Source organism: Amblyomma maculatum, chromosome 3 (assembly GCF_055883805.1).
Source record: "Amblyomma maculatum isolate TAMU_Amacu chromosome 3, ASM5588380v1, whole genome shotgun sequence".
Taxonomy (NCBI): domain Eukaryota; kingdom Metazoa; phylum Arthropoda; class Arachnida; order Ixodida; family Ixodidae; genus Amblyomma; species Amblyomma maculatum.
Window position 1 is genome coordinate 107,850,546 of NC_139346.1, and position 144,179 is coordinate 107,994,724.

The following is a 144,179-nucleotide window of genomic DNA, read 5'->3' on the forward strand; positions in this document are numbered from 1 at the left end:
GAAAAAGAAAACAGATGTTCGCCGTGGGAGGGGGACCATATGACATTTGTTCAGATGTTGCCGTTCTGCCGGGGTACAGACATTTATTCAAAAAAAGGTGTCTTTGTGTCTCGACTGACAGGCAGGATGGCTTCATGCTCCGCGCGTGAAAACCTGAGTGAAAAACAAGTGGTAGCAAAGCGTGCTTTGGCGTGAAGAAAAGAAAAAGAACAAAGTGACGCTATTCTCAACTATGGGGAATTATGCATCATTCTCAGACGAAGCTCGAGCGTAGATAACGTGGGCGGTCCTTACCTTGAGATGAAAATAAACTAGATATATAAAAATCCCTTAGTGAAGCCCATACAATGTACTGTTTTGTGCGCGGGTAGTTTCGGGTATGATTCGGGATGTTCATTTTCTTCTTTATTGTTTCACTACGGCCAGACAGCGGAATTTCATTTCAGTAGCTCATACAACCTCTAACCTTCAAGCGTTTATTAAAATAACCGTCGGAGAATGACTGGTCGCTGATGCCGATCATCGACAAAGTGCACATAAACAATTGTCAAAAGTGTTTTTCACTTATTATCGCTAGTGACAATTTTCTTGCTAGCAGTCTGAGCGATTTTTAAAGAGCAAAAGCACATGCCGCCAGTATTTCACTACTATAGTAATCATTTAAATCAAAATCAAACAAGAGCGCGTGGCTGTCAATGGTGATGTTTTTTTGTGCGCGGAAAAAGGAAGAAGTGAGTACGGAGTAAACCTTTTCGACAATGTTATATTATTGACATTACTTTCAACATAAAGCTCGTAAATGTTGGCACTAGCGCATTTCACGTTCTCATTTTTAGTAACGAAACTATTCGGGAAGATCTAAACACTTGTAATCATCATGGGTTTCAGATGTGTCTGCATATTCGCTGCTTTGTTGTACGGTAAGTAGCATCTTTCTGTGCGCGTAGGTCGGAAATAACATTGCTCTCAGGAACAAGTATCGCAGCCACTTTTTTAGCTCATCAACGAAAGAAAACCACTTTGCTTTTCTGTCCTGTCAGCGGTAATAATTTTGTTAAAGCTCGAGATGCTGGTCACTGATGGCAATGTTCACTAAATATCATTACTAATTACAACTATACCCAAAAGTGTCACTGCAATATTGCAGCTTCTGTTCATAACGGAATCGGCATGGCTAGGATGATTTACTTAAGCGGTTAAATTCCCGGTTGGAGACACTAGTCAAGGCCAAGGCTTAAGAATGTAAACCTCTTTTGTGGTTAGAACTATTCTCCACTAACTGCAACAACATTCATGCCTTACGCCCACGCATGTGAGGAGACATAAGTTCCCAAATCAAATTTTAATTTTGTATTGGATGATAGGTATATATTCGATATTATTCGACCACCCTGGCAGCAGGCGATGGAGGCTTAGTGAAGTTATATACGAAATAATACATGCTGGTATACTATTACGACAGCTTTCGTTTCGAGGTTTATATTTAGTGAATTCTGAAAGGCGAAATCGGGAGATATTACTCATTTATAATAAAGGTACCAATCATATTACTGATATGGCTTCGCATGCCTCCTGGATGATCTTGTCAATTTTAATAGCGCTAGACTTCGTGCAGGATATGAAATGCTGTATACTTTGCTCATCATTCTCAGAAGTCGTGTACTACACATTGCACTATAGGCCAAAGAGTACTAGAGCTATCTCACAGAAAGGATTAAAAAATTCCAGGTGGAACTTTGGATCGCGAAACTGCGATGAGACGAAAGCTTCTATCGCGCGGTGGTCCGAAGCCCTCCACTACGGCACCTCTTTTTCTCTATTTTCAGTCCAACCCTCGCAACGACGCGGTAGCGTAAGCTACCAGGCAACATATAGAGGCCCGCTTAAACCGATTCGTACAGACGTGCCCGTGGTTGCTTAGGGATAACGTGAATGCAGAGATATTGGCAGGCTGATTCTGATATCACCCTCCCATGTGAAATGATAGGCCCCAGTTGACAGCGCCTGCCCAACGTAATGTCAGGAACACCTACGTCCAGTTAGTGCTTGGCCATGTCAGCTGCCATCTACCGCCTCCCACGTAACGAAAGCGTTACGGGCGGAAGGACGGACGAACCTGATCTGCGAGCATGAGCCATTAAAGGCTATCACCTTAACACCTTAAAAAGATTATGGGGGACACTTAACCTCCGCAGGTATGGGTATGAGAAAATAGCGTAGGCGACCAGCGGACATATAACGCTTCGCTTTAACTAACTCGTACTAACGTGGCTGCGTAGCCTAGGCGCGTGTGTCTGATACAGAATGCAAGGCACTAAACTGTTATTACCCTGCTCTCCAACCAAAAATGCGCCAGCCGAGTTGGTGCTCCTCCTAACTTCCTGGTATCATGCGGTATCGTTAATGTACCGTCTTTGTCAAACATAACCAGGCTGCATGTTTTGCTTCTCGCTTGAATTCTAAAGCCAACATGGCTTCCCAGAGGCTCACAACTTGTTAATAAGTGAGGGCAGGAACTCGTCTTTATTTTGCACGTATTTACAGCTTCAGAAGTGGTACGAATTCTCTGCTGCCCGACCTAGAAGCGAAACTCGCCGCCTGGTTACTTTTGGCAAAGACGGTACATGATCCATTCGCACAGATCGCTGAAAGATCAGGGCCCGTTCTTGCAAGCTGGTGACAGTTCTACTTTAATGACGCCGACTTCGGAGTGACGGTACATTTAACTTTATCGCATTAAACGAGCACGCAGCCTAACGCGTCCTAGTTTCAAGCAGAATCCTGATCGTTGGGTGAAGAGTTCTTATTAATGGTATTCTACTTAAACATGTGCTGTTGATTAGGCATCCATTGATTATTAATTTCGCTGTTTTGCGAGGCCAGTGCTAGTAATGTAATCAGAAGAATGAGCACAATGAAAGTGTAAATTGTGTATGCTGTCGTGGCTCTTTTGCACAGGCCCACCCTCCATTTTCCTTGCCCAACGACTAGACCAACACCGAACTCGGTTGAACCAGCCTATCGTGAAATCTTGTGCTTTCCTTGTCTTTGATTTCACGCTGCCGCTCTTGTCGCTTAGATTGGCGAAATTATGAGCGCTCCGCACACTATATCCTTTCCTGTGAACGCATTAGTTCATCCGCCTTTTTTGTAAATTATGCGGTTGGGGAAATTACGTTTGAAGGGCATATTCCTGCATTTTATTGATTAGTGGTCAAGGTTAAACTCCCAATAAAATTGTGAGAAGTGTTTGTGCGGGAGCCCCGTGCACCATTGCCTCCGCAATGAGCCTCTAACCCATACCTATTTTTTACAGAAAATATGTCGGTACTGCAATCTTGTGAAGATTTAAGAATTGGCCATTAAATGTTGAATACATCAGCAGTTACAGCCTTTTATTAGCTCTGAATGTCTTTTTCAGCGTCTACGACAATTTTTACTCCGGGTGACGGAAGCGAAGGTGAGGTTGAGCAATGGTTTTGTTTTCGTAGTAACGTGCATAGATAACAACTTTCCTCTTCGCAACAAACTAGCACACACAATTTGTGTAGCATATGACAATAACAGTGCACAAAAGTAACAGGACTGCATTTTAAGACAGCACTCTTTAGTGGTCAGGTAGGTTAACAGTGTTCGCGTTCGTAGGATATCAATAAAACACTACTGGGCCCGACGCTATTGTCTAATGCTGCCGTACAAGGTGACAAGACTATCTTTTCAGCACGACTAAATTGGAAGTTTGATCATTGTGATAGTGTTTAGTGGCACCGTGAACCGCTTCTTCAAGGCACAAGCAGCGCATCCACTGACGGCCCAGAAAGAGGCAAACGCTCCCGTAGTTCTCCGTTCTGGACCTGCGCGGCAAGCATGGAGCGGTATGATGTTAATGGTGTATTTTATCAGTAGGCTAGACCGCAGTGCGCAAATGGTCTAGCAGAAAGAAATATGCAGGGCTGAAGCTGTCAACGGGCTCGATGTAAACGGAGAGTGCCGAAAACGACGTTATTCGCAAGTATACGCTTTCTTAGATCTTCATACTCAGACAAGAAAAGCCTGCATGTCGTTAGACAAACCATACTTTCTTCTACCACTCTGTCGACTTATAGTAAATAATATATTTTCGATCTAAGAACGTTTAAGTTGCCGAAGGGGTGCCCCTTATGTTTGCTTATAATGAAGGGGCACAAGTAATCGTTTTGTACAGCAGGCTAGCAAACATAACTTCCCTTAAGGGCAATATCGCGGCGAATTACTCTTTCTGATTGTGGAGCGAAGAAAATAGGAAGGCGTCATCCAGGCTTCGCTATGAATTCTGTACGCTTTCGAATAAAATGAAACTGGCAGGTATATCCTAGCAGAGTGATTGCCCTGGGAAAATAGGATATCTTTTAATCTTGTGTAAATGGTTTGGCTTGGTTTTTGAGGCTTAACGTCCCGAAGCGACTCAGGCTATGAAGACGCCGTAGTGGACGATTCCAGAAATTTAGTTACCTTGGGTTCTTTAACATGCACTGAGATCGTACAGCACACGAGCGCCTTGCTTTTTGCCTTTAACGAAAAGCGGCCGCCGAGACCGTGATTCTATCCCGCATCTTTGGACACAGTAGCCGAGCGCCCTAATCAATACGCCAACCCGGCAGGGTTGCTCTGCAAATCTATTGAATTCTTGATCTTTATGTGGTACCCGATACAAAGTTTATTTGCTATGTGGAGCAGTAAAAAGCAGTTGTGCAATCTGGGAGCCTCGACGGCAAACAACGGAGGTCAGGTCTTGTGCAAAGGCGAGCTTTATCTTGGTCGCTTCGTGCTAATAGGCACTTGTGGAGCTATCTGGGTGCCACCACGTCAAATTAATGGATAGACACAGTTGGCGCGATGTCAGCGGGCGCGCCCTTTCTCCGTAAGAACACAGCAAAGTTGGCGGAAAGTGTAGCCTCCTAAACAACTTGGTGGCACTAGCGGCGCACACGACTAGCTGCTATATTCCCATAATGTGGGCGCGCTGACTTTCCGCCGCGTCGTCCTTGATCGGGATGGTCGGTGTCCCTTAATCTTGGCGCTTACGACAAGACGTGGTTGATATAGGAGGATACGATCATAGACTCCATCACTCTCCCGGTTTGCTGGCTAGCTTGAAAGACTCGTTGGGAAACTCGCTTGTAAGAACAGCCATACGGTACTCAGTTTGATTTACCCGCGGGAGACCACGTTGTTGTGACCTCACCAAATACGCTCAGCCAATCCGAGCGATCACACAAACAGAGGCGCATAAAATTATTAGTCTGTTGTGGTGAACGTAAAAGTGTTCTCGCACGAAACGTATTGTGAGTAGACTGGAGCATACACTGTTTTACTGCCACATATCATTGAAGGAAAGAAACTTGAGTTATCTTTATTACAGTTTCTTCATTTAGAAGAATAGTTATGCCTTTTCTAATAATTTTTAAGCAATATGAGGGATTACTCGTTATTTCAGTAAATGGAAAATTGAAGCTAACTTTAGAATGGTACTCTATTAAATTCGTGGTTGCTGGATATATGTACGACTTTTTGTTTTGCATAAAAGGCCGCATATAACTTTTATTTTACAAATATGCAGAACACACCGCGACATCGTGCACACCTCTCGGGAACCTCTCCACACAGGATAACATTGAAGGCACAACTCCCGCAAATGCCTCCAGCGACAATTCCTTTGAAGGGAACGGTAAGCATGTTTAAAACAAAATATTCACCAAATTCGTTTCTATTCTTTCCGGCACTTAGATTAAGCGAATCTAGGTGGTTTGAACTTGAATATTGTCGACGGCATTCCGTCTGAATGGTTAGGTGCGTCATACAAGCATGACAGTTCAAGTCGAGTTAAAGGCTGCGAAAGAAAATTTAAGAGGCGTTATCTCTCAATGGAATTCTTTTTTAACGTCCATTAAATTGCTTTTCCTATCATTAGCTGTGTCCTGTCGTCCCTTTGACCATTACCTCAGACCTTCAGCTAATCCTATACGCCAGAAGCGCAGATGCCACGCATGGCTGATGATATTTTAATTCGTGTCCTGAATATGCCACTAGTCCCGGTAGACCATGTTGATTGGGTAGCGTATCATGAACCGTGATGATGCTCACTACGCTCTTCTGCTATGTACAATATTGTGTTATCCGCCGTCTTCAGACAAAAGCGGACCCGATCAACCGGGCGAGTTGATGCATAGCCATGATTTCGCAACAACCTTTAATTGTGAGACAACTGTGGGATACTTCGAGGCACTGTGGTGTACATGCTGATTCATTGGAATCGTATAAGGGTGTAAGGAAGGGTATAAGGGTACAAGGAATCGTTTTAGTATTTGTGGCGAATGTTCTTTTTGAGCTTTTTTCTCTGATAACAACGTGCAGCTACAACCGGGCTGCCTGCAAGACAATAATTGCGCCACCAATCTGGAATACTGCAAGATGCCCTAAATGATCATATTGATATAAGGGGTCGAACCTTCCCATGCTACCATGTTTGCTAAGGGAATTTGTCTAGTATTCTCAATGAGTATCTGAAGCTTTCTACAAATATTGATCGAAGTGCGTTTTTAAAGATTTCTTAAGCAAGGGTGGTATTTATGAATATATTGAAAGATATTTGCCAGCTTCTCGCTCCAAAAATTTGAAACTGAAGTGTTTTTTGCGCCAAGAAGTAATAGATCAGGTTGCGTTAGAAATACCAATAGGTGAAATAAAACAAAATAATAGCAGGAAATAGCAGCGTGCTGAAGAGAGGTCTGCAGATATATTGATTCTTATCGTGAGGCTAGTATAGAGAAACAGTATAGAGAAACATTACGTTGAACACTTTTTCCCAGAAAATGTCCCAATATTTAGGGTAAGGGCCAAACAAGCATTCCTTTACATTTAGCAGTCTACATCTCAAAGATATGATGGTAATGACCATGAAGAAAACTTTTATGAGCCACGCCTTGGGGGCTCAGTGTTTACGATTTTCAACTGCTGAGATTGAGGTTGTGGGCTGAATCTTGGCCGCGGCGGCCGCTTTATGCTGGAGGGCACAAGCAAGGCCCTGCTTACATTACGATGTAACTGCTAGTTTCAGAGCTGGCCTAAACCTCAGGGCACCTCAACTTCAAAGTCCCTTCAGAGCCTCAGTCGCTTCCGGACACTAATGGTGTAAGCGTAAACGTCGTTCCACTCGGTTCTTCCCTTGGAAATGCAACGACTAGTCGAGTTCTTGCATGGTTCACACCTCTAGCCATGAGAGATTACAGTACCCGGATGGGCAGAAACTGGAGGCAATCTCTATTCCACCAGGCGAAGCCAAAGGATTTAGTAATTTGACTCAAAGAGTAGTTTATACCCTCCAAAACTTGGCAATTTCCTGCGCTTGAGACCTCGTTCTGTACTCTACAGGGTCATGCCGATGCTCACGCTACTTAAAGCACTGTCTCACAGCTCTCAATATTGCATTGGTCGGCGCCTATGGTCTGCTTCACAGGCGAAAAAGTTCGTGTTCTTGCAATGATTATCAAATAAGTTCCTAAATGTGCCCTTCATTGACTCTGCGGCACAGTCTTCTTTGTACTAGCTCCGAATACAGGCTTCGTAAAAGAACAGTCCTTAAAACAACAACGCTTCTAACTTCGCCCCCTGCGATGCGCTAATATGTTAAAGAGCGCGTCACACACTCTCATGCAGCGCTTCGTCTTCATTAAGACATGTGATCCGGTAACTGCGGAAAACCGAGTTCCTCTTCACCTTTCCGCTTAAAGAATTGCTCTAAAACGATGTCAAAAGCGATGAGATTCTTGCGTGTGCGTTGGTATGCCATTGTCGTTAGTTGAAAACCGAAATATGATCGACATACGCTGAGGTGCTTTGAGGAGGGCCTCTAGTTATGGGTGCAGGTATTCACTTTGCTCATCGCTTGTGCTCTCACTGTAGAGACAGGGAGCCTTATTCTGCAGTGTGATATGAGTACAACAGCCTGCACAGCTGTTGCACTAGAAGCGCTTTGCTTTTACAGACTTTAGATTTAAATTGGATCATCTAAAACAGCGGTCACAAACGATTACAACGCTCAATAGTCGGGCGTTTAAACTATGGTACTACAGAATGCAGACACGACCAAAATTACCCGATTTCACAAAATCATACGGATTGAAAGAATAGGCACAATTATGCTGACTGGCGCTTTAACGGTTTGCGTACTCTGCTGACAAACACCGTGTGCCCCCCTCCCCTCGCCATAGATCCGAAAAGCAAGGCGCCCGTATGCTATGCGATAGCAGTGCACGTTAAAGAACTCCAGGTGGTTGAAATTTCCGGAGCCCTCCACTACGACGTCTCTCATAGCTTGAGTCGCTTTGGGACGTTAAACCACACCAACCAACCAACAGCGCCATTGATCATGTGCTGAAAGTATGTGAACCATAGCATAACGTCGCGCCCAATAAAATTGCTTCGCAATAGATCACACTACATTGTTGTAAAATTTGAACAGGCTCTTATTGGCGCCATTTCTTGCCCTTCAGGAACTCTCTGCACCGATTGAGCATTGTTATCGCCTCGCCGTTTCTGATATGAGCCCTCTATATCATAATAAATTCTCGTGTTCCGAAAAGGACTTACGTTTTTCTCTCCTTCCAATAACACAGCGAGCACTTTTAATTTGTTTCGCCTGGCGTAGGGACCACCAGTACTGCTGCTCCCACAACCAATGGCACCACGAAAAGAAGACGAGGCGAGAAACCGACCGGTGGGTTTTTCCAACTTTATTGATATATTCAAGGGAAGCACTGGGGAAGTAGTAGGCGAATATATCTACTTAGGACAGGTAGTAACCGCAGATCCGGGCCATGAAAAAGAAATAACAAGGAGAATAACATTGAGATGGAGCACATTTGGCAAGCACTCGCAGATTAGGACCACCAGCATACCGTTATCGCTCAAGAGAAAAGTATACAACAGTTGCATCTTACCTGTACTCACCTATAGGGCTGAAACGTGGAGGCTAACCAAGAGAGTTCTACTTAAGTTGAGGACAACCCAGAGGGCTATTGAACAAAAAATGGTAGGGGTAACATTAAGAGATATGAAGCGTGCAGAGTGGGTCAGAGAAATAGCTTAAGGTACTGACATTCTAGTGAAAATCAAGAAAAAGAAATGAGCATGGGCAGGACATGTAGTGCAAAGAGAGGATAACCGATGGTCGCTTAGTTCGGTGTGCTCATGTGTATATGCTTCCTCCGAGCAGCGTGTTCTGCAAAGCTCCATGTTGGTTACTGGTTGGTTCAAGAATTGGCCCCAGGTTTTACGATAAGGCACGCTTCAATGATAATAGGCTTGTAAGTACATTAGGATTCACACCTTTTACGTTCTAGTATATTGTTACGAAGAAGAAGTTCGGCAGTGGTGCGAGAGGAGCCCTCGCGCTAGGCCAGCCATTAAATCATCCTTCATCATATCACTGTGTTAGGTCATTTTCTTGCTTGTCGCCACGTAACAATATTTTGAAGCCGCCTTCGTAGGTTGTTGCATATAGTGAGTTCAATGAGCATTCCTCTAGTTTGACAGGCTTGGATAATAAAACATATCGAAAGGACTAGGTATAGGCGAGGTGATTATTGATCAGAATGTGTGGAATGTGTAAATGGGTTTGTGTCTGGGGAACGTTTTCATGTTTAGATTGTAATTATCCTGCCTAGTCGCCCCTCGCGCGCTACACTTGGCGGCTGCGCGCTCTCACGCGCGTTCCCTTTTCTTTGCCTGAGCGCCAGTTCACTCGAATGCGATGCGAGGGCGCATTCTCGGACTGGGCGACATCACTGCAGGTGACATCTGACAGATCGTAGCTACGACGTTTCATATGCCCAAAGCAAGAAGCTAATTGGGAGGATTTCTTTTCAAGCGCTGCTGCGACGTCGGCACACTGCCAGCGGGCAGAGGGCCTGCGACGGCCAGTTCCAGAGCATCCTGACATTTCCGAAACTGGAAAATTTGTAATTAGAAAACGTAACCTAAACTACGACAAACAAGCGGCGGTCGTGTACATGCTGACCGAAAGATGCAACGTTGGAAGGTCTCCATGAATATATCAATGATGTCCTTTCTGCATGAAATACACGTTCACCTTCCCGCTTCGTCATCGGGGAGCAAATAGTGCCGTAAAACGTAACTTTACCTTCTCGAAGTACTTTGCTATCCTGAAGATATATTTTTTCGGACACTCTAAACAACCACGGCACTCAAAGACTCATAGAGCCTTTTCTGACTAAGACTGAAATGCAATGTGCTAATTGCAGTTCAGAACTCAATTTCGCAATTGTGCTTTTTGCTGGGCGGCATTTCGGTAACATCACTCAGTGTGGTTGATGACGCGGAACGTTTCGCGCAAGATCGCTCACCAGCACATATTGCTAGAACATCTATGGAATGTATATTGCAATCGCGTGAAGCGACAGGGATGAAGAGAAGAAAGCACAGGACAAAACGCAGATCCACGTTTTGTCCTGTGCTTTCTTCTCTTCGTTCCGCGTTTAGTCCTGTGCTTTCTTATCTTTGTCCCTGTCACTTCGCGCGGTTGCATTATGCATTCCATAGTCAACCACCAACTAGCCCGCCTTCGCCTGTTACATGTGCTAGAACATCTATGGGGGCTGAAGGGGAGTGGCGTCAACTTCCTCTACAAATTGTAAGAAGGTGAACGAAATAGTGTTTTTTTTTTTGTCAGCCGGTTGGACGGACACAGACGCGGGAACCTGTGAATATGCGCTGATATTACATGGTCATTCAAAGCATTTTGTCAATTAATAGCTAGTGCTTTTTGAGCACAAGCTCAATAAATCTGAATGAAGTATCTATAGTGACATAACATTTTTTTTCTTTCAGAACCACCTGATCCAACTTGTGGAGTATATACCGCCCAAACAGATGGAGATAAGGTTCGCAACTTACGATATTGATGTAGGCGGGAGCTATAGGGGTCAGAGAGCCGCTGGGACATTGGTGCGGCACAAATAATCCCTCTCATTTCAGAAATGTTCAAGAATATGCATTGACTCTTCCGCGGTTACTAAGTAAAACCAGCAATCCTCTACTGAGCCGTGAGGACCGCGTTAATCCCAGTCGCTCTAACCACGTTTCTATGGATGCAAAACACAAGGCGCAAGTGCACTCTGCTATGTCACGGCATGTCAAGTAACCGCTGCTGGCCGAAATGCTTCGCGTACTTCTTCACGACAGCTTTTGATATAGCATGAGTTTAGTTTGGACGTTATCTTTATGAACCAAACGAAAAAGTGTCAATCACCGGACAATTTCATGACCAAAAGGAGTTTGCAGGTGGGAACAGAAACCGATGTTATCAGCGGATGCTACTTATTCTGTCCGCTCAACATGCGCAATGAAGACAGCCGTGTCAGTCTTGCATGAGCACAATTACTTTCTCCCTCTACTATCCAATATAGTCACAAGATGCCGCTCACGAGTAATTTTCACAAATAAACCACAAGCATCGATGCCACTGATAATGTGTTACGAAGAAATTTGCCGTGAACTGAAAATTCTAGACACCTTGCCGGAAACTGCCCCCCCCCTCCCAAAAACTATAGCCCCTGCCCCCATGGTACAAACTTCCAACAGTCTGCGACTTTACGCTAACACACTTCAACAAAAGCCACACTCCTAAAGAGCGTATAGTATAGGACTTTCGTACGGTGAAAGAAAAATACAGAAATTGTACAGTTTCACACAGACGGATCAAAAACGTTTACTTATGTTAGCTCCGCGGTAGTGAAGGTGAACTGAGAACCAATAATTAGGCTTACCCAGTCAGCATCACTTTTTACAGCTGAATTTTATGTTAACCTGGCAGCTGTACAAAAAATAATAAATTAGGGCATTGAGAACAGTGTCATCTACACGGATTCGCTGAGTATTCTCATGGCTTTATATTTCAGAAATGCTGCAATGCCTCTACTTGGTGACGCAATACATAACGTAAAAATTATTCTGTAACATAGTATTCTGTTCGGTCCCAAGTCACGTAGGCATTGACGGAAATGAAAGAACAGAAGCATGTGCAGCACTAGCCCGCAACAAATCGATTCAAAAAGTAAGCATGCCACATAAAGATGGTATGAAATTAATACAACATAAACAGGAGGCTAAATGACAATGTATATAGAACAACCAAGAAAATAATAAGTTGCATTTGATAAAGCGCGTACTAGGAGAATGGAAATCGACCACTCATCAAGAACATTTTATGGAAGTGATGTATCCTATCTTATTATTGGGCACACACATCTTGCACACAACTTGTTACTGAGCAAATATAGCAAAATGACCTCTTAAGAATGCGGTGATATACTCATTGTAAACCACATTCTAATTACATGCTCAAAATTTGAGGCCCTACAGATAAAACATTCTTCATATATTACAGCCATACCATCCTCTTCCACCCAATCTTACTTTTAGGAGGAAGAGCAATTTAGACCTAGCATCGAATTTTATGTTCTTACTCGAAGCAAAGTACGAAACCAAAACATATACATTAATCCTGCTCTTAGCGTATGATAGATAGCCCTAATTGCTTATGCGCCATAAAAACCAACACAACAAAACAATAACAATTATTTTATCACATTGCCTACAATGAGTGGTATAGGCTACACTTTTCTATAGCACGAAGCTGATATAGGGCGACGAGATAATGAAGCATATTCATGTAGGCCGTTGGAGGAGAGGGGCGCAATTACATCAGAGCTCTACCCTGAGCATTTAGCCAACACATTTTACAATAGCACCTGCTTGGTATACTTGCAGTTCAGTTCAGTCGTTCAGTCGTGTCCGACTCTTCGTGACTCTATTGACCATATCACGCCACGCTTCGCGGTCTCTCACTGTCTTCCTAACATCACATAACTTCATCTGCAGCGCCTCAAAGATGCCATACAACCATCACGTTTGCTGCCTACCCCTTCTACGGTGACCCTCAACCTTTCCGAGCATCAAAGCTTTCTCCAGCGACTGTTCTCTTCACATCAAATGACCAAAGTAGCTGAGCTTTAACTTTAGAATTTGACCCTCCAATGAGCAGTCAGGGTTTATGGTCGACAATTTCAACTAATTTGATCTTCTGGCACTCCAAGGAACTCTCGAGACTCTCCACCAGCACCACAATTCAAACGCGTCAATTCTTCGGCGGTCAGCCTTCTTCACTTTACTTTACTTGCTGTGATTAGCGTCGACATGGTATTTTTAGCAGAACATACTCATCGCACTAGTCGGATAGGTAATAGGCACAAGTGCCCGATCAACAAATGTGAAGATGTCCAAGTGGAGCGGGTCTTTTTACGAGTGTTTACGAGCATATAAGAGCGCTATTTAGTCGAATGTGTGGCGGAAAGCCGTCTATGAAGTCAAGAAAAAACACCAATAAAAATGAACCTAGTGGCCTTCAGGCTCCCACATGGGAGCTTTTTTGCACTCTACAAGGCTCCATTGTTCAATACCTAGAAGGTCCCTTCGCAAGAGCTGGAATGACCGGAGATTCATATTCTGAATGGTGTTTGCCTGTACTCCATTGGGGCGTTTTGCACTAATTATACATTTTTGTCAACAGTGTCTGATCGGATGTACTATTTACTGCGAGAACTACACCAAGCCATTTGACTATCGAAGAGAGTGCGTGGTAAGTAACAGCTGCTTTGTGAGGAAAGGGCGTGAGCTTTGTGGTATGTCGTGATTGAAAACTGAGGTGTCCTCTCCGTGGCCGATAAGAACGTTGTGTGAGCAATACTCCGGTCAGCAGAATAATATTTGTTTGCAACTTGAGGCTTCGAAAATTTCTTTCTTTACACGTTTTCAGGTAGATTTTTAGTGGCAGCATTTTCTTAAGATGTATATACGTGTCATCAGTGCTTTTGTTATGATATGCGATATTTCAGAAAATGGTTGCTTCATTTACTAAAGGCAACAGTTGTTTTTAAACATCATGGATGCTTTTTCATCTGAACAGTTCCCTGCAATGTTCACTCCTGTATATGATACTTTAGGATTAGGGCTAGGGTCTCTTCAGGCAAATTTTATCTGTCCATAACCCTCGACTGCATAATTGATGTACACACGAAAAAAGAATTTAAATTCCAGTAGGCCTCTTGGAGTCAGCAATCGGTAACTCTTCTCGTGCAGGCTATATTTGTGTTCTAGCGCCGTACCGAGCATGAGTGATGAAGAGCGATTGCTCTAGACAGTGTACCTTATGTAACCATGTTGTGTAGGTGGGCTGCTATCCTTTTGACGTTACTAGTGGCCTCAAAGAGGACGGAAGAACGCGATAAAGCTTACGCGGCCTCAGGGTTCGACTACAATCGCGAGAGTTTGTTCTTATCCTTCATTGCAGTTCTGGCAATTACTAGTATGGATATAATTAAACAAGTGTTCGCTGATTGCTCACCACCATAGTCATTTCAAGAAAACGAAATTTAGTGCCGCATCGCTGTCATCCTTACAAAAAATAATTTTGACGAAGAGTGTTAAGCGTTCTTCACAAACTCTGACGTCTTTGCTGCCGGTACCTGCGCTTTGTGCAATACCTCCGGCAGTTGGTAGCTCGCAGATTACGTGGCTGAATGCGTGCCCACCAGCAGTTGGGCTGTGATGTCACGAGACATGGCATGGCCAAGTTGGCAGGCACTCCAACCCGGGCCTCGCCTTTCAGATGAGATTGTCCTTTCGAGGGCGTTTGCATTACTAGATAGATACGCTGTCCTTAGGCCATTCTTTTAATAGCTTTTAATGGCTCATCGCTGTTGTCAGTAAAAATGGCACGCTTTTGCGGCGGCTGTGATACTTAAAAATAAATTAATAAACCGTGTCCCCCATCGGGGAATCGAACCTCCATCCATTGTATCTCTAGCCCAGCGCTTTAACACTGCTCCACGCTCCGGATTTGTTTTTCTTTATTGCATGGAAAAACGTCCACGCCTCGGATCGTGAAACGCTCTTCATAATTCCCTTTGTCTACAGTGAGAATGATAGCGAGATTCAGCGAGTGACGGATACTGCGCCTTTCCTTTCCTGTGGACGAATCATAGGACGCCGGTGAACTTTAATGCATTCAATATAATACTGGTTGTGTTCGACAAGGAGCGCACGATTTACCGTCACAGCAGGTGATGACGTGACAAAGTGCTTAATGCATATACGAAGCTTATTCCGCCTGGCGTCCGGTCCAGGAGCCCGTGCGCCCTTTCCACTTCCTAAAACGCCTCACCATACAGCAAACAGAAGCAGACCCAGATGTCTAGGAGGCGTTAGTACAGCAGGCATCAGCGGCGTCTGAAATTGATTTACAGGATATAACAGGCGCAGTATCTGTCTCAATTCTCCAAGTACACATGTACCATACCATAACGGAAGGGAGGAATGTGAAACAGTAGTCACTCCCTTTACTGGAAACATCATTCACCGCCACATTTGCAACAAATGAGTAGCAGAATGCGGCACTCAGGCTTTCGTTGTCCACCACTTTAGTTGCCAAAGTGTCTCGTAATTTTTTCTAAGTGCCACCCTGTTGTCGTTTTTCGCACACAGGGTTTGTTGCCGCACACAGGGGTTGCCGCTTGAGGCTATATGCACCGGATTGGTTATTGTACGATTCAATCGTCCGACAATAATTTGGGACTGTCTCTGGCCATTTTATGTCTACCTGGATCGTTTCGTCTGGCGCCAGTACTAGCCACGTGTTGATAATGGGGGGATCCGATAGCAAGCAAAAATAGGGCTATATCCAAGCTTTGCTCCTGTAGACGATGCGTGCTTGTTGTCCTGCCTGCAGGATGGTGTGAAATGACGAAATCTCCCAGTCACCTAGAAAGCCTAAACGCGCATTAAACTACATAAAAAAGACGTTCTTCTAGGAATAATACTGGAAGCTGACGCGTTGCAACATTTATGAATCATTTTAACTCTAAAGTATCGAACCTGTGTAAGAATTACGCATGCTACATCACTGACGCCGCCAAACAGGCGCGAAGGATCATGGCAGCGAGCCAAAAATTTTCTACAAGAGAAATCTCCCTAGCGCTTCGTTCAGACCCTGCTCAGTGGAACATGTGATATGGTGCAGCAGTAATTTTCTACATCGCAGGTGTGTTAGGATCTCCCCACTGGCATCTGTTTGATTATATATATGAACGGAGATTTGTACAAAGGAAAAATGACAGCCCAGTTGTGGTGCAGTTGATCCAACATGTATGCGTTTGGGGCACGCAGCAGGATCGCATAAAGATAGTTGAAATGAATGCCATTTTCACCACCTGATGCAACGCGCACAAAAATACAGGTGACCATCATTTTTCTAACTTCGTTTTATTACAGCGTGTTCTCTTAATGCTTCTAACAAAAACAGAGATGTACGACACAGTGAAGCTGGTGTGCCTTATGGCATTGCTACAAATCAAATTCAATCTATGGGTCCAAGAAAGCATATAGTTCTAGCTAAGATGTTTGCTATATTGCGCAAACATAACTTTCGCAAGAGCATTGGTACATAAACCTAATGCAGATGATCATTGAGCACGTAATGATTTAGTCACTTGATATTAAAGCACCCACAGATTCAAGACTAAAAAATTGGCCAGAATATGCGGTATTATATGGCTACAAATTTAGCGCTAAGGCGAAACGGAGTGCTTACATTGAGCTTGACGTTAGGCCTTTTCAGTATCTGCCCAATGGCGATTTGCATAGCCTAGCAGATGCCGCATCGCGCGCCAAGACGCCGAGTGGAGAATCATCATGATTGCTCCAGAACACGTTGGGGCTCCAATATTTAGGAGCTCTTCACTTTTTGTATTGTGGTGCAACCTTAACAAGCCTACAGCTATTACTATACAAGCGGTGTATTCGGAAAAACTGTATTCTACGGAATAAAAGTCCGCACGCCGCTAATGCTGCTGTTTGTGAGACAGCCTTCTTGAGAGTTTTCTTTTAGGCGTGTTTTATTCAAGGTGTGAACGATGTTTCATAATAAAGTATAACGTGGTTGTGTCCACGATTGCCTATGAATCAATGCGGCTATAGCCGTGAGTGTGAAGTGGGCATCCTAAACAACTTCTATCACAGTGTACGTTTCCTACTGCATTAAAGGAACAGCTGTAACTAACGTACGGGGGTGATAAAAAGAAATGCCAATAAGTCGGTTCTTCTGTGCTACGATGCTCAAAATTTTCCTAGCTGCAGCGCGACGTCTCGCTGCTGCAATTTATTTTTATTGCCATGGTAACAGTCGCAGGCGTGGAGCCTTCAGCCTTAGCAGAAAGTGAATTAGTACAGGCAAAGGTTCATCTTCAAAAAACTAGTTATTCTTCAATAATCATCATCAGCCTGACTATACCCACTGCACGGCGAAGGCCTCTCCCATACTTCTCCAATTAACTCGGTTCTGTGCTAGCTGCATCCACTTCACCCCTGCGAACTTCTTAACCTTATCCGCCCACCTAACTTTCTACTGCCCCTGCTACACTTTCCTTCCTTTGGAATTCAGTTTGTTACCCTAAGCGACCATCGGTTATCCTCTCTTCGCACTACGTATCCTGCCCATGCACATTTCTTCTTCTTGATTTCCACTAGAATGTCAATAACTTGAGTTATTTCTCTGACCCAATCTACACGCTTCCTATCTCTTAATGTTACCCCTACCATTTTGCATTCCACAGCCCTCTGCGTTGTCAACTTAAGTACAACCTTCTTAGTTAGCCTCCACGTTTCAGCCCCATAGGTGAGTACAGGTAATATGCAACTGTTGTATACTTTCCTCTTGAGCGATACCGGTAAGCTGCTAGTCATATTCTGCGGTGCTTGCCAAATGCGCTTCATCCCAATCTTATTCTACTTGTTATTTCGTTTTGATGGTCCGGATCTGCAGTTACTACATGTTCTAAGTAGATATATTTGCCTACTACTTCCAGTGCTTTGCTACCTAACGTAAACTGCTGTTCCTTCCCGAGGCTATTGAACATTACCTTAGTCTTCTGCATATTGATTTTCAAGCCTACCTTTCTACTTTTCCTGTCTAGGTCATCAATCATTATTTGCAGTTCATCCCCAGAGTTACTCAGCAAGACAATGTCATCAGCACATCGCAGATTACTGAAGTATTCTTCATCTACCCTTATCCCCAACTGCTCCCATTCCAAGTCACTGAATACTTCCTCTAAGCAAGCTGTCAATAGTACTGGGAAGATCGTGTCTCCTTGCCTAACACCTGTCTTTATGGGAATTTTGTTATTTTCTTTATGCAGAACTATGGTTGCTGTGCAGCCACTATATATATCTTCCAGCACTTTCACGTACTGCTCGTCTACCCCCTGATTTCGCAATGCCTGCATCACCGCCGAGGTTTATTTACTGAGTCAAATGCTTTTTCGTAATCAATGAATGCTATGTATAAGAGCTGGTTATATTCCAAGCATTTTTCGGTCGCCTGCAGCAGCGGTGCAGCGGTGTGGTAGTGGTAGAACATGCACCTCGCATGCAAGAGGATCGGGGCTCAAATTCCGGTGCCGCGCAATTCTCCTCCGGATAAAAAAAAAGAGTCCGCCTGTCGATGGAATTGCATAAACAGGTTTGGGGTGCGACCTGATGGCGTTGAACACCTCTGGCAATGTACTCTCTCACCAGAACAGGAGTTGGCCACCCTGGTGCAGTAATTGGCCGCAACCTCTGATGATTAGTTCCATAAAACCCCGGCCCTCAGTTACCAGCGGCTGCGGAACAATTGACCATGGCGGCTGTAAGACCTGTGACTCAGCAGGCGGTGCTAAGAATTCCTGGCTCCGCTGGACAGGCCGCCATTGGAAACTGACCCTGGCAACGTTTAACGCTAGAACCCTAGTTAGTGAAACTAGTTTAGCAGCGCTATTAGAGGAACTAGAGGGAATGAAATGGGATGTCAGAGGGCTTAGTGAGGTTAGGAGGCCGAATGAGGCATATACTGTACTGAAGGATGGCATGTACTCTGTTACGAGGTTTACCGGAGAGGCGAGAACTAGGAGTAGGTTTCCTTATCAATAAGTATATAGCAGGTAATATAGATGAATTCTATAGCAAAAATGAAGAACGGAAATCTGAGCTAGTTGGTGCATTGCAAGATCAAAAAACAGCGCGGCTACTTCGGACAAACAGAGAGGAGAATAACGGACGTTATTCTCCTCTCTGTTTTTCCGAAGTAGCCGCGCTGTTTTTTGATCTAGCATTAATGAAAGGTGGCAGGCATCGTAATTAGGATTAATAAGTGGTATAAACTGAAGTTTGTACAGGCCTATGCACCTACATGTAGTTATGATTAACAAGCAATTGAAAGCTTCTACGAAGATGTAGAATCGGCAATGCGAAACGTAAAGACGCAGTACACTGCACTAATGGGCGACTTCAATGCCAAGGTAGGGGAAAAGCAGGCAGGAGACCAGGCAGCAGGTGACTATGGCATTGGTTCTAAGAAGAGCAGGGGGGAGTTACCAGTTGGGTTTGCAAAGCGTAATAAGTCAAGAATCATGAATATCTCCTTCAGCAAATGGAGGAACCGGAAATGAACATGGAAACGTCCTAACGGGGAGGCTAAAAATGAAGTCGACATGTGTTCAACACGCGCCATTATGCAAGATGTAGAATAATCGGGAAAGTGCGGTGCAGTGACCGCAGGATGGTGAGGTCCCGAATTAGGCTAAATCTGAAGAAGGAACGCAACATATTAGTAAGAAAGAAACCCATCAACGAATTAGCGGTGAGGGGGAGGGCAGAAGAGTTCAGGATCTCGCTACAGAATAGATATTCTTCAATCACTCTATCTAAATAAAGTAAATATCCCCATTAGGTCAGAAACCAAACTCCTCGTAACGGGTTACCATTCATAACATCACCTAATCGTTTCCGGACTTCATGAAAGGAGTTGATGTCAGGCATGTATTGATGTTTTACGGGGAGGTCAGCGGTCCTCGAGCAAACTCAAACCTCGAACCTCAACCCAAACCATGAAAGAAAAAGCCGTGTTGGTGCTGTGGTTAGGGTGCTCGACTGCTGTGTCCAAAATGCGGGATTTAATCCCGGCTGCGGCGGCCGTTTTCAATGGAGGCGGAAAACAAAGGATCCGTGTACTGTGCGATGTTAGTGCACGTGTTAGCTGTGCGATGCTCTGCGATGTTAGAGCCATTCACACGGCGTCTCTCAAGCCCTGAGTTGCTTCTGAACGTTAAACTCCACAAAAACATCGAACCATATACGCGAACAACAGTCCACAAGGGGAACTAAAAATAGGGGGCCGTTAAAGTTGTTTGTACACTCAAGGTGGGGCGTCAGTGTGACCATGTTTTTTAATTGTTTAGTGCCCCGTGGTGCGCTAAACAAATTCGTTTCTTTCAGAAAAGCCATTTTATAATGTTGGTTTGTAGAATTTTTTGCGGTTGGCCCCAATAAACGTTTTCTTGGCCACTTCAACATACAGTACATTATGTGATTGTTTAGTCTCAGGGGGCTGGTATAAAAAGAAGTCCATAGTGGCCTAGCTATCTGCAGCAGCACGTTAAGCCTTCCGATTGTTGCCAGTTGATGTGGGTACGCTTTCATTGTCATGCGGTTTGCGTTGGTTTAACATAACGTAAAGCATGGTGATAATTTTGAATATTTGGTTTAAGCCCCCGAAAATATTATTGGTTCTTATGAATAGCGCTGCAGTTTTACTGATACCATGAAGTACTTATAGATGCGTCGCTGCCATCGAGTTGGTCGACTGTAATAATGTGAAAGTTCTTACCTGCCTTATTCGTGGGCGTAATTCTTATTCTCCATGAAACATTAGCATATTCTGATAGCGTATATGATGTAAAGCATAGGCGAGTGGGTCTAATCTTTATGAATTCAATTTTGTGATTCTTCATCTCGCGCATCCGTTAACGAATTCATTCTGCGTTGCCTGATGTCTCACTGAAGTGACCCTGAGGATATATTTTATTAGTTTACACTTTATCAATTATTCCGGACCAAATAATATTAAGGATGAAGTGAGTGAATACTAGATGTCATTGCACAAAATTAAGCATGTAGGAAAAATGTTGTCTTCTGAAAAAAAAAAATAGTTGCTATATTCAAAGAAAAAATTACATTGTTTGACACGACTATGAAAGTTTTTTTCCAGAGGATAGTGCCAGCAGAAAATGAATTTCGATAGAACTGTGCAATATACACTGCAGAAATGCGAAAGACGGAGCGTTGCAGCTGCACACGATGCATCACGTTTACTCCTATTACCATTATCAACTAAATCCACCGCCATGATCATTGCAACTCTCATCATTGTTATTATCACTCATTGCAGCGTCATTGCCATCGATACTATCATCCTCACGGTAGACAAGAAGAACTATGATAAGAATTTCAAGATCCTAGACGTGGCGCAATTGGTTAAAGCGCTCGTCTTGGGATGCGTGAAAGGGAGGTTTGATTCGCAGTGAAGACACGATTTTTAGCTTTCTAATGACATCATCAGGACGACTGACAAGTGACACACCATCGCACAGATATGTGCAGATCACGCGCACAGCTCTCGCGTACGGGATTTCATTCCATGAGCCTAGAAAAGTATTTGCCTTAACAATTACGCAAGAAAAAATTATATGCAATGTAAATTTATCAGCCGCTGCATTTATTTAACATCCTGACAAGAAGATTAGATCACAGATCGGATCCCAGCAGAGATGAAAGGCGTGAAAGGGCGTCTAAATCAGTAAAGGTATTAGTAGCGAATGATGTTTAACGATCGTCAAACATCAGCTGCAACCTATTGAGACATTAACCTCACATATGTGTTCAAAATTAAAACGCTCAAGATTCGACCTACTTACGAGTAGAAGCAATAAGTTCGTTAACGTCTTTTATTGCGTAACGTTTTGACACTGAGAGACTAGTTGCTTGGTATGGTTTATAGAGAAATGGAGGCGCAGTAGTCGTATCAATTCTGGACATGTTGAGGCACATTGTCCGTCGGTTCAAACCTTTATCGAAAACTAGCCTCGAACTTCAGATGGATGCTCAGTTTTAAGTGAAATGGTATGACACCACCCTGAAGACTGCGCACAGAACTGTTGCGCCAAAAGTTTTACAAGAATTCGCGCGAGCTTTTTTCTGCCGCGAGTTTTTAAAATATTGTTCCGGCTAGGACGACGTCTTTTGAGTCAACGAGCAGCATACTCTTCGCGTAAAACATAGAGATCTACAGCCTGTGCCTTCCGCTTAAAACTATATTGTCTGTGAAGTAGGATATGCCATCAAATATTGAGCATTTGCAATTCTCTGTAGACAAGCACGATGTTTGGCCCGGTTTTGCATCACGGTTAAAACCGGGCTTTAATGAACAATTTGGTGTCTCTTTGGGGAGTCATTTCGCCAAAGGCTAGTGCATTCTTGAATGCAATAGAAAGCTGCGCTAATAAGACACTGACGAAGAAAAGGCAGGGCGCACACAAACGCACTGAACACTATGCCGAGTGAAGGCCATGAGCAGAAAATTCAACCCTCCTCCAATTAATAACTAGCCATGCTTCCCATCCCGCGACCCGGTCAGGATAGTTCCAGATGGAACGAACATACGTTTGAATGTATGCGTACAATGTAGTAGGAAGGTGTAAAGATGAATCGATAGCTCTACCTTCTCAACAGAGGAAAAAACGTCGAGGGCGAGTGAATATGCACAATAACCTGCTTGGTTTCAGGTGGAATGCGAAATGTATATCATAATTTTTTGTGTAGTATATGAGGTCAGGTGGGTTCGAGATTGGGTTGCAGATGTTGCAACCCCTTGTCTACGTTCAGAGGCGTGAGGTGGCATATCACGTTCTCTGCGCATCATCATACGCAAGTACCGGGTGTCCAGATAACATTAGCCAATGGTTACAAAATAGAACATTTGAGGTAGGCCAAAGAAACCACATGCATACAGCTGTCAGTCATCTGGCGCGTCACAGGCAATTCTTATTTTTCAATTAACTTAGTGGTAATTGATATAATTTTTCTAAACTACATACTATTGCCTTTAGACAATAAATGTGTGATGCAAAGTTGCAGAGCACCTTCTGAAACCCCCATTCTCTTTATTTCTGACAAAGAAAGCCTCACGTGTATCTTTTTTCTAAGCTTAAAGAGAGCCCACGAAATAAAAAATTATCACGAGACTGGGGCATTCTCGCGTCACGATTGTGGTGCTTTCAACCGCGGTTTCATTAAATGAAATTAGCCAGGGGCAGATAAGCCTGCGATGGTTTCTCGGTCTGTTTCAGCAGTCGCCGCGCGGGACGCTGCATGTTGCAGCGAGCTCACAGCGCTCGCTGCAACCTTCGGCAACATATTAGCCTACCGCTGGAACTGGGTTGTGTCACGGCTGCAGCAAATTTCGTTCACTCAAACCACAATTGAGGGCACCACAGTCCTGGCGTGGGAATGCGTTAGTCACGTGATATTTTTTGAACTTTGCGACTGTTTGAGAGCTTGGAAGAAAGGTACACGAACTGAGCAAGTAAGTTAAGCACCAAATCAAATAGTACAAATAGTAATAAAAGATATGCATAAAAAGGCATGACAGGACAGACTTTGAACATGTTAAACCAGATAAAGACACATACTGCGCAGAGCTGATAACACAGTCATTATTCAGTATCAGTTATTTTCTGTTGTTAAAAAGAAACGTTTAACTTCGGATGCAAATCTGTTTTTGGTAAGGGATTTGATGATGAATGGTAACGCGTTCCAGACCATGATAGCAGAAAAATAAAAAGTTTGTTTCTTATAATTTGTTCGTACTAATAATTTTTGTTTCTTGCGAATCACGTTTTCTTATCATTTATTGGTGACATTTTTGAGACAAGTGAAACTGGAAGCTCGTCGTTTAGTAACTTGTAGAAGAATATGCATAGGCGTTTTTTCAACGAGTTCAGAGACAGCCAGGATTCCGTGGTTACGAATTAAATGCTTAGTGCTTGAGTCATTGAAGGTGTAATTAATTATTATAAGTGCGCGATTTTGAATCGTTGGTAGAGAAATTAAATGCGTGTTATAAGTGTTTTCCCAGTCTACAATGGCGTAAGTCATGTGGGAATGTATGAATGAATAATACATGACATCAGTGTAGCATCTGAAAAGAAGGCTCGTGCTCTGATTAGAGCGCGTATGCCATATGCTAGTTTAGTTTTGACTTGGGCAATATGAAGATGAAGTTTTAAATGTGAATCTACCTTCACGCCCACGTAGATGCAGTAATCGCTTAGTGTTATTATATGTTGGCCAAGGAAAGACGTTTGTGAAGGATTAATCTGAAGCATATTAAGTTCACACCAGTTTGAAATATGATGAAGGTCCTTGTTAAGATTACTAACTACAGTCGATACGAATTTTCCTGAAGTGAAGATTGTAGTATCATCTGCATATAAGACGCATTTTAAAGAAGTGATGCAGTTAGGCAGATCCTAATTATAGACAAGAAAAAGAAGTGGGCCTAGTATTGAGCTTTCTGGTATGCCTATATTAGTGGTTTTTTCATCGGAATAAATGCCTGAAATGTTTACTAGCTGGCTGCGCTATTTTAAGAAATTTCTAATCAGTGGCAACGGTGGGGTGGTTATTTCTACTACTCCTAGTTTTATGAAAAGAATGGAGTGGTTAATAGACTTGAATGCTTTAGTGTGGTGTATAAATACTGCACCAGCGCAGTTCCCTACGTCTATTTCCATTTTACGTTTATCTGTTAAATATAAAATTGCTAGGTCACTAGAGTAGCCTAGGCAAAATTCATATTGAAAAAGAGAAAGGACAATAAATTTAATAAAATATTTGGTCAAGCGTTTTTCAATTACTTTTCAATTACTTTGCTAAAAAAGGTGAGTACACAGATTGGTCTATAATTTCTTAGCAAGGAGCGGTGACTTTCTTAAACACCGGAGTGATTCTGCCGCACTTTATTCCTGAGGGAAGATTCTGGACTTAAAAATGCTATTGATGACATTAGAAGGAACAAGTGATATGGGTTGAGTGATTAGTTTTATATAGCTAGGGTGAACACCATCGATACCTGCGCTGGTCATTTTTAGAGAAGAAATGATAAAAACAACCTCGTCAGGACTACTTGGGAATAAGAAAAATGAATAAGGTGGATGATTTGTGCTGAACTCGTAATGGGGTGCTGGCACTAAGTTATGAAGCGAAAAATAATTACAGAAAGCGTTGGCAATTCCTCGAGGGCTAAACAAAAACAACATTGTCATGGGTTAGAGTCGTTATCGGCACGGCACCTGTTTTGTATCTTTTTTAGAAATGGGTTAATTATCTACTTCCCGCTTTTTTTTTAGTGTTGCTACCACATTCTATAACTAGCTGTTCAAGAAAAAACGTCTTTTAGCATTCCTTAATTGCGTGGATCAGCAATTGCAGAATGTTTTGTAGCGAGCACCAAGGTTGATATTAAACGGTTTTTTCTTTGTCTTTTTGTAAAGGCTGTCGCGCATGCGCATTGCCTTTAGGAGTTTGTCGGTTAGCCATGGGTTTTCGGGTGACGCGATAGTTTTTTTCGTTTACGTATCTAAGAGTTGACATAAATAAAAGATGTCAGGAGCTTCAAGAAACACGAAAGAGCTTGTTGTGGGTCGTTCGCTGAGATCGGTGAAGACCAGTCTGCGTTAGTAACGGCAGCGACGAACTTTTTTTTTATCCAGCACAACTTTGGCATACGAGATGGCGCTGCGTTCAGGGTGGGAATCGAAGCGCATGAAAACTGGATAGTGATCATATATGTCAATGTTCAGAATGCCGGTGTCTGGTGGAAATGCTAGGTTAGATAGCACGTGGTCAATTAATGAACCTCCACTACCAATAAGACGAAGCGCGGGCCGCGTAATTAGGAATTCAAAACCAAAAATTTGAAACATGTAGTATAATTGACGGTATCAGAGGAACTGGTATCAAGAAGAATATTAATATCACCTATAATTATGATGTTCCTCATTTCGGCAGTTAAAGTCGTCATGATACGTTCAAGAGCAGTACAGAAGTCTGGGACAGATTAAGATGGGGAGCGATAGATGCAACCAAGAATAAAGTTTTTTCGGTCTGTATTTAGGAAATTGTTGGCAAGTTCCACCCAAACAGATTCACAGTTAGTGACGTTTATTTCTAGGTCATGCCTGCGTTTATGTGTGATGCTGGACCTCATGCATATAGCTGAACCACCATGATTAGTCGACTGCCGATGCGAATATTCCAATGCATAGGAAGGGAAACAGAACAGATCTTTATCATCGGCGTTCAGCCAAGTCTCCGAAACAGCAAGTATTGAAAACCTGGTATCCAATGATGAAAAAAGACTGTCGAAGTCATCAAAATGCTTGCGAATTCCATGCGCGGTACCATGGATTATAGAAGGGGAATGATTTTGAAGAAATCTGTTCAGCTCACTTGTCGTAAAATAGGACGCCATTGTTATTTAGTTGGCAATGCAAACGCTCCAAAAGCGTATCACTGACTAGCAGATTAGCGCCAGATCAGACTCGTTATCGATCGTCAGAGATGAGATATGGAAATTCATTTCAATTACTGATTAGCTAATTACAAAAATAAAAAAATTGTCTATGGTACACCAGATGGCTGGCAGCTGTATACAACTGGTTCTCTGGCCTCCCTCAAAAGTTTTATTTTTAACTCTTGGCTAAAGTTAGTTTGGATATCCTGCATAACGCTCTGGTACTCTGAAAAGGAGCGGCAAATAAAGCCTTACTGAAAAATTTGGAAATAATGTGAAGTATATCTTCTTGCTTCTTTGCAGAATATTACTCTTGAAGCAGCACACGCCATGCAACCTGGAATACGCTACTTGTGCCCTATGGGATTCTGCTTCCGGGGCTATTGCTACAGAACTGGAATGAAGCTGCCTTGTTGGACAGGCTAATTTGTGTTTGGCGACTTCCATTTTTTTTTTGCGTGGACATTGGTGGAGCAAAGATTGTTTTTTTTTTTTCTACCTTTTCAGCAGCCTAAATAAAGTGGAATTCTGCGCATAAACAACGGGGTAGCTTTCAGCTGAGCATTATAAAGAGTGGAGTAATTTGAATTTGGGAAAATGTTGCGGGAGTAAAATAGATTAGCATTCTGGATTGCCTTGAAACCTCACTTTATATTGCGAAATGTCTCAGGCAAAACATGGAAGCTTTTTACGTTGCTAGTGACGTCAAAAGGAGTGCAAGAGTATTCTGGGGCGTAAGATCCCCGAGTTCTTGGATTAACGCTACGATACCGACCATACAAAAATTTTCACTGGACAACATTATGCTCCACGCTAGAAGTGCACGAGTGACTCGAAAGAGGTGGAGGGAAGAACCAGTTGAAGAACAGGGCTACACAGCATCAATCAAAGGAAACCGAACAAGGATTGAGGACGGTCTCAGTTCATACGCCAATGTCTCGGCAGAACGATTTGTCTTCTCTATACGAAGGCAATCCTCTTGTCAAAATGTTGGTTTAAGAGCTGTGGCTCCCCTCAATCTTTGTTCGATTTTCAAAAGGGTAGCACGCATTGAGGCATTCTGGAAGAAGGCTGGTAAAGGAAATCAAAAGAGATTCCTGAGAGCCTAGTGCGAGCCGACGTCAAGACAGAAGAGCGTAAGTTGCCAAACTTCTGGCAGCCGTAAGAGCGCTGGAATGGCATTGACCACGTGGTTCGAGAAATGGTTCGTGTTTATATTGGGTTCTTGGCTGTGGTATTAGCAAGTTGGTGGGTTGTGAAGGAGGTGCAGTTCAACGTGTGTAGTGATGAAACACCCTAAGATGCTACTATAGTAAATGTGACTGGTGTTGGCAGCTCCAAGTGCCGAGGCGGGGAATTAACTTCGTTGAGCCAACAGATGACAGAGCCACTTCGCCTTCTGCACTGTCTCTAGCGAATAATCTGAGGTATTCTTCAGGGCAACGGGGAACCGGCTGACAGCCTTTTGCTTCGCTGTGCGTAATATCGCGTGCACCATGGGCTCTGCATACTTCACGTAAATGTTGCATTTGACCCTTTCAATAGCAAATATTTGATTTGGCAGTCGTAAATTATTAGAGCTCAAATACTACAAGCGAAAGTGGATTCATTTGTGTACAAGGATACCAAAACTAGACCCATTCTTTACGGAGTTCATCTCAAATCTTGCAAGCTCGACAGACCAGCGACTTTTTTCAACCCTATACAAGCCCCACCGTGAGTCCACTGTTCGTGAAGGATTATGTCAAGCGGGGTGTAGTTAAATCTGTTTATGACGTTCGAGAACTGGCTGCCTCGGTTACTAAAAACCAGGAATCGCACAGACAAAATATCTTCATATCTGCTTCGTTTAAGGCTTTAACGTCTCAAATCGACTAAGGCTATGAGGGAAGCCATAATGTAGGGTTCCAGATAACTCGCCCACCTATGGGTCATTGACATACGCTGACACAGCCGTCCTGCTTTTCTCCTTCATGAAAAAGTGCCGCTGTGGGCCGGTATTTGATCCGATGGCGTGCAACGTTCTCATTCTAATTCGATGTAAAAGGCACGTATAAAAAGGACCACAAAATACTCACACATATATAGTAGTCCTGCTAAAGATTTCCAGGGAAAACGTGACGCAGAAGTGAAGCCACGAAAATCTGAATTATACTATAGTCTCTATTTTCAGTGCCTCCTCGTCTTTTCTGCTGCGCCAAGAAGTTCCTGGCATTGCCATTTTTAACTACGACGGAGTTGGTCGGAAATTATCTGCGCATGACGCAAAAAAAACAAACAAACGAGACGCATATTAACAAAAGGTGCGCCCTTCGGAATGACCAGATTGCCTTTTTGAGTATTGGAAAGGTTATCGTGTCGCTTAAGTAAGAACATGCGGTGATTTGACAAAGAGATGCACAACGTTGTTGTGCCTCTTGTTCTTCCAGACGCACAAGCTCAGAAGCACGCGAACACCCGAATAAATGGAGAAAGCAGGGATATACTGAACTATTGATTATTGCTTCGTAACTTATATTTGTATTGGCCTTTACCTGTTTTGCACTTTTATCACGAGCTTGACCGCGCGCATCTCCTCAAGAATGCTTTTCTACCCACGAAGTGCGGCTGTTTTAAAATTCAACTGGAGAGTCTATTAGCCAACTTGTCTGTCGCAGTGTACGTTTATTGGGGACTGCGAAACATAACTGAAATAATTTGAAACGGGGCGAAAGATACGATCTATAGAGTTGGCGTTGGTGTTGGTGATCTGAAACCAGTCCGTATTTGAGTGATCTTATTGGCTAACAGCTAATAGGTACTATAAGTCTTATAGGCAGTGGAAACATGTTTTCTGCCTAACTTGCCGCCACTGTACGAATATGAAGATTTATACAACGCACTACATTTCAGTCACATGAGATCCCCTGTAGCTCTATATGTTTCCGCTTTGCACGTTGTCGGCTCTTGTGTTATTGTTGCGCACTCATATCGCCTTAAATCTGACCCTGCGCCTTCTACGCGTGCGTGCGCAATGTCATGTAAAAAGGTCTCAAAGCGCGAGCATGAGAATCATTGAATACTTTGTATCATATTTGTATCTTAGAAGAATGCTCAACCTAAGCTGGAAAAACAACATTCGACGTTTGTGTACCAGCACTCGAAATTCGCTCCCGTGCGTGCTTGTATGTGTGGTTGTGCTTGTGCTTGTGCAATAGCGGTCTTGTGGCATTCTGGGGTGCTTTCTCAATGAGAAATCGACGTAGACGGGCAGTTTTCAGTGCGAAAAATGCTTTGAAACGTAGTGCACGCAAGACCAACTTCTTTTGGCAGCAGTGCATACAGACAGGGTGGAGTTTCAGCGGTTGCCACAGAAAAGCATAACGAGATATCTTGGGCACTTTTTTACTCGAAATCTCAATTATTGGGTGAGGCGAGGGCATTTGTCAGAACACATCGTCTATACCACTGCGTAAAATTACGTGACCAATCTACAAGCTGCCCTACACGAACTACTATCCCATTTGCACTCTTCAGAAGTATCCAATATTTCCGCCTCCTCTTCACGGGAAGCATACGTTTTATTCTAAGGCACAGTAGAAGGCGAATATTGCCAGAGCCAAATGTATAATAAAGACATCTAATCTCAAAACACAATACTTAGGATTTAGACATGGTAAGGCCTCTAGAACAGGTATTGCGGAACGATTCTCAGTGGTCCTTGGCAAAAACAGAGAAGACCACATGTGCTCTTTTACATACGCGATCGCTAATACTGCAACGGTTCTACTTACTGACCTCCACCCAGCCTTCCTTATGGAAACTGAAGCGAGTGAATAGAATGGTGTGGGTTGTGATTTTGCCACGACCAACTACATCCATTAGCTTACGCAAAGCACACAATCTTTACTGCTGAGCTAAAATGCTCTGCCACAAAATTAGTGCCTGGCAATGGCCTACATGCTGAAAAGTTTGACGTATTTCGACGGCACAGAGTTCATAATTCAGATCGATCACCAGTCATTATGATAGTTGTCTAGGTGGCGAAGCCCAACCAGCCGTTTGGAACACTGGGCAATAACTCTCCAAAATACAATAACAGAACTGACTACAGGAAAGAAACCAACAACAACATTGAAGATGCCCAGTCCTGAGAACTACAACAGGGAAGTGAACCAACACTGGAGGTCTGTGCTATACTAAGCGCCGCGCCGCAACCGCGACGTTTGGTCACATATCAGGTCATTATACGTTCCTCGCAATTTGTCCCATAAGTTAATTAGCAAGGCAATGTTGAAAGAATCACACATTACTCAGAGATTATTCATCAACCCTGATCCCTAACTGCTCCCAATCTATGTCTCTTAACACTTCCTGTAAGCAAGCTGTGAATAGTACTGGGGAGATCGTGATTCCTTGCCTAAGACCTTTCTGTATGGGTATTTTATTACTTTCTTTCCCGAGGTCAATGGTTGCTGTGCAGACGCTATAGATGTCCTCCAGTACATTCACATGGCTCACGTACACTCGAATCTCGCAATGCCTGCATGACTGCGTAGGTTTCGAATACTTTCACGCAATCAATGAATGTTATCTTAATGGCTGGTAATATTCATAGCATTTTTCTTTCACCTCTCTGGTAGTATGGAAGAGATCGACGGTAGAACTCATTTTCTGGAAACCTGAAGGATCTTTCGGTTTATTCAGCTCTAAGGGTGCCCTCATTTTATTAGTAGTAAGTGGACTGTACGTAACGGATGGCAAGCTGATTGTTGTGTAATTTTCAAGTCCTTATATAGCGCCTCCCTTCTCATAAATTTAAATAAACTTTGAGATAAGCTTTCATCGATGTCATGATACATTGCTTAGAGGGTGGCCAGGTTGCCTTGCACAATATCCCCACCGTCATTCTATCGATCTGTTGTTGGTTAATCCTCCCCAAATTCTTTCCATGTCTTTATAGCTTCTAAAGCTTTCTTAACCTAATCCTTTGTTACTTGCGGTGAGTGTGATTGTTTTTGACTATTTCCAGTCCTGACTGGTCAGGCTACTATAAAGGTAAGTATAAAACTCCTCGGCTTGATTGATTATCTTGTTCATGGTATTAATTACAGTGCACGCTTTGTCTGTTAGACCATGCATCTGATTTTTGCATATGCCAACTTCCTCCTCAGCGCTTTGAAGCTATCACCATTCTTTAAAGCATGCTCAATTTTACCCCTGTTATACTTCTTAAGTCCGCCACCTTAAAATTATAGATTAGTTTTGTTATCTCTTGCAGTTCTAATATGTCTGTTGGGTTGAAAGCTATCATACATTGGCCTTTCTTAATGAATCCTTCCGTCTCCTTAGACAATTTACCGGTATCCTAACGAACTCTCCTACCACGTATTTTTACCGCCCACTCACTAATGATGTCTTTCACATTACTGTTCACTGCTTCTACACCGATGCCTTCTTCCACATTTACAGCTGAATATCTATTCTGCATTGAGATCCTTAATTCCTCTGCCCTCCTTCTTACCGGTAATTCGCTGATGAACTTGTTCATCACTAATTTAGACCATTTTCTTTTCAAATCCAGAATAATTCGACACTAGTCATCCTGTGCTCACTGCCTCGCAATTTTTCGATCACCTCCACATACTGCACTATGTCAGAGTTATATTTCAATATGCAGTCAATTTCATTTTTACTTTCCCCGTCAGGGTTTTTCCAATTCACGCGTTTTTCTATTTTTTGAAGAAAACATTCATTATTTTATGTTGCATTCTGCGAACTGAATTAAGTCCCCCTTGCTATTTATTCCTGTAGTCCAAGTCATAGTCATCGAAAGCCTGGCCTTCAGCCTCATTTTTGTCTTACTCGGCACTGATGTCACCCATCTGTACCGTATACGGCGTTTTTACTTTCCCCATTGCCGATTCTACATCTTCGTACGCGTTTTCACTTCTCTGCATGTCATGGCTACGTGTAGGTGCGTAAGCTTGTACAACCTAAATATTTCTTGTAGAATTCGGAATACAATGCCTATCATAATTGTGAAGTACAGAATTAACTTTAAGCTCATTTAAAAGATATTCTTTAGTAAAGCAACGAACAGTCCTGGCCCCTTGTCCTCATTTTTGTTTTCCTTGAACTTTTTCTATGGAATTTTCTTCCCTCATTCTGTGCTTCTGTTTTGTGCTATTGTCTAAGTATTATACTGAAGTGTGTATGCTCCATGCGTGTTGATTTTTGTTCTTGTTTGATATTTGCTTGAGTAAGCCAAGGTTCCAAAACTATTTTACCGGAAGATGTAGCGTTTAATTGTTAAACTATAAACTTTGCTATAACATCCTATGACGCCACTAGAGGACAGTCGCAGGTTTCAAGCTAAAAGTTGACGCAGTTCTTTTATCTTCATTTGGACAAGGCGAGTTGATATGACAGCATGGCGGATATTCGTCAGAAGTGTCATCGTGGACTCGATGCAACACAAAGACAGTGTTTTGAACATCTGCGACGCGCAAAAAAAAAAGAAAGAACAGAGCGAAAAGCTTCTTAGGATGGACGTAGCATAAATATCTTTCTTTTTGTGAAGTTGATAGGAGACCAAGTTTATTGTATAAGATTCCTGCCGAGGTGCTTGTGTTGAATCGCAGGCTTCGTGGATCTTCTTTTTCTATTCCGTTCTGGCAGTCACGTGGTTGCACTGGAATGGAAACCTGATCTATACTTTGTGGTTGTAAACAGTAGGCAAGCACTGCTTACGAGCAACGGTGTCAACTGTAATAGATTTCTGCGAAAACCGTCGGTCAAGAAACAATAAACAGCAATGTTAAAGAACTAGACAATAAAGGTGGATTTTATGTTTTCGCTGAATGCGAATGCTACGTTTCTTACGCCTCATTTACATACCGTGTTCCTCCACACCCCCTCCCCGACATTACAGAAGGGATAAAATTTGAATGTGTTATAAGAGAAAGCACAATAAGAATAGCATACCATTTGTCGAAAATCAACACAATATGAAGTTTGCTCCAGGGCAGAGATGTCTGGCTTGGTTTTGATCGTTAGCGCACAAGGTCTTTTATTGATAAGAAAATATTTGTTTGGAATGCTTCCAAGAATTTGTTATTTCAGTAGCTTCGAAGAAAGCTTCGTTATGAGACCAGGTACAAAAGTGTGTTTTGTTTGGTAATGAACACAGCTCTCAATTTACCGTCAATAGAACGCACATTCGACGAACAATCTAGGCATAAAACGTGGTAACTGAAAACTATAAAGTGCACAATGAACAAGAATAGTTCACCCTTGCTTTAACATAGTTATATCAGAAGACATGACAGTGTTAGTGTTTGTTCTGTAATAAAATGATAGGTGTCTTCCACGAACCCATTCTTCTAGCAAAGAGTAAGTGCGAAGGACTGTTATTAGGTTTGTGTTTAAAGTTAGCTTCACTGCATCTAAACACACAGTCGGAAATACACATCCTGTATGGCACAGCATGCGGCAGAAAGACGATGGTTATGACTGCGCTAGAAGCAACGTTTAAACTCATATACATAATCAGATGTCCTGTTTGATAATTACTGGGAGAATATCACGTTTGCTGTTTGTTTTTGTTTTTATCGGACCGTTAAAGCCAATCCACATAATAATATAGCTAGCGCTGGCTCCGTGATAGAAGTTTACACGGACGAACAGAATCACTGCTGCGAACGTCGCGGAAGCGATACCATTGTTATTTACTGAATGAAAACGCCTAATGACTATTCTTGGCCGAAATTCTTGACGAGAAGTTGCTAGGAACTAGAGATTATAGAGACCATAGAGAGAGAGAGAGACCTCGAATTTAGCAGAATGGACTTCTGGATTCTAGCGAAGACTGAATGTAAAGCCGGGACTTAGAAAAGAAATATTACATTGAGGTTGAAAAGGACAACCTCGTTCGCGCCACTAACTACATCCGCGAACAAGTCTTCGGCATTGTAGATAGAAATCGGTTTAGTTATTGAAGAGCATAACTTCATGGGGAGCATGAATAACCCACCCGCAATACTGACATAGCAGTTTCGATGAGTGCTTGCTGACCCGAATGTTGCGGTTTCGACGAATGTTAAGGCAGTCGCATTTTGTTGGAGTCGAAATCCAACAAAATGCCTGTGTGCTGTGCGATGCGAGTGCATGTAACAACCTGTTACAATCCTGAGCCCTTCAGAACACTCCGCACTGGCTATGCGTCAATTAGAGACGTTAAACTCCAGACTTTATTTGAAGCGCAAAAACGTTTAGCAAACATTTGCATGCACTTCGCAGCGACCACGGCAGCACACAATATTTTAATCGAGAAGGTTGCAGAGCAGGGTAACAATATCTCTCTACTATTATTCAGCGCACATTTTCAGGAGCTATATTTGATGGTTTAAATTGTGAATATTTGGGTGCAGAATTAGCAGGTAGCTTTGATTTCCTTATTTTAGGCATCCTCCTTGCTGATGACATTGCCATGCCAGATATATAGAGGACAGAAATGAGCATGAAGATACAGAACCAAACGAGAGAGAAACAATATATATATATATATAGAACAAGTAATAACACTGAATTATAATATTGCGAACTCTGGTTAAAGAAGAACAATGGCGTCGCGGACTGTAAGGGAGAAAATCTAGCGGCTGCTGTGAATGAATGTAAGTATGCCACACGAAATGAGAACGGATAGAGCATAAGGGTGAATTGGAGGAGTTACCCCAGATATAATCTCAGAGGTGAACAAAAATATGGCAGCTTTAAACGAATTGAAAGTAACTTTTTTGAACCGGCAACAAAGAAATTTTAGACTTAAATCAAGAAGCCCCAAAAGTTCATTAGAAGTTTAAAAGTGGGGGAGGGGGAGTCACTGAGCTTTTCCTTTAGGTGTATAACGTGGAGGCGTTAACGACCTCCATCCGTAGTTCTTCTTGAGGACCTCTCTCATAGCCATGCAGTTTACCAATCCCTCGATGACTAGTCGCTTAATTTTTGTTTCTGTTATCTCGGAAGCAATCTCGGATATAAGGTCAACCAAATTATGTGGAAACCACTGGTAAAGACGCAAAGCCCTGCTTAACGAAACCGTAGGAACATGCTTGAGTATCCCGAAGGTTACATGCCTACTTCGAAATTACAAGGAACCTGCACGTTGTGATTTCACTCATCCACCCCTGTGAGCTGAAGAGCCTAGCTGTCAACTCCTGCCAAATCAGCTATGTTATGTAGTCGCGTGAAGTCACGCTCTCCGATGATTAACGACTGCCAAACCACGTCAGCTGCCATCTGTTGAAGTGATTCTTTTGATGTAGTCTTAAAATTTCCTTATTTTCAAAAGAAAAGGGCCTTAAACACTATCGATTTGAAACAAGGTATAGATATAAAGTTGAGAGGTGGAACACAGATCGGTGGGAAGATAGCAAAGTGGCTGGGAAAAAAAAGATGCCAGTGCTAGAGATGACATTGTAGCCGCTGTCGAGTGATGGAAATGATTAAGTTCATGGCGTACGATGCGCAGAAGTAAGCGACGGTATAAGGAGCTAGCATAGCAGGGCTCGAGGAAGGGAACTGAAAGATTTCTCTAGGAAATTTATGAGAACCAGTGATATCTTATGACATAGTGTACAATTTGCATAACATTTTCTGATAGAACCTGCTTGCAGTTGCAGCTCCAACGACTGGCTTTATTCAGGGTATGCAGAGTAAATTACGAAGCTTGCGGCTCTAAAACTGCGAGCCAACACATCAACGGAACGTGTTTGGGCACTCAGCGTACACAGCATCTTCGAGGAGCACAGCGTGCAACGTCAAAACTAACACTTGACAACAGAGCTGGCTGCTAGGGAATTGCTGTCTAGAATGAAAGGCATTAACAACTAGTTAGGCTAGTCCCCAGTGCCGACACCATGAGGAGAGCAGATAAACGTAAATATCATACCCAAACACGTGCACCATGCGCGGCAGACGAGTACAGACGAATTTTGAGTCCAAGCCCTTCGGAAGAATTGCCAAAGACCTGAAAGCGGTCTACGTTAACTTCGGGACCTATGTCGAGCTAGGAAGGTTCACGATGACTACAGTCGCGACCAGAAGAGGATATTTATAAGGATATAGACCTATGCCAAGGATACTATAGAAGCAGAATCACTGGTCATAGTCAAAAAGAATCAAGACTGAAGACGAACTAGAGAAGTCATCGAACGTAGTCACGGACGAAAAGTAGTGCCAACGGTCTTGGATGGACGACACTGCTGGAAAACCTACCAGAAGAGCGAGTCACATTTAAATACACACGCCCACTCACACAGTATATCATGAACACCAGGACTCGACGGCCTGTATGGAAGCGAGGCGTCGAAACGTTTAGTCTGAGCTCTAACACTTCGTATAGAAGTATGCTCCAAGAATTCAAATATTACAAAGAATACAGACAACACATTTCATAACTTTCCCATTTTAAACAAGATTAGTCCTACAACCCCCCCCCCCCCCCCCCAAATTAAGGTTGAACCGAAGCCTGTCCCGTTACCGTACTTCATGGCAATGTCGGGACAAAAGCGATAAAAAAGTTAACAGTGCCACACCCGACGGATGAGCAGTGAAAGGCAGCCGTGATTAACGACAGTCTGAAATAACAAGGCTGGATGGTCCATCTAGTCCGCAAGACACCTGCCGCCAGCGTTACTGCGGAATATTGTCGCCGATCATCTACCCCTACAAATCACTACTTGAATAAAACTTTTCTACCCCTCCATCTTTCGAGAGCAATAGAGGTAGCCGCTGCCAGACAGTGAACGTAACTAGGATGCTGATGGCGACACCACTGGTAGTGGGCTCTAGCAAAAGGTTGGCTTGCGAAAACATAATCGACACTTCAACAATCAAAACATTTGCAATGAAGCCGGAAACGAGTAAAATCCTGTCAGTGAATAGCCAAAATAGTGGATTCAAAGTTTTGTCTAATATGTACGCAAATATAGAAAGTCGATCTGTCTGTATAACACTCCAGTGTTTAATCCAATGTGAAGAAATTATATTGCTATGTTCAGTTGCCTTTGCACAGTGTAATAGCACATGAATGTTTGAAGATTGGATATATGATATACTTGTTTCACTGATTAGCACTGTCTAGAGCAGAGCAAAATGGTACTCTTTATATATAAGGTACGTTTGTTCTTCACGCTTTAGTCCAAAGTGCTAAATAATATTTTGGACATAGTTGGAAGCGCCCAAGGAAGATGAACACACAAGCTATGAGGTACGTGTCCTGTCATTCTACTTTCCATGTGCATCTTTCGTGCATGCTACCCACTGTGCCCGAATCTAGCACACTACTGTGCCTATCAAGCCGAAGAAGAAAAACAATGGCTTGTTGATAATTAAATATATTGGCGTGCAATGTCGGATCCACAAGTGTCACTTACAGACATGTGACTAAAAGTAAACTCGGTTGTGTTTTTGAAGTATCTCAGAATACGCACTGTGGCATCAGTTTGGCTTTAGTATCATGAAACACGCCAGCGGTTTAAAGTTAAAGCGCTTGTTCCCTTTGAAGAACTATTGTTGCTGACTCTGCATATTAAAATATGCAAAGTCAAATGTCACCAAACTGAACTGGCAAACATATTTGATAGTGGGGGACTGTTTCGATCACATATGAGAACAGCCCACAATCATACGGTAACAATAAGTGATACGTCAAGTCACTGGAAGTTAGAAGGAATAGGTGCTTGAGCGCTGTTCTTCGCTTCTCTCATTTCGTTTGCATCCACCAACGGTATGACAAGTGATTTATAGCTCATTCATTGCAGTGCCTGCAAAATAAGCGATCGGTGTAATTTAACTTTTTAGTCTTGTAGCTGAGTACTGAATCTTCTGAAGTGGTTCAGGGCGAGCTTGACAATTTGCGTTATCATTAACTATTTATCATTTTGGTGTTTACCGCTACAACGACATTTTTACTTTTTGCCTCTCTTGCTAACCCACGGGTGCATACCGATGTTAATTGATAGCACTAGGAAAAAGACTCAGAAAATAGTTCTCAATGTTCTTTTGCCATAACAAAACTGAATTTAATGTTATTCAAACGCTATAGCTTACCTATCCAGAATACCGACGACGATATTAAGGCGAAATCCTTTCGTGGCTCATGGAACGAAATCCCATGCGCGAGACCTGTCATATTCCGCGAGATTCTACGCGATTAATTCTTGATTAGCGTCCCTGTCATTTGCAATACCCCACTTGAACGCGCGCCAAGGAACGCCACGGTACAGTAACGATGGTGTACCGTCCCAACACACTTGCTAGAGAAACTGTTAGAGATAACGCGCCTTTATTTGCCTGCAAACTAAATATATAGTTATACGCAGCACTGCAACGAACGCCGATGAGAGGCAACTAATACGACAGGAAGCATAGGCTTTTGTCATTCTCCTGTTAAGAGACATCTAAGAGACCTACTTTTTTTCAGTGGCTGTCTCCTGCTTCTAAACGGGAACACGTGGGCTTAAGTTTCGACACTGCACACTCGCTTCAATGGAGGCGAAATGGGTGAATGAAACCTTTAGTTCAACGGAAAGGATGTCTCGCGGCCGCTAGTTGGTGAATTAGGGAATTAGATGCTTTAGATGTACTTAACTGGGTTCCTCACATTTGGGCTCATTTCTCTTCTCTGCTCTTTCCATCCTGCAGCAGGCCGCTCTCACTGCCATTGCCCAATCACATGTGTGGCGGCGCATGATCATATTTGGTCTGGTAATGTGGACATGTCATAGACTAGAATTTGCTCAGTTTCGTGCTTTAGTTTTGGGGATAACAAGATTTCATTGCTGATCAACCATATGCGCGTTTGACAGAAGGATTTTGCTAGATTATTATGTGTTATGTCCTTGGGTGTTTAAAGCAGACACTTGGGCTAGATGGCGATCTTTTGATTGAATGCACATGGTAACTAGCGCTAAAGACAGGAAAAGGAGAGTTTGAAGGGAAAATAAGTTTGGTTCCATGTTTACGCATTAACAGATGGCAGTGCATGGTTGTGTCTCCTCTCTCTCTTTGTGCTGTATGGTTGCACTGTTCTTTCTGTATGATATGCACCAACTAGCAAGCAACGCAACCCACGATTTCAAGTTTGCATTCTGTTAATGTATAGAAAAATGATTCTGCCTGGCACTGTTCTCTCTGTTATGCTCTTTGCTGAGTGGTAGTTCTTCAATGTTTGATAAAGCATAGTAACTTGATCTCCAGGAATGGTTCGCTTTTGGCTAGCCTTTCTGCTGAGCTTGATGTAGTATTGAGGGCTGTCATAGGATTTGCTTATCAGTATACACATTTTTTTTCCTCGTCTGATTTTCGGTCGGACTAAAGTACGCAGCGACGTACGCAATTCTGCTTATTGTAAACGTCTGTAATAGCTTCAGGGCTTCACGCTGTTTCAAACCTCATTTCATGATGGTGACTGCGCCTACAATTCTTCCTCCTGGATCTGTCGTTTCTGTAATTCGGTCTATAAGGTCTTAAATTTAGTTTATTTTGCTATCCAGTGAGATAATTTTGGCCTTTAGGCCTCCTTAATTCTGCTCGTTTTAAGCTACAGTTCAATGGGGCATCATTTCTTCTCTGAATATTGGAAGTTTTATTATGTAAGCCTTTCAGAGCCCGCCTCGTCTGTATATGCCTGCAATGTGCTTACTACTTCCCGCAGCCAATCCTGATTGGCTTTGAGGCCTCTATTCATTTGTATTGTTCTGTAATCTGTACAGAGGACATTGATAATTTTTCCATGGCGTGGAGTTTACCTGGGAGCCCCAGCATAGCTATGTTGAATAGCATCAAGTGTAACTCTACTTAATAGGATTCCCCTTTCGTTAGGAATTATGTGTTCCGCTTTGGTCTTGCCTGCGATGAGAGCGAGTGGCAGCGTTGGGCCAGGAAGTGAGTATTATATCGGTCCCTCCATTCATTGCGGTTCGTTCTGAGCAGGATATGTATTATGATCTTGTGGTTGAAATGCCATCAAATGGCACCTTCGGATAGAAGATTATTATCGTGCTCATTTTGTTGCTTCTTGGTATATCCATTTCTTTTATCTGTATGAAGATATCATGAGTTGGTAGCTTGGTCTAAAGAAAAACTCTATGCAGGGAATTACGCCTTCCGAAATCATTCGTTAGGCATGAAACCACACATTTAGACAGGAGTATACTGTACCACACTACTTTTAAACGCATCGACATACCCTAGTGAAAAATCCCGTATCGCGCCGAACAGTTTTACCGGTCCTCTATTATCTCGTATAAATCTCATACCGGTGTGACCAGTCCTATGTGAAAGTTACACAGGTTTATACCGTGCAGACCATGTCCGATATGAACCTCAAACCGGACATTTAGATCCAGTATGAATCGGGAACCGTGTGGCTCAGTCCAGTAATCACTTGTAGGACAGACTATGTCTGGTTTAACTGAAACCGGATGAAACCGTCATTTATGGAACTGATACCGGACAGAGTATTTCCGCTCCTCAAATCAAGCCGGCTCGATAGAGGAAGCTCAAACAGAATGACCATGCCGGAGCATGCCAGCGCGCTAAGTAAGCATGAAATCATGCATAATATACTTTACAACTTTTCTGTATATGTGGAGTGTGCGTTGTTTCAAAAATATCCCAGAGACATGAAACCACCGAAGTGTGCGCTAGCAAGTACACATGCGCATAGCATCGCATTTGCGAGCTCAGCAGTAGGTGCAGCTCTTCCAATCTTGCGGTGCATCTTTATACTGGCGACTGAAGATCTGCTTCCTTCAACACGAAAGTACAAGAAAAACATAGCGTTTCAATAGCGATGACAAAATGCGCTCGAGTATAAATTAAACGCATAGCTGACCATTTAAATCTGCACAGATAGCCGCATATCGGGCGACGCTTCCTCGAGTGTTTAGATATAAAATATATTTAGTCGAAACTTGTTTATTGACGTTGCTGCTCCGCTGGTGGCACGTAAATCTAAAACATGCAGTAGTATTATTATGAGGGAGTAATTACACATTGACATCTACTCAAGCGCAGCCATAGGGCTACAAAGGAAAGCTATGCAGCAGAGCGACTGCCCCGGAAAGGCGGTGGTCCCGGGTTCGATCCCGGGACCAGGACGAATTTTTCAGAACTACGAAGTTTCTGATAAAGCTGTATAGCTTTCCTTTGTAGCCGTATGGCTGCCCTTGAGTGGATGTCAGTGATTGATTACTTCCTTATTACAAACCTACTCCACTTTAAGGGATCTCCCTTGATATTTGACCATGCTGTATTATTACTGTAGTGGATATCTTAGTAAGTACCAAAATATATACATTCGAATAGGATTGCAAAACACGTTAGCAATAGTAATTTAAGCATTTGGGGACTTACCTGCTAGAAAGCGATTATAATGATGTAGGGCTTTTGTGACCCCTCGTGATACCCAGGAAAAGGATTTAGCGTGTTTAAAGGGCAATCGTGAATTACGATCACCACTTCTACATCCGAGAAAATCATACAAAGTTCAAATGAGAAAAGTTAGCTTCATAGAGGGAAATATAACTAACAAAGACACTAAGCGGTTGTGGAGTAGTTTGAAACTTGAAAACCTAAATAAACTTGTGAATCCTTTCACGAACGTTCATGCCTGGACCCTGGACTAGTTTTCAAAGTTATAGAATTTCAGTGTTTCAAAGCCGTAATTGTAGGAGTTGGCAGGTTTTTTGATCAATGTATCTTGATGTATGTATTTGGACGTCTGTTTAAAACTGCCAATGAATACAAAATAGTTTTCATGGAGTAATCGTTAAAGTATCTGTCTGTGAAGCGTGCGAACCCAGTTAGTCTACATGGACTCTCAAAAATTCCTCATAGCTTTCCATCAGTGAACGTTTTTATTATATCAACAAAGGGCCAATGATGCTGCGAAACCCTGTCACCCTTAGATGTATTCCTTACCATACGGTTACTTAGTAAGAAGCTCATTGCTCGGACGCACCCCTTATTTACAATCTAATAAAGTAGCTTATACCGCACAATTATGTTCTAATAGCTTGTAACCCCACGCTGACGAATTAAAACTTGTATATGATCTAATATAACTGTGTCTCTCGAGGCCGCCATGGAACTCTCGTTTTCTATTGTGACATGGTTCTCACTTCCCACATCAGTCATTTGCCGCTGGAATCACTTAGAAGTCGGCAAGTTGGGGAATTTTGTTTTTGTGTTCTAACCAGGTCACAAGGACGCGGCGCTTAATAAATATATATTATGTTAACCCTCATGCCTTGTAAACTGATGGAACGTGCGCAGCAAGCTGTGTTACAGCTGGTCGTCGATAAATAGTGCGTATCATATAGACTCCTAATAAAATGTTTGGGTCGTCGACCGTCTTCATAAACGGGATATCTATAGAGATCAATAAACGATACCTACTCTTTCAAGCTCAGTGTTCCAGACTGCTTCTAGCAATTTAACGGTTATGAGATTGTTGCCACTCCAGTTTGTCTTTTCTCAGCACGTTCTTCATTCTTCTTGTCTTTTTATCTTGAAAATGACACCACAGATATTGACCAGCTGTGCACGGCTTATATCTCTTGCCGCTTTCTTCAAACATTTTGCCATAGAGACCTTTCGTGAAAAGTTAAGAAAATAAGACAAGCGCAAGCCGGCATCTATTTGCGGTAACCTAAACGATAATGAATTCGGCGTCTCTGTTACGGCAGTGTGATTTGCTGCTTGGGCAGTACACCACACGTACAGTTCGTAAGGAATTGCAGCACACCAACATTAGGCGCCAAATTAGGTTTCTTTGCTGTTAACGCGTCTTTGCACTCAACGCAAACATATGAGTTAAAATATCTTCGCGGAAAATGTCTCATATAGAAACAGTTATATATCTGCATTATAGGGAACTCAGGTATCGTTAAAAGAAAACTTTGTTGTACCTGATTTCTTCGTGATGCTATAAGCTTCTTTTTCGATGTTTTTGCGAACGTTTCAGAGCCCGGTTTGATTGAGGTCGTGGACCTCGTATACGTAGCAATGTTCATGAGTTTCATGTTTTCGTGCGTTACCAGCGTGCGCAAAAATAAATTATTGATTCGAATAAACTGTATTTCTATTAGCGCTTTTGATACATGAGAACAAAAACAATTCGCAGAAAGAACGAGAGCTCCGACTGAATTCCTGCCGTGATGCGCTGCTGATCTGAGGTTTTTCAACACCGCATTGTTCACAGATGTTGGCCTTTCAGTTTTTCGTCAAGTTGTTATGATGTGGCCTATAACGCTGCGCACTTTAAGAGGAATGTAATATTTTGTGGTAGCTTTAGTTTATACGAAGAGGAATGCACGACTGGACGGAGACGACTAAAAGAAGAAAGGTATTTGCCTTAATTCGTTTTTACTCTGAACTGCATGTTTTCACATCTATATTTAGCTGCCGCCAGGCCAGCCATTAAATCATCCTTTGCCCTGTCGCCATGCTGTGTTGTCTTTGACTTGTCGCCACGTGTCGTTTTGGTTAGAGGTGCAGGGTACACCATCTCCATCCTCGCCTTCGAGTGTCGACGTTGTCCGTACGCAGGGATCGTCGGCCGAGTGCCTGTGGATGTCGTCCCGCAGGACTGCCTCAGCTCTTCCCGCTCAGACCAGACCAGCTGCAAATACCGCCGCCCCGCCTCAACCCGGATCTGAAGACAAGTAGCATACACGAAGCGATTAGAGCTGCGCCCAGACCAAGTATCTGAAGTAGACGAAAACTCAACCATGTCTAAAATGTACGACGCGATCTCGAGTCATCAGCCTCATGGATGCTTTGGTGGCGGATGATTGAAAAGCTACATGGGAGGCGGATAACTCAGGCATTAGTCATCGCGGTGGCAAGCAAATCATTCTCTTCTACCTTTCCTGCAAAATTCTCATCTTCGTTTTATCCTCGACTTCAATGAACCGATCGGGACGGTCTCTCGGTGGCCCCGGAAAATTTTGCCAAGATTGGCAATGGCGCGAGAGGAGGCCTCGCGCTAGGCCAGCCATAAAAATAATATTTCAGCCTGTCGACATGTTCAACCGTCTTCTCGCTGTCGCCACGCCTCAATATGAACTGACTTATTGTTTATGTCTTCATACCATCAGCGGCGTACATAAAGAGCCGTGAAAAAAACTCGCGGTTCATACAGCACTTGCTGCCGCCGGATTAATAAGGCTTCTAATTCCTCTCTTGTTATAATCGGTGTACAGCTAAGAACGCCTGGTGGTTTCATTCGGCAAGTTGATGTCATAGACAAGGTGCTTTTTAACAATGCTTTTTGTACATCTTTTTCCCACTTTTATTGCAGATTTTAGGGACATATAAGTGCAATGGCCTCCACAAAAATGTCGTTCACTCTTGTCTTTTTACTTTACGGTAAGTTGTTTGTAGTTAAGGTTAGTGAAAAATACTCATTCTTAACGCGCAGTTTGATTCAACGACTGCTTCGACAAACGATGTCTGATTTTATTTCGCCCAGGAAAAAAAATGCCGCTAATATATACTGTGCAATATATTTTTCAAGGTGATCTCGCTGCGGTAGGAGTCCGCGAATTCCATTGAATGTATGAATCTACAGAACTTCTTCAACCTTTTGTTGATCGCTCGAGCAGTGCATAAAGAGGAAAACAGACCTAGGAATGCCCAGAAGCTATGATTTCTAGTAGAGTGCTCGTACCTGGGCTGTTAGCGAGCCTAAAAGAGACTGCCTACCCAGCAGTTTTTTCAGTTTAGTTCATGGGGCTTAACATCCCAAAGCGATGAAAGACACCGCAATGTGTGGTTCTGAAAATTTCGACAACGTGGTGTTGTTTACCGTGTACTGACATGGCACAGCACACGGGCGCCTAGCTCTTCGCCTCCATCGATATCGTCCATGCGGCCGGGATTGGATCGCGCATTCTCGGGCACAGTACTCGAGCGCCTTAACTACCGCCCCACCGCTGTCTAGCGCTTACCATCAAGTGTAGCCTACATTACCTATTAGCTGCGACGAGGTGTCGCCTCCTGCCGGAGAAGTGTTCAGCTCGAACGACGCGTGTGATACAAACAGCATATTGATAGGCGATGCTTATAGCAGAAAGGTCCACAGATACCTACTTCATCTGCGTATTTCAGCGAGTGGTGAGTTTCTTGAAGACTACAAGAAATGTGTCTCGTACTTTCTCGAACATCCGGCAGACAACTCCCGTGTACAGAAAAATAATTATTTTTCATTTTTACAGCTGAGGTCGGAAATGAGCGGCCATGTATGTTCGTTTGATGTTTTGATTTCAAATGAGTGCGGTTTTAATAGTGTCACATTGCGGTGACAGTGTCAAACAACATTCTACAGACAGGCTAAGAATTTCAGCGCCTTTCTGGGATAACGTCTCCTAAAAAACAACTTCATAATTCGGCCGCTTCGATGGTAACCAACGCGCTTGGCAGTCGTAACGGAATCGAATTCCAGCCGCTACACCGCATATAGTTTAATGCTGACGTGAAAATTTCATGATAAAGTGTGAACATCGACTAAGGTAATCACGATTAATTTACATCCTCTTGAGTGCGGCTTTGATTATTGCACTTGAACATGACATCATCTTTTTCTAAATGATGGGTAAATACGCATTCCTGCATCTTTGAATCACAAGAAATATTACGAAGCTTTGGGGAAATATCAAGGCGCTTGTAGGAGCTCTCTAATGTAAAATTATTCGAATACCACAATGATAACTCCACCCCCGATACAACAAACAAACATTTGTAACATGTTTGGTGTGTTATATAGGGTCTACTGACCCATTGTTACTGACGGCATGAAAGACGCTGTAGTGAAGGCCCCAATAAATTTAAACCAGTCTACGTGAAGTGATATAAGTGATAGATCAGGCAGTACGCGGGTATCTTAGTTTAATCTTCCATAGAAAATCGGCCGCTGCGCCCAAGACCGAAACTGCCTTCTCAGTACTGGATATTGAAAAATGGGCAATAAAGTTTCTTCTCACTTCTTGTGAAGAACCGCGATCATTTTTATTATTCATGAATACAAGAAATGATAACGCTTTTGGCGCGTGGTTCTTGTTAGTGCACATTATCAAATGTCAAATAACTTCATAACTAAATTCTACAAATCGCCGCATTGAAAACTCTGAGAATATATGAAATTCTAGATTGCTCGTGGTACAGTTTTCAGGTTATATATGTGCACGGCCATGGTTACTTCGCCAATTTAGAGCGAAACGCTCATCTTGTGCTTTCGCTATATAAATTTGTCGACGGTCCTGTACCTGGCTCCTGCTTTCTCCGGGAACCGTGACATCACACTATACGAGCCATGATGTGGGCAATTCAAGAACTGTTTTGGGGCAATGCCATTGGTCTAACCGGTTAAACCTGGAATAAGTTCATTGCCAAGACCCTACGTAACGCTGTCGAATGCAACCAATAATGTTGTGGCTTATAGGCGAGCGCGAACATCAGAGAGTAGCGCATTCGAACCCAAAACATTCTAGTTGGTAGCGAGTAAAGAACTCCACAGCCGAACGCCCCGCGCGCAGAATGCAGCACACTCTCGAGGTGTGCGTTGTGCGTCGTCGTTTCCAATAACTTCCACCTGTACGTAAAAACCATCACACGTCCTGCCCTTGTTAGCGACGTTCACACACCTAGCATTTCAACCTGTAGCTCTTTTTAATTTGAAATGGCACTGAATATTAATAGAGCGTAATTGTAGGCCAGTTGGTGGCACATTGTAAGAAACTAAACATCAGAAACGACTGGTTACCTAAGACATTTGCGGGTGGGCCTCAAGCAAACTACTGTATATTGTGCCATAGTGTATATATTTCTTTTGTATCTTTACGCACTCTGTACTTTCTCCCTATCGCTCACCTCTGATTTCCTCCACCCCTTCCTCGTTATCCCTTTATTTCCGCCGCCCCAGTCAGGTGCTTCATATATCAGATAGCAGATACCGTGGCTGGGAAACATCTTTTTCTTCCTTTTATATATACAATAAAATAACCACTACAATCACTACAACAGCGACAGGAAAAACTGGAGAGAGGCAAGGCTAAAACACGAACAGCAGAGAGACAACATGATGTTGATGCCTTGTTTCAGGCCTACCGTTTCTTATAATTTGTACTTTACTATGGCACCGAAAACGTGTCCTGCTCAAGCGCCATTATTTACACAAGGCATTATATACGAATACCATGTTTTCAAAAAGTGCAGTAGTTATTTCTATTTAGATAAATATTTCAGAGAACATGATGGACACATTCGCGGCACACGTCGCCCACAATGTTGATACTATTTGGTGTTTAGATTCCAATTCAGCCAAGCAATTCCGTAGAAATATTTAAATGTCCGCCACCGCATTTGCTGTTTCATTCACAACGACAATCTAAAATATGTTTGTGCTTACAAGTAGACCAATTATTCGTATAGGCAAGCTTCAAAATACAATGCCGAATGATTTTGTTTTTCAGCGTCCCATACGCATCTCGGCTTTTCTGAATGTGAAGGTAAGAAAATCAAACAATTTAGTTGAGCAGTTTCTCTTCCGCTACGAACTGTGCATGCCAAGTGTAGCGTATTCGAATGATCAAGCGTCCATGTTCACCCGGCAGAGCCCTGCCAGCACTGGTGTGTTTCAAGGGTTATGTGTCTATATTTCACCTGTGTATGTACCGGATCGTCACCACCGTGGTTTTCATACCTTTTCCGCGTGTGCGTATGCCACAATGGTAGGGCATCGAGCGATAGAGGAAAGCTCTCTTGTCTCAAGGCGCGTGGTTCTCTCAGGCAACCAGTGTCTCCCTTACCCTCTGTCTTCATTCTGGGAGTGTGCCTTCCCACCCCTCGACTGAAGCCGACTCTTTTCACCCGCCTCTAAAACTATGTAATCGGTCCTATATCTAATCTACCGTAAAATATAATAGCAAGCCTGTAGCGGACGGCGGTATGCCAGTTAAGCTTTCTCGCGGAACAGTCTGTACACAAAGTACAGATATCGAAGCAAAAACGCAGCATGGCATCACTCGGACCTGCAATTTATAAATGAGAACAATAAATAAAATTCGACAGCACCCTGTATTGGACAAGTTAAGTACCAGGACCAGTGCAAAACTAAAAACGACCAACAAAAGAGAAGAGGCTTTCGTCTTCAGTGTCGTCTTCTCCTTCGTCGGTTGTTCGTCTGTTTTGTGCTGTCCGTCAAGATGAATTCAATTCGTCTATTGAAAACAAGTAATATTTTAGCTTTATGCCCACAAATGTATTAGGCGGTGTAGAGAAGTCAGGGTTCTATATTTTCACTACCGTTTCATGGAGAAAAAACGTATGTGCAGCGAGACAAGAGCCATGGATAGAACAATTACAATGAAGAAGCACGCACAGACAACGACACATAAGCGCAATCCACAAATTAAAAACAACTTTAAAATATAGTTGATTAAATCAAGAAAAGAAAATAAAATTGGCTGGGGGTTTTTATTTCCAAGAACAAATTAGCGATGGTCTTGAATTGCATCAGCAAGTCAATTGGATTCGTGGAGAAGGCAAACGTATCTAATGGGACGGAAGTGACGTAGGTAGGCACATTCGATTGGCATATTTGTAGTCATGGGGTCATCGCAGCTGGTAGAGATAAATAAAAGTAACGTTTGGCCTTATGTGAAGCTAACTTGGCTGATAATGGCAGGAACTATAAAGAGTAAAAAAGCACAACTGAGCAAATTTCTATCAACGCGCTGTAGTTCTTTCTTATGTCTAATGCACTCGGCGAGATATCAAAGCTACTGAGAATCAACTTGTTCGTTTCGAACAGTCCGGAGTAGAAACATTAGTAACAGTTTAACAGTCCTGAATTGGAACCTTATGAACAGTTTGGGAAACTTACCATTCGGCTGGTTGGTATTTGATCATGCATGAATATTTAACAGGCATAAAGAACAGAACTAGTACGAAGGTGGACGACAAAATGTCTTTATATATTAACGAATCAACATCAGCTACTCAGCACGTTTAATAGTAGAGCGCAGAATAAATACTTCAGGTACTCCTCTCGGACGCTGACTGGGGAGCTTCATTGCGTTTCTTGAAGACGCCTACTGTCTTCTGAACAATTTAAACTTACAGCCTGTGCTGTGGAAACATTTATGCTGGTACACCGTTTGTCCCCATAACCAAATGGTATTTATTCGGCTCGTTTTTTGTGTACAAGATACTAAGAATATTTGTTTACATATTCTGTCTTCAGAGTCCGACACATCGGAATCAACTGAATGCTCCACTGAAGACTACAGCAATCGTATTCGTAAGTGCTTGGTCTTTGAGGAAACTGTTGCCTGTTAAATACAACTTGATATAAGTATTAACTCACAGCCGCCTGATTCAGCCTTTTCTGTAATGTCTGCGATGAATGAAGTCGATCAAAAGAAAATATTTCTGTATTCCTGTATCCTGTGAGTTCAAAGCGGGGCCTTCTGGAGACGGCTGCAGTTACTGCCACATCGGCTGGATCACACGACTTCTCTGTTGTCTGCAAGCTCGAGAAACTCTCAATTGCTTTTGCCTCAGGAACGCGATCATCCCTAAGTATTCGCATATTCGCCGCGGCATATCAGCGACTTTGGAAACCAGGTGCCGATAATACGATTGGATCTATAGGTGGTTTCTCAAATCTAGGGGCTCCAATCTGGACAGTGGGCATGGCGAGATACTCACTGATACCCGTCGTAAAGACTTGCGGGTGGGCTCTTCGAGAAGTTTGGAAGGGATGCTGCCTGTTCGAATGACTGTGAGAGGGATAAATGCCTGCGAATCCAAGCTGGGTTTGCTGACCATCTTCACGTCATCTTGCACACTAGCTGATATATCGGCAGTATTTCTAATGTAGAAGCAGTAGGTGGGAGACGCCGATAGGCTGAATTTTGATTCAGGTGAATTTAGCACTGGGTGTTGATAGTATATACCTGTGGGCCTTTTATACAGCGTGTAACCTCCGTGTAAATACAAATCCGATCTCGAGAGATAAAAAGAGAGCTTAAGCAGTGCTAATGGCGAGTTAAGAAGTCGAAAATTGGCTGCTTTTCTTGCTTTCACCTTTAAGGCTAGTAGAGGTTAAAGTATTCTGTATTATTAGGCTGATCAATGTGCGTTATGTGAATATCGCTGTATATTTAGAGTTGAGTGCAAGTATATACGATAGTTACTAGTCGGTGACATGATATTTAAGTAATGGTATGTATAATCATGCATGTAGAATATAATTAGTCAACCATAAATATATCGCCAGACACTAACTAGTGAGAGCAAATATAATGCGATATCAATAAAACATAATTATTTGTTACAACCAATCGTACTATCTAAAATATATATTACTGGAGAGCTATTTGCTAACGTAAGCATATTTTCATACTCTAGCTTGAACTTATTAAAGGATAATATTGGTGCAAATAATTTGCATTCATATATGCTCCGCACCGCAGTACAATCATTGGATAGCTACAGACGAGCACATAATAGCTACACCTGTGCTTAATAATCCAAAGCATGCAAAACAGAGCATGCACTCTAAAAACTAGGTATATAAACATGTTGAATCCCACCAAATATTATTCTGCTGTGGAAGTAATTGTCCTGGAACATTTGGTGTACCACGGATTTAGCAGTAGGTTTCTCCGATAAAATTTTAAATATAGATAGAACTGAATGTCATCATGTTAGTGTCAATATTTGCTGATTGGTTTCTCTGCCCCCTGTCTTGCCATGTAGTTACAAATGTTTTCATTCATCTTGCTTCTTCTTATGCGCAGGAGATAACGAGACATGCTTCATAGAAGCTCTAAACACTACTGGGCATCCGGTATGTTACTTTATTTTGTAGGTTCAAGTGCACAACTCTGGCCCTAGTCCGCTTATTATTAGCACAAAATAGTAGCTCGAGAATCAGTTTATTAAAGCGCTCGACAATGTCACAAGGGTTTTAAAATGAATACCATCGTTAGTCGTTCATAGCCATTGAACTTGCGAGCCCTTAAATTTCTAGCATTTGACGTCTTCCAAATTTATCGACCCGCAATTGCGAAACAAATATCAAAGAGAACAGGATCAGATCTCGATAATTGCAATGAACACAACAGTTACGGCTGCAAGCCTCAGTGCGCATCATTACCCCAGCTTTACGTATAAACACTTTCAAGTCAAACAATTTGGCTTTGTAATGTGGTGAACTGCAAAACGCCGTCACAGAGAAGGAACAGGCCGACAAGTATATAGGGGCATAGGCAACTGGAACTATATTAAAAACATTAACGGTATTTATTTGAGAGTATTTTTTATTTCTACATTGTTACTGAAAAAACTTGTCTAGTCCCAGGCATACAGAATAAAAAATGTATTTATTAAATGCTACAGTAATGGGTAGTTGGTCGCCATACTAATCAATTTTGGTCTATGCGGCGCTAACTCTCGGTCAACTGTTGCTGAGTTATAACGTCTGAGCTAGACACAGCAGCCTAGCAAGACAAGAATGTGTTGGGAAGGTGTGGTTTAATTGATACCCAGTTTAATGGGGCGGCCCAATACGGAGACGGAGAGATTAGCTTTATGTATGCTGGATGTTGGCTAATATATCAGGGAGATGAAGTGTTTGTGGTGGAGGTTTGGAAGGTTTGCTTCTGAAGTTGGGCCTCTATTATGGCATCCAATATGTAATTGTTTTGAGGGACGGGCTAGGTGTTCTTCTCCAGTGTTTCTTGGCTCAAGGATGAGTGTCTATGTTAAGAATTCTGTCGTGATGACGTTACGATGCTGTTTTGTCTGTAAATCATCGGCCAGATGTCTCGGCCTCTTCTCTTTCTGGCGCCTGGATGGTCAGGTCTTGAGCGGGGGTGGGGCTGCGCGCTTTTACAGGACGGCTAACATGGTATGCTATCGCCACGATTAGGATGAGGGAAGTGCGTCCGCGCAGTAGTACCTGCGTTCGATGTAGTTCAGAGGCATGTGCTTGGTATGCCGCTTGTGGTTCGCGAATCGGTTCTGTCGATCCGGACTCTGCTGTTCTGGTCTTGCATATTGGCAGAGATGCAGTGGATGCCGAAGATTATATTCGTCTCGCCTCTCGTGCTGCTCGTATGAAGGGATTTCAAATCAAAGCCTTCTCACCGCTGCGTCTCAGGCTACATTCATGTTGTCAGGGTTTTCTGGACAGCTTGCAATGTGCGCGTACGGAGCATTCGAACTTTTCCCGAATTTTTGCGCAAGTACTTCAAGTAGGGTTTATTGTTGTCGCAGTGGATATTCCTGGCTATTGGTGCTACACGACTTTTATCTCGTGTCGCAGGATCCAGACGTAAATTTCTAATCGTTAAGAGGTATTTACTCAATGTTAGGCCCTTCTTTCTTAGAGAAGACAAGCTTACACGTGTGTTTCTTTCTTTTTTTTTTTTTGCTAGGCTAATGGATTTGATCGTTAAGCCTCGATAAGTACTCTCAGGCTTTCTGAACACCTATGGGGAGACGTCGCTGCTTAGCTGCCCTCGAGGGAAGTGCCATCCCATTGTTAGCTGCGAGCGCAGTGTGGTGTCAAACCACCTTTCCGCTATCGAATTAAAATTATGGTAGGAAACATAGTACGCAATAGTTATCTATTAGCTTTGAATGTTCCAAGAAAGCCGTTGAGTTTGTTTCGTAGGCGATGTTCGCGTTGATGTGGTTGCTACCGAGCAGATATTCCTTTCGGCGCAATTAACTCCAGCTTTATACATTTGTTTTATTGCGTTCGAGCAAAGATGGCCGTCGTTATCCAAAGCAACACTGGCACTTCGATGACGAGGCTTTGCCTATCAAAGAGACAGCAATGACCTCTATATCAAGGCTTACTTATTCCCCCCGCTCAAGACGCACAAGTTCGCGAATCACGAATGCTGTGCATCGTTCGGCCTGGAGTAAAAGCTGTTTTGGAAGAGAAAAAACTGCATTGGTCATTTTTTAATCTCAGATGCACTGTATAACCGAGCTATTCAGCGCTCTTCCTTTTAGGCTTAGATAAATAAAGAAAATAACTATGTTCAAGAAATCAAATTCGGTAATAACCCTTGATGAGACTGCTGCTCCGAGAACAGCTTTGCTTAATAATATGAAGCAAGAGTCGAATGTTCTTTTATCATCTGTATTATGACAGAGCAAATAAGCAAAGCTGGCGATAGCTGCCGCACAGTCACGAATCAAATTGTTTAACTACATGTGTAAGCTTGAATATAAGTTAAGATGAACGCATTCCAGTTTCCTTCATTTCATTGCAGCATCGCGTTGTGTGATTGGTAAAAGCACTTTACATTTACTGCTGCAGCATAGTCAGCGTTTGGAGTGAATATTGTAATCAAGATATCACTTATTCTGATTTTGCTTTTGACGTTTACGGCAGTTTATTTAGCCGGAATTTTGATGACTGAAACATAAGGATAGAAAACAAAATTATTTCGTAAAATAATTGTAATACAATACTTTCTGTGGTTTGCAGCTTTCATGGGCAGTTATTGATCCGTTGCAATAGTGGAAGCAAGGAAGTGGACTTGCGAATATTTATAGTCAGCACTCCGCAAAATTTTGTACAGCGCATTCACAGCTGCTGAGCCTCAACACCTCAGTCCTTCCTACAAATATTCATATAGTTACTCGATGTAGTTAGCAATTTCGCATAAATGGCATGAAATTTGTGGCATGAGTTTTTTAGGGCTAATATGCTCCAAAGACTACATGATCACACTTTAAACATCCGCGGCTGAAAAGGTTTCTTGGGTGGCAACTATCGGTCTTCACATTTTTATTCATATAAGGTACCAATAGATGACGCCATGCGCAGCAGTCTCATAGCCTCATAAGGCGGCGAAGCAGCCCCACAAGGCAACGTGCAAAGCACCCGCTGTGCGGATGGATTGACAGAACTACTTGTGCAGTGACAAAGTTACACACTTTGCGCACCTTTAGGTTTTTTTCCGTTGCCAAGAAAAACTCTCGCCAAGCATAGGAAATGCTGTTTTCTATCTTAATTTGCCGTTTGACATTCGTTAAGTGACACTGATAAAAAAAACGTTCGAGGCTACCATGTAAGTAATTTTTGGCAAATCAACAACATGCCACTGGAGCATTTTGAAAGCTATATTATTATCAGTGAGATAGTTTAAATCTTGAAGGGTCTTGACATATTCATGAATCCTGGAAAGCCGCATTGTATCCACCGGAATCATTTTATGAATGCGGTTCATTCACAGGTCTGGAGAAGGCGCATAACGATCAATATATCAGTGGGTAATCTTTGGTTAACTAGCAAGTTTCTGCTAATTACCGTACGCTCGCTGGATTGGTTGTCTGCGTAAATCTAGCTGCTCGGTGGGAGTACAGGGAACCCTTTGCTGCAAATGGATTTTGCAGGTCAAAAAATTCGACCATTTGTTTTAGTATGTTCATACTAACATTATGCAAAATTCAATATTTATTGCCCAGTCAAGTACGGACAATATTGCTTTTCTATTTCAGACTCACTTACTTAGTCAGAGCATAGAATAAATTAAAAATTATCATTTTTCTAAGCTATAAACGTTTACTATATACCATAAACATATTCATAAATGTATCACAATATCGGGCGGTTTTCTCACAATAGAATAAAAAACACAAGAACAAGTCCAAGAGCAGAACACGTTGAAGGTAATTGTTTTAATAAACCGCCGTTACGTTGTCCGCCTTAAAACTCGTTAATTTCAATAAACATCGATCGACGCAGCGAGGCTGAATACGTTCGATGCAACGTTCAGTAGTTTACAAATACTTCATTTGAGATCACCCAAATCTTATTACCTTATTCAATGTCATGCACAAGCATCGATATTTTTATTGAGAATGGGCATGATAATTCGGAACATCCTGCGAGTCATATCCTAGAACATGAAGTCACTTTATGAGAAAAAAGGCCTGGAGAAAAGCGATATGTTTAAGATTCGTGCACGTAAAGTACCAAGTCGAGCAGCCTCAGAAATTCAACTTTAGTGTGGAGCTATTCGTTACGGCTTTCAACTATAAAATTTCCTCGCTTGTGGTACGTAGGAGTGTATGGAAATTTAAACAAGAAATAAATTGCTCCCTTAGACTCAGCCATTTAAACTAAATGCGGACAGCGGTCACTTATATGCACAGTGTGCATTAGGAGAAAGTTCAAACCGCTGTAAGCTATATGCTGTTAGTGCAAACGCACGTTTAGTGCTGAACATACGCCGAGGTGCTGCTGATCGCCGTATTACAATTTAAACCGGGTGCGTAAGTAGTATAGTTCAATACCGAAACATAACGTATACAACGCTTCAGTCAATGTCACATCTCGTCTGGAAAGCAGAAAGGTGCATAGTTAGGGGAGTCAACGCCTGGCTGAACGAGCGCCCTCAGAGAGAGCGCCTAACTCGCGCCGCACATGACGTGGCAAAATAAGTGGCATTACCTCTCTTACTGCGGCGGTCACGGAGAAATCTACTACAGTTTCTCGCGAGGAGTAGCCTGTATTTTATTGGTTCTGAATAACGATTTAATGATGCTAACATGGAGAGCGTTTTGCTTGTCTATTTTTCTATTCTGTCGTTATAAACACTGCCGCCTTAGTACGTCGTTCGTCAACAGCAGAAGTCGGTGACCGATCACCAGAAACACAAAAGAACACAGGATGTTCCGGAGTACAGCGTTACCGCAAGAGATGCGGCTACTTCCGAACAAGCCGCGAAGACGAACAAAGATGCCGCTTTTGTGCGAGGGCATTTCTGCGGAGGAGGCGGCACCGTCCCGGGTTCCAAGATTCGATGCATTAGCGCGCAGGAATTTGTGTCCCTGGTTTGGTCGTCGCACGCAATATTATTTCTAAACATCCTTTCAAACGTACTACCGTACTGCTTGCTTGCCTCCACTACACCGAGTTTACAGTCGGGAATGCGGTCGAACCGAATATTGCAAGCAGAACAGGGCAATGTAGGAACGTTAGCCTACAGGCTTCGAGGCTAGCCAATGAGATGGGAGAACAGGCTTTCCATTCCAGATCTCTCAACCGCTAATGCTGACCAGGTTTCGCTTATTGAAATGCTAAGCCCATAAGCTGAGCTGTACTAATTTATTGTTTATTCCAGATGCCTTTTTGCTCTAGTAAAAAACAGCGCACCTGCACAAACACGAGGGAGGAAGAAGAGACACGGCTGTGTCTCATATCTTCCTCCCTCGTGTTTGTGCGGGTGCGCTGCTTTTTTCCTAGAATGTCGTACCAACTCACCCATCAGCCTATGCCTTCTTGCTGAATATACGACAGCGAGTAACTTAATAAATACATAAACTGTATGACATCTAATAACCCGACTAACCACATTTATCCATATCAGGTTCCAGTTGGCTGTGCACTGGACTGCGGGAATTTTACAAGATATCTACCAAATGGAACAGAATGTATTGTAAGAATATACTTTCATATCCGTGCACAAAATCATGCCTGAGGTACCAAGTGATGTTGTCATAGGGTGACCATGTTGCCGCTCGTGCTTAATAAATATAATTGCTTTGACACACAGTAATCTTACACTCTAGAGATTACTCTACTAATTCAGTTATCACAACAGAAACCAAGTCCTTACCACTGATCTATGTAGAACGTACAACGCTATCTTCCGAAATGTGGATTTCGGTATTCAAGATGAAAATATATATGGCGTTCATTTTATACCACGAGCCTTTACCTTAAGGAACATTGGCCTGCGCCTACGTTGCGAACTACCAGGAAACGCCTCTGGGAAAACGTCAAAAGATATCTGCTGTGAACAGCTCTGAGAGGCACACTGGCGCTCTCCAGTATGCACATTGCTCTCGGCCGACCACCATGTCGAGTAGATAGAGCATTTGTGCCGATTCAGTGTTACCAATAGTTAGAACATATGGCTTACTAGCATTTTCACACTATTAAGAATATATTGAAGTGTGTCTTGTGCTCCTAGTCAAATGGAAGGTTAATGCCACCGTCGTATATTGCTCGACACGCACTTTATAGGCTTGCTAAAATAAAAGGCAGTATATGTTTATATGGAAGCAATGCAAAAACGTGGGCACTAAGCCAAATTAGGCTGCGACCCCGAGAAATCGATGCAGTGCCTAAACGTTACCAGAACGAAATAGCTGTTTTGGCATGGTGCAGTAAGCTTCATCAACGCAGTATCATTCCCTCTGATATTCTATTTTCATAACTATGCAGGATCTCACTCAACAGGCGTCCGATGTGATGCAAAGCGACGTCAGCTACTACTGCCCCATCGGTTTATGCGTGAACGGCATTTGCAAACGCTCCGGGCTTGAGCTTGACTGTTGGCATGACATGCGACTACCTGTTTCTACAGATAGAACTATCGAGAATCCTACCACGTCGATTTCCTCTTCGGCTAGTTTGTGACACTTGAATAAAATGTGGTTCTTTGATTCCGCAACACAGCCTCTATGAACTGAAAGCTTCAGTGCCGTGGTGCCTGAAGTTAAATAGATTACATGCCATCTACAATGGCTAATAAACTATTCTGTTTGAAAATGCAAATGAAATTCATGTCTATGTTAGGACGACATTTTACACGTTGCTACTAGTGCGCTTTCTTTTAACTGTGTTACCTGCAGAGCATAACAATGTTGCCACATAGAGTGGCTGCAGTAGATACAAAAGCATCTGAAAAGAGAACCAAGAAAAAGCCCAAGGTAATACCGTACTCTCACAGTGTGGCCTACACCTTGTGGGGTTGGAGTAGGGGGATAAATACATTTTCCCCGCCTAGTGGCGGCTGACAGTCAAAACCGCCGATCCCACCCTGTGATCGCGTGCACTACTGAACGTACGCCTACCACTGCGGGCCGTGCTCTTGGGAACAAAGGAACAACACGTGCTGACAACAAACTAGTATTTATTGCTGCAGTAACAGCAACGCCAGCTAGCAAAAAACACGCTAATAAATACAGGTCGTCTGACTCACCAGCAAGGCTACAGGCGAATGTTCGCCCACGCTAGAGCAGGGGATAAACTCCGAGGCCGGACAAAACGCAAGCGGGAAAAGTCCCGCGAGGCTTCACCTCGCCGGCGACTACAGAGTGCTGCGATTAGACGTCTGCTCGCGTCTAGTTCCCGATGCCGAAGAGAACCGACTTTCCGCCGGGCGCAGGGGGGAAGGCTCCCGTGACTCCCCAGCTACCGCGACGGTGCACCATCTCTCGATAGTTAATGGTAACCACCACCGCTGACGTCATTTCGAATAGCTAGAGTCACTACCGCGGGAGAAAGCCGAGTTTAAAGGGGAACGAGGGGAAATCATTCCCCACAACCTCAAAGAAGATGCAAATAAGTACCCCCTGCAAGCTGAAAAGCCTATGCCCTTAGGTTAAATGATGAAGTAGCAACGAGAGGATTACCAACGAAGGATAAGTTCAGATATGTTGCTGGCATGGTTGGGATCATCTATGAAATATTTCTCACTTGCGGGAGAGTGCGGGCAATCTGGACGTTGTTTGAATAATAACTTTCGGGAACCTTGAGATGCAGGCCGGAACCAACTTCGTTGTTCGTTGCAAGGCATGTGGTGGTCTAGGAACATGCGCGCCCTGCTAAAGCAGACAAGGGAACATGCAATGATCACTTATCGCGGGTGTTCATTGAGACAACCCACATCACAAAGATAGGGTCTGATTGTGTCACTAGCTCTTCAGTGAAGCTGCACTCTTTTAGATAGGTTTACCTGAGGAAGTTGTGATCAACAGCCTGTTTGGCATGTGCACGCGCATGAACGCAGTATTTGGTATGTGCGCAGCCTCTGCACATGGCATAAGCGTACAAAATGACTGTTTGTTCTTCCAAGTAAATTTAATTGCGGGTAGTGCTCTTTCGTTTGTGTGTTTTGTCCACGTCCTTTCATAGTTGTTTCGCACCTAAAGGCACCATGCTACGGACATTCACTATATTAGGTTTTTAATCTAGGAGATAATACTGCACCTTATTCTATTCTCGAAACTTGAGCGCTCTAGATGCAATTCTTATTTCGAAAAAAGTGGCTGACGTTGACACCGCGAAGCTCCTCCCACCGACCGTGATCGCGATGTTGGAACGCTCACCGAGTGACACCGGCCACCACATCGCCTGCTGTTGTGCCGGCACCGATAACTGTACTGTGTTCGCGCTTTCTAACATCACTCCCAATAAGTGTACTGAGCATCTTTCTTAAAACAGAACACAGACTGTTGTGAAGCGCGATTTATTTCTTCCCATGGCATATCTACCTTTGGCATGACCGCCGCCATCGTCCGATGGCAGCACGGCCGGCGCGGCGATGTTTACGGCGGTGGCTCCACTACTCCTCCTGCCGTAAACATCGCAGCGCCGGCAGTGCCTTCCACGCAAGCCATCCGCGCCAGCGAGGCTCCCTTGCGCCAGCGTCAGAAAATCATGCAAAAAATTGTTTTTCTCATATAATAATTGGCCCTCGAAAAAGGAATTTCAAAAATGAATGCTTCTTGCGGATTCCCATAAGGTATAAGAGTTGCTCACAGCCGGTGCGGTGCTCGTTGCTCCGCTGCTAAGACGTAGCCGAAAATGATAATTTCCTTTACTACGAAACAGTGGGGCTGAGAGTAAAGAAGTTTCATCATCGAGTGATTCATTTACTAAAACGCCTCGCTGATCTATTACAAAGTGTGAACAGCTGTGGCTTTGATGCAGTAATTTAGGCCTAGCGACAATCAGGGAGAAGCAGACAGCCTGAACGCCGTCGTCCTTCGCGCTCCCGGGCGCCATTGCTGTAAGCTTGCGGGATCCGGTGCTGTAAGCCTCGTGAGCTTATGGTCTACTTTCATGATGCGGCTAGGGCCAGACTTGGGCCTGACAATGACTGGCGTATTGGGTGCCGCGGTGCACTGCGCCCTATACATTACGCTGCTGCGCTGTAGGGCGTTACCCGAAGGTCGTAGAAAAGAGCCGTCGGATGGCAATATATACATTGCGCATTTAATGCGTTGTTTTTTTTAGACGCGCTTCAGTTTACAGTGGTGTACGCAGTTCGACTAAGTCAGCTCGTGCGCATCTCGTACTCGGACGCCGACGTGCACCTATATCCGGCCCGCAGATGCCGCTATTCCCTAGAATAAAAGTGCTAACAGAGATCGATGAAAATCTCAGTTTGCGGTAATCTCAGTAGGCGGCATGACTAGCTGTTCGGGCGACAATACAGCGGCTTCGCGTAACCACGGTTGGCGCTGCTCGTGCACAGAACATGCAGCAGATGATGCGGCATCGGCGTCTGCCGCCACCGGTTGCGCCGGTTGTGAGATCAGCAAGCTGTTCACGAAGAAACGAAAATTTTACTTTTAAAAATATCTGAAGCTCCGATGCAGCTGAACTTTGAGGTTCCGTTTCTTGACTCATCAGGAGTATGATGCAGTGAACAGTTTATATTCCAAAATTGATTTCATAACCCCTTTAAAGTATTCGATTTCGAATTTGAACCAGCTCGCCCGCCAAAACGTTTTATTGCAATTTATAAAATAATAATGCTGGTTTTATAAAATATCATAAATTGATAATTAGACACTGACCAGTAAATGACGACTTGGCTATGCAGCAGCTATGGCGCTCTTCAAATTCCGTTAATCTTGGCTAGCTTGTCCAAGTTACGTGTCTGAATTCTTCCGGTATGACTGAGACGAATTCTTTGCAGTATTTTATCGAGGCAATACGGTAGAGAGGTTGGTTGCATTATCTGACATTCAGAAGTTACTATTATTTCAAAAACTACACAAAAGGTAATTTCAGACTATCAGAAGCCTGGAGAAGATACATATACATTTTTAAACCCTAGTCATTTATATATGCAAAAAGTTTCTACATAAAGATTATGTAAACATTAAATAAATATAAACCTATGCGAGATTCCACGAGAGGTCAATCAGCCTTATTATTTGATATTTTCAATGGCATAATTATTTGATATTCCGAATTTATTTTGTTTTCGAATACATTGCGCACGTAGTACTCAATACGTCAACAGTGCGATACTTTTTTTTTTTTCTTAACGATAGTATTATTGGAGAAAAAAATACGAATGGTCTCACGGCACATGGAAACTTTTCGCACATATCGCTGTGTCTGGATTTCGCAATTATTTAAACAAGTGGAGTCATTCAAGCCACGGTAAATACATTTTGTGCAGTAAGCCTACAGGTGGCACAGAGTAAGTTATGCGTCTTTCCGCCATTCTGAGGAAGGTATTGGATCCAAGGAAAACATTCAAACAGTACACTTAGGAAAAGTTAGGCCTTGTTTACGAATTATATTTCCCAGACTAACAACCACACATTTTTCCAACTTTTGGAACTGATAGGCACGTGTGCAATAATCAAGAACGCAAGCTTCGATTTTTAAAAAGCAAGGGAAGTTTACGAAATCTTAGGCCAAATATTGCATTTTTGATTGCGTTAGTTCTTCTCAGAAATAAATTATTAAAAATCCTAATCCTAATTTCGCTAACAATTCTTTAAGCAATGCTCAAGGCGTAAGTAAAAAAGGACGTAAACAGACTCCTTGCATTATTTTGTACCTTATTGAAGTTACGGGACCTCTACTTGTCACTTCTCCAGGATTGACAAAAGCACCTCAATGGTGGTCGTGAAGCACTTGATGCTCCGTCCGCAGCTGTAATAAATTCGCGAAACGCCATGTTTATATAGACAGAGTAAAAGCCCTGAGCAGATAACCAAAATGTGAGTTGTTTTTTTTTTTGCTGCGCATACTTAGATTTGAGACAAAATCTAAGGTCTAAAAATTAGATGAAATCTAGGCATAAGCACAAAACAGTTTCACTGAAAGAATGCATACATTCTCGTGGTTGTTTTTTTTCTATCACTCAACGGGTATCCTAAATGTGCCAAGATTTCATTAGTAAATGCTTTCTAAAGGTAGATTTTGATCTTTGGAAGGCAGTTGTTCAACAATGCTTGTGATGAGGATTTTTCCGCTTGTTATTCTTGTAAATGAAGATATCACATTTTTTTTGGATCTGTAATTTTACCCCTGGAATTAGTTGATAATTTCAGTCTGCTCTTTTTGCACCTGTGTAACGACACCATGTGCGTTCTGTCGCGGACTGTCAGCTTCAGAGGTTCTTGGGCCCCTGTCAGTATGTTAGTGGCAGTTTTATCCCTTGAACATTTCCAGGATGTACCTTTTACTGGAAAAATAAAGAATTAGTTCAAATTAAATGTGAACAGAGGTGTAAAAGAAAGCTATTGAGACTTCACAAACCGAGACGAAAGCGGGAAACGATTTCAAAATATTTTATTTCATTGGCGCCTCAGACATCTGTGGTGCCTTAATTGAACACATAACTTCATGTGAATGAATGTATACATGGAACCGGTCACAAGTCACTCATCTTTTTATTTTTGCCGAGTAATTGCTGAAGTTTGTCCCCAAGCACAAGAACCCCTTGCCCATTCTTCAGCCTTTCTGACAAGAGACCGTTGCAGACGCTGATTGTATCACATTCGTGCTGTCCTGTCCCTCGTGTTAAAGGATGACTGGTGTTTTTTAATCCGCAAATGTCATTGCAGTTTTTCGCATCTCCTGTTGCAGAAATCCATTACGGCGTCTCTCATAGCCTGAGTCGCTTTGGGACGTTAAACCTCACAAACCAAACCATTGCAGAGAACAACCCTTTAGGAACGCGTAGTTCCTTGACCCCACTCCGTGCAATCGATATTTGTTTTGAAATGCCTTGAAGCCTTGTTGCTCATGCATGTGACATGATGTTAAAGCAGGAGGTCTTTGTTTTCGCACAACCGTGAATTTTGCCTAGCGCGAAGCATGCATTTGTCGTGCCATCGGTCAGATGCAACGAGCGCTTTTGATGAGGCGCATTTTGGATCTTATAATTCTGACATCACACCATATAAAATACTTTGCTCTGGAGTATGGGTACATGCACTAGACATCGCAAAAAAGGCATACAGGTGGAGATTGCAGTCACCAGATATAGCCGGAAGCACTGACAACGCGGTCTGTTGAGATATGCTGTTAGCCTTTGAAACCGGTTGGGAACTGCCATCGACTCAAGTTGTCTAGGCTCTCGAGATTGTGCGGTTATGTCTGCAACAGAATGTAAAGCAGAAAGCAGCATGTAGGTTTATACAAGGAAATATTCCGGAGAAAGACACCGCTATATCAGTACACGCTTATGAAGAGGAAGGGTGGCATGAGTACACATTTTTTCATGATAATTTAAAATATTTTCAACTTGGATAGTTCTTATGATGTTCGTGATTCTACGGCCCATAAATAGAACAGAATGTGTCTACAATGGTTGAATGCGGAAAGCTAACAATATACTGGAATGTATGTTAATATGCGTTTGAAATGCCTTACACTTCCGCGTGGATATAATAGTAGAATATTTAGAAAGCCATTTTCTCCTAAATCGTAAATTATATTGTGCTTTTCACGGCTTTTATTAAGAAATAACGACACGACAAGCACAGCAAGAAAAAGACAAAGTTCTCTCTGCACGAATTATTATGCCCCATGCCCTCCGCTGTTACTACTTTCATTCTTGCGACAGCAGCGCCACCTTATTGCGCTTAAATCACAGATTGATTCTGCCTAATAAAATAAGTTACTTTATACCGTTCACTGAGTAAAAATCTCTCATGGTAGTTACGGAAAGTAAAGCAAGGGATGGAGTACCAGCTGCTCCACGACCGCCATTGAGGTGTTTTTGCCAATGCTAGAAAAGGAGCAATTTTAAGCCTCGTGACGTCATAGCCAAATTGCAACATCTCTTTTCATATCTTTTCTTGCCTACGTCCTGAGCATGATTCGAGGAGATTTTGAGAAAAATTACGTGTGAGGTTTCTTTATAACGTATTTTTGGAAAGAACGCACACATCTAAAGATGCAATATCTGGCATAAGATTTCTTATGCTTCCTCTTGATTTATAAAAATTATGGTAAGTGAGCTTGATTATTTCATAAAGGCCGACCAGTCGGGAATGTTTCAAGAAGGCGTAGCTTCTAGTTCGGAGAAAATAATTCTTCAACAAGGCCTAAACAAGGCCTAAATTCTCATCAGTGTAGGCCTTGAATTATTTCATAGGAAGCAATACGTTCCTCAAAATTAAGGAAAGACGCCTAACTTACTCTTTTGCACCTGTAGTTTGACTGAACAATTAAACATAGCTTGAATGACTCGTTTACATCATTGCGAAGTCCGGACACAGCGATGTGTGCGAAAAGATTGCCTGTGGTGTGCAATCGATCGCAAGTTTTTCTCTCTTGATATTAACGTTAGGACAAAAATAACTGCACGGTTGACATATTCAGAACTACGTGCACAATATATGTACAAACAAAGAAATTAAGAGCTAACAAGCGATTAGGCAGTTTGATCTTGTTGAATCTCCCCATACATTTTTAAAATTCTGATATGCAAATGTAAGGTTCATTCTTTAATACCTGGTAATTCAGCCATGCTAGTCTCAGGTACAGGAGAAGAAATATATACATTGCACTTGCTAGATTGCAAGAACATACCATTTTGATTATTTCAAGACACCGTGAAGCTTTCCATGTACTTTACGAGCGCACAAACTGCGCATTTCAAAAATGTAAATTTATTTCTTTAAATTTTGAAGACACGCATTTAACCATTTTCTCCACTTAGCAGAACATTGATATTCCGTCAAGCAAATGAGTAAATAAAACATCTCACAGAATTCATGAAGGAAAATACCTTCACTGTGCGCATGTGAATGACACAAACACTGTACTTTTGAGTTAAAGTAAGCAACTCTATTTTGCGTATTGCGCCACACATGTCTTCACTGTATTCTATTTCTACTTTCATTCCCCATGTCAAGCTTGTTACACGACATGTAGAGCTTTTATGGAGCACGAATATCCATAAATGAGCCCACAATAACACTATCATGCTGTAACCTTAAACATGGCGATTAAGTGTACTCCATAAATGTATAGCATTTGTTATACTTAGCTCAGACTCCAGGTACATATGACCTGCATTCAGTTGTTCCTCAAGAGCAAACATATATTTAGTCGGCGCTTGGATCCCAACTTGGATACCGGGTTCAGTGGGGAAATATGGGAGAGGCCTTGGCCCTGCAGTGGGTATAGTCAGGCTGATGATGATGATGGATCCGAACCTTCTTTAAATCAGGGGTAACAATAAATAGCTTGATTCGTTCATAATATTTAACACCCCAAAGCGACTCAGGCTATGAACGACTTCGTAGTTGAGGATTCTGGAATCATTTCGACTGCCTAGATTATTTTAAAGTGCATTGATATGGCACTGAACGCGGGGATTCAGAATTAAAGAAGAACAATAGAAAAGATGCCATGCAGATTGAGGATACAGAAAGAAAAGAAGATTTAGCTCTAGAACAGGAGGATATTTACTATGATTTGGACAATATCTTTAGCTGTAATTCTGAAGTATAAAAAAATTAACAAAATGAACAGCAGAATGAACAGCAGAATGAAAGAAGAGGAGAAAAACACACCACGTAAAGTGAAACACGATGTCAACCTTTTCGGCAACATGAATGTCTCGCATTTCTCAGTGACTGGGTTTCTTTAACGGATGACCAAAATGTTTGCATTCGGATGACAAGACTCGCTTTGCGATCTCGTGTGAATGGTCAATTTAGAGATTCTAGTGTTCGTGGCAGCCTTTCGAGGAGGGAACTTTGAGAGGTCTCTGAACTCTTATGTTGGGAAGCAATGCCGCGTATGATTGGCACAAATCTGCAATGTTCAAACATAAAAGTAAAGTGTGATTACTGTCACGTTCGTAGGTGGCGCTTAAGCCACTCTGTAGAGACGTTCTACTTTAAAAAATTTTGTTGCGTTAGTTATTATAACTAATACGAGGATGTCTTCTATTTTGTATGCTTGTTTTCTTCATTAGTAGTTTTCATCTGTGGTTCTATCAGGCTCATATATCATATTTTGTCTTCCATTTGCTGTCATATGCAGGAACCCATTATATGACAACTTACAAATGAACACTGTAATATTATGCAATGTCATGCTACAGCCTGACAACATTTGTCGCCTTTATATTAATCTATGGGTACTTCACTACTTTTCGCCTAGAGAGCACAAAACCTGTCACATGTAATGTACTACTGTGATCGTCACAAATTATACATGAATACAAAGCGAAGGAGAGACACATCAGTGTAATGAGAGATCCTTCTGCTAACAAAAGTCCGCAAAAGGTAGGCTGAAAAAAATTTGGTAGGGAGGCGCGCGCAAAACGAAATGATTGCTGTTCAGGATGGAATTGTGAAGTAAAATCTAATATGCGCTAATCTAGTCACAATGACTGTCTTTTAAAGAACATGAGGACAAAATAAAGCGATGATGTGAAGTATCAAGTGGAAACAACTGGTTAAGAAGCTAATAAGTATGCGCTTCCAGCACCGAAACAAAAACAAGGCAGCTCGATTTCACTGAATAGAAGTCTTTCCATCAGCAGAGGTCAGATGACATACATGCAATTTGAAAGTGGTTTTGGCTCTAACTAGCGCTAGGGGCGTCAGAATGTTAGTGAGAGTTCAGGTGAGAAAATATGTATAGACAGCTTTGCGGCGACTGCCATGCGGGTTTGTGAACTGGAAAACAAGGGAGCGCATATCTTGTCCAGTAGGGTTTCCGAGCTAAATGTAACAAAAGTTTTGAAATTAAGATGTGCATTTTCTCATTGATTCCAACTCAGAAATAAAGAGTTGCAGCGTTTTTGCAATTGCACAAGGTTATAATAGATACTAATTTGCTCAAGCGTTTTATATTAGCTTGATGAACATAGTGTGAATGCAAAAAATGTAGATTGCCTCAGAAACAGCTAGTTGTTGTTTCTTGTAAGGTGGAATTTACGTAGCATTGCTTATTTGCCTTCAGGAGAAGCTGTCACTTGGCTAGCTGCTAGAGGAAATAATTCGCCCGTTTTGCAGACAATAATAATAATAATAATAATAATAATAATAATAATAATAATAATAATAATAATAATAATAATAATAATAATAATAATAATAATAATAATAATAATAATAATAATAACAATATAATAATTGGTTGAGAGGAAGGGACAGGCACAGTAGCAGACAAACAGCAAACCTAATAATAAAGGCACTTACGGGCGGGACGGGTATTGAGTTTGGGGGGCGAAGGGTGGCTATTGCTGGCCCACGGGGCTTGGACGGTGGGTCAACGCCGCTTGCGGCGGGGCTAGCCAGCCACCGCATTTTTATTTTTGTGGGCCGTCACTGCACCCGCCACCACTTAGGTGGTGGACAACGGCTGCTGCGGCGAGCGTCTTTGTTTCTCTCTTCCTTTTCTTCCTTCTCTGCTTTCTTCTGTCCGCACGAGGCAGCGGAGGGGGCTCAACTAGAGAACCAGTAGCAGGCCCGTGCATTTTCTTTTCCTTCTTCCTACAACCGCAAAAACAAGAACTTATTGGACTTCTAGTCATCGGCCACACTGTAGCCAGTTTCGTAAATGTTTTACATGCGGACATTAAACCTTATTTAGGACAGTGTCCCTTTCGAACATCGGTTGTCGTCTCTTTGCCCTACATGCTGAGGCCATGCCCCTTTATTCTTGATATCCGCTAGAATGCTATCAACTTGAGTTGTTTATCTTACCCACGCTTCACCCTTCGTATCTCTTAACTGAAGAAAAATACAAACAAGCCAAAATATTGCCCCCCGGCGGCATAGCACGGTACAAGCAGACAAACTGTAAATTTCTTGTTCCGTGCTCTGCCGCCGAGGGACAATATTTTGGCTTTTTGGAATAATTATTTGGGCAGCTACTTACAGCCAATTAAGTCAATCAGGCGTCGAAATAGCCAAAAAATGTAATGGCGACGTCCAAAGGAGGTCACGCGGCACTTGACTTCGACTGATTTAGGCTTAACTTCTGGTGGCGGGAGATTTGAAATGTTCGAACGTGAACGAGCGGGGAAGGGTTTGATTTACGTGCAAAAATGTGTGTAACACATCCCTACGCGCAAACCTGCACAATGAAGTCACATTTAATTGTTGCAACCATAACGTGACAACTGCAATGTAGCCTGTTGTGTCGATTATTGCACGCGTCATGAGTATATGGCGTAAACTAAATCTTTTTTCTGGGAGAATAAGAACACAGAGTCAACAAACAGCCTCTGCTCAACTTACCTCATTGATGACACGAAAATGCAAGGAATGTAATATTGAAATGCGAAGGTGACAATACTGAAGGCAGACCTGGAGACATAATATGACAGTAAGGCCTCCAAGTCTTTTTGAAAACACATTTAAGCCCTGCGGCGATGGTGCAGGGGTTAAGATGCCCGAACACAATGCCCAACACCCGGGTTCAATCCCGACCGCCGCCGGCAGCAATTCGGCGGAGACAAACGGAGTGGCCTGCATGTCAGTCCACGTTAAAGAATGCCAGCTCGTCGAAATTTCCAGAGTCCTCCACTATCATCATCATCATCACCATCATCAGCATCAGCCTGATTATACCCACTACAGGGCGAAGGCCTCTCCCATATTTCTCCACTTAACCCGGTTCTGTGCTAGCTGCATCCACTTGACCCCTTCGAACTTCATAATCTCATCCGCCCACCTAACTTTCTGCAGTCCCCTGCTGCGCTTTCCTTCCCTTGGTATCCAGTTTGTTACCCTCATCGACCATCAGTTATCCTCTCTTCGCACTACATGTCCTGCCCATGTCCATTTCTTCTTAATTTCTACTAGAATGTCGGTAACTTCAGTCGTTTCTCTGACCCACTCTGCACGCTTTTTATCTCTTAATGTTACCCCTACCATTTTTCGTTCCATAGCCCTCTGGGTTGTCCTCAACTTAAGTCGAACTCTCTTGGTCAGCCTCCACGTTTCAGCGCCATAGGTGAGTACAGGTAAGATGCAACTGTTATGTACTTTCCTCTTGAGCGATACCGGTAAGCTGCTAGTCATAATCTGCGAGTGCTTGCCAAAAGCGCTCCATCCCAATCGTATTCTTCTTGTTATTTTCTTTTCATGGTCCGAATCTGCGGTTACTACCTGTCCTAAGTAGGCATATGCGCCTACTACTTTTAGTATTTCGCTTCCTAATGTAAACTGCTGTTCCTTCCCGAGGCTGTTGAACATTACCTTAGTCTCCTGCATATTATTTTCAAGCCTACCTTTCTACTTTTCCTGTCTAGGTCATCAATCATTATTTGCAGTTCCTCCCCCGAGTTGCTTAGCAAGGCAATGTCATCACCAAATCGCAGATTACTGAGGTATTCTCCATCTACCCTTATCCCTAACTGCTCCCATTCAAGTTCCTCCACTACAGGCACCTCTAATAGGCTGAGTCGCTTTGGGATGTGAAACCCTGCCAACCACACTAAACTATATACATTTAAGCAATTTGTCAGCTGCTTGTAATGAGAATGTAGGAATATTCTGCATCTTTTCCCGATTAAGTTTACGGGTCCCTCATGATTCTCTCAGATATACACATATTTGACGGTTGCTTAATTTACTAAACTACTGTTCTTATTGGCTTGGTTATTTTAATGCGATAGGGATAATTAAGGGCCCCGTGTCACAGAAAATCCGGTTTCGGCGTTGGGGTTATAACGCGAAAATCAGCAGAAAATAAAGATGCAAAAAACGTCGAGGATACCCAAGGACTCGAACACGGCTCCTTCGCAGTGCGAGGTGAGCACTCAATCCCTTCGCCAAAGAACCGCATTGCCTCTCCCCGAATACTGGTGGACCTACTAATATATGCATTGCCTTACAACTGGCCAGCTAATGTCTAGGTGCGTCATTAGACAGAATATAAATACGAAAGTAATACTTAGGCGAGTAGTGAAGATTGTTTCCGCTTTGCTTACCTGCGATGCGGCCCTCACTGGAAAATTTCTTCGATCGTACAGCGCTTCCGCAACAGATGGCGCGAGCCGCCGCCCGATTTAAACCCTTATACATCTATCGTTCGTCTTAAGGAGAGCGAACGTCATATATTTGTGTATATACATATATAATACTGATTGTGCTGTTGCTGAAATTCTAATCGGATGCCATTTGTTGAGATGACAGTGATGAAGTAGCCGTGAAATGCTGTGTGCGCTTTCAGGCATATTCATCGAATATTTGTTGCCTGTTATTATTCAGGGCAATGACAGTGACATGCTCGTTCAGTATCATTCATATCTGTTACATTTTGCAGCCCACTTTTTGATTGTCATTAAAAGAAAAACATCTCAATCTGTGTATTTTATCTGCTCTCCACCACTCTAACATCGGCTGTGAAAAATCTGACTTCTCCTAGAATATTGTCTAATTAGTGCGAACAACCGAAAATATTCAGGCGTGCCCCGTTGTTGGCGCCTCTTAAGCCGAATTTTCGCCCCCCTAAACTTTACATAGTCCTGCTGCCCGGTATCCTCGTGTGCATGTCTCTTCGAATTGTATTCACGAGCCTTGGCGGGAAGCCTCTCTCCCCTCAACTGCCTATGCTCGTTCGTTTTCGTTTTGTTTCTTTTGGAGACACTGTTCAGTGCTGTAAGAGGAAGCCCGCAAGTGGTACTCAAAGTTCTGGATAAATTTCATTTGTTGTGCAGAAAAAGAGACCCCTTAAGGGAGAGCGACAGACTGTCCCACCCGTGGTTGGGGAGAGGCATAGTATTTGTTCGTGTTAGACAGGGCTTAAGGGAGGGACGTTGCGAAGTCGCTAATACTGAGGTACACCCCGCTTCTCCCCCTCTCCCCATCCCAATACAGGCAGATTAAGCAGGGACAAAGCTCCCTCTCTGTCTCGTGTCCAGCGTTTACTATAGATCGGCATAAAGCTGTTCGACAGTCTGGCATTCTCGACAATCGTTCGGACCAGCAAAATTGCGGAAATAATTCGTGCAGTTTTAATTGTGAAAGTATTTTTAGCAGTTACTTTAAAACATTTTGGTATTTCTTGCCCTCATAATTTACTTGCGCTACAGGGCGAAGGCTGCTCACATATCTGTACAGTTATCCCTAACCTATCAAAGCGGCAAATCTATGGCTGACCCAAACTGTACCAGTAAAATGTGCCGTTCCAATCCAAGCCTGAAGGAAAGTGGGTAAAAGAAATTCGCTGAAGGTTTCAAAGGCACTGCTACGAGCAGTGTATATATATCCAGCTTCCTGGAAACGATTTGGAGAGTTAATGTTTGCTGTCTCACTTGCTGAAGAGATCCTTGTTGGGTAAACTTAGGTGATGTTATAACAAAGAGAAGCATTATTCAGCCTTCAATATAATGCCCGAAAAGATGGCACCATCACGACCTTCCCGAGCTAGATTGCATGGTAAGTACCGTATCAGACAAAACGAGCATTGCTTTGCTCTGTACGTGCTACACAATTGACTGCTGAACAGATAGGGTTCGTGAATAGTCTGTCTACGCAACTCTTGAAATTTTTGCATTGCTGGAAACGTTCTATTTCAGTGTCACAGCTGCTACCTTCACATTCTGTTTCCGCCGAACCGATATACTATATTATTCTATCGCTCTACGTGAACAATTTCAAATTGTAGCATCACAAAGTCCGTTCGGTGGAAATCTCGTGCTTCACAACAATGGTCTTCTCGGTAAAGTAACTTATGACGTCACAGTTTGTGACGTCATTCAGCCACCGTCATGAATATGCTCTTAAAAAATTAACAATTCCTTGCCGTAAGAAATGTGTTGGATTTGAAACACTGTCCTTTCATTTACAAGCTGAGCGCAAGTGCCTTTTTGCCACAGAGAAGCGCTCGTTCCCAGCGAAAAATGAGGCCTTTTCCTACAGCCTTATCCGTAGACCGGACAACAATGTATTATATTATCGCTTACATGAAATTATGCACCTCATTTGCCCTATAATAAGCAATTCAAACAAATATGACACAACTTATTCCTTGAAAGTTCAGCTCAGAAATAAAACGACATTTTTTTCTTGTACTGTGGCTTCCTTTTATCTTGTTCTGTGTCTTCTTGTTTGCGCTGTTTAAATTATTAATGAACGTGTACCAACTCGCCCAACAAAGTATCTTGGTAAGCCATATTTTTTTCTATTTCCTCCTCCATATGTGTAGCGTCCTGATGCAGCTATAATATTCTTGGGATACCAAATACGCGTCTTGTGAAATTCCCAGCTAAGTCCTGGAATGGCGTGCTGGAATAACAGACAATTTGCTTATTTTTCTGTTTTGGGTGAGGTCAGGCAAATAGTAAGCTGATTGATTATTGATGAGCAAGCAAAACTGAATGCGCTGACTTAGGGCAATAAAAACAGATGGCAGGTGAAAAAATATGACTGAGTTTTGTATTAATGTGGTTGATCGCATCTTTTCAGAGTACAAGGATTTCTCTGCTCGGGGTATGTTATCCACAGTGAGTTGCTTATACCCCTTCAATCTGGTGAGACCGCAAAAACAGATATTGCGACCACCAACACCCTCTTTTCTAGTGTCGAGAAGTCGCCAATGTCAGCCCGTTGAAGCGGCGCTCAGAAGTAGCCAGTTGCAATCGACCGCACGAGTGGCGACTTCAATTGCCCGCAACGCCCTTCGAAATCGTCCAGGTCAATGTCATATGCCATTACGGGCGCGATGCCCATTCCATCGTCATAGGAATATTTGATCCGGTTCAGCATTGATGCTCGAGAATGCAGCGTTGCCACCTGCGAACATATCATTTGATATTATGACGTTTCTTAGTCTGAAGGAGGTGTGGCGGGTAAAACAAAAAATGATTTTATATTTCTCCTTTGTAGAAATACCGGTTTCGTTTCCTGCATGATAATCCCTCAGATATGCACGTCTCATAAATGGTAAAAATCTTCACATTAACTACCACTGGCTTTTATCTTATAATAAAAATATCTCTCTGTATCCCAAGTTGAAACAAGCTCTAAGTCGGGTTCAGTACCTTAGCAAAAATAAGCCAAACATTCACGGCAGATTTGGCGCAGCGTCCAATTATGAGATGGGAGCACGTCATATCGTGCATATTAGCTACAGGATAGCATTTAGCTACAGATTCTGTAAAGTAATACAGAAAAAGAATCTGGATTGGTTGACTCATAAATAATGCTCTAACTGGTTAAGAGAACAAAGACACGCATATCAGCTTAACGCTTGTACCCCTAAGGTCAGTCGAAACGTTTCTGACGTCTATGTCATTGAAGAGATTAGAAACTTTTTAAGAGAGACCGAAAAGCAAGCAAACTATAAGAAATAATCTTCGTTATGAGGTACATTGAAAGGGAGCCAATAGCCACATACAGATATGAAAGCAAATGGGTTTGGCAGGCTTTGATCTATGTATATAATATTGTAATATTGTAATGTGAGCCATTATGTTTTGATCTATATAAAATAGTATTGAAATATGAGCAATGTTTGATTATTATACAAAATATAACCAGATTCCGGCAATAGCTTTAAAATTTACTCTTTCCGAATTTCACGTCCGGTGCTCTAACGACTGCAGCTTATTCAAAGCCTGTTCATTCTCAGGCCTTCTCATGTTTCAAACTGCGCGTAACCAGTCCTTGAGAGCACCAGGCAATGTAACCTCCTCCATAGCCACACACGTGAGACATCCTCTGATACTACGAATGTCACATGGAAACGGGAGATTTGGATCTTTTTTATAACCATGCAAAGCTGTGACGTCAGTGCTTTCAGATTCAAGGCCCTCGCGTGTACATCAGCAGAGAAATATAAAAAATATCCGGGGCATGGTTATCACATTCCAAGAACGGAGCAAACAAGCAATGTTATAAAGGAACAAGTAATGTTGTAAATGAAATGCAAATGTGAAGAACACTAGGGCGATGCTGAAAATTCGCCTTAAAGGGTCTTTGAAACAGTACGTGTGGTGATATGTTAACCAAGACTTTGTGAGCGGCGAGTCGAATTTAAATGCATTTTCTTGGAGCCTGTAGTGTATCAATATATATTGTCAAGAGGAAGATGTACGTTCAGAGATACGCGCAGAAGCAGGTTTAACACGCACGCACAACACCAACAGATTGCCGTATTCTGGAGCGAGAAAACTGCGTCGTCTGCTCAGGTGGTACCCTCCCGACAAGCAGCACCCTCTGCCGCTATAGATTGGCTTTCATTGCAAACAGCGCCATCCTCGCCCATAGGGAAGCGCGGGCGCTCGTCACACTAGCCAGTATATTCTAGGCACTGTACCCAGACCGCTCAGCCATGACCGTGCTCTGTCTTTCCGATGCAACGTAGACAGAACGTGTCACGTGAGGAAAGCTAGTGGCCGCTGTTCTTTAGGCGAGAACTGCGACCCCGTCGAGCTTCCCAACTCATCTATCGACAGCTAACTTTATTGAAGTTTTCGGTGAGGGTGTTGCTGTCATAGCTCTAATTGACACTGGTACTGCGATTACGCTAATGGACCCAAAGCTCTGTAGCTCTTTAAACAGAGTGAAGACGCCAACTGCAGGGCTTTCGTTGCGAACGGCCAGTTCTAAGCAAATCAAGCCTTTAGCAGGGTGCACCGCTAGAGTAGTGATCCAGAATTCCCTTTATAGAATTCACTTCATCGTGCTGCCAAGTTGTTCACAGGCTGTAATTTTACGCTGGGATTTCCTGCCGTGTCATGCTGCTATAATCGACTGTGCTCGCGCTGAAGTCGGATTTTCTGCACTTCCCGAGCCCGTGTCAGACAACGTTAATACTAGTCTATGCGCTAAAGCCTTCGTCACCGAAGAAATCGACATTGCTCCCTCTTCAACTCTCCTTGTAAATATCACTTGTGACTCTGTGTGCAACCAAGCTGTCCTCTTCACGCCAGCACATACATTTCTGCGCCGAAAGTGCCTTCCGTTGCCCTATGCCGTGCTCACTATTTTCGCTGGCTCCTCTGTCCTCTGGTTCTCTTAACCCGTTCAACTACCCCACTTCTTTGAGCCACGGTGAATGCCACGGGAGCCTATAACCCATCGCATCTCTTCTCCGTGAAGAGTGACGACGCACCGCGCCTCACCATGACCGCACTCAGCCCTCTACTTTTCCTACCAGCTTCCTCATCCGCAGTCCTGTTCTGCCACTCCATCGACGCCAGTATTCCTGAGCTTCAGCGAACGCAACTTCTTGCCCTCTTTCAAGAGTTCAGCTCCGCCGCAGACTCCGATCAAAATTCCCTGGGCCAAACTTCAACTCTCACTCATCGAATCAGCACTGGAGACCACGCACCACTGCAACAGCGACACTACTGTGTCTCTGCAAGAGAGCGCCAGGTTGTTCAAGAGCAAGAAAACCAGATGCTCTAGAACGGCGTCATTCAGCCCTCAAACAGGCCTTGGGCTTCGCCTGTTGTGCTCGTTAAAAAGAAGGATGGTTCCATCCGCTTCTGTGTATAATACCGCCGACTTAATAGGATTGCAAAGAAAGTCGTCTATCGTCTTCCGCGCATAGATAACGCACTGGGCTGCTTCCAAGGGGCTGAATTCTTTTCCTTCTTAGATTTACTATCGGGATACTGGTAGGCCCCGATGGAAGCGATGGACCGCGCTAAAACCCCTTTTGTTACTCCAGATGGCCTGTGCAAATTTACTATTTTGCCTTTCGGTCTTTGCTATAATCCTGCGACATTTTAGAGAATGGTGGAAACTATTCAACATAGACTGAAATGGAAGACCTGCCTCTGCCATCTCGACGACATCGTCGTCGTTTCTGCTGATTTCGACACTCATCTCTACCACCTGAGGCAGGTTCTGACCTGCCTTTCTGATGCCGGCTGGCAGCTCAAGTTAAAGAAGTGTTGTTTACCGCCCATCAATGACCATTTTAAGGCACGTTGTCTCCAAGGAAGGGGTTTCTCCAAACCCGGCCAAACGTCGTGCTGTAGCTGCCGTTCCCAAGCCGAGATCCATCAAAGACCTGCGCAGCTTCTCAGGCTTGTGCTCCTATATTCGTCGCTTCATTAGAAACTTCGAATCTATTGCTGCCCCTTTAAAACAGCTTCTGTCGGGCAGTTCCGAAATTTCACTCTGGTCCCTGCGATGAGATGATGCCTTCAATACGTGGCGCCGCATCCTCACGACACCGCCCGTCTTTTGTTAATTCTCCCCGACGGCCTCTACTTATGTACACACCGATGCCAGTGGGGTGGGTCCCGGCGTTGTACTCGCTCAGCGGAAACCTGGATTTACTGAATACGTTGTCACCTATGCAAGTCGAACGCTCACGAAGGTACAGTCAAATTACTCGGTCAATGAAAAAGAGTGTTTGACAATAGTTTGGGCTCTGACGACATTCCACCTTTACCTTTATGGCCGCCCATTTGAAGTTGTGACCGACCACCATGCGCTTTGCTGGCTTTCCTCCTTGAAAGACCCATCCGGCTGTCTTGCTAGGTGGGCTCTTCGTTTACAGGAATTTGATGTTAGCATAGTCTACCGCTCTGGCCGCAAGCATCAAGACGCCGACACCCTTTCTCGCTGCCCCCTTCCAACTGAAGTCGCCAGTCTTTCCACTATGGACGCCTCGACAATGTAATTTCACATCAGTGACATGCCCTCCGAGCAGCGGAGAGACCCCTGGGCCGTTTTTCTTATGAGATCATCTAGGATCCATCGTCTGCTTCTCCATTACGTGCGCTTCGGTGCTAAGCATAACACTTTGTAATTCATGACAGCCTTCTTTGTCACCGCAACTACGCTGCTGATGGCCGTAAATGATTGCTAGACATTCCTCACCCCCTACGCTCGCAAGTCTGCGACAGCGTTCACGCTGATCCACAATGCGGTCATGCGGGAGTGTTCAAGACCAACTATCGCGTACTCTTACGATACAACTCAAAGGGCATGTACAACTTTGTCCTCAAATACACTCGCTCATGACTCGTCTGCCAACGTCGCAAATCCCCTACTCATCTTTCTGCTGGTGAGTTGCAGCCATTACATTTCCCATCACGTCCCTTTAATCGCGTCGGTATTGATTTATACGGCTCGCTTCCACACACTGACGCTGGAAATCGTTGCGCAATCATCGCGGTTGAACACCTGACGAGATATGCAGAAACAGCTGGCATTCTATCTTCCACTGCGTCAGACGTAACCTCATTTATTTTGCAGCAAATCGTCCGACGCCACGCCGCACCTCGTGAACTACTCTGTGACAGAGCAATGCTGTAATGCTGTTGTGGCGGCTAGTTGGTTTTCCTCTACTACCAACATCTACTACCGACTACTACCAATCTACTACCGACAGAGGACGTGTCTTTTTATATGACGTTGTTAAAGCACTCCTGAACAACTGCCACATACTTCACCGAACCTTTACCGCTTATCATCTGCAGACTAACGGACTCACTGAATGTTTTAACCGTACTCTTGGTGACATGCTAAGTACGTCTCCTCCGACCACTCTGGCAGGGATCTCCTCCTTCCATATGTAACGTACGTATGCAATACTGCTACACAATCTACTACCGGTTTCTCTCCGTTCTATCTTTTTTACGGCCTTCACCCTTCTGCTCCACTAAACACCATTTTTCCATACCAACCAGATGCATCTGAGTATACCACTGCTTCTGAAGCTGCCCGACACGCAGAGGATTACCGCCAAATTGCCTGGTATCTCATAACTGAAACCCAGTTTCACCAGACATCCCTCAGCGACAACCATCAGACGGCATCGCAATTCTTTTCTGGCAGTCTTGTGTGGCTCTGGATTTCATCACGTACTCCCGGACTATCTTCGAAATTTATTTCCATGTATCACGGCCCCTATCATGTCCTAGAGCGCATATCTCCTGTCAATTACATTGTGAAACCCCTGACGCCCTCAACCGATCTCTTTCGACGCTGCCGTGAAACTGTCCACGTGCAGCGCTTTAAACAGTATTACAACCCTGCCATTTTAAACAGTATTACAACGCCGTAAGTCGCCAGCGTGGCTCCTATTCTTCCCAGGGGTCCTTGTAAAGAGGAAGATGTAGGTACGAATATGAAGAAGAAGCTTCCATGCACTGCCGCCAGTGACATTGATATCGGTGCGTGCTCTGGACCTACTCGTAAGTAGACTGCTCCTGACAGGCTCCTCTAATAAACCCCATCCTACAATATTTTTAAATGCTTCTGTCGACCGCTTCCAACAAATTGGGCGACTCAAAGAACCCATCCTCGCTCGCAAATCTCCCCGATGACGTCATGGTGGCTTCCTCGATACGGACATCATTGGACCGTTCCAATTGTAGAGGGCAAGATGGGGCGTTGTCGCAATTTGTTCACTTTTAATGCGATGCAGTTAAAGGCCCTTTTACCGAAAATATGGCATCGGCTGCCCTCCGTCAATGCCGGCGTTAGCGTTGTGAGGGAAACATTATGAGCATGGCACTGGCAGGCGCTAGGTGGCAGCTGACATAGCCGAGCACTAACTGGATGTCGGGCTGGATGTAGGCCCTGCCAAAAATCTCCTTTTAAATGGGAGGGTGATACCGATAATTGCCTACAAAGGCCCTTGCAATTACGTTACCCTTTGGCCACGCAGTCACGTTCATATGGTTCGGATAGAGCTGGGATTTATATGTGGGGTTTGCGCTATCACGTAATACGCTAAGGCGGAATTCAAGTGTGCCCCAGAGGCGAAGAGCAGGAATGTGATTTACGAACCCCGATATTATCACTTTAATCAAGCTGACTAAAAGTTCTGCCCTAAAGAGGGGACTGATGTGATAACTATTGGCCATTCGCTTTTGATTACTAGACAGTTTTTATATGCCCTTTAAAAGTAGACGCGATACGACTTTGGTCGAATATTTAGGAGAATTCTCAGACACTTACCACCAATCAGTGCGTGGTCATGTCAGCTGCCAAATTCCACCCATATGAGATACATGCTTTTTTTTACTCAAACACAAGGACCGACGTCGAATCTTCTGAAAGAGGAGGCCTGTAACACTATTGCATTATAGTGCAGCTTGCAGCGGAGCTGTGTCTTGAACAGATCGTATCTGCTTCGCGCCTACACCGACTCATTTATTACGGCGTCACACATTTCACGGTCTTTCTGTTCTTTCTCATGTCTTAGATGTTTTCTCTCCCCCTCCTGGGCACAGTGCACACAGCGAAGCAGAAAGGGTCATGAATTTAGTTCCGGCCTTCAAGAAAGCAGCTTGATTAAAATATTCTGCGCATGTGCTTTGATTGCTGCAACCGCTACACAGACATTGACGCAAATTGTGACGGAAGCATTGCTGAATACATCTGTGGTGTCCGGCTTATCGCCGCAGTCGCTAATGCGCATGCTCGCACGAACGAATGAAAGGCGTGCGTCGCAACCTGCTCGTGGGTTCATCTCGACTAGGGTGCCTCGATGCGCGCGCCCCCCTCCGCCGCTGTGGAGGGTGGGGAGATTCAATGAAAGGGTCAGTGTCGCCTCTAAATCACCATATTTAAGCCCACGCAAGTGTGTCCCGCTTTTGCGGCGGCTGTCGCGTGGCTTTTTGTGGCACGCGTTCAAGTTTGGGATTGCAGATGGCAGGAATACTAGACAAGATGAGACTTCTCGGGGAAAGGTTCAGTATCTTTCACTTGCGTGTAAGTATGCGTTTGGATGGTACGCCATCGCTCCTGTCCCGTGGCGTTACTTGGCACATGTTGAAGATTGGGATTCCAGATAACAGGAATGCTCCTGAAGCGCTATGACAAGGGTGACCCAAAGTATGGCGGAGTTGTCTGCACCCTTCGGGGGCGCGAGAGCACGCGCATCGAGGCACCCTAATCTTGACAAGCCACGCACAAACGCACATGTGGCAATAAACCTCGCTTCGCCCCTGGAAGCTTTTCGGCTCCTTCGCATGAACCACGCAACACAACTATTGGCGACGTGGATGGAATGCTGTTGCAGAACGTTCGAAACTTCTTTGATGGATTGAAAACACCGTTCTTCAGTTTGGAAGGCAAGCGTTTCCAAAAGTTACTCGGTGAAGAAGACTGCCCTTTTTTGCAGTGTGCGGAGCCGGTGGTTGTCCTCATGACTACGGCCGAGGCAGCAGTGACGCAGTTTGCTGGGCGACTGGGCCAGTTGGAACCTTTTTACGAGTCCGCCAGCGATTGGTTGGTTGGTTGGTTTGTGGGGTTTAACGTCCCAAAGCGACTCAGGCTATGAGAGACGCCGTAGTGGAGGACTCCGGAAATTTCGACCACCTGGGGTTCTTTAACGTGCACTGACATCGCACAGCACACGGGCGCCTTGCTTTTCGCCTCCATCGAAAAGCGGCCGCCGAGGCCGGGATTCGATCCCGCGTCCTTGGGAACAGTAGTCGAGCGCCGTAACCACTGCGCCACCCCGGCGGGGGCCAGCGATTGGGCTTGGTACGATAGCGTCTTAAGTCGTTTGTGATTGTCAACCGAGTACCCGACAGAGAAAAGGTACATTATTGGTCCGAAGACCTACGGGCTGTTAAGTCATTAACTGTTTCAGAACTGCCTTCTACGAAAAGGTTTGAAGTCCTCAAGAAAGGTTTGAGCGACCAGCTGTCCCCGAAGCCGTCCTTCATTGGAGAACGGGGAAGTTTCACCGCAGGTGTCAACGAGAAGGCCAGTCCTTATCTATTAATGTTGCTGAGCTTTGTAAACTGTCGCAAACGCGCGAATTTGGGAGTGCCATTGATGAATCCCTTCGGGGCCGCTTCGTGTGCGGCCTCCTACAAGAAGACATTCAGCGAGTGCTTTTCACGGAAGATAGCCAGCTTACGTTCGAGAAAGCGGTGGAGCGGGCTCTTGCAATGAAAGCAGCTAAGAGTGCTGCTCAGGCACGCGGCACAGACGCTGTAGTCGGCGATGTGCACAAGGTGCAAGTTGAGACGCAGAAAACATTCGAAAGCTGTTTCCACTGTTGTTCGGCAAAGCACACGGGTGAAGCATGCCCTCACTCGGACGCAACCGGTTTCAGTTGCAACAAAAAAGGGCATAACCGGAGAGCCTGCCGAAGCAGTGCCAAGAAGAAAAAGCAAATAAAGAGGAATGTGAAGATGCTGATGGTTGTGTCGCGGAAAGTTTCGACCGTCAGTCTAAACTGCGTCTCGGCAGCTCAGCACGACCCCGTCACCGTACAGACGACCATCGACGGCGGCTTGGTGAACATGGACTAGACACGGGAGCGGCTGTATCCGTCATGTCAAAGACTCAGTTCCGTCAGCTCTTTCCTTCGGCGGTACTGAAGCCTACCACAGTTAAACTTCGTACCTACACAGGAGCACTGGTATGGCCCCAGAGGGTCTCTTCGGTCAACGTGCAGCACGGTGACCATTCTGCAATTCTTCCACTCTACGTCGTAGACCACAAGGAACCACCTCTACTGGGCCGGGAGTGACTCCACGCCGTCCGACTGGAGAGGACGAAACTTTGGAACCTGAACAACATTAGAAGGTCAGCCGCTCCTACTCATATCAGCGTAAACACGAGGCTTGACGCTTTGCTAGCGAAGTGCCAACCCCTTTTTAAAGACAAGTTAGGAACGATAACTGAAGAACGCGCCGAACGTTTTCTCAAGCCTGATATGAAGCCGAGATTCCTAAAAGCTAGGAATGTTCCGTTCGCGTTGCAAAAAGCGTTCGACGTGGAATTGGTGAAAATGAGAAATACTGGGGGTCATATAGCCGGTTACAATGTCAGAATACGCCACGCCGGCGGTACCCGTAATCAAGCAAGATGGTAGCATACGTATTTGCGGCGACTACATGACGACCGTTAATCCGTGCCTTGATGTCGACCACTACCCATTACCAAAAGTAGACGGACGATCTGTTAGTAGTCTTGTCGGGAGGTAAGCATTTCTTGGAGATTGATCTCAACCGGGCCTATCAGCAAGTGGTCATGTCTGAGTCCTCACGTTGAACACGCAAAACGGATTATTTGCTGGTAATCGACTCGCGTTTGGAATTTCGTCCGCACCTGGGATTTTCCAAAGTATAAAGGACACCATGCTGAAGGGCTTGCACGAGGTTTGCTGCTACCTAGACGACGTTCTGGTTACTGGTGAAAATACCGAAGAGCATTTCAGCAATCAGGAAGCAGTGTTAAAACGACTTCTAGAAGGAGGCGTTCGTGACAGGAAAGAGGAGTGTTCGTTTTTTCAACAGGACCTTCGCTACCTCGGACATAAAATCAGCGCACAAGGCATCTTCAACAACTGATAAGGTTGACGCACTTCTTAAGGATCTAGCCCCTAAAGACAGGTAGCAGCTGCAGTCGTTCATGGGAGTCGTCGATGTCTACGGCAAGTTCCTTCCTAACCTAGCAACGGTGGCGCAACCATATTTCTGGTTACTACGTAAAAATGCCCCATGGTGCTGGGATGAGCGTTCCCGGGAAGCGTTCGCTAAGATAACTATCTAGCCTCTCCGCCGATTTCGGCGCACTACGACCCGTGCAAACCATTGCAGCTATCATGCGACGCCTCGCACTATGGTTTAGGCGCGGTTGTTTGTCAAGTTTTGTGTGATGGCAGCACAAAGTCAATCGCTTTCGCATCGCGTACCTTGACCGATGCGGAAAAAAATACAGCCAGATTGAGAAAGAGGCCCTTGCGATAATATTTGGTGTTAGGAAGTTTTATTTCTACATTTACGGTCGTTCGTTCACATTAGTCACCGACCATAAACCGCTGCAAACAATCTTAATTGGGCCCAACAACCAGCCTTCTGACTATCGCAGCAGTGCTGGGCTGTGACATGGTCAGTTTACCGGTATTCATCTGTCTTCAGAAAATCAAGCGAGAATGCTGAAGCCGATTTCTGCTCGCGCCTGTCATTATCAGTGATGAAAGACGAAACACAACAAAGTGAGGAAACGTTTTATTCTTTGCGGTTGCAATGAATGCCAGTTTTAAACCGGGAAATTGCTCGAACAATAAATAGCTCGGGACCCCATGCTTTGCAAAGTGATAATTTCATAACTGCTGGGTGGCCGGCGTCTGTGGCTGAAAAAGATGTGAAGCCTTTTTTTGACAGACGAAACGAGCTCACAGTTCACCAAGGCTGCGTCATGTTCGGGATGCGAGTGATCGTGCCGGCAAAGTTGCGCAACTTGCTGCTGGACGAACTCCACAAAAGGCACCTAGGCATCGTGAGCAGAAAGCATCTAGTGCGCAGCTACGTGTGGTGGCCGTCCATCGAGGCGGGCCTCGAGCGTGGTGTCAAGTGCTGCGTAAATTGTCAAGAACAGCGTTCCGAGCCGTGCAAAGCGCCCCTGAATCCTTGGTCTTGGCCAAAAGCCGCACGGCAGCGCTTAGATATAGGCTTTGCTGGCCCCTTTTTGCACGCAACGTTTCTTGTAGTCGTCGAAGCGCACTCCAAGTGGCCGGAAGTGCTTGTTATGCGCTCGACTACGTTGGATGCTACAGTTGACAAATTGAGAGAACTGTTTGGTTTCCCAGGCACCGTTGTCACTTCCGCAGTTTACCTCCGAAGAGTTCAAGCTTTTTGTAAAAGAATTGGGCTATCGTCACGTGCTTACAGCACCGTATCATCCCAGCTCAAACGGGCTTGCAGGACGTTTTATTCAAACACCTAAAAACGCTGTTCGTAAATCTAGCGGAGCAGACACATTACAACTGAGGCTTCACAAGTTCTTGCTAACCTATCGCGACTCGCCCCATGCGACAAGTGAGTGAAGTCGACTCGATGTTGCCAAGCCAGCGGTGGAGGGAGGGTTGCATATAATCAGTTCGAGCAATCCGTGGCTCGCCCACGTGGGGATTGTGACATAGCAGTCGGTGACCAAGTGATGGTTCGCAGTTATCGAGGCAGACTGAACTGGGTCCCTGGTGTTGTTGGGGGGGGGGGGCAGTCTGGCCCTTTGTATTTTAATATTCGTGCTACCACACCCAGATGCAGTTTCCCCTGGCGTCGTCACAAGGACTAGCTGCTCGCGCTGACCACGGATCCGGACCACGAGGCATCTGACCAGGGTGGATAAGAGTTCGCGGCTTCTACAGCAAGCGTCAACCCAGTGACATCCTCCGCTTCTACCACCAGTATTCCTGCCTCTTCGCAAGAGATCCATACGGCAGGTGCAAGACGCTACCCGACTAGAGACCGTCGACCACCGCACAGATACCAAGCTGTAGTTTAGCTTAATAAATTAGCCAATCTAAAAGGGGAAGGATGTGGTGTCCGACTTATCGCCGCAGTCGCTAATGCGCATGCGCGCAAGAACGAATAAAAGGCGTGCATTGCAGCCTGCTCGTGGGTTCATCTCGACCAGCTACGCACAAAATAATATCTGGCAATAAACGCTTCGCCCCTGGAAACGTGTCTGCGGCTTCGCATGAACCACGCGACACAATAACATCCTTGAGAAAAACAGCCACCTGCAGGATTCATAACACGTCACTGCCTTTCCTGAATCTGCCCATTTGTGCGGAATGCTCCTGCAAGATATGTTTGACGAAATTGAGAGCTAGAAGTAGGTGCTCTGGCACGCGCGGAAAGCGAAAGGGAACACTATGAAAGGGTGCCGGTTTTTCAATCTCTCTTTACTTGTATGCGCTTGTCTCCATAAAGATTCTTAATCCTTCATATCTGAACTACAAAGAAAACCACACTGAATACGTACAGAACTTAAACCATGTTTCCTGCAGAAGAAGGAAAAATTGAAAATATTCTAACGTGCACAAAGGACTCCTGCATACATAGGGATCCACATTATGCCGCTTTCAAAATTTGTTTAAACAAACGAAAACTCACCAGGTATATGGTATTGCTGAAGATTCGAAGTACATAGCCGCACTCCAAGGAATCATTTTCGTAATTGATTCTGTTATGGCAGATGGCAGCGTAGTGAGTCTTTCGCGGCTGCAGTGTGTAGTTGTCCCATCTGGATTGTTCAGAAGAAGCTGCTGCGCCCAGGCCCCTCTTATCCGATATGAACGTCTCTCCACCAACCTAGTGGAGAGGTGCGGAGCAATGAACTGAAGTCGTTCTTCTCAGCGGTATGTGTTCTATAATTAACTATGATCAATGCCGCCCGATGCCTAATGCAGTAAAGCGCGTTTAAGATAATGAAACAGTTACTTCGCACCAGGACGAATTTTTCGTCCACCCTATACATATTTCTAAGAAAGCTGCATACCTTAAGTTTGTAACCGTACGGCTCCTCTTGGATGAAATATAGTAGTTGCTCCAGTATAAACAATGTACGAGACCGAATTTTCTCCTAGTAATTCGAAGAATACTTCCTGTATTACGCCATCTACATATTTATCAGGAATTTTACACCTAGAGCTCCTATGTCTTTTAACCCAAGATACCGGTCCGTCATATTCCACGGTGCATGCTTCATCTCTGATCCCTATTATATATCGCCTATAAAACACCAAACAATTACAACTAGCTCATAAAATAACACAAGTAGGCTCTCCTCACCCGGCAAAATCCTAACTGCTGCCAGGGTGTTTTCCGAATGGCGGATTCTTTGTTCAAAGTAATTAGCTCGCTACGAGATACAAATTGAACGCAAAGCAAGCTTGCGCGGTAACACGCAGCCAAGATGACCGCGCAGAATCTTCCGAGGAAGAGGTTGAATCGGTAATCAGTAAAGAACGAAAACAGTGCACTGTACTGGTAGAAAAATTAGTTCGCGGTAAGCCAATAGAGACTTTTAGTATAGCGTACACAGAAACACGCAGAGGAATAGCACATGTCAAAAATATCGTGACGCGCACTGCGCATACGCTATACGATACCCGAGACCGAGCTCTTTTGTACGATCGGCCAGCGTACGCCGAAACTTGAGTTTATCGTATCCGGCCCTAACGTACGATGAGAGATCAGCGTTGAAAAGATGGCGACGTCCAGGCCGCCCGCTTCAGAGTGAATTTGCCTTCGTTACCGCGTTTTTTGGGCACGCTGCCACCTAAAGACCTTTGCAACGAGGGCCTCCTGGGCGTCGTCACATTGTTCGCTGGGCTGTTGTGTGCGCCTGACGTCAACACTGTGGAGGCGGCATTAGAACCGGTTTGCAACAGTGCAGAGAGGAGGCGTTTCGGCAACCTCCTCGCCCGATGCAAAGGTCTATAAATGGCCCAAGGGGTTTTCGCTTTGCTTCGTGTAGCATTCAGCTCATATAATTAGTGAATAATTTGCTTTGTTTTTATTTTGCACGGCGGCACCGCAGTCCCTAAGCCTGACGAGTAGCGTTGCGTTGTTAGCATGGCAATGCCATGACGTGGATCGCCTTGGATTGACTGCTTACATGCGTGTATCCGTAAAAAGAGTACGGGGCTGAAAGGAGGCCGTTACGCACCACGACGGTAATACAAGGTAAACGTATTCAACACGGGAATACCAACGTTGGCAAGTCTAACAAAACTGCCGCAGCAAAGAAACTGGCTCCTGTGCGACTTGGCTAGTTATGGCTTGCGAGTAAAAAAAAAGTGAATGAGTTCTTTTTAATTTTAAATCTAGATGTCGCCACCGTAGTTTGCGTTCGCGCTTTGGTACAGCCAACTAAAAACGCCGATGCAACAAACGGAGTAACGTCCCATGATGTGCTGGCCTTTATCGTACGAAAGCGTCCATAGCTATACTAAAATTCTCTAATAAGTGGCGTAAAGCTAGACAACCGGTTGCTGCGGCCTTATTTTTCGAATGAGCAGCATAGAGTGTTTGGTCGCCTTCGAAGCCTAAGAAATGATGAGGACACTACAGCGTAGCTGCTGGAGGTATAACACCGCACCATCAATAGTTGCCGCCTGTTTGCTTCAATTACCGTTGCTAATTCACCTACGTGATATAATCCAATCGCAGTTGCGTAATTTTTTGAAGCGAAAGCGACAGCCTTTCGAGCCGTCAGTGTCAGGCAGGTTTTCACATTGAAATCCTTGAAGGTCATACCCTCTCTCCCTCCGTTTCCAATCCCATCTTCCTTCTCTCAAGTCTGACAGATACTGCGCATTTCCTTTCTTATACGGGTTCGAACCCGACTTGGGCAGCTGAGTTTCAATGGAGGTGAAACGAAGAGGCGTCCGTGGGCTGTGCGCTGTCAGAGCACGTTAAAGATCCCCAGGTGGTTGAAATTAATCCGTAGCCCTCCACTACGGCTCCTCTTTCTCTCTTCCACTTTCACCCCCACCTTTCTCACTTCCCTTACGGCTCTGCCCACAAGAAAAACAAGTGAGACAGTTACCGCGCCTTTCCCTTCCTATAAATCAATCAATCAATCCTTTCTTATACACCAATGTAGAATATAAAAGAAAGAAATATTAACACATGATCTTGACCTATTTAAGTGTAGGTCACCACAATTCCGTGGTGTCCACTTGCCAGAGGTGTCCCTTACTTTTAAAATACTACGCGGGTCGATGTGAAGGACTACTATATGCAGAGCCGAGTAAGATCTGGGGAACTGAGGCACCATGAAAGCGGTCGAGTGATATTGAGATATTACACTAACTATAAGTGGCTAAAAGCTATTATTAACCGAGTAGAAACTGCATTTTCGTCATCACCATCATCATAACCAGCCTCAATACAGCCGCTGCAGGGAAAAGGCGTCTCCCATATCGCTCCACTTAACCGTGACCTGTGCCAGCTGCCCTCATTTTTCTCCAAAAACCTCCTTATATCATCCGACCACCTTATCTTTCTTACACCACTTGCTACTTTTTACTTACCATGGAATCCAGCCTCCAACTCTTTGAAACTACCAGTTATCTCCCCTTCGCATTACATGACCTGAATAATATATTTCTTGATTTCAATTATAATGTCATTAACATGCGTTTGCTCGCTTACCCGCTAAGCCTACGTTTTTCTTAACCTTGCATCTACCATTGCTTGCTATATGTCTCATTGATGTCCTCAATTTAGGCTGGTTTCTTTCCATAGGTAAGATATACACGTCATACACTTGTGGGATATTGGTACAATGCCATTTATGATCTGATGTTACCTGCCGATTGGATTGCAACTAACTCTTATTTTTCTTTCGGGATCCGGGCATTCGGACGTTACCTGCCCTATGTGGTGGTACTCCCTTACCACATCCTGCACCTCCGTATTTTTCGCACACTACTGTTCATTTCTGGAACTCCTCATTATTATACTGCTCTTTTGCATATTAATTTAGGCCTATTATTCTGCTTTGCCTGTGTAAGTAGTTAGCCATTGTATGTATTTCTTTTCTTTAGATACCCGGAAAGGTGATGTCATAAGCAAATCTAAGATTACTGAGATATGCCCCATAATTGTATTTCCAACTGTGCACAATCCAGCTTTGTGAATACCTCTAAGAAACCAGTGAGGTGTAGTGGTGTGTATCTCACTGCTAAACGTCTTTCCTTCTTTGAACTTTCTTTTCTTTGTTGAGGAATAAGGCTACTGTGCTGTTATTATAGATATCTTCAAGCACGGTTATGAAGGACTGTAGTTGCTATGCGGACAATATAGATATTTTCTACTACTTTCATATAGGCCTCATCTACAACGTAATTTAGCAATGGTTGCATGGCCGCTGAGGTTTATATTGGGTGAAACGCTTTCTTGTTAACAATGAATGCAGTATATAAGGTTCGTTATATTGTGAGAATTTTTCAAACGACTAATCTGTAGTGGAGTAGCCTTTATAGATCCCTGCCTGATCTTTTCGTTTAATGAAGTCAATGGTAACCATAATTCTACTAGAGATTACCTAAGTAAATATCATGAACACAACATATAGCACTCTGATTAGTCTGCATTTTTCATGTCTTTGATGTTCTTTTCTTACGGATTAAGAAATCATTAACGCTGTTCCAAGATTCCAGTACAGTTGCACAGCCGACTTCATGACCTTTAGACTCTTAGCCCAGCCAATTTATCTAACGCTCCATCAATCCCATAAGCTGTCAACAAATCTGCAAATACTTAATCTAGCTCATCTGCATTCGTTCTTTTCAAAGCCCCTAAAGCTTTGTTTACTCTGATCTTATAGTGGCGGAATAGCAGAATACACATTATCCCGTACATATTAGCGTTCTATATGCAAGTGTATATTGGTGCATAACTCCACGGCTACTATGACTCCATTCATATTTGTTGCGACATCACCGCCTCGACTATCAGTGCGCACTTTTGATTCTTGCTCATACGAAGTCTCCTCTTCACAGCGTTGAGGCCACCGCAATTCGTCACAGCATGCTAGTATTCCTCCTTATAATAGTTTCTTATGTCGGAACATAAACAATGGTTGATCGCCTTTGACAGTTCTGGTTCTGTAGGAAGTGTCCCCGTGTAGGAAAGGCCCCGCCGTGGTGGCGTAGCGGATAGTGCGCTCGGATTGGTTGGTTGGTTCATAGGAAGGGAAAGGCGCAGTATCTGTCACACTTGCTCTGTGGACACCTGAACCGCGCCGTAAGGGAAGGGATGAAGGTGGGAGTGAAAGTGGATAGAGAGAAAGGGGGGTCGTAGTGGAGGGCTACGGAGTAATTTCGACCACCTGGGGATCTTTAACGTGCGCTGACATCGCACAGCACACGGACGCCACTTCGTTTCGCCTCCATCGAAACGCAGCCGCCGAGGCCGGGATTCGATCCCGGGAACTCCGGCACAGTAGTCGGGCGTCTTACCACTGCACCACCCCGGCGGGGCTGCGCTCGGATGCTGTTCACAAAGCGTCACGATCAAATCCTAGCGAGGCGGCCGCCTTTCAATGGAAGCCGAAGGCAAGGCCCCCATGTGCTGGGTGATGTCAGTGCACGTTAGGAAACCACAGGAGGTCGACATTTCGAAATTCCTAACAAAGGGTGTATTTTATAGACTTAGTCGCTATGGGACGCTAAACCTTATAAACCAAACCAGCTTGTTTGAATGGATTTGTGTTCTTGCTTTTATTGATCTGGTCATTCTGCAGATTAGACTGTTTGTGGATGTCTTGAACAACTATCCTACCAGCTACTTCTGCCACGCAATCAATCTGAACTGATCGCTCAGTCCACCTACATCACCATCGTCTTCCTCAGTTAAACTCGATGCTGTTCTGTAGAAATTTACTGAATTGCTCTATGTTCGGTAGCAATGTTGATTAGTTGGTGCGCCTATTTATTCTTTGCTCCATTCCCACTGCTACTCTACATTAATTCAAGGCTTTACCATCGTATTGTCATTGCATCGCACTTTTACGAGTACGTCTGCATTCTATTTCTCCCCAGACATACCTAGAGTCAACGCCGTGTCAATTATTCTATGTTCTTCAGCATGATTCGTGTCCACTTTCTGGATAAAGTCCATGTCGACACAGAATACTGCGATGTTACTTTAACCATTACGATTCAATGCCTTCAAGGAAGCTTTCGCCTCTCTAGCAATTAGGACTATATGTAGGTGCGTAGATGTGTACAACATACAATTTATACGCGTTCTGCAGATTAGTAGCAATGACCGCCACCCTCTCATTAAAGTTATAGAACTTTTATTGAGCCCCCATGCAATTATTCGGTTTACCTACTGTTTATAAGCGCAATATTATCTATTTAATGTTCATTGCTTCCTCAAACAACACTGCTGGCCTTTCCTATCTATGCATGGTTATATTATTATACACTACCAGGCTAATTTTCAATGCCGCCCTGTCACAGAGCCAGCGATTGTTAGCACCGTCGTCTAATTCGTAGGTCCAACAGCCACCATGGTCAGTTGCTAAGCGCCCGCTAGGCACCGAGGGCCGGCGTTTACTGGATCCTTCATACAGAATGTGGCGATCAGTCGCATCAACAAAAAAATCCTGTATTTAAGGAATTGCCTGTCAGTGGTAGTCAAAAGGGTCCGGTGAAAACGCAAACCTGGTTATTCATCGAAAAGCGATTTTTTGATACTCCGATCGAACATTGCGTGGCACAAGATTTTGGACCCCGGTACTCTTGCATGCCAAACTAATTTTATACTTCTAGGCTACCACTTCACTGAAAGATCCGCGAGACGAATTGTCGGCAGCGCACAGCTGCTAGCTAGGACTGAACTAAAGTTCAATTCCAGGCACTTCTACAAGAAAATTGATGTTGTGCGCGCTGCTTCCTTTTTCTGCTTGTGCCAATACTTGCGTGCGATTCAGTTTGCGGCACGCAGTGGCCTTCAAACGCTGTAGCCTGAAAAGCAGTCAGTTCAGTCGTTTAGTCGTGTCCGACTCTTCGTGACCCTATGGACCATGTCACGCCACGCTTTCCGGCCTCTCCCCAAAAAGTCCGTCATCGGAGCCGCCGCCCTCTTAGGTGATCAGAGCGCAAAACCACGAACAAGATATCCGCCTTCTGTGGCAGCTGACATGGCTCTACAGTGACCGGGCGTAGAGTTGACTGACGCTACGTGTTTGTCTTTGTTTTCTATTATTATATTTTCATGGTCCATTTTTTTTTTTTGTCTTTCACATAATAGCCAGCCGTTATTTTTCACCCCCTCTCTGACCGGGCGCACTGCAACGATGCCTTCAGGTGCTGCTGAAAACTGGAACAAAAACATTGACTGAAAGCTGAAAAGTAAAACTAGATAACGAAAAGAGGCAGTGGCGCCCATGAACTTTACCCAATTGCAGTACCCTGGCGTACAGTATGAAATCAGAAGTTGAGTTATACTTTTTTCCCACGTCGCTTTCTATGTGGAGGAACAGCATGCAGGAAAATTGTAATCGTTCTTCGGAAGTTGTGTTTACATCGGTAGGGGGGACTCACAGATATGCTGTATCCTATCTTAAGCCAGACGTTCCTGTTGATCCGATTTCGCATCCTGCTGAAGACCCGTGCCGCGACCGGCCGCACCCCGCTGCAGGACACGTAGCCGGGCAGTGCAAGCGTGTGCGTCTTGATTATCACGTATTCCACAATCGCCGCGGTCTCGCTGAGGCTGTAGTACTCCATTCGGCTCTCGACGGGTGGGATGCTGATCATGACTGAAATGTTCCTCAATCGGAATGTACGGAGCAGTTCAGCGAATCCTGGAACGGAAGCAGCGTTGGAGCAGGCGTCTCCCGGGTAGTTCCAGTCGATATGCACTCCCTGCACGACATATCTCGCGTTGTTAACCGCACGTGCCGGTACATTTCAGGCGCCGATAGAGTGGCGCTACTCACACGAAGAGCCAAGTCAGCGATTAGCCTTCTAGCGATATAAGCCATAAGTGTCTAATCAGTATAAGAAACTATTTTCATTTCAACCGCGGAAAAAGAATACCCAGGAAATTATTATTATTTTATTATTATTTGATACATACTGCTAGCCTTCTTGCGGAGGTTGTTGCAGGTTTGGGGTATAAAATGAGTGCACAAAATGACAAATGTTGACACTCCACACTTGCTAACCTTTTACACAATTCTATATGGCAGCGTGGAACAAGAAATACAAAAAAAAAGAGAAGGATATGATGCAATACAATACAATACAATACAATATGGTACAATGCAATACAATACAATATGATACAATACATTCACCCTTAAGGCACATGTTTTACAATATTTGTGCAGAGATCGGGCTAGACATATATAGAGTTCTCAAGAAACAATTGCCAGCCATGAACTAAAACTTTCCATTGATTAGCAATTAACCACTTCATCGGCTAAATCATTCCAATCGCGGACCGCCAGGGGAAAGAAAAGGAACATGAATGTATCGCTGTGTGCGCGATACTCGACTAGGTGCTTGGAATGTCGTGTTCTTTCGTTTCTATGTGGTGAGAGTGAGATGTATCGATTGCGGTCAAAGTTAAGGGCTCCAGTTAAAAGAGGGTAAATAAACTTCAGTCGTGTATTTTTTATGCATAACAAAAACACAAATCAAGTATGTAAAACCCGACACTGAAGAAACGTAAAAAAGTTTTCTGAGCCAAAATTCTTTTACACGCAATTGCGCTTTCTTGCTCACATGTGTTTTTTAAGCTAAGTTCATGGGACTACTTAAGCAATTACCGAAGGTTGCAAAAGGTCGCGTGAACAGACAAGCCCCGTTATCTCGTGTTCGTCCATGTCTGTTTGCGCTCTCGATTATTATTATGCAACCTTCGGCAACTACTTGTGTAGTCCCATGGGCCACTTTTGGGCAAATAAACTTGGTTTTTTTCATTCCAGACGAGATTGTACCAGAGCTACATAACTCATTATAAACTGTAGTTATAATAGGATAGTTATTATCTAGCACGGAATTAATGATCTTCATTTTAGGGAGAAGAAGATTCCAATGCAGTGTGTGCAGTAACGAATTATTTTGGAGAAATATAAAAGAAATTTGCCCTGCGGCGGATGTAGTGCGGCTGATGATGTATTGCTAATAATAACTGCCGTATGGAGCCAAAGCTAAATAAAAAGAGAGGTTCAACGCTGCTTAACCGAATCTGGATCGAAGGCTTTGACTGCGGCCAACCGAGCGTTGTACCGAAAGCTACCGGCCTCCGTAGACCGCATGAAAGTTTACCGGCGTTTTAGGCAGAATCCACTTTTATGCCATAAGCATGCGATGCCGGCAGGGGCTCCACATGACCAGCTCTCCGCGGCGGCGCACGCATGGGCAGTGCGGAAGCTACCCTTCTCCTCCTGTACGCGCCGGCACATTTCTCACTTAAGCCCGCGTTTAATGGTATGACATAGCGTACGCTACCAGCCCACATATAAAGCCTGCTGTAAATAAGCCGTGTGAACGTACCTGTGTGGCGTAGGGATAACATGAATTCAAATGTCATGGTAGGCTTATTCCAATGTCACCCTCCCGTATGAAAGGACACGCCCGAGTTCGCGCTCTTTCAGCCAGCAGCGCAAAGCTCAAGGGTAGTGTAGCTTTCGCTACAGAAACAGGCGCTTAGCCACGCCTGCTGCACAGCAAGTTAGACGTTGCCAGCATAGCCGCATGCACACGATACTGCACCCCGCGAAGTTACAAACCTCCTCAGGTGCGGTATTGATGGTCCTGGAGCGCTGGATGTTGGCGACGAATCGCTGCCGACTGAGGGAGTTTTGAACCACAAAAGAAAAATTTCTACTATCCTCCGGCCGGCCACCGATGGTGGTGAAAAAGGACATGTTCTTCATGTTGTGCTTCAGCTGATAACTTTTTCTGAGGTTTCTGAAATGGTCCAGATAGTGTTCTCCGCTGGCTGGCCTCCAGACGATGTCACTTTTGTCGGCATCCACTGCGAATCCTGACAGCACGAGGGCCGTGCAATATTTATCTGGCAGCAGTGATGGGGGGTAAGGGACTACCGACCTCCAGTACCTGCGGACGGAAGAAACGGTAATCTGTCGAGCAGGAGCGGCATACATGAAAGAGTTAGCTGAAGACTGAGAGCTGGAAAACGGGAATTTGGGATACGCTCTGCAAACAGAGCCACTGACGCAGTGTGGTCCTGATTCGCGGTTTGAAACACCTAAGCTAAAGACGGTAATTGAAAGTGACTAAGAACAATCATCTATAGAGACGACTTATTGAGATGCAAAATCCTAATGGCGTGAATAGAGTCCTTTATGTTTGCGACAAAATGAATATTATGACACTGTTGTTTGCTTGAACAGAATTGAAGTACCGTATTTTCCGCTGTATAATACGCGCCTTTGTAGACGTCGCACCCGTCTCCAATCAGCACTTTTTCCGGAGAAAAGAAAACACGTAAGTCGAATCTGTTCACTCGGTAGAAAACACGTTGTTGAAGTAAGGTTGAAAGTTTGGCGAGTTGAATATGATTCATTTTGAAGCTAGCGCAAAAAACAAGGACCAAGAGTAGAAGGACACACCACAAGCGCTTTTTCACAATAAACTTTTTATTGGAAAACACGGAATAAATACCCATCTTACGAAACCAAAAGAGAAGAAAACAAACATGGTAGCATCAAGTACAGTTAAATTGTAGGGCACGATACAGCTGGTGGGAGTGCTTATTAAATAAGAAAAGATGCAAAATCAAAAGCAAAGAGCCTCGTAGTCACTAAAGCAAACAAGAGTTACCAAAAAATGTGAAGGAAGCGACGGGGGTGATTAATTCCATGTGTGGTCTAAAATGCCTGTTCTTTTTGTGTTAGAGCAATGGACGGTGCGCTTATGCATGTACTCCCTTGTCTTGATATGTAAAAAGCCTCTGTGATTTCACGCTGAAGTCGTTCCTTATGAGATGACAATATTTCTCCTCATAAAGGGGTTTACATTTTTTCTTGCACACCGGCTTGCACACCGGCTTACAGCCAGGCTTACAATCTTGACATCCCTGGCAATGGTCAACCAAATGCGAGGACTTTGACCCTGATAGCGATTCTTCGCGTTCCTTTAGCCGAACATTTACACAACGTCCCATCTGACCTATGTAGGCCTTTCCACAGGAAACTGGCAGCTCGTATATACCACCCCCGTTTTGCAAGGAACGAACCCTGAAGCAAGGCATGCTTTATATCTTTTCTTATTTTTGTTTTGTCCCTTCAGATTTGCCATCATTCTGCTTGCTAAGCCACACACTTTCTTGAGCTTGTTTGGAGCGGAAAAGACTACCTTTGCACCATACCCCGTCGCGCCGTTGCTGAGACTGTGCGAAAGTCTGTGATTGCATGGCATCACCACCTTTTTCTTTTTTTCCTTATCGTCAGATGCCTTCTTTGGTGCGTTAGTTTTTACCCAGCGGATAAGTTTATCACATGCAAACCCGACTGCGCTGTCGGATAACCTGATGCTTTTATTCGGTTTACCTGCTCATGAAAGCTTTTGACCATGTCGTGCATACAAGAGTTTACCGGGACTGAACGCAGACAAGAAAGAACAATTCTGTTTTTTACAACTTTCGAGTGGCCTCAGGCGCTAGGTAGTAAGGGTTTGATTGATCTCGTATGATAGCGCCAACAAGCATGAGACAACAAACGGGGAGAAATTACAATTTCTAGATGTGCTGCTATCCTTCAACCACAGCCATGTTTGTTGGCACTAGCATCCGAGATCAATCAAACGCTTATATAGCGCGTTTGTAGTCGTGATCCTGCTTCCATCAATCCCTGTGTAAATGAACACCCCTGTACGTACTGAGCACGTAACTAAATATATATATATATATATATATATATAGATAGATAGATATATATATAGACCCGCCAGGGTGGCGCAGTGATTACGGGGCGCTCGACAACTGTTCCCAAGGATGCCGGCGGGATCGAATCCCGGCCTCGGCGGCCGCTTTTCGCTGCCGGCGAAAAGCAAAGCCCCGTGTGCTGTGCGATGTCAGTGCACGTTAAAGAACCCAAGGTGGTCGAAATTTCCGGAGTCCTGCACTGCGGCGTCTCTCATTGCCTGAGTCGCTTTGGGACATTAAACCCCACAAATCAAATTAAATATATATATATATATATATATATATATATATATATATATATATATATATATATATATATATATATATATATATATAATTGAGGCCAACAGTGTATGTGCCCAAGGCAAGCGATGGGTTTGTTTTTTTTTGCTTCCATTGACAAGAATTTCTCCTGTGATGGTTTTCATGGATAAAGAACATAAAATGCAAAGCGGAAGGAAAAACAAAGCGTGTATGTGCAGATAAGAACGGTATGATCAGTTATGATCATACCGTTCTTACTGATCATACACGCTCATCATACTGAAACAAAGCTGATCAGATATGATCAGTTTTGTTTCCAACTCAGTCATATCCGACCGCCGTTCACCGTCGCCGCGACGCCGCTCTCTCTGATGCGACGTCGACAGAACGCTTCACGTGAGGAAGCCTAGAGACCGCAGTTCCTGAGGCAAGAACTGCGACGCCGTCGAACTTTCTAAGTCCTCGTCTATCACCAGCCAACCTTATTGAAGTTTTGGCCTTGAGAAGTTTTTACCTTCGCCACGGTGCACCTCGTGAAAGTACTCAGTGACAGAGGACATGTCCTTTTGCATGACGTTGTTAAATGTTGACTAAGTGCCATATAGTTCATCGATCCTCTACCGCCTATCATCCGCAGACTAACGGACGCGCCGAACGCTTTAACCGAACCCTTGGCGACATCCTTTCTAACTACGTCTTTTACGACCACTCTGGCTGGGATCTCCTCCTTTAATATGTGACGTACTCGTGAATTCCTGCTACACAGTCAACCACCGGTTCTCTCCGTTCTATCTTCTTTACGGCTGTCACCCTTTTGCTCAGCTAATTATCATTTTACAGTACCAACCAGGTGCATCTGAGTATACTGCTGCTTCTGAAGCTGCCCGATGCGCACATGAGTGTCGCAAACTTGCCCGGTCTCTCACGGCTGATACCCAGTCCCACCAAAATGATCTCCACAGTAACTATCAGATGACACCGCCATTTTTTCTGGTAGTCTTGCGCGGGTCTGGATTCCATCAGGTACTCCTGGGATATATTCAAAATTTATTTCCAGGTATCACGGCCCCTAGCATGTCTTAGAACGCCTCTCTCCTGTAAATTAAGTTGTGGAATCTCTGATGCCCTCACCTGATTTTCGTGGACGCGCCGCGAAACTGCTCACGTCCAGCGCCTAAAGCATTATTACTACCCTGCCATCTTACCTGCGCCGTAAATCGCTAGGGTGGCTCCTCTTCTCCTCTGGGGCCCGTGTAAAGATGAAGATGTACGTGCGAAGGTGAAGGAGAAAATGCCGTGCTGTCTCCAAGGACCACACTATCAGCGTGTGCGCTAAACCTGCTTGTATGCGGACTCTTCCTGCAGTGTGCTTCTCGACTGATTCCTAGTACCTTTCGCAAACCACAATCCTACAATATATATATATATATATATATATATATATATATATATGTGTGTGTGTGTGTGTGTGTGTGTGTGTGTGTGTGTGTGTGTGTGTGTGTGTGTGTGTGTGTGTGTGTGTGTGTGTGTGTGTGTGTGTGTGTGTGTGTGTGTGTGTGTGTGTGTGTGTGTGTGTGTGTGTGTGTGTGTGTGTGTGTGTGGTTTCTGAGATTTAACGTCCCAAAGCAACTCAGGCTATGGGAGACGCCTTAGTGGAGGACTCCAGAAATTTCTACCACCTGGGGTTTTTTGACGTGCGCTACATCGCACAGCACACGGGCGCCTTGCTTTTCGCATCCATCGAAATGTGTGTGTGTGTGTGTTGCCGCCTAGTATTGCCGGATGGCCCATGACTGCAGAGTGCAGGATGTGAGGGCGTTAAGAGCGACAATAGGGTAATCTCCGCATATCAGGAACAAAAGATAGCCGGATGCAAAGCACCTTGTAGCTGACCAATAAAAACTCGAAAAAGGCGGAAACAAATATTCCTAAAAGGGCATTTACAGGAATAGATGGAATTCCGATCAAGCTAATTATTGAAATTGGTCCAAGAAGTAAGCAAACGCTGTTAAAAGCTTTGAAAACCGCCATAACGAAAAGCAAATTCAGGACAACTGGTGCGCAGAATAAAATTATTTTGGTTTTAAAGGGAATGGAGATGGGATGCACATTAAATCTTACAGGCCGATTACGATAGCATCTGTCAGATACAGGTTGGACATGCAAGCAGTGAAATTGAAAATGGAATTACGGGTAGAAAGTAAGATACTCGAACAGCTTCAAAACGGGTTTAGAAATAGTTGGCGTCTGTGCTCATTTAGGCCGAAGAAATGAAGTGCTTATTTCTCCGCGCAGACCCTGAGATGAGTGAGGAAAAGAAAGTGAGTTATTTACTACCGGGTGTTAAAGAATCCCCTTTCGCCTGTTTAGTCAAAAACCTACCCCAAATAGTGCCCCAAATCGAACGTGAAGCACCCTCAGCAGAACGAACCTTAAATGCCCTGACCCTACAGTACAATCTGCCTCTACAAGTTTTCTCTGCAAACAACTGCTATGCCAAGCTACAAGTGGGTATTACCTCCGTGAGAATATTCGTGAGGTAGTTCGTGAAGAGCTGCGCTAAATCCTCCCATTGCCAAGGTCCTGGGTATTCCTCAAGCAAAGAGTCTGACAGCTTCAGCACACGAAACAGCGATGAACTATGCTGCTGCATAACGTCGTTACGTCATCCTGCGCCCCGACGTGACTTTCCAAGCTCTGGTCGCTACCGTCCTGTTCTTGTAACTTGCCCCTTGGCTCCCGCCCGCCAAACCTACCAATGACCTCCAAAGCTCCAGGAAGCCCCACAAAGTGTGACGCATGGAGTACTGCGAACAACCGGCCATTATTATGCTTCGACTGCGGTGAGGCCGGCCACAATCTACGCCACTGCCCGTACCGACGAATCTGCTTCCCCGTATTTGCAGTGGACGCTCCATGATCCTTCCCAGTGAACGACGGCAAGAAATCGAAAACTAACTGTGTAGCGGTGAGTTTGCGCCACCAAGTCATCGGTTCAGGTCCCCATCGCCGTGCATGGTCCGATTTGCGTCGCAAGGCCGCAACTACAATGACAGGGTGCGAGGAAGGTCCCCATCCCCCGTAGAGGAAACTAACGGTAGCGGCGTTTGGAGGTGGGGTTGCTTCATAGTGAAAACACGATATTCCGCCGCCGACCGACGAGCGACGACGCTTTAACCAAAACAGTGCCGCTACGCGCGGCAAAGACATCGACGGCCATGCGACCACATGTTAAACTAACACCGCCGCCCAGCGAAATGACAACGGAGTGCTTTGGCCGCGACCTGAGCAAGCGACGAAGCCGAGACTGAACACTGAAGCCAACATGCAATACGAGGACGCGAACATGTTACCTCGCCATAGCTGTCGACGGTTAAGCGGTTACCGCCCTTGTACCCACCGGAGCCGACTATTCTGTCATCAGTGAAGCTTTCGCCGCCAAGCTCATCAAAGTGACGACCACTTCTGATGAACCGCTAATTCGTACCGCTGGTGGTAACCTTATTACACCGTCGGAATGATGCACCGCAAGGGTTACAATAAAAGGACTTACCTACCCTACCAGCTTCGTTGTCTTACAGTAATGCTCTCGTGACGTGATATTGGGATTGGATTTTCTGAATAAACATCGGGCGACCATCGACCTCAGCTCAACTTTCATTAAACTCTCGACAGACAACGTCATACCTTCCCCGACGACATCGATGCACCACATTGCTCTAGACGTCCTCGACGGTGACTTGGCCATGCCGCCCCGATCGAGCGTCGTTGCCTCTGTGGGCAACGAGGACATCTAAACCGCCGAAGGCGTCGTCGAACGCGTCGTCGAAGGAAGCACCCAGTTGCTCTTAGAAAGTTTGCTGGGAATCGCAAAAGACGTCGCCCATTTCCATCATGGACAAGCTTAAGGGCTGGTAACGAACTTCATTGAAGAATACCGGCACCTGAACAAGGGTACGATGATCGCTTTTCTGGACAAGCTAGCGGACACCTGAGATATCTTCGCCCTCTCCTGCCAACCTGAAGAAAGCAGTCCACGCTCGACATCAACACAGCACTACCCTAAGACAGTCAAGCCTGGATTTGCACTCTTGAAAGCTAAAGCGAATGCTTTTCTTCAGAGTCGAAGGTACAAATAACTCCGTTAGCAAAGCACAGTATCATCGTGGAGGAACACGCTCAACCACTTTTCAAAGCCCCTACCATTTATTGTCACGAGAACGCCATGCCATACGCGTTCTAGTTGACGAAATGATTCGTGATGACTTGATCCAGCCATCGAAGAGCCCCTGGGTGGCATCAGTCATTTTGGTGAAAAAGAAACATGGGATACTTCGTTTCTGCTTCGATTACCAAAGCCTTAAAAGCATTACGAAAATGGATGTGTACATTTTAAAGCATGGATGTGTACCCTCTCCCTCATATCGATGACATAAAGACTGGCTCTGCAATGAAAGGTACTTCTTATCGATGGACCTGAAGCGCGGCTATTGGCAAATTGAGGTCTCATGGGAGAGATCGCGAAAAGCCCGCATTCATCACATCGGACGGCCTATTCGAGTATAAGGCAATGCCACTTGGCCTCTGCTCAGCACCAGCCACGTGTCAATAAATAATGGACACAGTCCTCGCTGGTTTGAAGTGGCAAATTTGTTTTGTATACTTGGGCGACGTAATTGCCTTCTCGACAAAGTTTGAAGGCCACCTGAAACGGCTGCAGACAATGCTGGATGTCATCAACTCACCGCGACAAACGTTAAAACCAGAAAAATGCCACTTCAACAGCGAGGAACTCCGGTTTCTAGGTCACATAGAAAGTATGGTGTTCGCCCAGACCCGGAGAAACAGCCGTTATATCAAAATGTTCACCGCCTGCCGACAAGAAAGCTGTACGCAGATTCCTTGGGCTATCGACAATTTGCCAGAAACGTTTTGCACATCGCCGAATAGTGGACGATTCTTACAAAAGCTGACGTACCTTCTGAATGGGAAGCGCAGCAAGCAGAATCTTTCAATGAACTTAAACGCCGCCTACAGTCCCCTCCTGTCCCTGGCCACTTTGATGAAAACTTCGAGTATGAAATTCACACCGACGCAAGCAGTGTCGGCCTAGACGTCGTTCTTGTTCACAACAGTGTTGAACAGGAGAAAGTTGTCGCGTATACCAGCAGGTCCCTCCCAAAAACCAACTCCAATTACTTGACGACTGTAAGGTCTGGCGCGTTGCCGTTTGTATTTTTGGGCATCCTTGACTGGGAAGGAATGTCTCGGCGGGGTGCCGTGGTGCGAACTGCGCGTCTGGTCTGTTTTCAAACACTTCTTAGAAGGAGACCATTAGTTCAAGAGCGCAGGCTCCTCGTTCGGACCCCCGCCACACGTGTCCCTTTGTTACGGGAGACGGGAGAGACCCTCCGCTTCCCTCGAGCCGGACCTCATTAACGCGGCCCCCCGTGGTCCCGTCGCCCGAGTGAGAACGGCCGGGGGCCATAAATCCCGCGAGAGGGGTCTGGCTTTCGTCCCGCTGCATAACGTGTAGCTTGCTAGTACACGACTGTCGGTAAGCGAAACGGTCGGACAGGCTGCGACGAGTGGCCCACATACGCGGGGAAGAGCTACAGTTACTGTGTTTTTATATTTTTACGTGTGGAAAGGGGCGCGCTCTCGGCTCACCTCTGGAGCGCGGGACGGGCCCCGAGTGTCTTTTGCTGGAGCTACTCCTTGCGTTAGGACGCTCGCGCTGGCGAGCGCCGAGAGTAGCTAGTGGTTGCTTTGGAGCTGGGGCAAGAGGCGCCAGCTTGACTGCGGGGACGCGGAGTCCCTTGTCGCTCTGTTTAGCGGTCGGCGCGGCCGACCACGGCTAGTTTTCCTTATTGAATATAACTCTTGTACCTCTTATTCTGTTGTATAAAGTTCTCCAGTTGTTTACCAAGTTGCTCCACCAACTTACTGGCTTGGTCCACCATCCAGTCGCCCATCAACATCCAAATGAAAAACTTTACTGGCGCAGTCGCGACAGGATTGGTGTGCTGCAGCTCAACCGAGAGACAAGGTGCGTGAAGCATCGGGCGTCGATACGCCGAAGACAACGAGCAGGTACAAGAGGGTGCGTCAAGCATCGGGCGTCAAGGCGCCGAAGACGAGGACGTCAATGAGCAGCGATACGAGCGACACAGAAGCTTGCAAGCGCAAGTGGACGCGTCCATCGACGGACGCGAGCGGAGCCCTCGAGTAGCAACAACAGCGGACGACTTCAAGCGGCGCCACTTTGACGATCGACGCCATTCCATTTCGAAAAGAGGACCCGGCGGGCAGCACAGAGTGAGTTTCCTGGTCCCTTTGTTTTCTTGGCGTTCACTGTTTGATGTGGCTGGTGTAGTTAATGCTGACCAGATTTAGGCATCTTAACCCCAACAAGGCACTGACAATGGATAGTGACGGTGACGGGGGAGACGATGGCGACAAGGGCAGCACTGAGGCGCCGAGACCTCAGTGTGGCCGAAACATTGAAAAGGAGTTAGAGTTGTATGAAAAGAAGATAAGGGCTTTAGAGCTCCAGATGCAACTCATGCTGGCTAACGGGCAAAGTGCGGCGCCTTCGGAGAACGATCGTCTGAGGCAGTACGCTAAGCTACTCCCCGGCGCGTTCCCCAAATTACCAGCGGATGGTGAAGTGCCGGTCTGGTTTGAGTCGGTGGAATGCTCGCTCGAGGCTTACAGCGTTCCGAAGGAACACTGGGCGCAGCTCGTGTTCCCGATGCTGGCCGAGCGAGTGACCTGCTTGTCAACTCGGTTCACCGCCGAGCAGCACCGGGACTACGACAAGCTGAAGGCGGTGGTCCTAGAGGAGCTAAAACTTTCAGCCGCAGAGTACAATAGGCGGTTTTCTGGGGCCACCAAGCGCCGCGAAGAAACCTGGAAGGCATTTGTCACCCGCCTCCAGAGTTATCTAAATTTTTAGCTAAAGTCTCGATGCGTGTCATCATTCGATGAGCTTGTAAGGCTATTGGTAGCCGATCAGCTCAAGGCGGGGCTGTCAGAGGAAGCCAACAAATATGTTAAGCTGCGCGAAGGAGAGAAGTGGCTGAAGGCGGACGAGATAGCCGCGCTGCTACAAACATATGAGAAAGCCGCTGGAAAGGGCAGCGCTCAGAGGAAAGACGACAGCTTTAAAGCCCCTGACACGCATCCAAGGGCCAGAACCGATTCCGCACCTTTGCAGAATTCAGGGTCGGAGCGAGCAGAGAGAACTGGAGGCAGGACAGGAGGAGAAAGGAAAAGGCCATCGCGATCGAGTGGCTGTTTCCGATGCGGGAGCTTGGAGACATTTTGTTGCGAATTGTCCATACAGTGGCGAGAACCCAGCCGACAAGCGAGATGATCCGCCACGCGAGGTTAAGTTAACGGCACGCGTGTCGACCCACGATGAGCAAACCACGCGTCCTGCGCTCAGGGACATTAAACTCAGCTGTCGGGAAGCTGTTATCAGCGCCATGGTAGACACTGGCGCTGACATCACTGTCTTGCGTGAGAGCATAGTGCCTGAGGAGTTTGTAACCGCACAGGGGACAATCGATCTCATTTCTGCTTTTGGAGAGAGGGTAGAGGCGAAGCTGGCCATCGTCCCGTTGAGTTTGTATCGTGGTAATTCGTTAATCGAAGCCGGGGAATATTCGACATCGGTGAAGTGCGCGGTCACCGACAAGCTCACGCATACGGATTGCCTAATCTCCGCAGATGCCTGGGAACAGCTGCAGGACTCGGGCGAAATTGGCAGCGAGAGTCGCGTGGACGCAGTGGTAACGGTGCCGACACCGGATGAAATACCAGATGAATCTGGGCTAGATGTTGGCGTGGAGCCCGTATTGGTGTCAGAGAATGAAATGCTGCCGGATCAGACAGTCGTCATTAATGCGGTGGAGAAATCACAAGATGACAACGTGATTACTGAGCGTACCGGGGTGCAGAGGTTTCGGGAGGAGCAGCACGAGGATGAGACTCTGCGTCAGGCCTGGCAGAATGCTAGGCAAGAGAAGGCTGGCATGTCAATTGTAGAGGGAGTCTTGTATCATAGAGACCAGGTGTTAGGTCAGGGGGTGCAGCAGTTAGTACTGCCAAAATCACGACGCGAGGCCGCACTGAGCCTGGCAGTTGATTCCTATTGGGACGGACACATTGGCTTTCGGAAAACTAAAGCTCGCCTAAAGTTAAGTTTCTATTGGCCGGGCATGGAGGCGGACATCCGCAAACACTGCGACAGCTGCCACAGTTGTAAAGTTCGGTCCGACGGCCGGCAAACCGACAGGGTACCGATAGCGCCTCCCCCACGCAAACAGACCTGGACAGGAGATATTGGGGAACCTGGGGAGCTAGCGGAGGCCCCCTATGACTACTTGAAAAACCTTAAACCGCAGCTCGAGATAACTGCCGACATCGCGGAGCTAAGGAGCAGCAAACAGCAAGAGGCGCACGCGTTTCACTACAACAGGCACGTGATGGTGAAAACCTTTCGTGGAGGTGAGGCGGTTCTCGTCTTTGATGACAAGAGACCAAGGAAATTGTACCCGAAGTGGCTCGAGCCGGCGGTAGTGAAAAAGAGATACCGCGAGCACTCGTACTATGTACAAATGAGTGACGGTCGCCGCATGCTAGTGCATGCAAATAAGTTATGTCCCTACATCGGCAGGGTAGACTCAGTGAGAGTCATATTTCAGGATGACAGCGACTTTGGTGAAGTCGAGTATACTCCGCAGGAGTATGTTCTCAATTTTGCAGATATCGCTCTGCCACTGACACGCCTAACGGGGAAAGGCTCACCGAATAAGATACCGTGGCCAGATGATGCGAACAAAGGCTTCAGCGCCTTAAAGAGGGCCCTATGCGAGGCTGTTTTGTTGACTACTCCGGACCCACGAAAGCCGTATCTACTTTTAACGGACGCGTCGGCAGTGGCTGCCGGTGCCTGTTTGGCGCAGCTTTCTGACGACGACACGGAGGCGCCCATAGCCTTCGCCAGACACACGTCAGTTCTATTGCGATGGGCTGCAATCAAAAGGGAGGTTTACGCCGTAATATGGGCGGTAAAGAAATTTGAGACGTGGGTGTTTGCTGCCACCGTAACCGTTGTCACCGATAGCATCCTCTCTCATTCCTTGCGAGTAGTATGCCCCAAAGCGCGAAGCTTACTCGCAGATGCCTTGTCTGAAACCCCCAACGCTTGTTGGAACAGGCCACCGGCTGACATCCCGCAGTGACCGCTGGGGACAGTGGGCCAGGGAATGGTGCGCGAGCAACAAACTGAAATCATTGGATTCGAAGTGTGCACGCCAAAGCCAAACTCAGTAATCCTGTGGACCATCTGTGTGTGTGTATTTTTTTTCGCATCATGTGTTTGTGGATGTATGTGATGAAGGGTCGCGCAGCCATGTTCACCGGCTTCCATAGCTGGCGTGAGCTGCAGGACTCAATCGCCACTTGCCGAACCTTTTTCTTGTTGTTTTGTCTGGTCTTATCTTTCAATAGATTACCCGAGTCTTGGGGGGAAGGTGTAAGGTCCGGCGCGTTGCCGTTTGTATTTTTGGGCATCCTTGACTGGGAAGGAATGTCTCGGCGGGGTGCCGTGGTGCGAACTGCGCGTCTGGTCTGTTTTCAAACACTTCTTAGAAGGAGACCATTAGTTCAAGAGCGCAGGCTCCTCGTTCGGACCCCCGCCACACGTGTCCCTTTGTTACGGGAGACGGGAGAGACCCTCCGCTTCCCTCGAGCCGGACCTCATTAACGCGGCCCCCCGTGGTGCCGTTGCCCGAGTGAGAACGGCCGGGGGCCATAAATCCCGCGAGAGGGGTCTGGCTTTCGTCCCGCTGCATAACGTGTAGCTTGCTAGTACACGACTGTCAGTAAGCGAAACGGTCGGACAGGCTGCGACGAGTGGCCCACATACGCGGGGAAGAGCTACAGTTACTGTGTTTTTATATTTTTACGTGTGGAAAGGGGCGCGCTCTCGGCTCACCTCTGGAGCGCGGGACGGGCCCCGAGTGTCTTTTGCTGAAGCTACTCCTTGCGTTAGGACGCTCGCGCTGGCGAGCGCCGGGAGTAGCTAGTGGTTGCTTTGGAGCTGGGGCAAGAGGCGCCAGCTTGACTGCGGGGACGCGGAGTCCCTTGTCGCTCTGTTTAGCGGTCGGCGCGGCCGACCACGGCTAGTTTTCCTCATTGAATATAACTCTTGTACCTCTTATTCTGTTGTATAAAGTTCTCCAGTTGTTTACCAAGTTGCTCCCCCAACTTACTGGCTTGGTCCACCATCCAGTCACCCATCAACATCCAAATGAAAAACTTTACTGGCGCAGTCGCGACAGGATTGGTGTGCTGCAGCTCAACCGAGAGACAAGGTGCGTGAAGCATCGGGCGTCGATACGCCGAAGACAACGAGCAGGTACAAGAGGGTGCGTCAAGCATCGGGCGTCAAGGCGCCGAAGACGAGGACGTCAATGAGCAGCGATACGAGCGACACAGAAGCTTGCAAGCGCAAGTGGACGCGTCCATCGACGGACGCGAGCGGAGCCCTCGAGTAGCAACAACAGCGGACGACTTCAAGCGGCGCCACTTTGACGATCGACGCCATTCCATTTCGAAAAGAGGAGCCGGCGGGCAGCACAGAGTGAGTTTCCTGGTCCCTTTGTTTTCTTGGCGTTCACTGTTTGATGTGGCTGGTGTAGTTAATGCTGACCAGATTTAGGCATCTTAACCCCAACAAGGCACTGACAATGGATAGTGACGGTGACGGGGGAGACGATGGCGACAAGGGCAGCACTGAGGCGCCGAGACCTCAGTGTGGCCGAAACATTGAAAAGGAGTTAGAGTTGTATGAAAAGGAGATAAGGGCTTTAGAGCTCCAGATGCAACTCATGCTGTCTAACGGGCAAAGTGCGGCGCCTTCGGAGAACGATCGTCTGAGGCAGTACGCTAAGCTACTCCCCGGCGCGTTCCCCAAATTACCAGCGGATGGTGAAGTGCCGGTCTGGTTTGAGTCGGTGGAATGCTCGCTCGAGGCTTACAGCGTTCCGAAGGAACACTGGGCGCAGCTCGTGTTCCCGATGCTGGCCGAGCGAGTGACCTACTTGTCAACTCGGTTCGCCGCCGAGCAGCACCGGGACTACGACAAGCTGAAGGCGGTGGTCCTAGAGGAGCTAAAACTTTCAGCCGCTGAGTACAATAGGCGGTTTTCTGGGGCCACCAAGCGCCGCGAAGAAACCTGGAAGGCATTTGTCATCCGCCTCCAGAGTTATCTAAATTTTTAGTTAAAGTCTCGATGCGTGTCATCATTCGATGAGCTTGTAAGGCTATTGGTAGCCGATCAGCTCAAGGCGGGGCTGTCAGAGGAAGCCAACAAATATGTTAAGCTGCGCGAAGGAGAGAAGTGGCTGAAGGCGGACGAGATAGCCGCGCTGCTACAAACATATCAGGAAGCCGCTGGAAAGGGCAGCGCTCAGAGGAAAGACGACAGCTTTAAAGCCCCTGACACGCATCCAAGGGCCAGAACCGATTCCGCACCTTTGCAGAATTCAGGGTCGGAGCGAGCAGAGAGAACTGGAGGCAGGACAGGAGGAGAAAGGAAAAGGCCATCGCGATCGAGTGGCTGCTTCCGATGCGGGAGCTGGAGACATTTTGTTGCGAATTGTCCATACAGTGGCGAGAACCCAGCCGACAAGCGAGATGATCCGCCACGCGAGGATAAGTTAACGGCACGCGTGTCGACCCACGATGAGCAAACCACGCGTCCTGCGCTCAGGGACATTAAACTCAGCTGTCGGGAAGCTGTTATCAGCGCCATGGTAGACACTGGCGCTGACATCACTGTCTTGCGTGAGAGCATAGTGCCTGAGGAGTTTGTAACCGCACAGGGGACAATCGATCTCATTTCTGCTTTCGGAGAGAGGGTAGAGGCGAAGCTGGCCATCGTCCCGTTGAGTTTGTATCGTGGTAATTCGTTAATCGAAGCCGGGGAATATTCGACATCGGTGAAGTGCGCGGTCACCGACAAGCTCACGCATACGGATTGCCTAATCTCCGCAGATGCCTGGGAACAGCTGCAGGACTCGGGCGAAATTGGCAGCGAGAGTCGCGTGGACGCAGTGGTAACGGTGCCGACACCGGATGAAATACCAGATGAATCTGGGCTAGATGTTGGCGCGGAGCCCGTCTTGGTGTCAGAGAATGAAATGCTGCCGGATCAGACAGTCGTCATTAATGCGGTGGAGAAATCACAAGATGACAACGTGATTACTGAGCGTACCGGGGTGCAGAGGTTTCGGGAGGAGCAGCACGAGGATGAGACTCTGCGTCAGGCCTGGCAGAATGCTAGGCAAGAGAAGGCTGGCATGTGATTGTAGAGGGAGTCTTGTATCACAGAGACCAGGTGTTAGGTCAGGGGGTGCAGCAGTTAGTACTGCCAAAATCACGACGCGAGGCCGCACTGAGCCTGGCAGTTGATTCCTATTGGGACGGACACATTGGCTTTCGGAAAACTAAAGCTCGCCTAAAGTTAAGTTTCTATTGGCCGGGCATGGAGGCGGACATCCGCAAACACTGCGACAGCTGCCACAGTTGTAAAGTTCGGTCCGTCGGCCGGCAAACCGACAGGGTACCGATAGCGCCTCCCCCACGCAAACAGACCTGGACAGGAGATATTGGGGAACCTGGGGAGCTAGCGGAGGCCCCCTATGACTACTTGAAAAACCTTAAACCGCAGCTCGAGATCACTGCCGACATCGCGGAGCTAAGGAGCAGCAAACAGCAAGAGGCGCACGCGTTTCACTACAGCAGGCACGTGATGGTGAAAACCTTTCGTGGAGGTGAGGCGGTTCTCGTCTTTGATGACAAGAGACCAAGGAAATTGTACCCGAAGTGGCTCGAGCCGGCGGTAGTGAAAAAGAGATACCGCGAGCACTCGTACTATGTACAAATGAGTGACGGTCGCCGCATGCTAGTGCATGCAAATAAGTTATGTCCCTACATCGGCAGGGTAGACTCAGTGAGAGTCATATTTCAGGATGACAGCGACTTTGGTGAAGTCGAGTATACTCCGCAGGGGTATGTTCTCAATTTTGCAGATATCGCTCTGCCACTGACACGCCTAACGGGGAAAGGCTCACCGAATAAGATACCGTGGCCAGATGATGCGAACAAAGGCTTCAGCGCCTTAAAGAGGGCCCTATGCGAGGCTGTTTTGTTGACTACTCCGGACCCACGAAAGCCGTATCTACTTTTAACGGACGCGTCGGCAGTGGCTGCCGGTGCCTGTTTGGCGCAGCTTTCTGACGACGACACGGAGGCGCCCATAGCCTTCGCCAGACACACGTCAGTTCTATTGCGATGGGCTGCAATCAAAAGGGAGGTTTACGCCGTAATATGGGCGGTAAAGAAATTTGAGACGTGGGTGTTTGCTGCCACCGTAACCGTTGTCACCGATAGCATCCTCTCTCATTCCTTGCGAGTAGTATGCCCCAAAGCGCGAAGCTTACTCGCAGATGCCTTGTCTGAAACCCCCAACGCTTGTTGGAACAGGCCACCGGCTGACATCCCGCAGTGACCGCTGGGGACAGTGGGCCAGGGAATGGTGCGCGAGCAGCAAACTGAAATCATTGGATTCGAAGTGTGCACGCCAAAGCCAAACTCAGTAATCCTGTGGACCATCTGTGTGTGTGTATTTTTTTTTCGCATCATGTGTTTGTGGATGTATGTGATGAAGGGTCGCGCAGCCATGTTCACCGGCTTCCATAGCTGGCGTGAGCTGCAGGACTCAACCGCCACTTGCCGAACCTTTTTCTTGTTGTTTTGTCTGGTCTTATCTTTCAATAGATTACCCGAGTCTTGGGGGGAAGGTGTAAGGTCCGGCGCGTTGCCGTTTGTATTTTTGGGCATCCTTGACTGGGAAGGAATGTCTCGGCGGGGTGCCGTGTTGCGAACTGCGCGTCTGGTCTGTTTTCAAACACTTCTTAGAAGAAGACCATTAGTTCAAGAGCGCAGGCTCCTCGTTCGGACCCCCGCCACACGTGTCCCTTTGTTACGGGAGACGGGAGAGACCCTCCGCTTCCCTCGAGCCGGACCTCATTAACTCGGCCCCCCGTGGTCCCGTCGCCCGAGTGAGAACGGCCGGGGGCCATAAATCCCGCGAGAGGGGTCTGGCTTTCGTCCCGCTGCATAACGTGTAGCTCGCTAGTACACGACTGTCAGTAAGCGAAACGGTCGGACAGGCTGCGACGAGTGGCCCACATACGCGGGGAAGAGCTACAGTTACTGTGTTTTTATATTTTTACGTGTGGAAAGGGGCGCGCTCTCGGCTCACCTCTGGAGCGCGGGACGGGCCCCGAGTGTCTTTTGCTGGAGCTACTCCTTGCGTTAGGACGCTCGCGCTGGCGAGAGCCGGGAGTAGCTAGTGGTTGCTTTGGAGCTGGGGCAAGAGGCGCCAGCTCGACTGCGGGGACGCGGAGTCCCTTGTCGCTGTGCTTAGCGGTCGGCGCGGCCGACCACTGCTAGTTTTCCTTTGTGAATTTACTCTTGTACCTCTTATTCTTTGGTATAAAGTTCTCCGGCTGTACACCAAGTTGCTCCACCAACTTACTGGCTTGCTCCACCATCCAGTCACCCCTCAACATCCGAACCAAAAACTTTACTACGACCAAGGAGTGCCTTGGGGACCATCTGCGCATTTCGAAGTTCCGCCTTTTCCTATGCGGCACACCATTAAGATGGTCTGGTGTAAGGTGGTGGGCTACTTAGTAAACAGCGGGCCGATGGCATTCTAAGGGAGAAATAATGTCTCGAACCATTCAAACCTTTATTTGTTCTTTTTCGATAGCCGCTGGCATGTGGTCTTATTGTGAATCTAGCGTGCAGATCACTTCTGTATTCTTTGTTCAAGCTTTTTGTCGCGAGATGCATTTTATCATTTGCTTTGTTGTAGCAGAAGATTCGAGATGTATCTCGAAAATTGCAGCCACGCGCATGTGTTTCTACAATGTCCCAGGGTACGCTAGTTACTATTTGTTGTTTTATCTCCAACTTTCTCCGCCGCTTTTAAATCAAGCGCTGACACGTGAAACGGGCATTCTTTGTTCGACGACCGCCGACCACCACGATAGTTGCTGTCGCTGCCGCCGTTTGCCCAGTTCATTTGCGGGCGGAAATTAGCCCATTAAAGACTTTCTTCAGTGCACTCCCAGACCATTTGTCACCAACCTTGCCATCATCATGTGACAATATGTATATATATATATATATATATATATATATATATATATATATATATCTGTGTTATTACAAGCAGACCTTTTCTCTTCAATCATAGTTACACGGAAAGTTAGGAGGATGCTTAACCTTGCCCTAACAGTAGACGATGCCATAGCCCCTTTAATACCAGTTTTCCATTGATGAATATTTAAGCGGAGAGGGTGGCACAGAGTTATTGCTTTGGTTTTGAGGAAAGGAGCGCAGTACCTGTCTCAATTCTCACTGGAGAGATACACTTATAGTGGACGGCATACAATTGAAGGTTGATTGTTGGAATTATTGGAATTACAATTGAAGGTGGAATTATTGTACACTAGCTTTCAACTTTGCTAAAACATGGCTACTAATGGAAAGCAAAATGGTGTGAGAATTCCCAAAATGCCCTGTACTGTGCGCAATGAATTGTTGCGTCACAACTGTTACAAAAGTACGTGGGTATCTATCCTTACGTTTTTCTCAAGTCTGCTTAAGGCGACGTCAACAGCAATGGCGACACCTCTTCAAACGAAAAACTTGGACACGCAATAGCGTAAAGCTCTACCTGCTGCCTATATACCTTTTTACGATCCTAGGAGAAACGGGCTTGACTGGGCTGTGAAGCAGGTGTGAGGGGACAGCCCCAGCATTTTCCTGTGTTATAAGCACAGCCCAGATTTCACCATGGCAGCGCCCTTTGGCCAATTTCGAAAAGGTCTATTGGAAAGCGGAGTCTGCTTCGTACCGAACTAGAAATTCTGCTACTTCAAATTTTATTTGGTGTGAATCATTAGCAGATCTAAACTGGCATGCATATTTCGATGGCATATTACTCAAAACTACCATATCGTACATGAGAAGTATTTTGTTGCTGCATAGTTATTTGTGTCGAACCGATATTGGGTTAGCTCCAAGCGCGAAATTAATCATAAACAGCGTGTCCGCAAATTCACTCACTGTGTGTCTAGGTGACAGAAGACATGCCTGTACTGGAGTTCCAACCTGTTGTCGAACGATTGTGAGGTGGACATAGGCCCTGACGGCCTCGTTCGAGAGTCGTCTTGCACCTTGAGGTCACAGTTCGTCGGACGCGGGACGTCTTCCACGAAGTCAGCCTCTAACCATGACTTGAAGGGCCCCTGAGAGTAGTTGTCGATGAGAGCATCATGAATGGGAATAGTTAGGCTCCTGCAATCCAGCCGGGCTAATTTGGCCAATAATTCTTATTCAAGCAGGTTGTATAAAACACCGCACTCGTTTATCCGCAACATACAAGATAGACGCGTGGATAGTTTATAAAACTTAAAAGAATCCGAAATGTCTGTTCCTTTCCCGCGCAGTACAGCGTGCCATGCATCGGCAGCAGTGCGAACGTTTTGGGGGTAATGTTAGATCTCGTGACCCGTGTTAGGAGATCAATGCCGGCTAGAGACCGCACCAACAGCTAAAAAATTTTCATTATTGCGGCTCTGTCGAAAGCATTAGTTATTATTGCACATTACACTTGCAGAAACAAAAAACGCATCCATTTTACAGGTGCAGTTGCGTAGGTACCCCAAAAGCACTGAAATTAATGGCGAAGCAGAGTGGCAGAATTGACTTAAGTTGCTATAATGCTTAAACTCTCAAATGATATGGCGAAACATAGTGGCAGCATTGGCTTGAGCTTCTATAATGTCTAAATCTCTCAAATGACATAGCAAAACAGAGTGGGAGCATTGACCTGAGCTTCTACATTGCTTAAAACTCTCAAATAACATGGCGAACAAGAGTGGCAGCATTTATTTGAGCTTCTATAACGCCTAACACTCTCAAATGACATGGCGAACCAGAGTGGCAGCAAAAACTTCAGCTTCTATAATGCTTAAAATTCTCAAATGACATGGGGAAGCAGGGGCAGCATTGATCTGAGCTTCTATATTGCCTAAAACTCTCAAATGATAAGGTGAAGCAGAGTGGCAGCATTGACTTGAGCTTCTATAATACTTAAAACTCTCAAATGACCTAGCAAAGCAGAGCGGCAGCATTGACTTGAGCTTCTATATTGCTTAACGCTCTCAAATTACATGGCGAAGCAGAGTGGCAGCATAGGCTTGAGCTTCTATAATGCTTAAAACTCTAATATGACAAGGCGAAGCAGAGTGGCAGCATTGATTTGACCTTCTGTGATGCTTAAAATTATCAAATGGCATGGCGAAGCAGAGTGTCAGCATTGACTTGAGCTTCTATAAAGCTTAAAACTCTCAAATGATATGGCGAAGCAGAGCGGCAGCATTGACTTAAACTTGTAAACAATTAAAAATTTCAAGTGATATGGCGAAGCAGATTGGCAGCATTGACTTGAGCTTCTATAATGCCTAAAGCTCTAAAATGAGATGAAGCAGAGTGGCAGTATTGACTTGAGCTTCTATAATGCTTAAAGGTCCCAAATGACATTGCGAAGTAGAGTGGCAGCATTTACTTGACCTTCTATAATGCTTAAAATTCTCAAATGACATGACGAAGCCGAGTGGCAGCATTGACTTGTGTTTCTATATTGCTTAAAACTCTCAAATGACAAGGTGAAGCAAAGTGGTAGCACTGACTTGAGATTATATATTGCTTAAAATTCTGAAATGACATGAAGTGGAGTGACAGCATTGATTTGAGCTTCTAAAATGCTTAAAACTCTCGAATGACAATGCAAAGCAGTGGCAGCATTGACTTGAGCTTCTCTAATGCTTAAACCTCTCAAGTGGCATGACAAAGCAGAGTGGCAGCATCCACCTGACCCTCTATATTGCGTAAAACTCTCAAATAATATGGCGAAGCAGAGTGGCAACATTGACTTGAGCTTTTATAATGCTTAAACTCTCAAATGATGTGGCGAAGCAGAGTGGCAGCATTGGCTTGAGCTTCTATATTGCTTAAAACTCTCAAAAAAACATGGCGAACAAGAGTGGCAGTATTTATTTGAGCTTCTATAATGCCTAACACTCTCAAATGACATGGCGAACCAGAGTGGCAGCATAAACTAGAGCTTCTATATAGCCTTAAACTCTCAAATGATACGGCGAAGCAGAGTAGCAGCATTGACTTGAGCTGCGATAATGCTTAAAACTCAGATGACGAAGCAGAGCGGCAGTACTGACTTCAGCTTCTATAATCTCTAAAATTCTCAAATGACATGGCGAAGCAGAGTGACAGCATCCACCTGACCCTCTATATTGCTTAAAACTCTCAAATGATATGACGAAGCAGAGTGGCAACATTGACTGGAGTTTTTATAATGCTTAAACTCTCAAATGATGTGGCCAAGCAGAGTTGCAGCATTGGCTTCAGCTTCTATAATGCTTAAAACTCAAATGACATGAAGAAGCAGAGTGATAGCATTGGCCTGAGCTTCTATATTGTTTAAAACTCCCAAATGATAAGGCGAAGCAGAGTGGCAGCATTGACTTGAGCTTCTATAATGCTTAAAACTCTTAAATGACATAGCAAAGCAGAGCAGCAGCATTAACTTGAGCTTCATGTTGCTTAACACTCTCAAATTACATGACGTAGCAGAGTGGCAGCATAGACTTGAGTTTCTATAATGCTTAAAACTCTAATATGACATGGCGAAGAAGAGTGGCAGCATTGATTTGACCTTCTATAAAGCATAAAATTTTCAAATGACATGGCGAAGCAGAATGTCACTATTGACTTGGCTTCTGAAACACTTAAATCTCAAATTACATGGTGAACCGTAGTGGCAGCATTGACGTGAACTTCTATAATGCTTAAAACTCTCAAATTATATTGCGAAGCAGAGTGGCAGGATTGACTTAAACTTGTATAGAATTAAAACTTTCAAATGATATGGCGAAGCAGATTGGCAGCATTGACTTGAGCATCTATAATGGCTAAAGCTCTCAAATGAGATGAAGCAGAGTGGCAGTATTGACTTGAGCTTCTTAATGCTTAAAGGTCTCAAATGACATGGCGAAGCAGAGTGGCAGCATTGACTTGACCTTCTGTAATGCTTAAAATTCTCAACTGACATGGTGAAGCAGAGTGGCAGCATTGACCTGAGCTTCCCTATTGCTTAAAACTCTCAAAAAGCATAATGAGACAGAGTGGCAGCATTGGCGTGACCTTCTATATTGCTTTAAACTCTCAAATCGCATGATTATGAAGACGGGCAGCATTGACCTGAGCTTCTATAATGCCTAAAACTCTAAAATTAAATGGCGAAGCAGAGTAGTAGCATTGGCTTGAGCTTTTATAATGCTTAAAACTCTCAAATGACAAGGCGAAGCAGAATGGCAGCATTGGTTTGAGCTTCTATAATGCTTAAAACTCTCAAATGATATAGCGAAGCAGAGTGGCAGAATTGGCTTGAGCTTCTATATTCCTCAAACCTCTCAAATTACATGAAGTGGAGTGGCAGCATTGATTTGAGCTTCCAAAATGATTAAAACTCTCGAATGACAACGCAAAGCAGTGGCAGCATTGACATGAGCTTCCCTAATGCTTAACTCTCAAGTGGCATGGCAAAGCAGAGTGGCAGCATCCACCTGACCCTCTATATTTCTTAAACCTCTCAAATGATATGGCCAAGGAGAGTGGTAACATTGACTTGAACTTCTATAATGCTTAAAATCTCAAATAATGTGGCGATGCAGAGTGGCAGCATTGACTTGAGCTTCTATAATGCTTAAATCTCTCAAATGACATGGCGAAGCATAGTGGGAGCATTGACCTGGGTTTCTATATTGCTTAGAACTCTCAAATAACGTGGCGAACAAGACTGGCAGCATTTACTCGAGCTTCTATAATGCCTAACATTCTCAAATGACATGGCGAACCAGAGTGGCAGCTAAAACTTCAGCTTTTATAATGCCTGAAACTCTAAAATGATGTGGCGAACCAATGTGGCATGATAGACTAGAGCTTCTATATAGCCCTAAACTATCAAATGATATGGCGAAGCAGAGTGGCAGCATTGAATTGAGCCTCTATAATGCTTAAAACTCAAATGACATCATGAAGCAGAGTGGTAGCATTGACCTGAGCTTCTATAATGCCTAAAACTCTCAAATGATATGGAGAAACAGAGCGGCAGCATTGCCTTGGGCTTCTAAATTTTTAAAAATCTCAAATGACATCACGAAGCAGAGCGGCAGCATTGACATGAGCTTTTATATTGCCTAAAACTCTCAAATGATATGGCGAAGGAGAGTGGCAGCATTGACTTGAGTTTCTATATAATGCTTAAAATTCTCAAATGAGATGAAGCAGAGCGGCAGTACTGACTTGAGCTTCTATAGCCCCTAAACTCTCAAATGACATGGCGAAGCAGAGTGGCAACATTGACTTGATCTTCTATAATACCTAAAACTCTCAAATGACATGACGAAGCAGTGTCGCAGCATTGACTTGATCTTCTATAATGCTTAAAACTCTCAAATGACATGACAAAGCAGAGTTGCAGCATTGACTTGAGCTTGTATAATGCTTAAAACTCTCAAATGACATATCAAAACAGGGTCGCATCATTGACTTGAGCTTCTATAAAGCATAAAACTCTCAACTGACAGACAGTGCATCCGAGAAGGACGTGCTACTTCGCCCCAAAGCAAGAGCTATTGCGCAAATCCACAAGAATCTTTATGTGATGGAGAATAAAGTTCATTTTTTTGTGAAATATATGGAGAATTACCATGCACTGTAATTCAGCTTTCGGGTATCTTAGTTTTTCGATATTCTGAGGTAACGAGTAATGGAGATATACCTTCTTTCTGAAGTGCCGTTAGATCATGTTCCATTCATTTAATCATTTCATTTGAAAGGAAACGCCTTAAATACTTCCAGTCAAACGGTGATGCCTTGTTGTCAAGTGACTGCTGAGCGAGTTTAATTAAAACAGGGGATGGCAACATTTTAGCACAACTTCTAAGTAGTACGATCAACACCAGCAGTGAAGGTTGCCTTAAGGCTGTTGATCATTCTACCGGTACGATCAGAGGCTTTACTTCAGGATTATTCACATTGTAGTTGGTATCACAAAAATGAGGAAAATTCTTATTTTCAACAGCTGCAAAATAACTAGAAAATTCATCATTTATTACATTGGTCGTGAGATATTGTTTCATTGCATAAAAATATAACTCGGCAATAGACATTTCAAACGGTCTAATAACGTATGTTCCCTTTCTTGGGTTGTTTTTCGAGATACCACTTAGTGTGTTATTCAGATAAACTGTTTTGAAGCTTTTAATGGTGCAATGTAAGTGTTAGCGGAAGAGTAATAATGACAAGTAATTATGGGACCAATGCTGTTGAGAGCACGAACCCTCATTGGGTTTAAACCATGACGCATGTTGAGGATAATATATGCTGATCTGCGTCAAGTGTATAATGAGATTAAAGGCTGCATTTCATGAATAGGTTTAATGCATAGATGTCAATTTCATTCCAGTGGCCACTAGTCATCTCGGTCTAAAAACTGTAGGAATCGGTATGCAGTGGAAACTCGATTTAATGAAGTTGCGGGAAGCCATACGTTATTTCGTTAAATTGGGAATTTCATTAAATCGAGTGAGTCATTTCTCGACCATATAATTTATTCCATTCGACTTAAGGTACAGCGGCACCCAAAACGCTACTGCGGCATCACACTAGCTAAGCCCGAATGCTCCCAAAATAAAATGCGGCCGGCAAAAATGAATGACGCCGTAAGCGCACAAGAAACATTGTTACTGATCAAGAAGAGCCCGAGAGGACTGGAAATTTATTTTCCAGCAATCAAGACGCTGATCGTTGGCTGTGCTCGCTTTGTGAGCAATGACCGCACCGATTTTGTATAGGGCTGAAGTGCTACATTTTGCACTGTAGGCTTAAAAAGCTGAGCTTGAGAGAAGCATGCGCTCAAAGGCACGGGGAAATATGCGCAGAAAAACAATGGCGCAGGAACCACATGAAGCAAGCCACAAAAAAAGCACCGAACAGCAACACCCTTCGAATGCAACATGACACTTTTTTACCGTTGTCACTATCTGGTGAATTAAACTGAACACTGCAACTCTGGTTATGTGCCACGCAGTTTGAAAAAAAAAAAGCGGGACGAAGGTTCCCCGCACTGTTACCATGGGCTCGCAATCAATATATTTTCGGGGTTCTCTCTACAAAATAGACCAAAAAGTTACCTTTCCATCTTCATTTTTCGAAAAATGTTCATTAAATTGGGGCAGATAACGGAATTCATTTCGTTATTTCGGGTTAATCAAAGCAATGGATGCAATGGAAGTCTGAGAGAGAATTATATCTTTGTTAAATCGGGACTTTCGTTAAATCTGGTTTCGTTAAATCAAGTTCTGGCTTTAGAAATTTTTTGAGATTGGTTTGATGATATGTACATAGTCATTTGATGTGAGTGGTACATTTTTTATATAATTCTCATAGAAACCTTTAGCGAGGAATGTTGGTCTCAAGTACTCATGCTGATTATTTCTAAACACAGGTCCGGGCTTGTGGTTAGCGCTACGTCTAATACACTTGTTGCAGCTTTGGGGATAGGTAGGTTGATAGATAATTTGAATAAGATTAAACAATAAGAATAAATTAGCGAACTTTTAGCATACAGATGAAGATCAAAAAAGCTGCACCGAAGACCTATCGATACCCAGAAAGTTGAAGTAACCTAAGCTAGAGAGTACGGATGCATGAAGGGCAGCCCATACCAACGAAAATCATAGCACCGTGAAGAGAGGCAACAAAATCAGATACGAATTAAGGTCTATTGATTTACTTGTTGCTTTTAGCACATATGCTTGTAATCTGTTCGCGTTAAAAGGGAGAAATTCAAGATTTGTGATTAACGAGGGTGGCGCAGTCGAACACTCCCACAAATCGGTTAGGCGCACCGTAAGTACCTAAGAACATAGACTAAGCAGCTGTCAGCGTAGCTTCGCCAGTAAGAATCACACGCGAAATTTAAGGCCTTCGGATTCCGATCCCGCCGGCTATATATGATTGCTTCATAAAAACGTAATTATACTATCTCTATGATTACATTACAAGTTTACACTGATCAAGAAAAAAAGATGCCCTATTATTTTCGTGTTTTTAATGGCTTGTTGGCTGTACCTCAATGTATCTTCAGGATGGGTATCATTCAGCCCTCGACGTGCCCTCTTTCAGCGGTAGTCACCTTCCTTGCAGGTTCGTCTCGTGACAGCTGCATTCATGTCGCGCAGTTTTTCTGCAGTCGGCAGGCACTCCAGACCATGCAACCACCTGTTGCTTATCCGCCTTCGTCCTTCTTTCCTCTCCCTATGTGGTGGAAGATTGTTCTCACCCCTGCTCTTTCTCAATTCTGCTCTCTAGTCTGCTCTTTTTGTCCCTCCTAGGTACATGGGGTGCCAAAAGCAGCAACACGGTTGTGCCAATAATCCATTTTTCATTCTGACGTTCAGTTCATATCCTTAAGCGGTCTCTCAAATAAGTAAATAATGATGGCAGCTGCTCTATTAGCTTTCTTCTCAAGTCAACAATTATATAACCTAAAAATTCTAAACTCGGAATAATAACCGCAAATTACTGTCGTCTTCCCGCAGCAGCATAAACTGTAACTCAAGACTTGGGGACGGGAACTAGAAAGAGAAGCTGCGAACATACACTAGTTTTCACAGTGGCAATGACGAAATCCTTTCCTGTATATGCCAGTTAATATTTACCCGCTCTATATCTTATATATTATGATTTAATCAAATGAGAGGTTAATTTAAAAGCCAGCCCTATTACGCTTAGTGTCTAAAAGAGGCGAAAGCTTGAGGGCTGCCTTTTTCTGCCAACTCGACTACATCCCAACACGATAACCAAATATATGCGACCTGCCGGTCTCACACATTGACGTCCAGCACAGCGCGTGGACGTCCTGGGTCCGACCTCTGCTAAATATGACATAAGCCTTGCAACAAGGCATGAGTGCTTCGAAGTTTTGTCATGCTGCAACACCCTTTCCTCTCATAAATGGAGGCATCCGAGGGATTCGTTTTAAGACCTGAAGCCACAGCTTTTGTTTCTCCATTCGCTCTTGAGGCACACGCAAACCTTTGTGGTGGTGAGTGAGTGGTCAGTTGTCGAGGCACTCCCTTGCGGACTTGGTGGGTGCACCGTGCCTGCGCTGGCAACGCAGTGTCCTCCACCTGGACAAGGGGCCTTCGTGCGGCCTGTGACGGACGACAGGAGGAGAGTTCCGAGGGGTATAAGTAGCACGATGAAAGTCACAGAAGCCGACGCCCAAAGCACCTTCCAGAACGTGCTCACGACTGCTGCCGACGGCACTTCCTGCAGAAGGTGCAGTGTAGCACCCCGGTACTGTACAAATTCTTTGTGCACCCCACTCTAAATGTTTGTAATGACCTGCCTGTGCCGCCAACAATTTTAGAGGCATTAGATGACGTTATTTAACCTGTTTTAGGTTAGTAGCCTAATTTGTCTATGACCAATTCAGCTGCGACTCCCAAATTCAGGTCGACCACCGCCAAAGTGTGGCCTGCCAGAACCCCGAAATATGACTTCGTCCGATTTCACATCATTGCGCATTCTCCGCGCATCAAAGGTTACGTGCACGCATGTAATCATTTACAGAGTTCCATATTGTCAGTCAAGATAATGAAGAACAATGTAAAAATGATGCATTTGCCAGGAAAGGCTTATTTCAGAGGTAAATCACCGCAGCCACTAATATATTTTACTTTACATAGGCGCCTTATCAGAATGAGGTCAACTGCAGGATATTGTAAGGTACTTTAATGCACATGTTAATGTATGTTGATTGCAATGATCTAAGCTTCTAATGAATACAAACCTCTTTTGGACACTAGAATTGTATAGTTAAAACAGTCGTTAAAAGACATTGGTTGCGATTTCGATGATAATTCAGAGGCTACGATGGAATACTGTATAGTACGTTTGTGATCAATCAGCTCAAAACTTTTATCCAGAATATTGTCCTGCGCTCAATATAAAGATAGTACACTCCAATACAATATTGATGACGGATGCTTTTGATATCTGACTTACAACGGGATATAAAAAGATAGCTTTAATATCGCACTGGTCTAAATGCCCCACGTTTGGTGTGCGTCACATAGGCTTAGGAAATGTCTCCTTTACTCGCAACATGTTCAGGACTGACACTGAACAGCAATAAGGGGAGTTTTTGAAATCAGAACTGGCAATAAATTAAAACACTGGCGATAGATGTCCGCCAGTACAAACGTGAAAAAAAAAGGATATTTTAAAATTTTTGTACAAATTTCATTTATTCTTGAAACAACTACCATCCTCTTACCTACTATCCTTCTAAATTATGCCCTTTCATCATTTAGGTCTTCTTAGGAGTGTAAATTCCTGATTTAAATTCGTTTCTTCATTTAGTCCTTTTATGGACAGTCTATATAATGGCTGGAAGTTGGCATTTTATATCAATTATTGGCAATTTGCTATCACTTATTGTTGTATGTTCTGCGGGTACTTGTATTAATTTATAATTTCATAGGTGACACGCCGCATCAACACTTCCTACGAATGATCAAAAGCCAGTCATCCGCAGCCTCAACTTTACATGGAACTTCACCGCATTTCTCATTTTTCATTGAAGCGAATTCGGAGGATTTGGACGATTTGACTATCAGGATTAAGATCACGTTTATTTTTAAGATCTTTACCAGGCCAGCTAGATAGGCACCACAAAGTAAGTTTTCGGGAAAGAAAATTCGTCCAAGCCGTGTAAACTCATGACTCTCTGTTATCGACATTTGCATAGATATTCTCAAAGGGTCGAGGTCTACATTGGCCCTCGGACCATGAAACGCCAAATACAATGTGTTGACTAATACTAATGAAGAGCAGCTCAGTATCTCTACACCTGCGGAACAAAAAACAGGATTTTACCAAACCAGAGGTAAAATAACACCTGTTGTAGATACGTGCGTACAGAAAATAGTGATTTCTTTAGAATTAAAGATTTTGCTTGTGATGACGATAGGTTTCACGGTATACTTTGCTCCAAACAAAATTGTTTGAACCTCGTCATTTTCTTCCGGCGATTAACAATACAGGCTGAAGAGATATAGCCCTGAACTAATCGTTTTCGCATGGAGCTGATCTTCTACACCAAATACTGGGTGTAATGAGGAATAAAATGCATCAGAAAATTTTAAGGAAGTCGTTCCTTATATAGATGCGAGAACTTGGGCTTCGGGTATGAATTTAAGTAGAACGGTCATGAGAAGCACTCATTTATGTCGGTGAAAAATTGGTAGAAAGAGAGGACAGTTGTTATTGTGGATTGGCCAAAACACTCCACCTGAAATTATTCGAAATAACAATATTTGCAAAGGCCTCGTCTGTATCCTAAGGGACGAAAAGACGAGCGGGGTGAACACTTTTTAGCAGCTGCTGCAAACGGTTATGTAAACAAAATGGACGGTCATTGACTTCCCATCGGGCTGGTTGTCATGTTTTAGAGTGTTAATGGAGACGAAGTTAAGCACTGATATATTATAAATTTTAACAGTTCAAAATACGAGAAAATAAGCAGTGGTTTAGCTCGGCTATGAAGGATATACGTAGCGTTAGTTAAGGTTCATTTGGTTATTCTTAGCTTTCCCAGCACGTTTAGCCTTCTTATGTTCGTTCTTCGTACGCTTAACCGCCACCTGACAGGCAACTACTTCGGGATTCGACGAGTTAAGCTCCTCCGTTCTTATGTGCCGCTGAGCAGCAATTTCGCTCTCCTTCTTCATGACTACACCACACTGGCAAACGTCCCGCTATATATATACCCCCACTGATACCTCTGCGCATGCGCGGCGCTATGAAGCGGCTCCAGAGCAACGTCAGACTTGGCTACTACGCAACGAAGGCACGCAACTGGGCACACGCCGGCGCCAGAGCGTCTGTCGCGGCTAAGACGTCAGTCATCTGGTATGCGCTGACCGGCGAGGCGCACACGAGGCGGTGGCGGAGCGCGCGTCTCCGGTGCGCCAGCAGCTTGCCGTGTGACAGCGCTTCTCCTCGCGCTTGCACAGCAAGGCTCGCCAGGAGCCACGCGAAACTGCTCAACCTCGGCCAGTGTAGCTAACACTACTAAAAAGATGTTCAGAGTGTCAATGCCTGAAGTGATCTACACTAAGAGCATTGGAACATATTTATGATATATAATTCGCCTGAAAGCGGAAGGGTACCATAAACTTAAGGGTTTAATATGGTTACAATCATAATGTCCTAGTATTTTCCAAACCATTTTGAAATACCACAGTGCTTTTTTTTCTTTATGTGACTGTTGCCATCTGCTGAAGTAAGGTCCATTATGAGCCATTCAGCAGCCTACACTTGAGCGCTATTGTCTTTTTTTCAGGATTTGACTTTTGGTCAGCATAATGTTATCAGCAATTTAGCCAGACTTTCGTTATGTTGTCAGCCTTTGATCTCTTAATACGTGGCACCTGACATCTACGGTATGATAGGGCGTTCCGCGTCTGCCGATATGGCCAAAAGGGAACCAGTAAAAATTTGTCCAATTACGCGCAAAACAAATGCTTTCAGGCAGAAAACAGAGGTGAAGCAAGACCACCGATGTACGAAGGGCAAACAAGAGCATTCTCCTAATAATATTTTCGCTGGAAAGTGAGGAAAATTAACTGTAGAGTCGGAAAGGTTTTTCCGAAGTTTCTATTCAATATATAAATTATTATATCCGCTATAACGAAAACTGTGTGGTGAACATGAGAGCACCTTCCTGATAGATCTGTTGTTTTAACATTTGATTGTCGCAATGTTCTGCCTATATTATGCTACATTGTCGTCCATTTATGGCGTCTAAAGCCTTGAATTCACTTGCATCGGTGTCCATGCGGGAATGGAAATGTTTTATTCAAAATAGGATATTTGGACGCCGAACACGTACGCTGTTTTCTTTGCAGCGTTTTGAAACACACATATATGAGATCGAAGCTCCAATATTCATCTATAATACCGGACCACTTTCCTAACAATATTAATAAACTTAAAAAAAAAAATCAAATGAAAGCTGTTAGGTATACTTGTTCAAAATTAATATATCGGAATATACTACCAAACTACTGGCGACCATCTGTATGAAACACTTGAAGTACGAAGACGGAAAGGCCGCATTGACTTCCTTTAGTCTATATTTAATTTTAAGCTTGCTTTGGACCTTGCCCTGTACTTCACTTGGCTACCTACGAGACACATCCGACATGATCCCAAACATTCTCTGGCACCTTATTTTGTGACAACTGACCGTTGCAATTTTCTTTTTCTCCGCGCGCGATATCCGATTGGGACAACCTCTAAACTTTGTCACAGTAATGGGGTTCCTGTGCGCAAGCAATATATGAGGACGGGTTATTCAAGGGTCTTGGGTCCCAATCCATCATTAGCTTCTGCAACGGGCGAATTAAAAGCAAATGATGAATATCTCCATCCGCATTCATCACGAATTCACAATAGGCAAAGTATTTATTAGCGCTGTCATTGTCATTAGTACCAAGGTGACGACCTGATTCATGACACGGTGCTGACATAATTAGGCATCACTACATCGCTCGCTATTTTCTAACGCATATGTCGACCAAAGGAACACCAATCGCTCTTTCAGGAACGTCATCACTCTTCTGTCCCTCTCGCCGTAGTGAATTTCTCATAGGCCAGCTAGCAGTGGATGCGATAATATTCTTAGAACAGGCTATGAGTATGCGGTCTGCGCGTGGCAAATTGAGTATCTAGAAGTCTAGCCATAAAAACTGCAAGGTAACTTCAATAAGACTAGAGGTAAAATGTCTTGCGAAAATCATGCTTTGCTTATGCTGCACTCAAAATAAAATTTCTGTGCATATCACACGGTTACACAAGTAAATGACCTTCTCTTACCTGTGAAGATAGGTAATCTTGAATACTTACGGTAAGCCGTAGTCTCATTGCGTGAAACATAACTTATCACGAGCACTCACCTCGAAGTTGTCGAAACTGTCGGCACCACCCCCCTGGTCCTGCTCTGCTGGCGCATTCGGTTCTTGTATCTGTGCTGACCGAACTGGCCTTCCGTGCGCTAGTCCCGGCGGTGGTGTTCGCTGCAGCTGCTCCCTTGACCAGAGCGTTGGACTGTGGATCTGCGAAGAAAATTAAAAGTCTTGTGCACTCACAAGGGTAGAACACTATCATTTGGTGTTAACATGTCACTGCGCTGGGCGCATATGCTCCTGCTCTTCATGTTTGTTTCCAAAAATCAGCGTGGACTATTTGTCATCTTCAGAGGGCTGGCAGAGAGTTACCGTGTATATACGTCCCACAAAAGCGCCCTTTACCAGATTCTGGACGTGAGCGCTCAATCCAGAAATCTCAATCGTCATCAGGCAAGGCTCAAGCTCATTTGGCTCAAAAGATCACGGAGCAAGAATTGGTTATTGTAGCCACGTACATGCCATAAACCTGAATAACAATATGTTTAGAAACAAATCAAATACAAACTAAGCGCTGATGCCATAGGTTATGCCATTTTCTCAGTAAGTAGCCACTATAAGGCTAGCGGTACTGTATAAAAAAAGACCATGCCCCAGGCAACACATTCGTGAAAAGGTCTCTTTCGCAGAGCAAAGCAATGAAAGGAGTGGTGCTGCAGCGACCCAGCGCATATAGAGGATATTACTTCCGATTAAGAGAGCACGGCCTGTTTCAATCACGGGCACAGATACCGACAGCAATGCACGCAAACCTATGAGACACTATAATGCGGAGGTGCCGCGTATTGCCGTTCCCCGAAAACTGCAGCAACGGAAGTGCCGGGTGCGTCACTCGGAAATAAAACACAATCTTACGTTTTGTTCGAGCATGAAGCGCAGTACGGAAACTGAGCTTAATACAATAGTTTTATGGATTAAAATTACTTACTGTAAAGAGCGTAATACATCAGTGGCATCCGTCGCGCCATCTTTGCGACGTTGAATAAGTCAACTTAAAAAATCGCCGCAGCGTAAATCCGCAAAAAAGACTTTAAAGCATGTTAAAATGCGATTGTTTCTGAGAGCTGTGTCTGAACGCAAGCTAAAGGGGACATACACTTACTGAAGACAGGAATTGTTTACAGTGAAGGTAATTGAACAGTGTAACCGTTGTCATACCGTGGCATCCTGCCTTCGTTCGGGGATGGTTTTGCTGCTAATAAGAACAACATACATGGTATTACGCAACCTAAAGCGAAACATATCCCAGGGAATATGTCCGTAATTTATTTGAATGTTGCGAATTAAAAAAAAAACAATTTTACCTGCAGGAATCAAACACGTCTTGCGATTAATCAGGTACGTGGTGTTTTTTTTTTTTATTACGTCTTTATTTCTGCTTACGGTAGGCGTTTACCTTGCGGCAGAACTAAGTTGCTTCATGGATGTAGGGGTGGGGGAGCGGTTAAGGGTGGGGGTGAGGGTATGGGTGGGGGTGGGGGTGAAGGTTGGGATAGATATGAGGGACCGGTGTCCACTTCTTCCTCGAGGTAGGGTCGTCCCGAGGTCGGCTCCGCGAAGTAATGGCCTGGTCCTTCTTCCTTGAAGTCATTGGTCCACAAAAGCGACGGGGAATGCGGTTTTTAAATGCGCTCTTTTTTTTGTTTTGACTCAACGCACTAAAGATGGCGCGACGGACGCAACTGGCATGATCAGAGGATTACAGCAAGCAATTTTATTCTAGCAAACTAATTTATTGCGTATGCTTTTAAGGTTATGCACTGCAATGTATACTAAAAAAAACATTGTGTTTTATTTTTTTAGTGACGCCACCCGGCACTCCGCGTATTACCATTCAAGTTTTCAGGGAATGGTAATACGCGGAGGTGCCGCTAGTGAAATTAAACTAGTGTATAACGCTAATAAGTAGCTAGGATGTTCCGCAGTCATGCAGCAACGCGTACAAGCCACACAGGAAAATATCTATTTAATCCTTGCACATACTTCAATAAGCTTAAGAAACGTCACAGCAAGGAATCTGAAGCCATTACTTGTACGAGCCGCATTGAGAACATGTACCGTGGAAACCAGGAGCCATAAAATATATAGAGCCTAAAATAGTTAATAAAAATAAAATAACCTATTTTAAATACAAATAAATCAGTATGTCACATCCCCGGGCCAGTCACCAGTATACAAGAAAAGAAAAACCGGCCCGCTCGTACTTCCTATACGCCGGACAATTACCACTTCAGGATATCTCAGAGAGACCTAATGAAAGGCCAATACGGTTCATATCAGTTGCTTACCTTGAAATAGAAAAAAAATTTAGAACTGGAGATGAAAGCGACGGCTTTTGAATACTGCTGAAATCCGTCTATATTTGTAGCAGATTAAATATTCATTGCGTGTACTCATCTTCAAATGGAACGTGTAGCGCCCGGGGCCGAGGTCTTTTAATTTATTATTGGTAGAAAACGAATAGCAGTAAACTTGATTCGTGATGTTGGCACTCGATGTCGCAACAAGCGTTGAAACTTAAGGAGCCGGCGGGCCACCGCCCCGGGTCGCGTGTTTGGTACCCCTAGGCGTACCCGTTGAGGTCGTGACGCAGAACCGTTGCAACCTAAATATACTCATTTCTACTTCGAAGTGTATGAAAGCAGATCGAAACGTCTGTATTGCATTGCGCGTGCATTCGTGCAATATATTCCACAGTTGGACCTCGGGAGCTCTAGCAAGAGAGCAGGCAGTAACTGCACTCTGATTCTCAACAGTTGGATCAAATTCAGAACACGTAGTGTGCAATGCCACAAAGAATTTATCTATCTGTCGTCCCTAACAGGAAATCATTCGTTTCATAAAAACGATCCATAAACAAGCTACTGTTACAGCAGTGCTAAACAGTGCTCGTGTTACCTTGATGTCAGTCCTGGCTTGTGTGCGCGGGGAAATAGAGATGGAACCCTGCAAGATGCGGCACAAAAAGGAGTAAAACGAAATTGATTCTTCGAGGTTGTAGAGCTACGTCTACTTGCGAATTCAGCTCTTCTTACCTCCTTAATAGCATCCCGAGGGCTCGAAACTACTTCAGCATCCATTTCGGAGCTTAGCCTTTCGGAATACTTGCTCTTAAAATCGCAGATCCTGAAGTATGCGTCTTCTTCCCGGTCCTGACTCTTCTTCTTCTACATAGTCCGTGATGATATGCTGCTCTCTGTCATAATGGCAAATACCCTCGGCGAGGAATTGGCCAGGGCTTATTGCATTTATAAATTTATGTGGGCAAAGAGTGGAGTATTAAGATAATTATGAGTGTTCCTTCGTTAAGAAATTCAACTTTCCTTTTTTTTTCACGTTGCCATCTCGGCTACATTTCCTTCCATTACTCGATTAAATTTGTGTATACAGGGACACGTGTCCCTGGTGTGGACAGAAACCGACAATTTATCATATCACATGGGCCTGCCAGAAAATAGATGCAGTGCCGATAATTCATAACGCCACGCCGGAGCAGTGGGAGGCTGCGCTGTCCAGTCCGGAGTCTAAAGACCAGCTTTGGCTGATTAAACGGGCCAGCAGGGCAGCCAAGGACGCGGGAGCTGTGGACTGAGGACACAACCACGGGAGCTCTAGATTATTTTTCTTTTTTGCATTATATAAAGTTTTCCCTCTCTCTTTTTCTCTCGATTAAATTTGTAAAACATAAAACACCCGATGTACCGATAGGTGGAATATTTAACACATCTGCAGTAGAGTGATGAGAAATGTTTGTTTTTACATGCATACTTCTCGCGCGAAAGGAGGTAGTGATATAATACCGAGTTTGATTTCAAACATTGCGAACGCGATAGAAGCAGGAACTAGATGTGAAAAGCGGATGCGGATGTGAAGCAAAACCAGCGCCGTGAATTGCAGGGCCCATTGCGCTCACGAGCAAATATTTTCAACATCCACAGCTGTCGCCGCATTCAGATCAGGAGCGCAGACTACTCGCTTACGTGCAAAATGAGATTCCGCCCCTCTCTTGAAAAGTTTAGCCTAAAGTTAAAGTCTCATCCGCCGAATATGCGGCTGTAGCGTTCTCCTAGGTTACTGCACGTTACAAGAAAAGGTATTATATTAAGAGGGAAGCCTTAAGTGCCTCATTGTTGTCAGCAGGAGCTGTCGGCAGGGGAAGAGGGTGTCACACTTTCGAGTGATATAGTTAAAAATAAATAAATAAATATTGTCTCAAGCGGGAGGTCGTCAGACGCCACCAGCGAGGACTGCCTTTCGATCCTCGAAAGCCACCTGAAAGTAAACGCCATGGTATGGACATAAAATTAGGGTTCTGTCCGGAAAACAAAGGAAATAAAATGTGCAATCACTCTAATCCAAGTGTGATGAACATTAGAGGAACTAAAATCGATAAAGTTTTAAAAGGCACTGCTAGGCGCCATATCAATGGGTTGAGGAGAGTCATTTCTGCTTTGGCATTTGATACGAAATTCCGTGTTAGGAAAACTGAGACGCTGCTATAGAAAGCACAAGCACTGCTCAGTCTTCAAAGATTGCCCAAAAAACAGCATCAACACCGATTTCGTGAGCTATTTCTAACGGTAAGAGGTATAGATGCAAACGCCATCGATTTGCTCTGAGAACACTACAGAATTGTCTAAGGTACAGACATGTTCTGTGGGTCGATTATATAAGCTGCCATAATTGAAATTCCTGCATTGCTATGCCAACTGTTATGTATCTAGTATTATAGCTCCTGCCCTCACATTTCATTTCTGCCGAAGCAATATGCTATATTGTTCTAGTCGTTCTAAGTGAACAGCATTCAAATTTAGAGTAATAGCGCGCGTTCGGTGGACAGAACGGCGCCCCAACGATTTATCTCATTGGAATAATGGCTGACAACGTCATTGTTTGTCGCCTCCTTCTCTCACCATTGCGAAGTGCAGTTAATGAAACTCTCTTGCAGAAAGACAGGTAGTCGAGTTGGAATCGCACGGCTGAGCTCTCCTTTGAAAGCCGAACGCAATGCTCCTTTGCCACAGAAAAGCGCTCTTTGACCGCGACAAGTGACGATTCTGCGACCGGTTTGTGCCATAGAGTGGAGCTCAAGTGTGTAGTCACATGCTGGTGTATCAGATAATTTGCTTGTTACTCTGTGTTGGCAAAAATCACGCGTTAGTAAGCTGTAAGAGAAATTCAAGGATCTCAAATTTAGCTATAAAAAGAGATGGCAGGTGTAAAAGGAATATATTATATTGTTATTGAGTTTGATCATATATTTTCAGCGTCCAGAGAATAATGAGCACTCCAATTTCCCTGCAATGTTGGTTTTTACCCAAGGTGTGGGCTGCTTATGCCGTTTTCATAAGGTAAGACCTCAAAACAACGGTATTGTGACTATCTGCTGCAAGCACATTCGCTTCACCAGTGCCGACAAATCGCTGTTATCGGCCAACAGCAGCGGGGCCCAGAAATAGCCAATTGCTAACGATCGCAAGAGTGGCGACTTCCATTCTCTGCAATGGCCTTCGAAGTAGTCGAAGTCGAAGCCCTATGCCATTAGAGGTGCGAAGCCCATTACATCGTCGTACCAATTTTAATGCATAAACATTGTAGACTATGTCGGCAGTTGCGCGTCGCCAGATTTTGTCATCACGATTACTTTCAAACAAAACTACTTATAAGAGAAAGAAGCGTTGCATTAGATAGAGGATGGAAAAATCTCGGTGGGCAAAACATTTGGTGCATGTGGGTTGATAAGGTAATCATTTGCAGCCAATTAAGTCAATCGTACTTCGCAATAGCCGGAAAGGGTAATGGCGACGCCCAAAAGAGGTCACACGGTACCCGACTTCCAGTGTCGTAGGCCCAACTTACGGTGGCGCAAAATTTGAAATGTTTGAACTTGAGCGAGCGGGAAAGGGTTTGATTTGCGTGCCAAAATGCATGGGAAGATTTAGAAAGTGTGTAAAGAGAGGTAAACAACAATCTGCAGTGTGAAAAATTCCGAGAGAATTGCACAATCTGCAGCGGAGAAATGCGAAAGCCTGAGCGCTGCTGAGGGCCCCTTGTCGAACACAGCCAGCGTTCCGTTGAACGCATCAAAGTTCACCGGTGGGGCATAATTAGCTCACAGGAACGGAAAGGCGCAGGATCTGTCATTCTTCGAATACCGCTCACATATCTCGCACACAACAGGGCAACGCTCAGGCTGACGCATTTCTCCAGCGCAGATTCAGCGGTGTTCTCGGAATAATGTTTTAACCTGGTTCTGCTAAAGTCTGGAGAATGCGCAGATATACAACGTGATGTGTCTTACTTTGAAGGGCGTCTCGTAGAAATAACATTGGCAGTGGTTTAGCTCCGGTTAAACCTAGTTGAGTTGCGAAAGCAACAGCTACGTGGTTAAGCTTAGGAACACTTAATCTATGCGCTTAGCTGCGGCCGGGCTCTCCTTCTCTATAGTTGGCCGATACTGTAGACGCGCTCCTAGCTATAGATACACCTCACACACACCTCTTCTCCGCACAACCAACGGAGAGAGTGATGCGGAGCTGGTGCCGGCTGTGGTTATAACGTCTCTTCTCCGGCACCGGCGGAACGCGCAGCGGAGCGCGACCGCGATGGCAGCTCAGACACACCAGCTGCTGCCTCTGACGTCACGCGGGTCCTCGCACATGCGCAGCTTAGCCCACGTTGTACTACGCGAAATCGCTCGACGACTGGCGTAGTGTTGCTTTCGCAACAAAAATGATTAAATATTTTCCTTTCTAGAACTAACGTTTTCGTATGCTGTAAATGAACCGCAACATTTGCATGCCGCATAAAGCATGATACTCTGGACATTACCAAACATTGACTGTTATAATATAATAAAAATATCTGTATAGTAAGATGAAAGCAGCTGTATATTAGCTACATCTATCTACCACAAGAAACCTACATATTTACGGCAGCGTTGACGCCTCGTCAAATTCATTGTAAATTGGAAGTAAAATCGTGCATATAAACGCGGGATGGCTTTGGTTCACACTGTAAAAAATGTTCGCCACTTTAATGGCCATTCTCTGCTCAGTTTGGATGGAGTGCCGAGGCCAACAGAATAAACGGCGTGCGGTGTCAAGTAGCAGGAGAGGGAGAACAGACCAGGAGTCCTAAAACAAACACACTGTGCGCAGCGATATAATGTGATCATTCGGCGCCGTTTGGGTTACGTCACACAACCCGTGATCCGCACTTAGCCTATTGCAATTATAGCTGTGTTTTGCTCAGCGTCGGACGAGTACCAGCGTGCCGCTGCGTGCAAAATCGATGTCTCCTGCACCGTTTTCGTCGGCTTCCTGGGTTTCTTTGTGTGTGTTGCGCCATTTTGTGTTGCGCTTTGCACAAGGACGGCGTGGTTCGGAGTCGGCCCCGCACACGAAGCTGCAGTTTCCGACCAAGACCGCCTGATTACGGTAAGTGTACTGCGTGTTTTGTATTTACTTGAAAACTTTGTGGAGCTCGTGGTGCAGGATACAAGCGCGTGCGCCGAGCTTATGCGGAACATGCATCTGAAGGCAGCTGGCGTGCGTTTGTACCGTGCTCCACATGACGACACAAGGCTGTCCGCTAGCATTCGGTAAGGGATAGTTGTAGGCGCGAGGTATTTGTATAGAGAACGTGCATTTTTCGCGCGTGTTTGTGCAAAGTTTGTCTGCTTTGGTTGGTGCGGCATGACGTCATAAATCGACTTGGGATATGGGAGATGCCGTACGTATGGGGTGCTCGAAATAATAATGACCACCCGCTGTTGAATAATGCGGTCACTGGCATTGTAAGTCAACACAAGCCCCTTGCGCGCTTTGCCCACATCGAAGTGTGGTCGTTCCTGCTGCGCCTGTGGCATCGAGTGCGTTGCGTTCCCGATAACTTCCTGAGCGTTGTTATTATTTCTTTTTCGCTGTTGCAAAGTAATTACTTCGTTCTGCTGGGCTGTTTTCGACAAAAGCGGGGTTCTAGGGCCGAAGCTCGGAGCGTCGAGCCAGATTACTCGCATATTCGAGCCCGACCGCGGCGGCAGTGTTTCGATTTGAAGAGATGATTAGGAAGGAGTTGCTGTGGAGATGGGGTTGCTGAATACTTGTGCGAATGGCGTGGCTTATGGCCAGGGTGGTCACGGCGCATCGTGCAAGCAATTTTTGAAGCACGCATGGACCGTACGTTGGGCGATACAGACGCATAAGTGAGGGTACGTTGTTCTCGGTGATTAAAGAGCAGCAGTCACAGAGGGCTCTTGCGTGTTCAAAAGCACAAAAGCCAGCACTAGGCTGAAATACTGTGTTGACTGGAGTGATGTCACGCGGCTCATATTTCCACGTGTTCATTCGCCTACTGAAAGCACACGACAAGCTGGCTGTTCTTTTTTTCTGTGCTGTTTTCTTTCTATCAAAAGGCATAGATCATCTGTTGAGAGTTTTGTTACTGCTGATGACTGCAGAGATTGAAAGGATTAACATCCAATGGCTGACGAGCTGCTGTCTGTTTGAAGATCGTTTTACTCTCTTTGACGCTTAGGCCACTAGGGCAGTTTATATGGCGTGCGCGGAAAATTTGGTTGGAAGGTTGCGTATTGCTGACGCTGATAGGGTCGAATTGCTCAAGCGGCGGGGCCTAGCACCCGACTTACCACATGCCGTCCTTCGGCGCTACTCTTGTGAGCTACCATATAACGCGCCGCTGCAGCCCACAGAGCGGCTAGCCGCTCGTGCTCAGCAGGGAGGCACGTGCTCAGAAGGGGGGCGTCGATTAAGAAAATTTTGAAAAGGGGCTCACTTGCGCTGTTCACGGCTTTCAATTCCTCAATATGATATTAACCATTATAAAAGTGGAGGTTCAATATGACTTAATTATAGCCTAGTCATCAAGCGGCATCACGCACATGTCTGCCCCACTGTAAAATTCGCTTGCACAGACGGCACGAACAGTTTTCAAAACTTCGTCTGTACATCTGAAAACAAAAAACTGCCCTTAACTCTTAACAAAATCCAAAAACTGTGTGAACATGGCTTCCTGCGCGCAGAAGAGAGGCTGTCCAAAATATATGTACAAAGCCGGGCGCATAGTATCTGGTTACTAATTGATTGCGGCGCGCTGCACAGTAAAAAAACTGCGCAAATGGCTGCCTGCAGTGTTCTGTCACGTGTTGGTGGCATACACACCTGTTACGCACGGCTCCTCTATTTTCGGCGCAAATGCTGTTCATATCGCAGCCAGCAAATAAGTCCACGCACTTGCTTGCATGTAACCCGGACGAAAATTCGCTTAGTTCTTGAAGTCATGCTTCGCGCAGTTGTTTCGAGGAGAATAAGGAAAGAGAACATTTGGGACTGGTAGGAGATTATATAGAACCAATTATGAAGCAATGGCATGCTGCAAAGATATATACTCACGGTCTAAGATGACGGCGTTCACTGAGTCTGATAATGCCGATGGTATCCCGCCGTTGCTGTAATCCGTACTCCGGCGACATTTCACAGCTCAGCTATTCACTGATATGTAGCAAGCACCAACCGGAGCACATGGACATGTATAGGCGCAAGAGAAAATTATGCACAGCACAATGAAAAAGAAAATTAATGAGGGAAGAAATTAAAGAAAGGTTTAAGAAGCTGTCACAAGTCTTGTAGCGTCGCCAACAAGCTCTGAAATGAACGCTTCGGGAGGAGGCCGCACAGCAGCGCAGCTGGGGATGCTGTCTGTTGTGTCTTGCACGTAGACGCGTAGGCGAGGGGGAACAGCGACCCGCTCAACCAGCGCGTGATTCCCGCCGCGGTGTTGTGTTCGCAAGGGCTGCGCGTGGGAACGAAGGACCAACGACCCTCTCAACATTCCATTCGTCCTTTACCCAGCCCTCTTCTGCTTGCGCCGGCCAGCCGTGACTTCGGACCGTGCCGATGAGCGGCCGCCAGAGCGCACCGCTCGAGTCGAGTTCTAATAAATAGTTTTGTTTTGTGTGTTCGCAAACGCATTGTTTCTTCAAGCCAACCACGGACAAACATTTTCTAAAAAAATAGAAAGCCTCCCCATCTACCATCCACATTCTTGCGTAAATCCATACAGCTGGTGCATCGACAAATGCGCGCGTCCCCTCCCTTTCGCCACCTATGATCGAACAAAGGATGGTCGTTCGACCTTTTATATCTACTTCAAAATATTATATACTGTTGCGTGATGACTGATTAATAATGTCAAAGAGGCGGAGTTCCGAGCTTCTCTTCTATTCTGGCCAACTTTGGTTATAGATTATACAAATTATGCTCAAGTTAGATAGCTGAAAATTATCCGACTAAATATATACATGTTTTTATTTGTATTCAGTTAATGTTCGCTTTTCGGGTATGAGTAGATGTTTTTATAAAAATTCTAAACATCGGCCCAGGAAACGAAAATTTTCCTAATTTGCAGGCCTTTATTTCAGAAAAGGTTCATGGTAGAGCAGCAATAATTCCACAATATGTTCTCAGCATAATTATCCGCAAACAGCTAAAGCTCATATTTTTATGACATTTGGATACAGAGATACGATCGCGCTAATTTACAGAAAACAGCGAACAGTGAAAATTTTTAGGAAAACAAGAACAGTTTTCACATTGTTTAAACTTTTTCCACCTATTCTACACTACCTCAGCTTTCAAAACCATTAATACACCTTGCATAATTTTGTTGCGCAAGTAATTATGGCCACATCGATAAAGCCTTTGTCCAATTATAGCGCACCGCGCTGTTCTGAACATTCTACGGAATTTGTGAATTGTTCAAGGTTTTTAAATTTTGGCATATAATTTTGTAACAGGGAGGATTAAAGATATATACATTGAGGAACAGCCAAGGAGCCAGGCTACGAGGGCCGCCCATTCGACGCACTTCTTTTTCTTAATCTTCCACAAACGAGAGCGCCACTTCGTCCTCATCATTCTCCAGCTGTAACAATATTTCTTCGCTCATGTTTTGTCTCAAATCGACGGTGACAGACACAGCAATGAATGATTCAGAATCAATTTTGTGCGCGTCGAGGTCCTGACGCGCTGTGGCATCAGGCAATACACAGACGTTTTTCGCAATCACCTTCACCTTAACGCGGATTGCACAAAAAGACGATAACGTTCAATGAGCAAGCAACGTATTCCAAATCATTTTAGTAGAATGAAAGAATTGGAAAGGGCATGGAAAACTGCCTCATTAAAACAGTGTTTGTAGGCTGCATTCGTTTTTTCGAATGACTCGACAGCGCACAATATTTTCATTCCTGTACAGTGTTTTTTTTATTCCTTTGCCACCGCCTAGCGCGGTTGGAATGGTCAAACTCTAAACTAATAGGCGGAAAAAACTATTTTTTTTTGTTTATTGGCGATATATATGTTGTGCGCCATATAAATGTACCGGGGCCTTCATGCTCGCAGTCTGCACGAAAAACTGTCATTTTTTTTTTACCACCGTGTGAATGCCCAAAACTAAAATGGTAACCTCGCGAGTCTTCCGGCTTTTCATTTTCCAGTGATTGCGTCTAGAAAGTACACACATCGTATTCGGTCCTTTCTCCAGGTAAACAGACGATGCTGCGCGTAGTTCCTTATGGATAATACAAAAGCACTAGAACAAAAACATCGCTGAGAAAATGGTCATTTGTTCCTTCAACGTGAGGCAACGTTTTCCTTCTCGGCAATGAAAAAGCTACCTTCTAATCACTAATTTAATGTCACATGAACATGCTATGGCGACACGATTTCGTTTTTATGCGCGTTCTCACTGACAACTGGATTTGTACTATAGGTTACGTATAGATGCAGGGATGTAATCGGCGTCCAATACAGGCATATTGGGTCGTGAGTGCTAGCCGGTCTGGGGTATACATATGTGGTCGCACGGTCGTGCTATCATTAGATATAATTGTGCGACAAGCGTATGCGCCTGCGACGAAATCTGCATGCATGCCAATAGGCTAAAACCATAAACACATATAGCTGACCCCCAAAAATGCGCCGCATATGAGCGCACCGAAACGACGAATCCAGACAGTTGGCGCGGTACGTGCTTGAATGCGTTATATTAATTGTCGTCCCGTACGTGGTACTTGGTGAGGTCCGAACGATCGGCTGAAATGTTGTCGGAATTAAATGCCGCGGTTTGGCGTCCAGCGCACGTGTATTCAACCATAAAAATGGAGAATTTGTTTTGATTGAATGGTCAACGGAAAATATTCACTTCGGCAGCCCATTAAAGCTGTGTTTTTAGGATGGCAATGACATTTGCGAGATCAGGGGAAAAAGTGGTCCATCGTGGGCAGTTTTCATACAGGGATAGCTAGTACTGGAAAAACACAAGACAAATTGCAATGGTCCATTACAGCCAGTTTAAAACAACGGAACGGTCAACGTCGGAAGAACACACGACACCTTGGTTCATTGTAGCCAGTTTTAAAAACTGAATGGGCAACGCCGGAAGAACACTGGACAACATGGTCCATTGTAGCCAGTTTTAAAAAGGAACGGCCAACGACGGCGGAACACAGGACAACTTGGTCCATTGTAGCCATCTTTAAAAAACTGAACATCCAATACTGGAAGAACAGAGGATAACATTGTCCATTGTAGCCATGTTTAAAAACCGGAACATCCAATGCCGGAAGAACACAGGACAACTTGGTCCATTGTAGCCAGTTTTAAAAAACGGAAAACCCAATGACGGAGGAAGGCAGGACAGCTTGGCCCATTATAGCCAGTTTTAAATCCCGTGCGACCATTATTGGAGGAACAACGGCAATCTCGGTCCAACATAGACATTCTGTATGTACGGCAGTGCCAATATCGGGAACTCACTGTACATCTTGGCCCATGCTAGCCAGTGTTGGCTACTGGCAGCGCCAACACTGGGAGAGCACTGGCTAAACTGGGCCATTGTTGGACATTGTGTTGACTGGCATGTCCTATGTTGGGAGCATGCTGGTTAGGCTGGCCCAATGTAGGGCCACTGCTTGCCGTCGTACTTACAACATTGGCCCAATGCTTTGTGCTGCCTGGGAGCTGTCACCCCAGCTTGTCTGGCGTCTACCATATCCGCCTGCAGTCCACAGAGAAAGGTGTTTGATACCATACGTTCTGTCTGTCCTTGCTTTTTTCTGGGACGATGTTCGCTGAAAGCCTCAGCCAGGTTTGCTCTGTAGTTTAGTAGGCGAACTTACGCGCGAATAAAGCCGCGTGCCAAGCGTTACACGACTCCAGTCAACATCACAGTAGAGCTGCCCGTTGCTGCGTTTTACCCAGTAAGCCATCTGCGCAGCCCGCTACCATGGTCGCATGCGCAGAGAAAGTTGTTAACGAGATTTTGTTATCACTCACTTATCGTTATCGTTATCGCGCACTGGGTGAAATTGCGGAATTGGAAGAGCGCATGCAAGGAGCCATCACGGTTACCGAGGCCCATCTTGCCCCAATGGGACTTCGCTGCTCTTCTAGAAAATCCGAGCTACTCATCTACCACCCCCCAAGACCAGGGCGCCCGTCCAACGACTGGCGCCGACACCACACACCATGCATAGAGTTACACGACAGGGATGGAAATCGCATACCTACGGTCGATAAAATACGAATTCTAGGATTAATCATCCAAAGCAACGGGTCCAACTGGGCGATGCTTGACAACATCAAGATCAAGATTGCAAACGCGATCCGGATGTTTCGGCGCATCATGAATAGGCACAGAGGACTGAGCGAGGACAACGCTATTCAAATGGTCCATGCTTTTGTATTCTGTCACATCAAATACGTGGCTGCAATGCTCAACTGGAAACGCCGAGCTTTCAAGACAGCGTTGGGGCTCCCCGATAATGCCTCCACTGAACTACTCTTACAACTATGAGTGCACAATACCCTTGCCGAAATCATCGAGGCACAGCACACGGCACAGATTGCACGCCTATCAAGCACCAAAGCGGGCAGAGAGATTGTCGTTAAGCTCGGCCTGAACACCATAGTATAAAGGGACCACGTCCTGCAGTTACCTAAAGTCGTGCGAGAAGAAATCAGTGTCCCCCTTCCCAAGAAACGTACACCCGATCCACAATCAAGGAAGAAGGCTCGCCCGCGCCAAATCCATCGCTGCGGACGCGGCACAGTTTCCCGACCAGACAGCTTTCGTGGATGCAGCGTACATACCGGGAAAGCATGCCTACTCGGTAGGAGTAGTCGACGGACACGGGCGTACGCGCAACTCACTCACACTTTACACCAAGAAGCCAGAGGTAGCTGAACAAACAGCGGTAGCACTAGCTCTAAAAGACTCGAACTTCACAACTGTATACAGCAACTCTAGAGCAGCCACTCGAGCTTTCACCAAGGGCGGGATAGACAAGACGACGCTACGGATCTTAGGCGCAAGTAACATCACCGATCACTCCATCGTATGGTGCCCGGCACACATGGGCAGCTCAGGGGGCGGCCTGCGGAATCTCAATGAGATCGCACACGAGGCGGCGCGAGAACTCATCGACCGCGTCCCTCCGGTTTCCCCTGCTACTCCACATATCGAGCACAGAGATCAATTATTCACGTACAACGAGCTCACTAAGCACTTTTATCTAGGCAGACGAGCATTTCCCCTACCGGATAAGAAATTAACCCGCAGCCAATCAGTCACGTTACGCTTTCTCCAAACGAACTCACACCCAACCCCTGGCGCATGAAGCACATCGACCCAGACTGCGACGGACAACATGTGTGTGAACGGTGCAGTGACCTTGTAGACTTAAACCATATGCTGTGTGGTTGTGCATCGAGCGACGCCTACGCCAAGAACAAGGAAAGTTGGGACAAAGTGTTAAAAATTGCTTCACTACATGATCAGCTTCGGGCTGTCCAGGAGGCCCGCGCGGCGGCGGAGAGCTTCGGGCTCTCTGTGTCGACGTGGAAGCTGCCCACTACACCTGGCGCCTAGCCGAGTGTCCTCCAGGACCCCTACTGTGGGAAATAAAGTTTTACCAAACCAACAAGATTTCGTCTTCCTTCGGCCGCAGGGGCACCTTCTCTTGAGCCAAAACAAAGTCAAATATGGTATGAGTTCGCAGTGCCAATACTTTTAAATAATTTTAAAAAGATATTGTAAACATTTATACTCTTTTTAGGATTGGCAAAGCTGTAGCTATAACCTTTATGGTCTATCAGTAGTCATTTTGCATATATAATATATGTTATATTATAATATATGTTGTGTACATATATTATTATATTTTGTTATGAATAGATAGCCTCATTTTGCAAAAGCAGTGCTCTTGATCGAAATCAAGAAAGGCAGGTTGCACCATGCTGAGATTTTTTGCTCATCTTATAACTACACTGTTTATAATATTAATACAGAAACAATAGTCCTGTATGATATTATTGCACAGAAAAAAATGTAACTAGCTTAATGGTCCACCAGACTCAGTTCATATTTGTCAGTGTACTTATGCAAAGTGTGTTGCAACTCATAATTGTTTTGTGTACCCATGATGATGTTTTATGTGAAGTAATTTGGTTTTAACATGCAGGCTCAGACATGGGGGACATCCATCGAGTTGTGCTGGCAGTAGATCAAGAAGAGTGCATTAGCATTATAAGCATGGAGAAAGCAGTGGCGCTACTACTTGGAGCATTCTTCGTGTTCATATCTCCTACCCACCTGGCGCCCTCTTACTATAGTGTTTTCGCACAGGTAAATGAGTTTTAAATGATGGAAAAAATTCTCTTCAAAAGGGGTTCTAATTTTCTGTACAGGTTACATATTTAAGACATAAGTTTTACTATAACAATAAAGCCCTTTGGTTGCTAGGAAAAAATAAAATTTCATCTCTAGTTTTTGCGCAATTTAATCATTGCTGAGGCTTTTTATAATTGTGTTCCGTGAAAAAACTTGCACAACTGATATTTTTTTATTTTGATAATTAGAAAAGGTGAATAAACACTCAGCACTTGGATTAACCATGCCATCATGAAAATGTTTGATGGCATTTGCTGAAGGGCATTTGCTGAAGAGCAACTGCTGGTTCATTCTTTACTTGTACCTGACTATCATGCGTAAACAAAATATCTTAGCATGTAATTAGCACGGCAAGATGGCAGTCCTAAATAATTTACACTAGTAAATATCATGCATATTAGAAATGTATTTTATATTATGAACTTAATACATTTCTGACTTGCACGGAAATTTCGGAAAATCTAATGTCGCACTTCATTTGCACTACAACACACAAGATGCGGTAGGAGTTAAGTACTTGGCGCACTTTGACTATAACCTGTCACACAATTTATTCATTCAGTTGAAGAAACAGAGAACAGAGTTCATTTATAATTTTTACAAGTTGCATGCTCTCCCTAAATGCTCTATGATTTATTATTGCATTGATGCCAGAATTGATTCACTCGGGATGCGTTGCAACTCATATTGAGTGCAACAGTACATTCTGTTCACTTTGATAAACAGGAAGCACCCAATTTGTTAATGAGATCGAGTAGCCTACTGAACCCTAGGTCACGTCCACGTAACTGCCTGAAGATTTTGGGTTTGCGTCCTGTGTTTTGGGCTGATATTTAAGGCTTGCACGGTAATAATGTGAAAAATTTGTTTCATTGCGGTCGCTGATCGTCATATGTAGAGGATGCTTCGATTTCTTTAGCTGCACCTTGATGTAAGTTAGGTATTTTGCCTTAACTGCAACCTGCTGCTATCGAAGATTAACCTGTTTTCCTCTTGAAGCATGTATAGTAGGAAATGATTGTGTATAGTTGAGCATAATACCAGTGGGAGCATATCTGCCATCAGGAAATCCCAAACATGTTTTTCTTCACCACTTGAGCATACTCAGCCTCAAAGAAGATTATGCAATATAATCATTCAAGGCATTCTAGACAACTATGCCAAAATATATGAGTCACAGTATATGACATGGAAATGAATTTTGAGCATGTCAAGAATTATTTTCCTTGCCTCCTCCTTTCTAATTACTCTTGCTTTGTTAGTACGGAAAAATGAATTAATTGTTAAACCTAGCTTGCCAATATTTTGCAGTTATCTCACGGGTACACCTTTCATATATTGTTATAAACTGGGCCAAATTCCGATACTTTTTGTTCACCTTTCCCACGACCTTTTTGTAGCTTGCATCTATGACGTAATCAAAATTTAAGCACTCTGCTGCTCAAAAAAAATAATTTTATTTATACCATGCATTAGTTTTGATTAGGATAGCGTCTGTTACCTCAAACATCTGCGTCACTGGTTTTGCCATTTTTAGAAAAATTATTGAGTATAGGCTGGAACTACTCCATGCATATCTTTACTTTCTTGCTTCCCCCACCCCCCTGCTTTCTAATGCACCATTGTTAGCAGCGTCGCTCACCAAATAAATCGAATTTATTTTACTATTCATATTTTACAGGTACTTTGGACAAATAGATCATTTCAAGGGCCGAGGAAAAGGGCCAGCGAGCGGTATTTCACCTAGGTTGTTGAGCCTGCTGCGGGTGTTTTTACACTGGTGAGTTGAACTTTGAATTGATCACAGTCACTGTTATGTGGCTTGTGCTACTGTGATAGCTCAGAGCAGTGGCTAGAGTTAATGTACATCTACACAATGCATTAGGATTCACTTCACTCCTCTTAATTCAAGGAACCTAATTACTACAAGAAAGGTCTAATAAAGAAAGTGTTCAGTGTGCCTTGATTGATGCACCATTAGACATGGAAGGCTAAGGTACAATTTGTGTAGTGGATTAAGAAAGAATTCATTTGTACTATAAATTCGTTTGAGAATAAGACAAGAAAATATTTGGCGGCCTCTGGCAGTTGCTGTGCTGTGGTAGTTAAAGTAAATTGAAAAGAACC

The 144,179-nt window shown here is 44.6% G+C and overlaps 2 protein-coding genes, 1 long non-coding RNA gene and 1 pseudogene across 11 annotated transcripts; 3 read left to right on the forward strand and 1 right to left on the reverse strand.

The window, feature by feature from the left end:
- The first annotated feature begins 688 nt into the window (after positions 1-688).
- LOC146195511 (uncharacterized) lies at positions 689-26,618 on the forward strand. Its single transcript, XM_084597851.1, has 7 exons — positions 689-920; positions 3,422-3,460; positions 5,600-5,707; positions 8,687-8,755; positions 10,888-10,940; positions 13,628-13,696; positions 26,222-26,618. The coding sequence occupies exons 1-7, from the start codon at positions 878-880 to the stop codon at positions 26,267-26,269; spliced, it is 429 nt and encodes a 142-aa protein (XP_084453977.1). The 5' UTR covers positions 689-877; the 3' UTR covers positions 26,270-26,618.
- Positions 15,221-36,814, reverse strand: LOC146195512 (uncharacterized). Its single transcript, XR_014706025.1, has 3 exons — positions 36,495-36,814; positions 28,642-28,816; positions 15,221-15,345 (listed from the first exon to the last, which is right to left on the reverse strand). It is a non-coding gene; the product is annotated as an uncharacterized LOC146195512 (long non-coding RNA).
- Positions 36,815-43,773: 6,959 nt separating this feature from the next.
- Positions 43,774-58,104, forward strand: LOC146195513 (evasin P546-like). Of its 9 annotated transcripts, none has more exons than XM_084597843.1 (7): positions 43,776-43,953; positions 44,914-44,983; positions 48,085-48,120; positions 49,857-49,913; positions 51,418-51,467; positions 57,016-57,084; positions 57,876-58,104. In XM_084597843.1, exons 2-7 carry the CDS (start codon positions 44,938-44,940, stop codon positions 58,068-58,070), a joined length of 453 nt encoding a protein of 150 aa, XP_084453969.1. In that variant the 5' UTR covers positions 43,776-43,953; positions 44,914-44,937; the 3' UTR covers positions 58,071-58,104. The 9 variants fall into 9 exon arrangements, with proteins under 9 accessions (XP_084453973.1, XP_084453969.1, XP_084453968.1 ...); XM_084597842.1 differs by having other exon boundaries at positions 43,777-43,958; positions 44,916-44,983; XM_084597844.1 differs by lacking the exon at positions 43,776-43,953 and adding an exon at positions 44,060-44,195 and having other exon boundaries at positions 44,912-44,983.
- A 23,437-nt stretch (positions 58,105-81,541) lies between these two features.
- Positions 81,542-84,666, forward strand: LOC146195514 (uncharacterized; annotated as a pseudogene).
- The last annotated feature ends 59,513 nt before the right edge of the window (positions 84,667-144,179 follow it).

Coding starts and splice junctions, on each gene's coding strand:
- LOC146195511 (XM_084597851.1), top strand. CDS start 878: ATGGGTTTCAGATGTGTCTGCATATTCGCTGCTTTGTTGTACG. Junction 921..3,421: donor ATTCGCTGCTTTGTTGTACG/GTAAGTAGCATC, acceptor TGTCTTTTTCAG/CGTCTACGACAATTTTTACT. Junction 13,697..26,221: donor ACTATCGAAGAGAGTGCGTG/GTAAGTAACAGC, acceptor GTTTATTTCTAG/GTCATGCCTGCGTTTATGTG.
- LOC146195513 (XM_084597843.1), top strand. CDS start 44,938: ATGGCCTCCACAAAAATGTCGTTCACTCTTGTCTTTTTACTTTACG. Junction 44,984..48,084: donor TCTTGTCTTTTTACTTTACG/GTAAGTTGTTTG, acceptor TTTGTTTTTCAG/CGTCCCATACGCATCTCGGC. Junction 51,468..57,015: donor TAAACACTACTGGGCATCCG/GTATGTTACTTT, acceptor TATCCATATCAG/GTTCCAGTTGGCTGTGCACT.